Raw genomic sequence first — 144179 nt, 5'->3', positions numbered from 1 at the left:
TCGGCCGGCACCACAAGGAGGTGCGCTCGATCAACAGTGCTGGAGTTTTTCTTGAATAAAACGCCATTCCGAAGACAGAATGCAGACAGGTGCCTTCCAAACTGACGGGGGACGTCAGCAGCGCGACCCTCCAGGTGGTCAATGACAGGCCGAAGTTCTGGGTCAGCTTGCTGTCGGGTCATTATATCTGAGGCATTCACTAGTCCAAGAAAACCTCTGTCATCCGTGACGTTATCGACAAATCCGATGGGTGCCCGGGAGAGTGCATCGGCATCTTCATGCTTCTGACCAGATTTGTACACAATGGAGTAATCAAATTCTTGGAGGCGAAGGCTCCATCGTGCTAGGCGCCCTGATGGGTCACGGAGATTGGCCAGCCAACACAAAGAATGGTGGTCAGTAACGACTTTAAACGCACGGCCATAGAGGTAAGGCCTAAATTTCATAGTTGCCCACACAACCGCGAGGCATTTCTTTTCTGTAGTGGAATAATTTGTTTCAGCGCGGGAGAGCGTGCGGCTGGCATACGCAATGACCCTTTCCACGCCAGCTTGGTGTTGTACGAGTACAGCGCCAAGGCCGATGTTGCTGGCGTCGGTGTGGACTTCGGTGGCAGCGTCTTCATCAAAGTGCGCAAGAACAGGGGTAGTTTGCAGTCGTCTGCGCAGCTCCGCAAAAGCCTCCTGTTGTTCGGCGGCCCACACGAACTGTGTATCATCCCGCGTGAGGCGGGTCAGGGGTGCGGCTATCTTGGAAAAGTCGGCGATGAAGTGGCGGTAGTACGCACACAAACCCAGGAAACGTTTTAAACTCCTCTTCGTGCCAGGAACGGGAAATTTGGCTACAGCGGCAGTTTTGTCGGGGTCTGGCCTAACGCCTGCGGCACTTACAAGATGACCGAGAAACTTCAATTCTTTGTAGCCAAAGTGGCACTTCTCGGGCTTGAGCGTCAAGTCAGCTGACCGGAGGGAGTCTAATACTGCGCGAAGGCGTTCGAGGTGTTCTCCAAAGGTTTCAGAGAACACGACAACGTCGTCGAGATAAACTAAACAGATTTGCCATTTGAGGCCGGCGAGAACGGTGTCCATCATGCGCTGAAAAGTAGCCGGCGCTGAACATAGGCCGAATGGCAGCACTTTAAACTCATACAGTCCATCTGGGGTGACAAAAGCTGTTTTTTCGCGGTCCCGCTCATCGACCTCAATCTGCCAGTACCCGCTCTTCAAGTCAATGGAGGAGAAGTACTGGGCACGGCGAAGCTTGTCGAGCGAATCGTCGATACGGAGCAGCGGGTAGACGTCTTTTTTAGTGATGTCGTTCAACTTTCGATAATCAACACAGAAGCGAAGGGTACCATCCTTTTTTTTCACCAGCACGACAGGGGACGACCACGGACTGTTGGAGGGTTGGATGACACCATCACGAAGCATCTCCTGAACCTGTGTCTGAATCGCTTCACGTTCCGTCGTTGAGATGCAGTACGGCTGCTGGCGTATAGGGCGGGCATCATCGGGAGTAATTATGCGGTGCTTCACAAGAGGCGTTTGCCGAATTTTCGATGACGTCGCGAAACAAGCACTGTATTTTAGAAGGAGAGAACGCAGATCGTACTGCTGTGTCTCCGAGAGGTCTGTACTAATATCCAGACGATCAAGGGATGGGCGCACATTTTCAACTTCTCCGAACGTAAAACATTCAGAAACGTCCGCTAAGGCGTCGGCGAATGCGATTGCAGTAGCGCGGAAAAGATGGCGGGGTTCGTTCGTAAAGTTAGTCACCAGGAGCTTAGATCGGCCGTTACGCAGATGGATGAGACTCCGCGCCGAGGTGACGCCGTGGGTGAGCAAAAGGGACTGGTTGCCCTCAGCGACCGCCGTTCCGTCACGTAGTTCATCGCAGTTAACAGTCACAAAAACACTAGAACGTGGAGGAATAGAAACGCTCTCGGCGGAAATTCGAAGAGGGACACGGCTTTGGCGGTCTGCGGTGTCAGTATCATCAGCTTTCTCGGTCGAAAAGGTCACGGTGCGCTTCCGGAGATCGATAATGGCCCCATACTCCCGGAGAAAATCGACACCAAGGATACAGTCGCGGGAGCAGTCAGGTATCAAGAGGCAGCTGACAACAAACGTGGAGTTGCGAATTTGGACTCTCGCCGTGCACTGACCGCTCGGAGTTACATGTCCGCCAGCGGTTCGAATCTGCGTGCCAGACCATGGCGTCATCACTTTCTTTAGAAGCGCCGCTAGCTTCCCGCTTAAAATCGAAAAATCAGCACCAGTGTCTACCAATGCACTAACCTTATAGCCGTCGAGGAGCACGGGTATATCCAACGAGAGTCTATCTTCACGTGTACGAACTGTCGTCGGGGCCGTCAAGTCGCGGTCACTCACGGGTCGCGTTGTCGGGGGGTCTTCGTCGCGTCGATTTGAAGCGGACTCGCCCCCTGAGGTCGCTGTCTTTAGTTTTACCGGCTCGGACTAGGTGACCGTCGCTGCGCCATTCCGGAGGAGCTGGGCTGCGAGGATGTCGGCGTGGAGACGGAGATCGTGACTGTCGTCTAAAAGTTGGCGCCATGCGCTGCTGGGCTACGTAGTCCTCAATATCCCGGGGTCGTTGGCCTAAAGGAGGGCTACGCATGTCGATGGGGAAACCCTTCAGTCCCAGTTGTCGATATGGGCACTGTCGATACAGGTGACCAGCTTCTCCGCAGTGGAAGCACAGGCGCTGCCGATTTGGGGCACGCCACAGGTCTGCCTTTCGCTGGGGTGGTCGGCGGTTGTCGATGTACGGCTCGGGGTGGGCTGAATGCAGTGAGCCTTGGTCGGGTGGCAGTAATTGCGTGGAATCAGTCGGGGGACGTCGCAAGATGTCCACATACTTTGGCCGACAGGACTCGGTGGAAAAGGATGGCGGGTTAGCAGCTGGTACCGAAGGCCGAAGTGCTTGCTGGAGTTCTTCTCGGACAATACTGGCGACAGAGCCGACCGTCGGCTGGGGAGCACCGAAAAGCTTCTGGAGCTCTTCACGCAAAATGGAGCGGATGATTTCGCGAAGAAGATCTGGACTAGTCCCGAAGGCCGAATGCGGCTCCGTGAGCGAAGCGGCGAGTACCGGCCTGTCGTAGGTCGCAGACCGCTGCTGGAGCATCCTTTCCATCGTGATTGCTTCCGAAACAAACTCGGCAACTGTGCTCGGCGGGTTGCGCACGAGCCCAGCGAACAGTTGTTCCTTAACGCCGTGCATGAGATGGCGCACCTTTTTCTCTTCGGGCATGGCCGGGTCAGATCGTCGGAACAGCCTAGTCATGTCCTCCACGTACATGGTTATGGTCTCATTCGGCATCTGTATGCGAGAGCGTAAGGCCCTTTCCGCTCGTTCTCGGCGATCCGGGCTGATGTAGGTGTCCAGGATGCAGCGGCAGAACTCGCGCCACGATGTCAGGGCGCCTTCACGATTCTCGTACCAAATGCGAGCGCCATCTTCCAGGCTAAAGAAGACGTTCCTCAGCTTTGCGGCGTCGTCCCACTGATTAAATGCGGCGACCCGTTCAAACTGGGCGAGCCAGTCTTCGACGTCTTCCGTCTGACAGCCGTGGAAAGCCTTAGGCAGTCGTGGGCTCTGTAGAGTGTAGTACGTTGGAGTTTGCATGACAGGTCGAGGGGCGGCTGCGGTGGTGAATTCCAACGGCCCGTGCTCAGGTGGTAGGCCTAGGTTCCTCCGGCTAGCGCGGTGAACAGGAGTGTCGATTGGCACAGGACCTGAATCCTGGGTATGTGGAGGAGTGCGGGACATATACTGGGATCGATACCCTGCGCCGACACCAAAATATGTCACGGACAACAGGGCTAGACTTGACTAAAACGACGGGATGAAGCTGTACCAGCAGGCGAAGTCCGGCACACAGCACGCGAGAGTCAACTTCAGTGTCCTCTTCTTCCAGGCGCAGCAAGAACATGGGGACACCAGGTGGCAATATCTAATGCAGAGGGGCTTGGAGAGCTCATAAAAAAAATCAGAGCTGATCGCATTCTGGAGAGTGAAAGGCAACCAATCTGTTCTCACAGACCAAGGCCAGAAGCTCGAGATCTGGCTACAAGGAGAGAGTGCCCAAAAAGCAACCGTGAGGATCCTGGGGATGTGCCACAAATCAAATCAAAAGTGCCAACACACACTTAATTTGCTTGAGACTGCGACCCAGCAGGTCGTCAGAATAGCTTCATCATCATCATCAGCCTGATATACCCACTGCGGGGCGAAGGCCTCTCCCATATTTCTCCACTTAACCTGGTTCTGTGCTAGCTGCATCCACTTTGACCCCTGCGAACTTCCTAACCTCATCCACCCCCCTAACTTTCTGCCGCCCCCTGCTACGCTTTCCTTCCCTTGGAATCCAGTTTGTTACCCTAAGGGACCATCGTTTATCTTCTCTTTGCACTACATGTCCTGCCCATTTCTTAATTTCCACTAGAATGTCATGTAACATGAGTTATTTCTCTGACCCACTCTGCACGCTTCCTACCTCTTAACGTTACCCCTACTGTTTTTCGTTCCATAGCCCTCCGAGTTGTCCGCAACTTAAGTAGAACCCTTTTGGTTAGCCTCCATGTTTCAGCCCCATAGGTGAGTACAGGTAAGATGCAACTGTTGTATACTTTCCTCTTGAGTGATACCGGTAAGCTGCTAGTCATCATCTGCAAGTGCTTGCCAAATGCGCTCCATCCCAATCTTCTTATTTCCTTTTCATGGTCTGGATCTGCGGTTACTACCTGTCCTAAGTAGACATATTCGTCTACTACTTTAGCTTGGGTGACCTACTAGAACAGCTTGGGTGACCAGCAAAAAAATGGGGACGACGAAGCTGGACACTCAAACTGGTCCAGAGCCTTATGATTAGCAGAGTAGCATATGCGCCACCCTACTTTAATATTGTTATGTTAGGCGATGCATGCGTTGATATGCAATAAAAAAGAAGAATCTGTAGTTTCTGGCAAAGACGACGACGTTCGAGCAGTGTCGACTGGTGCCTGCAGAAAAGGCCTGTTGTGTGAAAGCCTTGTCTCCTGTATCCGCTCTGAAACCTCGAGCTGAACTACACCCCATAACATCTTGGTGGAGACGCTTTCGATCCCCTTGCTAAAGCTACTAGTGTTTCCACGGCAGAAACCTGGATTTGCACAGTGGATGCCATCTCCCCGAGCTCACCCCACCAACTGCCCCAGTAAGCATGGCATCCCAGGACGCATCACCCGCTTTGCAAACTCCACCTGCCCCCATGGTCTTAACCAAAATCCGCCATCCACCTATTTTTAACGGTGAAGACAAGACGAATGTTGAAGATTGGCTCGATGAATACAAAAGGTGCAGCAAGAACAACCTGTCGGATGCTAGCATAATGCTTGCCAACATCACCTTCTACCTAGCGGTAATGGCAAAGACCTGGTTTACCAACCACGAACAGGAGATGTTGGGACATCTGCAAACAAAAACTTCTGCACTTGTTCGGCAAGCCGATTGGGCGAGCTCTAGCAGCCAAAAAAGAGCTGGCTACTCGTGCTCAATCGTCAACCAAATCATACCTCGCCTACATACAGGACGTCCTCGCCCTGTGTCAAAAGGTGAACACCTCCATGACTGAAGATGATAAATTGGGCCATATACTTAAGGGTATTGCTGATGACGCATTCAAAATATTTTTCTGCAACGACTGCTCTATGGTGGACTCAGTCATGCAAGTCTGTCGCCGTTTCGAACAGGCGAAGCAGCGCTGCATCGTCCATCGGTTTGAGCGCCTTCCCAACATGGCGACTACATCCTCATGTGACGATCTGCCCACTTTGCAGCAGCCTTCAAGTCAGAACAACCTCACTACCATTGTCTGCAGAGAAATCGAGGCCTTGACTTCTGTAACACTTACATCAACTCCTCCACAGCCAACAATAGCTATGATACAGGCTGTCGTCCACAAAGAATTTGCCAATGTGGGCCTCGTCTCCAATCCTACCACGCCATCCCCTGCACCACAGCCAATACCAATGGTTGCTGCTGCTGCTACCACAAGACAGCCCTACACACAGCGCTACCCTACCCGCAATCCTGCGCAGTGGGGCACATCTGACGATAGGCCTATTTGCTTCATCTACTGTTGGGCTGGCCATACGTCCCGCTATTGCCGCAGCCGCCCGGCTCCCCCTTCTCGCCCCTATTAGTCCTGTCCGCCATGAATACTATGCCCCACGGCACGTTTCTGCCACTCCAGCACAGCTTCGTAACGAGAACATTGAGCAAGCCCGTCGTCCTAGCCGTTTGCCATCGCTTCAAGCCCACAGTTTCCGATCACCTACTCCTTGCCGCAGCTTGTCCCCAACGTACCAAGGCCCCTACTCGGGAAACTAGGCAACGCAGCCGCTGGACGTGACGCTGCGTTACCAACCTGGACAGCCAACTGTGTTTTGATCTTCGCACCACACCACAACCTGATCAATGTCCTCGTAGAGCTATTAAAGAACAGTACCATCGGGGATCAGCTTTCGCCATCAGCTTAGCCCTTGATAAATTCGCAGCTATATTTGAGTCCCTGTTCCCGCTCTCATTGACACTGAAGCCCACATTTCAGTCCTTAGTTCTTTGTTCCGCAAACGCCTAAAAAAAAATTCTTAAGCCCGCTAACACCTCTACAGTTCGTTTTGCTGATGGCAAAAATGCTACCATCATTATAATGTGCACTGCACGCATTAGCATCGCCAGCCACCACGTCCCTGTGCTCTTCGCCATCCTTACTACTTGTCAAGACGTCAGGCCTAAATTTTTTAACAGCCCATTACCCTCTTATTGACTGTTCCTCCGGACTTCTGTGCCTAGCCCTGCCCCATTGTGTTCACAACCCTAGTGCTGACCATTCCCAGCCTCGCCTCCGCTCCAGTACATTTACTCGCCTACCTCCCGAGGCGGCAGTACACGTGCCCATGTCACCTTTTCCTTCCCTTCCCGACGGTGACTACGTTGTCAACCCCATCGCCGACATCACTCTACAGCGCAACATTGCCCTACCTCATAACAATGCACACGTCGCAAATAACTTCACCTAGATTCCCGTACTCAACTTCAGCATGTCTTCGCAAGTTCTCCCGGAGGAAATTTTTCTTGCTGAGCTGTTACCTTTGTCCAACTATACTATATCATCAGTGCTGTCCGACCATCACGCCGAGGTACCTGCCCAACCAGTCCCATCATAGTCCGGAGGAATGCATCTCAGCCACGGTTGCCTCTGACCTGCGTCCCAAATATGCCAGTGCCCTTGCCGGCCTTTTGCGGTCATACAGCGACATTTTTGATTTCGGTCACGGATCCCTGGGCCAAACGTCCCGTCACACATCGCATTGATACTGGAGATGCCCGCCCTATTCAACGACAGCCTTACAGAGTTGCTCTTTCCCAATGCCGAATCATTCAGGAAGTAGAGAAAATGCTGGCCAGCAACATTATTGAGCCGTCGAGCAGCCCCTGGGCGTCTCAAGTAGTACTCGTCAAAGAGAAAGAACAGCTGGAGGTCTTGCGTAGATTATCGACACCTAAACAAGATAACAAAGAAAGACATGCACCCTCTTCCTAGGATCGATGACGCCCTCAACTGCCTGCATGGTGCCAAATACTTCGCTTCTCCATCGACCTCCAATCTGGATATTGGCAGATCTCTGTTGACGAAAAAGATTGTGAAAAGACGGCTTTTGTCACACCGGATGACCTCTATCAATTCAAGGTGATGCCTTTTAGCTTATGTAATGCCCCTGCGACCTTCGAGCGCATGATGGACTCCTTACTACGTGGGTTCAAATGGACCACATGTCTGTGCTACCTCGATGTCATCATATTTTTATCAACCTTTGAGGGCCACCTCCATCGTGTTTTGGCTATTCTTGGCATCTTCCGAAGAGCTGGCCTTCAGTTGAACTCCAAAAAGTGTAGCTTTGGTCGCCGGGAACTTAGGTCCTAGGACATTTGGTCAACACCCATAGCATCCAGCCGGACCCCGACAAAATTCGCGTTGTGTGTGGTTTTCATATACCGAAATCTTGCAGCGACGTGCGTAGCTTCCTCGGACTTTGCTAATATTTCCGGCGATTTGCACCAAACTTCACGGAAATCGCTCGTCTACTTACACAGCTTCTGAAAAAAGAGGTCTCTTTTTCCTGGGGCCACAATCGGCCGCCTTCACCACTCTTATTGGCCACCTCACTGGTCTGCAAGTAATGGCTCACTTCAATCTGTCAGCGCCCATAGAAGTACACACCGACGCAAGTGGTCATACGGCAGTGTGCGCCGTCGGTTCTTTTGGCCAGGCCTATACCGCGCAGTCCGCTGATACGTGGCTGCTTGTGACCCCTGTCAACACCGGAAAAAGCCATCATTTTTACCAGCTGGACTTCTGCTGCCGATCGACATCCCCATAGACCCATTTTCTGGAGTGGGTCTGGATCTTTTAGGGCCTTTACCACTGTCTGCATCAGGCAACAAATGGATTGCGGTGGCCACTGATTACACCACACGCAACGCGGTCACACGAGCAGTACCAACCAGTTGTGCAACTGATGTCGCTGCTTTCCTCCTCAACGGCGTCATATTCGTCCATGGAGCTCCCCGCCAACTGCTCACCGACCGTGGTTGTTGCTTTCTTGCACGTATAGTCGACGAAATCCTACGGTTGTGCAACGTTCATCATTCTTTCACAACTGCCTACCATTCACTGACAAACAGGCTTACCGAACGCCTTAACCTAACATTGACTGACATGCTGTCAATGTATGTTTCTGATGATCACCGCGACTGGGACATAACGCTGACTTTTGTAACATTTACATACAATTTGTTGCGCCACGACACTACCGGCTACTGCTCCTTCTATCTTCTATACGGCCGTGAACCTCTGCTTCCTTTTGACAGCCTGCTTCATTATATCGCCACTGCCAGCTCATGCTCGTGAAACCATAGCCCAAGCTGATGCTGCCCGCATTGTTGCTCGCAACCAACTCGCAGCCTCCCAGAAACTTCGCTATGATTTCTGTCATCGCAACACCCATTATTCTTGTGGGTCTCTCGTGCTGCTTTGTACCCCAGCTTGCCACATTGGCCTCTCGGAAAAACTTTTGCCCACTTATACAGGACCCTACCGTATTTTACGACAAGTGACTCCAGTGACATACGAAATTGTGCCTTGAATCCCGCACGCCATACCTCTACACCACGCACCGAAACGGTCCATGTTGCACGCCTAAAGCTGTACTACATGGACGAGGGTTTGGACGATAGTACGTACCGGGACGGTGCTTTTCAGCCGGCGGGTAGTGTTATGTTAGGCGATGCATGCGCTGATATGCGCATAAGGAAAAAGAACCTCGGTAGTTTGTGGCGAAGACAACATTCGAGCAGTGTCGGCTGGTGCCTGCAGGAAAGGCCTGTTGTGTGAAAGCCTTGTCTCCTGCATCCGCTCTCTGCAACCTCAAGCTGAACTACACCCCGTAACAATATGACCAAAGAAGAGGAAGACAGAGTGGATGCCATCATCAAAATGGCAATCAAGACCACACTCAAGCTCCCCAAGTACACACTAAACCACAAGCTGGCAGCCCTGCGTTGACACAATACAAGAACAATAATTGGCAGAAGCCCAGATCAAGTCTCATCTGAACAAACTTCTGCAAACAAGGACGGGAAGACGGGTGTTGGAAAAGCTGGGGTAAAGCACTCACCTACAGGCTTATAACAGGACAACAGAGGTATCACGGGAAGCCAGAATTTGGTACGGAGTTCGGCCCCATACCAAAAAACAGACCCCCCCCCTACACCCAGGAAGGAGGCAGGCGAGCGCAGAGTATGAGAAAACATTCGGCCAACAAGTCACGTCAAGGTTCACTGATGCAGCAAAGAGGGCGGTAGCCACGGTCACGGACTGCGAGGGCCGCGAGTCTTACTCCAAAACTGTATGGTCACCGTGGCAGAAATGGCTACATCGCACTGGCCCTTAGGCAGGAAAGAGAAATGGGGGAGAGTGACAAGTCGGATTCTCAATCCACATGCAGAAATTTTCAATGGGGCAAGATACCAAGACAGCACACCAAATCCCGACTTCCACAAGCGAGCCAACAAAACCATACATGCAAACACGTGTGGATTCCGGGGCATGCAGGGATCACGGGAAATTTTTACGCAGAGAGGGTAGCCAGAGGAGGTAAAACCTACCGTGTACCTAACAGTCTCGCATCAGAGGACCTGATTCCGCTTGATCCCAACTACACCATAATACTGCAGCACTACAGAGGCTTGCGGGAAGTACATCCGGAGCTACATAAAAAGTGAGGCCATAGTTCTGAGGCGGCTACAGACGGGCACCTTCATTAATTTACACATATCAAGATGCATCCCACGACATTCAGAGATGAATGCCCATGGTGCGGGAGGACCCCTGCCCTGTACCACATAACGTGGAAATGCAGTGCACATCAATTACAAACCATTCCAAACCAAAATGAAAGGCAGTGGGAGGCTTTGCTGGCCAGCATTGACCAGGAGGTTCAGCTATACCTGGTCACAAGGACTCGCAAGCTGGTGAAAGCCAGTGGTGCCCTGGACTGGGGGAGCCAACCGCTTGTCACCCTCAGCTTAAGAGGTGAAGAAAAAAATCTCCAAGCATTTTATAATTTTCTCACTCACTCACTCACTACTGAGTCGACAAAACGCACTTTGAAGACAGGCATGAAAAATTTCAGTATCTTGGAAATAGGCTGGCCCAATGCGACCAAAGAAGGACACGAAGTTCCGACATGCAAGGTGGCAGACCGATTCGGGTCGATAAATGTTTGTCTGGGATGAACCGGTTACATGCATTCAGCAAGGTGATATTTGCAAGCTTACCAATGGTTATGCATCACTGTGGAAAGACTGCCTTACTCTGTATGAAAAAGTCTGCAACTTTCAGATCGGTTTTTCCTGCCACTCAGTGAACCTAATCTAGAGTTCATGCAGCAGTTGCAGTTGAGACTGAATGCCAATGTTGAACGGAGGCGATCGCCAACTTCACAGGTGAATGTGGCCAGTACCGGTCCCATGGGTGGTGCAGCCTTGCCCATTCCATCACCAAGCAATGGTCACCCTGGTGTAATCGGCTGGGGCCCATGAGGACGGGGCCACCAAGGAATGCCCTAAAAAGCTCCCTGCGCATTGCCCATGACAGTGGTATCAAGGCTTAACCAGAGGTATGTGCGCTGTTTTAGATGGAAGCAGCGCTTAACTATACCACTTTTTATGCCATCATGCTCAAGGTTCTCCCCAGAAATTCTCGACCACAAAAGCAGTTGGACATTTGTTAGCAAACAAAAAAAAGGAAGATAGTATCGGGGGAGCAGGGGATGATGACGATGACGATAATCGCCCTTGATACAGAAGGTTGATTGTAAATCCGTAGTCATTCGTAATCAATCCTGGCTGCATTTCGATGATGGGAAATACAGTTGGCCATGTACAGTGCAATTTCAGTGCACGCTAGAGAACCCCGGGTGAGAGAAATAGTCCATAGCCTACCTCTGCAGCATCCCTCAGCCTCAGATCCTAGTTGTGGCCCAGTGGTTTTGGTCACCTGCCTCTGCTGCGGGAGGTGGATGGTTTGAATCCGCCGCTGGCCAGACTAAAAATTGATACAGACTTCCTCCGACCTTGCAGCCGGGTTCTTCAGGAAGAGAGCCTGGGAGGAGGCTCTTCAGATGTGGCTATGGCTTGTGGAAACTGACTCAGTGTAGAAACTGGTGCATATGTGCAGTCACTGTTCGTGTCCCCGATGTTACCCCTCTCAGTGAGGCCGACACAGATAATGAATAGCCGAGTACATCCTGGTGAATTTGAGCCCGATTTGTTGCCAGAGTAAAAAAGAGCCACATAATGGGCTTCTGCCGTGCTAAGTGAACTTATTGTTGTCTGATAGCAGAATGGATCACTGGCCATTGGCACAGCTATTTGGGACCTATGACCCCTTCCCCAAGCATTTCACCCCAATGAGCTGAGCACCAGGCCGGGAGAAAGCTTGTACCCATTGAAAACTGGTGGGTACTCAGAGGCAGCGGGGATTGAACCTGGTACCTCCCGAATACGTGGCGGATGCTCTACCACAAGGCCATCATCGCTTTTGCCTAGTGGTTAGAGCACCCATCTCAGCTGTGGGACGTGGTTAGTTCGAAGCCCAGTGCCGGACACCCACCGGTAAAAATGGGTACAAGCATCCCTCGGCCTAGTGCTCAGCTTTTTAGGGATGTGCGCTTGGGAGCTCTGTAAACCCCGCTGCGCCCCCTGGTGGGCCAAACCCAGTTTCAAACAAGTAGCCTGAAAAGGTGTTTCATGTTCATCTTGGTTCTCACTTTGAGCCTTGGGTACCACAGCAGTCAGAAGCAATGATAAAAAAAAAGGCCACATATGGGCTTCTGGGCGAGGCGGGCTCATGGTCGTCCGATAGCAAATCGAATCACTGTTCCATCGGCGCAATTATACCGGCCATGACCCCTTTCCCAAAAATTTCCCCCTAGAAGAGCAGAGCACCAGGCCAGGGGAAAGCTTGTACAAGCCAAGCCAATTGAGGAAGACGTACTTCGCATACGCTCAGCTAAAAAGCTGTTTTCCAGCATTCATCTGTGCCTACGGGCCGAAAACCACCACAAAGATCCTGGTCATCACTCCGTGCAAGAGTTGAGTTTGGCCATTCGGTGGATTATTTCCTCTTTTATCGGAATTTCACCGTCAAAATGGAACAGCTATCTAGGCCTAACTCTCAGACCTAGAGTCGCATACTCTACCAGACGTCGACGGATGCCGGCCCCTGTGGTGGCCCGCAGACTACCACTATGAAAAGCGTTGTGGATGGAGATGATACTGACCCCACAGAATTCGAGAACCGTGAGTGGGAGACTGTTCTCAGCATGCACAACCGCATGAAGAAGAAATACGCGAAACCCGCATCGAGCTCTGTGAATGCCGGCAAGAAGAAATCTGGCATTCAGAAAAGCAGGCAAGATCCCACCATCCGCAAGAGGGCACCAATGCCGAAGCTCCTGGAGAGCGACTATAAAATAATCTTCGGGCCAAGAGGCTGGAATTAAAACGACTATGTGCCATGTCGCCTACTGCAGGCCATGTGCGCATCTGCAAACCTACCACATGTAAACGTCCTGGACGAAGATATTTCAAGGATCAACTCCAGGAACAACAAGTACACGATCAGCACGCCCAATCGTCAACGAGCGAGCACTTATGTGAACATCAAATCCATAGTTATAGACCAGAAGACCGTCGACATGGCACCCTACATCGCGGCACCCGACAATGCTATTAAGGGCATCGTATACAATGCCTACAATATCGGAACTCTGGAGGAAGTCCGCCAAGGCTTTATCAAGCGGAACCCGAACATCCCCGTACTCAACGCAAGGAGAATCGGCAAGTCAATATCTATCCTGATCACCTTTGGAGAGGAAAGGCTCCCAAGACAAGTTTTATACTGGGGATCAGTGTTCACCGTCTAACCGTACCGAGAGCGGGTAGAGACATGCTACAACTGCACGAAGACGGGGCGCAGGACAGATGTGTGCTACAAGCCATGGCTAGAGCATTGCCGCAGATGCGGCGAAAACCACCCGGAGTCAACGGATGGAGAACTACCGTCGTGTAAGCCCGAATTCATTGTATGCAGGGGGATGCACAACACCGGCAGTAGGAATTGCAAGTATAGGCTGCTCAAGACACGGCCCCACAAGCCCAAGAACGACCTAGGGCAACATGACTCTGCACACCAGCCACGATCGCGGGTCAACGACAACCACAAAGGCTGAGAAGTAGGTCGAATTCCTTTCCACCACTGCCGGGGACAGGAGACGGAGTCGTCGGCTCAGGTCCTGACCAAGTCACAGGAAGGAGTCCAAGCAAGAATGGAGACACAAGCAAAAAGGTGAGCTGGCCAGTTAAGACCTCCCCTTGGGAAACGGCTCGAGAGAAGGAACTGGTAGAACAACTCGCTAATAGGGACAGAGAGCTTGAAACCATAAAGAAGGAATTGGCAGAAATGAGGAAGCTTATTATTGATAACACGAAAATGCAGACGATACTCAACAAGTCACCTACACAAAGCACTAGTCAATCGTCTTCATGTAATACTAACGAAATTTTACGTAACGAAAAATCAATGAAGATGGACACCCGAGTTCCTGCGAAAAGACCTCTACCCAGAGGAAAACACAGAAGACAGCAAGCCCAAAAAGGTGGCAGAAAATTCGAATGAGGAAGCATCGACCCCGACTTACAGGAAGCTTAGGTTGGACATGAATGTACTCATGAAGTAGGCAGGAGCTCAAGATGCCAGAGTAGATGCAGCTTCAGCTAGAGTTGACAAACTAACCAAGCAGGTAGATAATCTAACGGCGGAATTCGTCATGGTCAGAGAACAAACAATGACTTGCTTCCAGCAAATCATGGAACGACTAACGACCATAGAAGCAAGGCTTCCCCCGGTTTCCGGCAACGCCCTCCCTCAGCTGCCACCGCAGCAACAGTCCTAGGACATCATGGCCCCTCACCACAAAATTAAAATGTGGCAGTGGAACTGCAGAGATTTCCACTCTAAGAGAGGGAACCTGCAGGCACACATTCAAAAAATTGAAAACACACCCGATGTAATTGCGCTACAAGAGGCAAGCGGAACAGTAAAAGTAACTGGCTACACCGCGTATACCCCGCTAGAATTACAAAGGGGCCATAAACCTAGGTCGTTCACGGCTACGTTAGTGCAGAGAAATTTGACAGCAATACAACACGAACTCGAAAACACGAGTGAAGACTATGTAATGATTGAACTAATCCCAAACACAAAGGGAGACAACAGTCTCTTTATTCTGAATACGTACAACTCGCCCAAAAACCGAGGGGCAGGGCTGGCAGATCTTTTACGGAAAGCCATAAGACTAGCTGACAGGAAAGGGCTAATAATTACTGGGGACTTCAATGCCCCGCATCCGGCTTGGGGATATAGGATGACCTCCCCCAAAGGAAACAAACTATGGATGGAAATTCAACACTTAAGACTAACAATACTAAACCCACAAGACCCCACAAGGATAGGCAACAGCATCAGTATAGACACATCCCCAGACTTGACGCTGGTCAGAGACCTTGAGGGGGAGAAGTGGTCAAACACAGGACACACCTTAGGTAGTGATCACTACATTATAGAGATTGCAGTACATACCAGACCGCTGAAGGGGATGTTGCACAAAAAGACGCTGACAGATTGGGATACTCTTAGAAAAATCAGAGTTAGAACCGCTCTGAGAGAGATCGTGAATCTAAATCAATGGGTTGAACGACTCAAAAGTGATGTAAACACACACACTAAAAAGATCCCAACCGCCGGAAGTGATATTACAGATTCGAGGTTGGCCCACATGTGGGAAGCTCACTAGAGCCTTACGAAAAGATGGAAAAAGCAGAGGCGCAATAGAAGGCTAAAGAAGTGAATATATACACTTGAACAACAGATAGAAGAATACGCGAACGAACTTCAGAGTCAACACTGGGGGCAGATTTGCGATGAATTGAATGGGAAACTTGGGTGTAAAAAAACGTGGCAACTTCTTCGCCACTTGCTAGATCCAGGACAAACTAAGACCACCGCTCAAGGACAGCTGAAAAGATTGGTTCATAAATACCAGGGCACGGCTGAAGATCTCATAGAAGAATTGAAGAGCAGGTACCTTAATACGTGCAAAGGGGGTTCATCTGCACCATATCGAGGACCAGAGAACACAGAGCTAGATAGAGACATATCAATAGCAGAGGTATGGAGAGCAATGATTCAGCTAAGAACCACATCAGCAGCAGGAGCAGATAGGGTCAACAATAAAATGCTGAGAAACTTAGATTTAGTATCAGTCACAGCACTCACAGACTTTCTTAATGGGGTATGGAAACGAGGTAGAATGCCTTCAGAGTGGAAACATGCTAAAGTGGTCTTCATTCCGAAGCCTGGGAAGAAACTTGAAGTAGGCAACCTCAGGCCGATATCGCTAACATCGTGCCTAGGGAAGCTGATGGAGCATGTAATACTAAACAGACTTCAGGAGTATGCAGAAGAAAGAAAGGTATTTTTCGAAACAATGCTAGGTTTCAGGAGCAAGCTGTCCACGCAGGATGTAATGATTCAGCTCAAAGCAGACATAATTGACGCGCCCAATAAAGGGGGCACAAAAACTGTACTTGGCCTTGATCTACAGAAAGCCCTTGATTATGTCAAACACGAAGCCATATTAAATAATCTGGAGGAAATTGCCCCTGGCAAGAGGATTTACGATTATGTTAGGGATTTTCCAACCGAAAGACCAGCAGAAATAAGCCTTGGAGACATCAGGTCTGAAACAATTAAGCTAGGAGACAAGGGCATCCCTCAGGGCTCAGTTCTTTCCCCTTTCTTCTTCAACCTAGCGTTAAAGAACCTTCCACCATTACTGAAAACTGTGAAAGGGGTGAAACATACGCTATATGCTGATAATGTCACGTTATGGACATGCACAGGCAACGATGGGGAAATAGAAAAAATCTTCAACAAGCAATTGACATTGTTGAAAAATATGCGGAATGGGCAGGGCTGAAATGCTCACCAAGCAAATCGGAACTTCCGGTAATCCAAGGAACAAAAAAACGCAATATCAACGCTGCAGACATATTGGTGGAATTAAATGGCACACCGATAACCAGAGTGGACGAAATCAGGGTCTTAGGACTGATAATACAAGAAAATGGAAAGAACACCGAAATAATAAATCGACTTAAGTCAACAATTAACATGACAACCAGGTTGATAAGGCAAATAGCCAACAAAAGACGTGGGGTTAAAGATAAAGATTTGTGCCGAATTGTTCAGGCTTTTGTGATAAGCGGATTAGGGTACACCATTCTCTACCTCAAGTTAAGGGTGGCAGAAAAGAACAAAATTGAAACGATCATAAGGCAGGCATATAAAGCAGCACTGGGGCTACCCCACTGCACACCTACGGAAAGACTTCTTAAACTGGGGGTATACAATAAGACCATGGAACTATGCGAGGCACATATAATAACACCGCTAAAGAGGCTTGATTGAAGTCAGGAACGCACTTACTATTAAATCGCTACCAAAAAACATGCACCCTGCTTTTCATGAAGGCAGGAGGAAAGCAAGAGCAAAGGCCCTTGAGGCCAAGTTAGAAGGCTCTAAATACACTGTTTATGTAGACGCGGCGGAATACAAAGGAGGCAACTTTTTTGCTATCATGGGCATGAACGACTCGGGTAAAACATTAATGGCAGGTTAAAAAAAATCAAACTACTCAGGGACAGCGGAGGAGGCGGCTATCGCCATGGCGATGGTCAGCACCAAAGCGGTTACCATAATTAGCAACTCCAAATCTGCTATAAACAATTTTGCGAGGGGCATGACCTCCAAAGAGACAGAGCGAATTTTAAGATATAAAGACTGGAACCAAAAAGAGGTGGAATTAATATGGGTGCCGGCACACTCGGGGAACAAAGGAAACGAGTTGGCTCACAGTATAGCTCGAGGTTATGTCAGCCGAGCAGTGAGCCAGGTTTATTCCCCCAATTTCTCGAGAGATGCACTAATCTCATTTCATGACTACACTAATCACTTTAAACTAAAAAGGAGGATATATCCTCCACCAGACAAGAAACTAGACAAAAGTCAAGAAGTAATCTGGAGTCGGCTCCAGACGCGTGGCTTCTTCAGCCCTTCTAAATTAGCGCACATGTATCCAGCACAATACAATCCAAACTGTAAACACTGCGGCGAAATAGCAGGATATTATCACATATTACGGAGCTGCAAAAAAGCGCCGCTACCAGCAAACCTACTACCAGTCCCTTCTTTTGAGTTGTGGGAGGCTATACTGGCCAGCTCAGACCCGTTAACGCAAGTTCGGGCTACTGAGTGGGCTCAAAAAGGTCGCCGAGAGCAACGAACTTGAGGCCATCTAAGTGTAGCGCCCACAAATCGCTCATTGCTGACAATAAATGTTTTCCACTCCAAATGCACCCACTGAAAACCGGTGGGCGCTCGATGGCAGAGGGGATCGAACCTTGTACCTCCTGAATATGAGGCGGATGCTCTACCACGATGCCACCGCTTCAATTAAAATTATGGGGCATCAGCATAATTGGACATTTTTATATAATAATGCATCTCACTGACAATATAAATAACATAGCTCTACATGGCAGGCCATTTGGCTACAGCTACATTTTGATCAGAACAAAATAATATTGATGGAAATGGTCTTAACGACCCGTAAGAGGTTACCTAATTAGGCATCAGTTATGTTACCATAGTATGAGAACTAATTAAGACAGAGTGAAACAAATTACATTTTTAAAAACAGCAGGAAGAACTACACCTGCATGCTAAATTTGATTACAATATCTAATAATAAAAATACAAAATAAAGATAAAAAGAAAAATTATGGCCGATTTGCATGTGTAATCAAATGCAAAGGTGCGTAGCACTACTTATCCCTGCTATACCTTTCCATCGCTTGCAGTCGTGCATCCCGTTGTCCTCGAGTTTTTACCACACTTTTGTTCCTCTTCACTTCGGTATCCATTTCACGATGACGTTCACTGTCTTGAGCAGTTTCCAGAGCATGCTCAGCACATTTCCTTTCTTTGTGCTTCTAGATTCTTGCACTATTTAGCTGTAATATCAAAATCAGTAAACTCACAATCCCATTGTACTTCGGCACACTGTGCACAGGGAACCTGAGCTGCAGTGCTCGACGGCCCAACTATCCATTGCGACGCGAAGCAAACAGGTAGCATAGCCGCACACTCAGCTTTCTTTACACCATTTTCAGAAACGAATGAAAACAGGCACAATGTACCCCTCTTCAATACACTGCTCTGAAGCCGAAAGGTCTGGGATGGGATCATAGGGGGAGAGAGGAGAAACGCACTTGAAGGCGGAGGTGAGCGCATGCTGCTTCACGACGCGGCAAGCAGCTCGAAGCCAAGATTCAGGAAGCACCGCGAGTGAACTTCTGCTGTCCATGACGGCTAAGGAGTCACTGATTAGAGGGGTGAGATGGCGAAGTTGAGGACGCGCGAACGACACACGACTATTCACTGCGGAGCAGCACACGCCTGTGCAACACTGCCCAGTAACAGCTGCCACGACTGCAACAAACACGCCCCTCTTTTACTGCTTTATTCTCTCAGTGGGTGCATCTATGCGGCTGCTCCGCCCCCTCAGTATTAAGTCGTGTTATGTGAGCGTCGCCACTTTCCCTTCGTACTCTTCAAGTTCACGGAGATGGATGGACAGAGAGAGAACGGCTTCTGCTGTAGCTATGCGGCCGCTCTGCCTTCTCAATGCTGAGCTGTGCGTGTGTTGCCCCCCCTTCTTTTTCTCCATTTCAAGTTCACTAAAGAGAGACAGAGTGAGCAGCTTCAGACAGACATAGGTGAAATCCGTGATTGCGGCTAGCAGTAATATGCAATAAAAAGTGATTTCTAAAAGGCAATAATGGCAACAGCAGAAAGCCTCTACTGACTGTTTCTAAATGGTGCAAAAATTCATAAGCACCCGAAAAATGAATAAAAAAATAGTCACTTTTTGAGCGAAGCTTCCCAACATGTATGATCCCAAAGCTCTGAGCTTCAGAGTACGCGACTCGTCTACCCCGGCAAAAAGCCCAAGCCAATCTAATACAATATGGGTACACGCACGCGCTTTGCAGTACAGGTCACTGATCACTTTTGCACTGGCCTCAGCCGGCGTGGTTATTCCTGCTTTTTGTCGCATACTACTCTCAAGCAGCGCTCCATATATTTTATTAAGTACTCAACTCACATGTGTATTGGTTCTTCTATTGTGGCAGCTCAGCCATGCATTGGCGTGAAAGTAATATATCTCGCCTCGTCTTACAGTGTAGCCGGGTAGCAGCTGTGCGCTCATTACAAAAAAAAGTGCATGAACAACATACTTGCCTTGTGCCAGCTTAAAATGAAAATGTACTGCAGTACAATAGTAAGGATGGCGAAGAGCACAAGGATGTGGTAGCCGGCACTGCTGACGCGCACAGTGTACATTCCGATGATGGTAGCAGCGTTTCCATCAGCAATACGAACTGTAGAGCTTTTAGTGGGCGTAACAACTTTTTTGAGGCGCTGGCGGAACGACGAACTAGGGACGAGTTGCAGGAGCCAAGGCTTCGAGTTCTGTCCGGATGATCCGAGTGATGTTTAGTGGATGAGAAGGCTGTTGCAAAGGTGCCAGGTCAGCGCAGGATGATGTAGCCGCCGTGTTCGGAAGGCGCTCGAAGCATGTATGAGACGTTGTTTAGCCTGCTCGAATTTTCAACAGACTTGAAGTACCAAGTCGGCGGTAGAGCAATCCGTGCAGAAGAGGATGTTCAATGCAGCATCCGCTATACCCTTGAGGATATACCCTATCTTGTCACTTTCTGGCATGGAGCTGTTCACCTTGCGGCACAACGAAAGCACGTCTTGAATATCGGCAAGGTAGGGCTCCGTGGGAGATTGGGTGTGAGTAGAAAGTTCTGTTTTTGCTGCGACAGCCCGCCCAATCGACTTCCCGAACAAGTCCTGAAGCTTTTATTTAGAGATTTCCCAGGTCACTAGCTCTTGCTCGTGATTTTGAAAACATGTTCGAGCTGTTCCCGCCAAATAGAAGATTATGTTCGCCAGCATAATGATCGCGTCCCAGTGGTTGTTTCTGCTGCAGTGCTCGTACTCATCTAGCCAGTCGTCTATGTCTGGCTTGTCTTTGCCATTAAAGATGGGAGGGTGGCGAATCTTCATGAGTACCACTGGCTGAACCGATGTTGCTGTGATGGTAGGGGCTGCCTCGGAGGTCTTGGTTGTCGTTGCCGACATTGTGAGCCCAGGTAGGTGGCGGCCACTGCGCATATGCAGCTTTTCCTGTGCTATTTTGCTCTTCAATTCTTTTCTGTGCACAAGGGGACCTTCAGTCACCTCCACCAAGACGATACGTGGCAAGGTAAGGCTAAGAGATTAGTCCAAGATGACACAGCACACAGAAACACAGCAGCGCCAACCAGGAACCAGCCGACACTAGTCGAATGTCTTCTCCAAAAACCACGAGATTCTTCTTCATTCCTTATGCACATAACAGTGCATGCACTGCCTAATGTAACAATATCGTGCCATTCTCCCTGACTTGGCGAAATTTTTGATGGTTTCCCTGACATTTCCGCTTTTTCCTGGTGCATGAAATCTCCCTGACAATTCCCAGTTGCTAGACACCTTGAGCCTTGTGCTCCCTCAATCTTAAGAGGGCTCACCAGCTGCAAGGCAACTCAGATTTGAATTTTGTTTGTCGATAGATGGCAGCACTTAAGCACCACAAAAGGGAGGAAAGTTCTATTCCCCGTCCAGGTGTGTAAATTACACCGTGACACGAAAGTGTTACTTCTTCCGCGTACAAAAAGTAGAGCCGAGAACTTTCAGTTGATATGCGGCCAAACCTGGGGGACCGGAGTGGGGGCCAGAGAATGGTCCTTTTCTCCAATAGCGCACCATTGTAGCGTTTTCTAGTTTGGGTCGCCTATGCCCCCTCCCATCTTTTGTGCGAAGGAAGAGAAGGTAGATGAGGAGGAAAGGCAGGGAGGTTAACTCGTAAAAGAAACCGGTTTACTACTCTTTACAGTGGTAGGGTGAGGATTCTTTGCAGGCAGTACTAAGCAGGGCTGGTTTCGACTAGGGAGAGAGAAAGGTGTGAATCATCTTTTGACAGAGTTGAAAACGCGTGAAGGGAACCTTCCCTTATATTAGCCTTTGGTTACTGGAAAACAATCCATTGTGTTGGGGACCCTAATATTCAGCCCCCAGATAAAAGGAAAGAAAGGAACTCCTAGTGCACAAAATCTTGTCTGCTTCCCTTTCCAGCATTGCCTCGGTTACATAGCCACAGAGAGGTGTCCGTGAGTGTATGACCGTTTACTTTGCCTAGTTGCCTGCCAGCGTTCACGTCACCAAACACATATATCTTCCGCTCCTTCGTACCAACAAGACATGTGTGTTTCGTTCAATCCTTGGTCGTAATCTTATGACAGTTTTCGCGCAACGCTGTGCCCGACTTGTGATTTCAGTCTAGTGAACAATGAATCAGTATCAAGTGACTTGAATACCAGAAGGCAACGAGGCAGCAGACTGTTGACCAACTTGCAAAAGACCGCCGTCCATGTTCCCTTCAACTGCACCTTGGCGGATACGGACTGTGTGTCTGAAAGAAAGCAAGGTCTTCGAAGTAAGCTGATTCTTGTATGCAGGATGTGCCGAAGAAAGGATGTCATCCACACCGACCCGGCACCTGACGCGCAAGCTTCCAGGGGCTGCGGCGACATAAACACGGCAGCAGTGTGTGGAATAGTGTCAATCGGCTGCGGTTTCTCAAACCTCAACGAACTGCTGGCGTCCATGAACATCCCAGGAATGTCATCGGACACTTACACAAAAATAGAAGACGACGTTGGACAAATTATCAATCAAGCCACCTGGGAGGAAATGAAAAAAGCGGGCGCGGAAGAGGCAAGGCTGGCAAGAGAATGTGGAGACATTGACAGAGATGGTATACCCACGATAGCAGTCATCACAGATGGAGCGTGGTCAAAAAGATCCTACAAGAACAAATATGACGCTTCGTCAGGAGTGGTGAGTGCACAAATTTATTGAATTACGATAATAACAAAAAGCGCTCCATTTTATACATGGAAATGTTTTATACTTAGTGCAAAAAGATGCTTGACCTTTTTCCACTGCCCCATTGTCTTGATCGCTGCCCACACCTCCATAACCTAGCACTAAAACTGGTTTCGCTTGCATCGTCTAGCGTCAACGAAGAGGGCAAGTGTGTGATGGTTAGAATTGTGAATACAAAAGTGCTGCCAGCGATGTTATGTGTGCTTGAGTATACGTGTGTATACGTGCAAACACACGGACCTGAATGATTATATTACTTTCCCTTTTGTTTACAAATATTCACATTACAATTAAGAAAAAAGAATGTTGAACATCTATGACAACAGGGATAGGTACCACTGGGATCGAAAAAGGTCATTAAAAAGTAACACATGAGTCGCAACTTGCATGATAAGCTGAAATACCTATCTGTTCTAGCAATAAGCACTGCAATCAGCAGGGCAGCTTTGTGACTAATATTGGTGTTACTCTTTCAGGCTGCTATCGTTGGTCACAGAACTGGAAAAGTCCTGCACCTTGGCGTGAAAAACAAGGTGTGTGCAATGTGTGCTCGTGCTCCACAAGGTGCCACCCCGAAACAGCATCAGTGCCACAAGAACTGGCACGGAAGCTCAACCAGTATGGAGCAAGCTATTGTGGTTGAAGGCTTCAAGAAAAGCGTTGAACTGCATGGCATCAAGTATACAAAACTTATTGCTGATGGTGATTCGAGCACTTACCGCTCTATCATAGCAGCAGCACCATATGGAAACCAGCGGGTTGAAAAAATTGAGTGCAGGGACCACATACTTTGCAACTATGCCTCAAAGATAAGAGAGATTGCACAGAAGAAACGGCTGGAAAAGCTTCCCCCGAAGGTTAAAAAATCTGTTCTCCAAGCAGCTGTGCGCCTGCGGCATGGTGTTGCAACAGCAATAAAAGTTAGAGGCTCTGAAGATGCATCGTTTTCTGAAAAAGTAGAGCGCCTTGTTAAGAATATAAAGAACGGCCCAAATCATGTGTTTGGAGACCACGCCAACTGCGCTGGTTACTTCTGTTCCGGGGGCAAAGCGGGAGAAGAAAATATATTTCCTGAAATACTTCAAAAAGGCATATTTGAAGAAATTTGTGTGGCCATGAGCAGAGTGGTTGCAAACGCTGCGAGCCTGATAATGGACGTCGACAATAATGCTGCCGAGCATTATAACTCTGTTGTGGCAAAATTTGCAGGCGGAAAGCGGATTAATTATTTCATGAAAGGATCGTACAAGACAAGGTGTCTTGCTGCGTCTTTATCGGTGAACTGCCGAGGAACATACCACGAAAAAATAGGGCGCAGAATTTCCGGAGGGCAGCTTGGAAGATGTACAGCATCATTTGTGAAGGCATCAGTTTCAAAGAGCAATTCAAGGCGAAAGCTACCGAAAAAGAAGCTGTCAACCACGCCATGCTGCCAGCGCAGAGATAAAGAGCTACATCTTGGTGCCGATGCTGACTACGGCCTACCAGACATGGAGCCCGATGCTTTTGCAACTGCTTCGGACAACTTCCTGAAATCGCTTTCGCTCTTGGCAAACAACATTGAAGACCTGCAGCGAGCAACGTCAAAGCAAAGTGGACCCACTCTATGGAAGCAGGAAAGGCGAAAGAGATTGACAGCATCACTGTTTGGCGCTGTGTGTAAAATGAAAGCAACGACGGGATGTGGGCGGACAGTTGGCGATATCCTGTACAAAGAAATCACATCTGAAGCCATAAGGTACGGAAAGGACCACGAGTGCTTAGCACTAAAGCAAATCGAGAAAGAATGCAACGTTTTGGTAAAAGAGTGCGGCCTGTTTGTTGACCAGTTAAACCCCTTTCTTGGAGCTTCCCCTGACGGACTCATTGGGGAGGACATCCTCGTCGAAGTCAAGTGTCCGTACTCAGCGAGGGACATTACTCCCCTAGAAGGAGTTCGCGCCAAAAAAATAACCTGCTGTGTCGAAAACGAGGACGGAAGATTGCAGCTGAAGACTAACAGCAATTATTGTACCAAGTACAAGGCCAGCTCAATATCGCTCGCCGTCAGAAGTGCTTGTTTGTAATCTGGACCAAAAATGGCATGAGTATTGAGGTGATTTCCAGGCATAAATCGTTTTGGGAGGACGAGATGTTGCCACGTCTAAAAAATTTTATATTGTCACGTAGTGGTGACGAGGTCGACGACACAAATGAAGGGGTCGATGACTGCGCTAAAGAAACTCTTTATTTGGGCTGACTTGCGCCCGCAAAAGAACTAAGCAACTCGGCGGCGGCGATAGAAACAAACGCGCTCGTCGATCGTCGAACAAAGAATGCCCGTCACACTCGGCAACGCTCAATTTAAAGGCTGCACAGAAGAATCTAGGTAACGTCGCAAACAGCTACCAGCATGGGCTGGAACATTGTGGAAAGACAAGCGAGTGGCCGGAACCTTTGAGACAGATCTCGGTGCGTCTTGCGCTACAACAAAACTGATAAAGGTGTGACTGTTTGCTGCCAGAATTCGTGGACCCAAGAAGAAGCCGTGGCCTTCCAATTCGCGAACCTCATTACATTGTCGAAGCACAGATGACTCGCTCACTCAAGCGACCTTTGAATGCAAAAACTAAAAATGAAGACAGCCGAGAAATCGTCTAGGACACTCTTCCTGAGCACAGAGCATCTTTCCCCTTTCCTTTTGTCACTGTCACGATCATGTATTGGAACAGGTTTCTTGCTACTGGTAGATTTTGTTCAAATAAAAAAAATGCAATCTAAACAGAAGGAAAGAGGGGTGGTGGCCACGCCACCCGCGTATGATCTTTTGTACGCAAAAACGGGGCAGCAACCCTAAAAGGAAATCTTCCAACCAATTCCGACTGGTTTGCAAGCTGAAATTCCTTACCTCATATGATTTCCAAGGAAGGCTTAGTAGGCGCCCTACTTCAAGTTGCACTTTTTTTTGTCGCTGCGTATTTTGCAGCGTGGTGCAGGAGGTCCTGCTAGCTGCGGGGCATACCGAGCCGGCTCTAAATGGGAGAATAAAGGCAGTGGTCGAACGCTTGACTTAGCGAAACCGGTTCAGAAGTGGAACTAAATGATTTTGCCTGCCAGGCTACTTGCCTTTGAGGTCATGTTATTTACACGACGGATCAGTTCGACCAGTTCTCATGAGGTCGGAGCTACAGTACAGCAGAGGCTAGACAAGAAAAGGAACGAAATGGTTATTTCACCCCTTGCCTTAGGGAGATGTCAGCTTGTATAGACCTTTCCAACCTGATTGAAGCCATAGGTACCATAGGGCTTGCTGGATTGATTTTTCAGCTGGCGCTACCAACCGATCCGTGGGCAATGCAGCAGAGGCTAGGCAGGAAAAGGAAGGAGACAGGATTCTGTCCCCTTGCTGTGGGGAGTGGATGTTCGCTTTTCATGCGGAGGTGTGAAGGGGGAGGTTGGAGAAAGGGTGCGAGGTGATTAGAGATCAAGAGCCCACTTCCCACATCATGGGCACAAAAGCCAACAAAGGCTCATCTCCTTTGCTTTCCTGTCGCACCTCTTCTACATGCGCAATGGATAGGTGCCAAGGATGTTTGCTCCTGCCTTCACTTGTATCCTACTATAGGTCGCCTGAACCACTGCACACCTTTGTTGGGGTGGGAACAATGCTGTTCTCCCACATAAGTGGCCCTGTGAGTCACTTATGCTTTGGTGCGAAAAATGTTATATCCTCGGGCAGTGGGGGAGGGGTTCTTCTTGACTGCGCCTGGCATCTCACTTCACAGCCCAAGCAAGAAAAAAGGACCGAAAGAAGTCAAGTTGGTTAAAATTTCGAGAAAAACATGCGCGCACTAACACTGACAAGCAAGAGGTTGGTGGTAGAGTGTAGTATTGTCTAAACAGTTTGACACCAGATGGAGCCACGACGCAAATAGTTAAATTTGGCGCGAACTTCAATTCCCACAGAAAATACATTCACAACTTTCAGAACCTGTAAAACGCTAACAATAGGTTCGATATGGATAAAAATTGCAGATTAACAATCACGAAAGAAAAAGGAAGGAAATGTTGCGGAGGAAATTTTGATGTTTAGTCTAGTTTTTTTATGAGATGACAAGGAAAACCGACATATCTAAAAATGCAATTTTTAGGAATATTTGTCTCTGATTTGAAATAAAATGAAGCCTTAAAAATAAAATCTGCCCACAACATTTCCTCTATTCTCTAAAGACGAAAACGCTGCCACAAACCCCATGAAAATTTAACCTCATTTGGACACGCTAGAGCTTCTCAAAGTTACCATGTATTTTCTATGGACGTTGGCACTGGTGAGCCCTCTTAACGCAGATGGTTCTGGTTTCGCATTATGCATGGCCAAACCAGGTTAAGCGCTACTTTTGAGCTTCCTAGGCAATAAAAGCGACAATGCACAAGCTTTGTGTTGAGGCTCACCTCAAACGTCTGGTTTAGGCAGCAAAATTTTTCAAAACAGTTTCAATAAGTTGCTGGTAGCCATGCGAAAACAACTCAAGACAAAAGCTCCTGTAACAAAGTTTCAGAGTACAGATTGCTAGTAGAGTGCGCAGAAGGAATCACTAAAACTAGATGCGCTGTACATAAAAGGTATATCACAGAGCACACTGGAAAAGACTGCTACAAATGAAAACTTCATAAACCACGGCATTGAGAGGCAGGTAATGTTCAGAGTAGACTAACACAAAGCCTACAGTAAACAGTACTGCATTAAAATACAGCTTTGACAAGCACACAGAAATTTGTTGTTAAATTCAAGACTGGGCCATCAAATGGTATGCTTTCTGTGCAGTGTCTGCAGATGCCCTAAGTCATGGATGTGATGGGAACTAGACTATCTACAGCCCTGGCTTGTTGTAAACTATGTCCTGCACCATATCGATATCTCTTTATTGCCAACATTATTGGCATATTTCTATTGGTAGCCGATGCAATGCAGTGTATAAGTGTGGCTCTAGCGCCCAACTCAAAACTTGATAACCTGCATACACACAGCGAGACCAGTCTGGACATGTTAGCACATATATTCAAAATAGTTTCTACCTTTTTAACAATTCCAAATTTCAGGTGCAGAGAGAGTGGCCTTTTTCAGAGTGAAACGAAGTCTTGAGGCTGTTGAGCATCCTGTGTAGTATCCCCACGAAGGCCACTGCAAAAGGGAAGTAACGGTCGTTTTACTCACGAGTCAAAAACGATTAAATAACTGATATGTGTCAAAAAAGCGTCAGTATGGACAACAAAGTCACCAAAACCACAGATCCACTTGATTTAATAGCTTCAGTGAGAGGCAACAAACATGTACAATCAGTGTAGGTTGTTAAGACGTGCATTTGCCACCAAATAGACACCTTGATGCAGTTACTAGATTCTAAAGGCAATGTAAGGCCGCAGTGAAAAGCGACTCGCACGTGCAGTCGAGCTGGCGGTCGAACCCCCCCACGCGCCGAGGCCAAGGAGCGAGCGCTATTTTTTTTTTCTCCTTTTCTCCCCTTTTCTTGGGCGCGGGCGCACAGGCGCGCGGAAGGCTTGGTTTGTTTCGCCCCTTCGCCCCGAGGCGTCACCAAGAAGCGAACGGCAGACGCATCCTTATCAGCAGGGAACAACAGCAGCACGCTTCTGCGAACCACTTTACGGCCAGCTCGTCCAGCGATGTCCCGCCGTGGCGCCAAGCATGGGTGCAGAGAGACGCCGTTAATGAAGCTTTTTGCACTGCCACAAGCGCTCACTAAATGTCCTGCAGAAGGCGACAATAGGTGCGACCCTTGGCCCTCCCAAGTAGGCAATCAGCCCAGCGGCCTCCCGCTGTGTCGCGAGACATTGGGTCCGAGCAACGGCGACTGTACACTGCTCTGGGACAGTGCCCTGCCCCCCCCCCCCCCTTTCCTCGAACGGGACGGCTGGGTGGCCTAGTCTCCAGATCCCCCGCGGCATTTCTTTCACAAAGGCGCCAGCTGCAAGGTCGTGTCGCAAACACGCTGAGGAGGGGAGGCAAAGACAGGCACTGTGTGAGAGGGTTTGGGGACCAGCGAGTGGAGAGAGTGTGTGTTTTGAATGCTGTATTTTTATTTGGCGTAATTAAGGACCTGGGTCCAAGATTATTCCCAACCCACGGGGGTTGTGGCATGTTTTTAAATAATTTGATTGGCTGCTTCATTTTCGGGGCGGATCCCGTAAGGTGACCGCCCTTGGGTCTTTGTTGATGTCTGGTATCAAAAAGCGGTCCTCGGACCATGTTCGACAGTCAAGATTGAGGCTCCGTGCTTAGCACGTATTTACACCCCCTAGGCTTTAACCGAAACGCTCGGTAGGAAAGTAAGGGCCTGTAAAGTGACTTCTCTGTGTGAGAGTCTTCATTTTCTTTTAAGTTACGGTTGTCTGTGTGACTTGTTGCTGTAACTTTGCCTATGTATACTATTTTGCTTCTGTAAATATATATCTCCTCCTGACCATCATCAGATCATCATCTTCTACTTCATACCTGCCGAAGACAGCTAAACATCACTGGCAATATTTGTGCAAAAGCACAGCAGTATAGACAAACAAAAAGCTTTAACTGACATGTAACCACAAAGCCACAAGCTCCCTCCGAAATTTCATTTTTAGCGACTGGTGCACACTGCTTGACTGACCGCGACATCATTTAGACCATAAGACACACCAAACAAAATAAGTGAACACAGAGAATGAAACACTGGCACTACTGACAACAGATTTTTTAATGAAAAGAGCCAAGGTATATATATATATATATATATATGCTCGCAGACATGCAGAGGCTTAACTGTACATTAATATGAAAAATCGGCTTTTTAACAAAAGAGAAAAGAAAAAACTTTTATCTCTTTCGCAGAGGGCCAGGGAGCTGCCGCTTAAACATTCATATCCCCCTTTCCTCATCAAAAATGACTAAGTTTCGCGAGTAGTTTTCCAAATCTTGTGTTTGAATCCTAACTGGAGTTTCATAACAACCAACAAACAAAAGCAAGCGTGTTTCATCAGAAAATGGCACCTAGCAGGGTTTGCTACTGGCCGCTGTCAATGACACGGGGTTTTTAGTATGCTTTTGCTGCAGCCAAGCTTTTAGGTTATCAGTAAGGTAACGTCCATGCAAAGCCCAAATACCAACCCCCAAAAAGCACTACCAAGAGAATGTGAGTTTGTTGGCCGGAAAACTGCTGCATATACAAGGCTCGTGAGACCACTTCATGTCCCCTCTCCAACAGCTGCACCACTAACGGCAAGCGCTGTCTCTATATGAAATTTTGGCTGGAGTTTCATGACCATAAAAAGCCTGTGCCGTCATTGTGTGTTGTTATTGTTGTGCTTGAATTATGAGAAGCATTGAAGGACTCTGGTTATAATCAAGGGGCCCTGACATGATAATTAGGGTAATATTTTGATGCAAGGAATTCATAGATGGTTTTGTAAAATTCAAGTTAAATATAAAAGGTCAGGGTGGAGCCTATAAACTATAAAAAATTTTTAAGTTACCTGGCATCCTCCCGCAACCTATTACGGTGACACGTCCACGCATGCCCCTTCCCGCTGATATCGTTAGGGCTTTCTGGGTGCACCCACTTATCGGACAATGTCACATGAAACAAACAGGATGGATTGTGGTGGGGTATCATCACAACTTGACTTCTTCAGCCAGAAGCCTTAAGGCTCTTGCCATGTAGAACTGATGTCATGAGTAAAAAATTTTGTGCTAAATAGGCTAACAAAGAGGGCTGGGAACGAAAAATGGTAAGGGCAACGTAGGAAGCATGCAGAGTGGGTCAGAGAAATAACTCGAGTCACTGACATTCTAGTGGAAATATAGAAGAAATGGGCATGGGCAGGACATGTAGTGTGAAGAGAGGATAACTGATGGTCGCTTATGGTTGGATTCCAAGGAAAGGAAAGTGTAGCAGGGGGCAGCAGAAAGTTAGGTGGGCAGATGAGGTTAGGAAATTCGCAGGGGTCAGGTGGATGCAGCTAGCAGAGGACTGGGTTAGTTGGAAGAATATGGAAGAGGCCTTTGCCCTGCAATGAGTATAGTCAGGCTGATGATGATGAATAAGGCATAAAGTGAATAGGAATGTAGTGTCATAACTACAGCTAATAAAGGCTGCATATCCAATCATGCCTTGCTGTTTGGTCAACATCCATCAAGGTCCACTCATACCTTAAAGTCACCGAAGCAAGTCACACAAGAGACACTCCTATGGCTGGGCCTATCCCTCCTTGCTGCCTCTGTCATGACATCTGCTTGCAAGGCATCACTAACAGACACCATATTTGACCTTACATATCAAAATATTCATGCGAAAACTGCCTTGTGATACTATTTTCTAATTGGCATACATCTGCTAGTCAAGTTAGTGATAGCGATTCGAACCAACATATGTGCTTCCATTTCTATACCCTCATCACCTTCCTATACCATATGACCGAAGAGCATTTTCAAAGGTTAAGTGAAGAGAGGTGTTGAAGCAGAATGAGCACAGCGTCAAGCTACGGGTCGCGTGGTGCCATGCACCAAAGGAGAAAGCACTGGAATCGGGCACTGCTACTGGAGCGAGTGTTTGCTTTCAGATACGTAGGCGGTTCTAAGCGTCTCGAAATATATTTTCTTTTTTTGTCAACAAGTGCTGAGATCCGGGAGTTATTTCTCATCCCTGATATATTTGGCATTACTGAAACTAGTTTGAAAATATTAGTATTGTGGAGGGGACTGATCGAATACTTGTTGCTCGCTTGCATTTCTGTATTTAGTAAATAGCTTTTCATGTTACCCTTAATTTTAGCACTTCATTTTTGCAGACAATTTGAATTGCTACGAGAAAATGAAACATGCTAGTGTTCATGTCTCAATGTAGATTATATTGATTGTCCCTTTGGTGGGGTTTAAGGGCCACAATCTTTTTTTGCAATAATATCAGCCTGCGAGTTACCTGCAGTTAACTTCAGCAATCTCATTTTCTGCTGCAAATAGTAAACTGGACTAGTAATTTTTGATATTGGCAAAAAAATTACATATCTATTCATCGCCTTTTCTAGAGTCCTCTGCAAGCTAGCTAAAGACATGTGCTTCCAGGTCTCCAAGAAAACTGCAGCCCCTGCCATAGTGTTTTATTTTGTACACTTTGCATATACACATTTCAGTTCAGGCGTTCAGTCATGTCCGACTCTTCGTGACCCTATGGACCATATCACGCCACACTTTCCGGTCTCTCACTATCTTCCTAACATCACATAACTTCATAATATATGCATAAGTTATGCATATACACACATTGCCTTTGTTTAATATAACATTTAGCTTTTCTACAATTGCACATGCTGCTCTATATTTATGAACAAATATGCCTCATTTGTTTTCATCTTTCATATGCATGTGACCAACACTGTCATAAACTTGTAAATCCTTTTATATGTTCAGCATTAGAAGCATTGGAAGCATATATGGGAACATTGATACAAGCGAGGAATTTTCGCTAAAGGGTGCACACTGGGCTCTGCTTAGCAAAATACCACTATGGTAAAAGATGTATACTTAGCTATCATTGCTTGTTTCTAGTCACCAGTTAATGTGCACCTTATAATGTTCTGAGGAATAAGTTTCAGGATATTTTTAATGTTATTCCTGAGCTATATCTCATTGTGATTTGCTTACATGTGAAACTCAAATTTCTAGCAGTATTTGAAGTCGTGCATAGCACAAATAGGCACTACAGCAAAAGATGCATGCTTAGCTAACATGCCTTTTTAATCCTCTGAAACTGCTGAGAAAGTGGGCACATTTGCAGAGAGGTAGTAAGGCATGTCAGCTAAGCATGCATCTTTTGCTTATTATGCCATGCACAACTCCAATTTTGCTTCAAATTCAAGTATAGCATGCAAGGAAATCAGCCAGAGATAGTCCTGGAAAGAAACGTAAAAGATCCCGAAACTTTATCCTGAGGAGATTCTAAGGAAGTGCTTTGGATGGACAAATGGATCTCATATGGTCTAGTTTATACCCAGGTCAGACGAGCAATTTTAGTGTCACTTTCAACGAGTGCACTCGCATTTAGTGTCATTCGCATCATGTCACACGATGAACTTTAATGACACTCACTGCCAAACACACTCGGCGTGAAGTGAGTTTGGCAAACTCACTACACTTTGTCCGGCAGGCGAGTGTGTAGTCTCGACAGCAGGGCACTGACATATCACTCATACATTTTTGAAAATTACAACGTTTTGAGATGTTTATCTTAATTTCATGAGTGTTTCAATTGATAGGCAAGAGATTTAAGTTGTCACCAACTAAGAATGATGCGCACACTTGAATAGTTACCCTCGGTCTCAGTGCTTGCGCTAAGGCGAAGGCGTTCGTCTGCTGCTGCACATTGATATGGCATTGAGCAGTATCTCAAGCTGCATCAACGAAGTTGGAGTTATTTGTAACCCAATCTCTAGAAAGTCGTCGCTGACAGGCAGCATTTCGCTCAAGCGCTGGCCGGAGACACCACTGCTTTTGCTCCCGCAAGCCGCCAGCGCCAAGCCAGCACCTTACCCGCTGTCACCGGCGTCAGAAAAGTGTGCGAGAATTTGTTTTTCCCGTAAATAATCCCTGAAGTAAAGCAAGGTCAGTAATTAATCCTTCTTGGGGATCGTTCACCTATACCGAGTCGCTAATAGGTGTAATTGCTGCGACACAAGCAAATTTGTGCTCACAGCTTCATAGCCATCGTCGCCGGCGGCGCGGCGCACCTCACCCTTGCAGTACACGTATACGCTATCTAAGTCATCGATTTGAATTGCACCTGTCACTTATTATGAACAGACAGCAAGGTTGACAATAAGGCAGTGCCACGAGTGAGCATATTCTATTAAGCTGGCCATATGAAAGCGCCTCCCACTGATACTTCGATGCGAAACAAACTATAGGCCTAGCGACGACCACGGAGGAGCGCACGGCCAAGCGCTACTTGCACCGCGCGCTCTGCCTTTCACGGGCGCTTGATGGGCGGTACTACAGCGGAAAGCTAGTAGCATCCGGTGCTGTGAACGCTGTGAACTTGTCGCCTACTTTCATGATACTGTGGAAACCGGATTGTTTTCGATGTTGTGTAAGTACAATGGCAAGCAAACGCTGTGAAGACGTGACGATGCTGCCGTACGTGGGTGCTGCGCCACTGAACATTTTAGGCTGCATAGAAGCGCCGTCGTACATGATTTCGTGTGAAAAATGCATGCTGCTCTGAATCATACTAGCTCGATAACTTTTCACGCTCAAACACCGGTGACTCTGCTCCATATGTATACTCGCTACCGGCATTTTTTCGGATAAAGATGCAAATCGGTCGCAAAGCTACGTTCGCTATAACCGTGGTTAGCAAGTGCGTAACTATAAACGAGGTCGGTCTTGCATGTGAACAGCAGTAACCATGCACGTTAGCGAAAAGCATGGTCAAGCTAACATGCCCGTGCGACATCGCGATGTTTTTTTAGTCAAATACATGTACTCAAATGCACAAATAAACTGAATATTAGCTTGGGGTCATTGTGCTTGCAATAAAATTTAATTTTAAGGTATTTTCACGAAAATTAATTAATTTACGCATAGGGCTGCAGCATCCGCATCGGCACTGCCGTCATTTCAAAATGACACTTTATTTTGCCGTGTGACAGCGAGCACCGAAAGTGTCACTCTTCCTATGTAAGTGCACTTCGTGAAAGTGCCACTAAACTTGCCCATGTGACTGGGGTATTAGAATCATTTGAGGACTACCTAAGGATGTCCTAACATTCTCTGAACAACTCTGCATTTATTGGGATGTGTTAAACGAAGACAGCTCCAGACGAGCCAAATTCGAAGCCGTAACTGATCAGCCTGCACCCAAAAGCAAGCGTACAAGAACAAAACAAAAAACAAAATGTCAGTTCAAAGCACACATAAAAAATATGATAAGAGAAAAGAAACAAAAAAAACAGCAAGTAAAAGCAAAAACACAAATGCTGCAAGGATATCAGAAAGCAAAAAAAAAAAAAAAGCAGATGAGTGCATCTTTGGCTAGTGATTTATGCTTTCTAGGGGCTGGTGATGACTCCTAATATTAGGTTATATATTTCAGGCATAGACCAGATTTTACAGTATTTGACTGTTCCAGCCTCCTCAAATGTTAATTTTGGCAGTCATGGGCTCCACTGCACCGTTATGGAATTCAATATGTAACGCTGGTGTGCATTTCCTGATCTGCAGACACCCAATAAATTCCACATGTACCACCTTAAGTTATATTACCACAAACACAGAAGCTCGTAACTGATGCACCTCCTACACTATCTGACGAAGGGGACATGAGTCTATTAAAGAGATAGCATAGATACATCCCTGTGCATCAGTGGCACAACAAAATACCAAATCCTTTGAAGAGCTGTATAAAAAACAAGCGATACATCCCTTAAAAGCATGTGCTGCTCAAGACACAACTGTACTAGTAAAAATACAACCCACTAAATTTCTGTGTGCCTGTTCTGCCCCTTCATCTAAAACCTTGTCAAACGATGACACAGACGAATCTGGCTGCAGATATGCCTGCCCAAATGGACGGTGTTAGTTTGCAGCAACTGTCAATTAGATCTGCATTGAACACACTGGTGGCCCTATAAAAATCTGAACATTTAAGACAATCTCTGTGTTGACAAGCACCCAAGTGCTTTTCCTAAGTTGCATTAGTTGTGTTCAAGGTTTCCCAGAAAAATTTCAGAGGTGGACATTTGAGGACCAACAGGGTGGGGAGTGGTGGTATAACCTGAATAATGACAACACAGCCTACATCTTGAGAGAGAGAGAAAAAAATCAGATACAGCTGTGAAGCTCTTTCTTTTAATAAAGTAAAATCTCGTTGATTCGGCCGTCAGAAAAAATGTTGGAATTAAGGGATAGCCTAAAAAGCTGCCAAAAACTGTTTGCAACACAGCAACTTTTTCTAATCTGGAATACGGCTGTGTATACATTTGAGGTGAAAGCTATGCAAGTGACAATGTTTTATAGATTCATGAAGTGCTTTGTTTTGTGCACATTGTGCAGAGCGTCCACAATAACCACTGTGGCCCTATTTGCAGTGCAATGCAGTAGCAGTGGTACGTTATTACAAACAGCCCCTTTGCATTATGGAGTCTCTTTGAATCGCATGGACTGTGACACCTGCAGTGAAGCATCCTCAAATGAGAAAGGTTCAGCATACTCGAAGAGCAGAGCAAGTATGTGGATGCAAAAAGAAAAATATGAGCAAGCATTAGGACAGCATGACGCCTTCTCAAAATAGAACTAAAAGGCCAGTGACGCATGCTGCAGCATCTGAAACGCCGTGACTGGTCCCATCACAAGCCACAGAAAGTGGTCTCCGAGTATGGCAAACTTTTGCTGCTAATCAGAGCATTTTGCACAGCATGGCCCAAATTTAATAAATTCCACTCTTATGGCGCAGCTTGGCACAGAAATATGCAGCTGTCAGTGCTGCTACTGCCAAACTGCGATTTGGAGCAACCTTTGGAGCAGTAAAAAATTGACTTTTGAGCACTTTGGAGCACCTGTGTGCTGTTTCTAAATGGTTCGTTACTCACCAAGAAGCCAATACATCAGCTCAGCTATTGTGAACAAATCGATTTACACCTACTATCTTGCCATTGCCTTCCCTGTTCATTATATCAAGGTGTTCTGCAGCAAGGAAGTGTACCACTAAGAAAGCAAGTATTACATGCTTTATCTATACCAATGATTATCAGAAGTATTTACTCAATCAAAAACAATGAGTATGTATTATCATAAAGCATTTTATTCAGAAGAAAAACAAGCCCAGTTTTCCAGATATTGTTTCTCCAAAACTGCAGCACCCTAAAAATGCTGTTTTGAGAAAACAAGGAAGTAAAATTACGAGGGACTTTAGCGACTAAAGAAGTGAAAGGCGAAAGCCTGAGAAGTTTCATCTTGTCTAGCGTTCCTGCCATCTGAAATTCCACACTTGAACGCATGCCAAAGAACGCCACATGACCGCCGCTGGAAAAGCGGGACACACTTTGTCTATGACGTATGAGCCTTAAGACATGTCAGAACATGTAGCTTTAAATTATGGCAAGGCCTGACATATCAATATGATATGAAATTGTTGGAAAGTAAATTAAAGCAAAAATAATGTTCTATACCAATTTGAGCCAAAGTTATACCATAAAAAAAAAAATCTTCAAAGGAAATGTCCATTTTGGTGCCAAGACAATCTTTTCAGTAAATTTTCCCGTATGGTTATTACACTTACGTTTGAGTCAAAAGATACATGAGGTTAGCTTTCTAGCGAAAGAAAATAACTATAGCAAGAGCAGGACCAGAAATATTTATCTGGTGACTGTCCAAAATTCAATTTTGAGAAATCGGCGAAAAACATTTTGGCATATTTATTTTATTACCAAGACTAACAGCAACTCGATAAATAAGTATGACTGGTTTTTAGTGTGAATGCACTGTTCCCATCGAGGATTGCCCCTGCAACTCAGAAGCAAATTTATTCCGACAAAGTTTGCGATTCCACATGCCGCGCGTGACACTGTTTTGCGATCGCTGCTGCCGCCGCGCAACTGGTCCTTTGACTGGTCCTGTTTTGAATTAAAGAGCACCACCACTGCTGCTGTGCAACTAAGTTTTCCGAGTGCTCGACCTGTCGCGCCCATGAAAAGTGCTTAGGTATCACTTTTTCATCTGCATCGTCATGATTACGATGCTCGTACATGGCGAGAATCACCTAGAGGGAATCGTTCGCTCTCCTTCTGTAGTGTCAAGCATCACTGGCTACACCCTTATCGGCCCATCATGGAGCGTCGCTGCTTCGTCGCCGATTGCTGACAACAGGATGCCACGTCACCGCCGTGCCTCTTATCTGTACCTTTATTCGGTTTGTAAGCCAGTATGACGATTCCCCAATTTACGCCGTGGTCGTCACAACGAAAAATCGCTAAACAAACTAGGCCTAGCGCCTAACTATGCGACCTTTTCAAAATGGTGCCAAGCCACAAGCAGTCGACGCCAGCAGCCAACCAATGTGGTCATTTGGGTTACATGCTTTCGGAGCCCAACAGCAGCGTGTGTTTTGCACTTATTTGCCCTTTTGTTTTCCGCTTCATGCGTTTGCTCACGGATGCTGATCGTGACATGGGAATAACATGAATCACAATCTTTTGAACGAGACCAAAATTATGCCAGTGGACAGCGTATTTCTTGATATGCATCTGATAAAAACTCAGTGCGATATGACCCAATTTAAAGGGCCAAATGTTTAGATTCGCAACTTTGGAATGCTGTAACATGCAAAATATGCAGTATTTTTCAACCAAATTTAGAGATAGTTGGGGAAACATCCTAGGACCGCGAAAATGCTGAATAAAAAAATCCGATTTTTAGACCGATTTTTAGCCACAAAGAGCCGTGTCCCCCCTTAAGGAGATTGTACCTGCGAAGCACATGCAATGTGTGGCCTACAAACATGGCCGCCTGACTAACACAGCAAAATAATGTTTAATACTTGAGGCACAAGAAACAATTTTGTCAAACTGCCCTGCTGCTCCACGATATTCCATAACTGAGTTAAACAGTCTGTATTCTTTTCCGAACACGACCGGTAACCCAAATCGCACCCGGGAACAAGGCACCACATCTGAGTTTTTTTTCGTCGACGGCGTTTCTGCTAGCACGCAACAAGGGTGTTCAAGCAGCAGACGCAGGAAATCACAGCACCGATAGGCCAAAACACCCCGATCATGCACTGGCTTCCTTCATCTGCTGCCACCTCATCGCACCTCCCTTTCTAACCACCCTAGCAAAAGCTAGCAGTGCCATGTTGGCAGCAACAAGCCACCCTGCTTTATATATTATCTTGCTCAAATGGCTATGTACGAGATTGCATTCAATGCATTAAATGACCCTACACAACTACAACTTATCATCATCATCATCATACTCCGGCCCACAGCCTATTCACCTCGACCCTGGCTGCTCTGATCCCTCTACAGCCCTGTCGTTATCATCATCATTGCTTGATAGACTCATTTTGGAGCACTTTGGCACATTTTTGGCAGTTTGTATCATGATAGTGCAGCAAATCGCATTTGGCACAGAATGACGCAATTGGGGCAAGAGTGGAAGCACTAAGCTGTATCAAAATGATAGCTGTTGCCCCCTTGCCTCTCCCTCCCTCCTGGGCCACCTTTAGGGACCAAAAGGTAGGAGCACCGTTGTGCAGTGTGAGCCTTCCGATTGCCTTTCAGAGCGCTGCAAACAGCTAGTGGAGGAGAGAGCATGCAAGTAGGCACCCTGCAGTTGCAGTGCAACAGGTGCTATGCTCGGCTGTTTTTGTGTCTCCTCTTACCTGGCACCCAAGCACTGGTTTCGGTGTAGCCTAGGGTACCTTAGGCTTGTGTGGCATTGTGCAACAGCAGTAGAGTTCTGGTGGAATTCTCTCATTGCCCAAAAATATTTGCAAAAAAAAACCTAGAGGGCACTAGCATTTGTTCACAGCATGCCCCTTTACAATCAGAATTCAAGAATTTTTAAGGACCCCCCAAAAATTTCACAACTCTTAAGGTTTTCAAAGACCTGCTAGAAACCCTGGACAGAGTATCATGTAAGCTTCTTCGTTTAACATCCCGAAGCAACTTCAAGCTATGATGGATGCCCCTGCGAGTCCTATTACTAAAGCAGCAAAGAAAGGGAGCTTTACACTGAAGAGCAAGGCACTGCAAAGTAACATCACCTGAATATGTTCCGACTATGGGTGCGCGAACATCCAAATTTCAAATAGCTTTTTGAAACGTGCTTGCTATCAGATTTGATTTGCACCTTACTTTTACTATTTGAACCTTCTAAATGTTTAGACATTACGAATTTCTAGCTATATACACTTGCAGCGAAGCCTTGCGACATTCTTATGTGGTGGTTACCTTGCACCTGCCACACAACTTAGCTGGCTCTGTTCCCTCACTAAGCAACTGAGACACAACAAAAGCCCATCAAGCAATGGCTGTGACATCAAAGAGGGGTCACATGAGGGAAACAAAAACCTGCAGTAGATTCGCTGCTTCTCCCCCTTTGTGATTCCAGTTCTCAAAGGCTGGACATATAGCGCTCTGGTAAATTAAAAAGGGCAAAGTATCCGTTGTATCACACGTTTAGCATCCCTCACATGACCTACACTGCAACTCTGACCTTGCAGCCTTTCTCGGCTGCTGAAACTGAAACCTAAACAAGTGAGAAATCATGGTGCTGTGGACGGCATTTTAGAAATTATGCTTCATCATGAGGCATCGCGAAGGAGCATGAAAGGAACGATCCCCCTAGCACTACTGCTCAAGTTGATACTCTATAGTTCGTTTTGTGATTTGCCTGATCGCATTTTTTAAGTGTTCTGCATTACCGTAAATTGACTGCTGATGTCATGCCTCCAGTAAAGAGCGATCCACCTTACAATGTTCCATTCCCTTTCTACACGAGCAGAGTCGAATTGGGACATTAAATTTTTTACACTGATAGCAACTATTATGAAATAAATACACACAAGGTATGCAAAACATGTGAACTATAGTCCACTGCTATAAATACATGATTCCTGCTTTTTTAATGCTTGCTGGCCTTACAAAAAAAAATTATGCTGATAGAAAAAAATCTTTTTTGCAATGTCTCTCCTTACAGCGGTGCTCTGAAATTATGTTGCTATTTACTCTCATTTTCCTAAATATTTGAAATCTGAAAATGTTCCATTTGCAACCAATTTTTATCATTCAAAGCTGTTTCGCATGCAAAACCTTTTACAGTCGTTCCCCGCTATTATAGTAAACTCAGATGTAGCAAAGAAAAAGGAAAAGACTATAGTAAAAGGCATCTGGCTGTGGTGACTAACTTCTCGTGGAATGCTGACATTGTGGCCCGAGTGCAGACTGGAATTGCGAGGCTGAGAATATTGAAGAGCAAACAGATACTGGAAATAATAAAATAGCACTTTTTGTGTCGGCTTGACCACCTCTCTTTTAAGAGGTGAGCAGAAGCAATCTTTCCAACAGTCTTGGGCATGTGAGGCAAAGCGCACAGGACCCATGGGCAAAAAGCAAAAATGTCCCATGGCTACAAATGCGATGAAGGTGGCACAGGCCTACAAGAATGTTGACTGAAAGGACAGTAAGGAGAATTAAAAATAAAATACAAATAAGGTCTGCTCTGCTCGAATTACTGTGCCTCTAAAGATTGCTTCTGAAATGACACTAATGCCACGGAAGATGACGCGTCCATGCAAGCTTTGGTTTTCATATGCAATCAAGCTTGCATTATATTCAGGGAAATGGTGCCTTCACAAGATGTAAATGGCTGTGGAAATGTGACAGCATAATATTTTGCAAAGTAGCCAATTACTTACTGGAAAGCATTTTCACTGCCACACCACCCCTAAGAACTGATATAGTAAAGAAATCAATACGCAGGTGACACATTTTTCGAGCTCCAATAATTCGGGCTTGCACGATATTTTGAACTTTATTCAGGAACCATCACATGGCCCATAGCAGCGTGTAAATTTTCACAATTGGTATTTTGGACACTATGATGTCCAAAAGCTCAATTTTTCGGACCAAATTTGGTGCAAGCAATACTGTGGCGATCGTGTTTTATCTGAAGGCTTATTTTTTTGGGACCACTTAGATGCGACCGGGCATCATTTTTGCAAATATGTGGTTTTGCTGGTTGTGAAAGCTAGGTGAATCAATCATTTGGACAGACTGGGGCTCTGGTTCCGGTCACTTTTTTCCCACGAGTTCCATCTCTTGGTCTTGGCTACCATGGTTAACCATGAAGACTGAACATTATCGTTCGGCATGGCACAAGCATTTGTTCATGGCACGATCGACTGTGTCGCAGTACATCGTGAAGTGGCATGCACATGCCAAAGCATGACTGGCCAAGATATTTTAACTGGAGGGTTATAGCAGTCACAGCTTAGCATGATTCGCTTCTGTGGGGCACCGCTGCTCTTACGGTGACTACCTTGAGCGAGTTGCATGCTTCCTGGCAGTGCGTACGCCTGCCATGGCGGAACCAGCCAGCACGAGCGCCATCAGTGTGCCACGCTCACCATACCAAATCACGTGAGCGTGTACACTTGGGCGGCATGTGGAAGCTGATCATAGTAGCAGATCGTGCTATAACTCCGTTATCGGCACATAAGTGAAGCATGGGATTCAGGGTGTCTAGCAAACCACTATTTTCAAAACCCCTGACTTTTCCAGGTTTCCCTGATTATTTCAAGTCAAATTCCCTGACGAGTGAAGAGGCTCAAAAATGCAGCTGCTCATAATGAGCATAGCCAAATAATTCCCAACAAAAAGCTATTTATTAGGCATATTCTCCAATTTACAATAGTGAAAGGATGTTATTAGTGTTAATGAATGGTAAAAACGTCGCAAGTTTACTGAAATTAAATGTGCACTGATGCCAGCCTCAGCAGAGCTCTTTGATACTAACAGTTGCGAAATTTCTCATAGGCCCCATGTATTAGAAACCGCAGTTCTGATTGGTCAAAATTCGAGTGTAATAGAATGCCTCGATGCGAGGCACCCAAGGTCACAGCCGGTCTCGAGGGAGAGCACGCTCTCCCTCACGACAGGCCGTGCCTAAGTGTAAAATAGTGGCAGCGCCCGCGGCCATTAAGGGGGGACAAGGGTCTTAAAACTGACGTTTTTAGTTATGGCTAGAATCTCAGAAAAGTTTGCACACATGTGTGCTTTTCTCTCCTTATTTCAAAAATGTGATCATAATTGAGCAGGTGGTCAGATCAAAAGTTATCTAACAAAGTCCAGAGCATAATTAGTGTATTTCTTACGCAGCTTTAATGGACTTTCTCATTGTATTTCGTTGCTTTTAAGGGGAGATGCGGCTCGAAAATACTTTTTCTTTAATAATGAACCTAAGGTTATGAAACTGGCCATTTATAGGGTTTTTAATGCTGATTCCAAATGTGTTTTTAAGTTTCTACATTCCTTTATTAGTTTTTGTTTAAAAGTATCTGCAAAAGCACAATATAGGGCCTTTTGTACACAGTTTTTTGACAATGAACTGTATGTTTAGACCAGCTTGCAATAGCTCGTTCTGTTGCTTTAATAGTATTGTATGTTGAAAGCTTCTTCAAATTTATTCATTTTATCCTGTAATTGTGAAAAAAATTCAGGAACACAATGTGTATATTTTGGGCACCATGTGTCAACATTCTAAATTTTTTTGAAAAAGGTTGGAAAGGTTTTATAATCAGATAGATAACAACATTCTACATACTTTGAAGAGGCAGTGTGCAAAATTTCATCCATATCTGACTTGAAAGTACTTGAAGTTTGTTGCACAAAATGTAAAAAAAGCTGAAAATTACGAATGAAGAAAATTGCATTTGAAAGTTTCAAACATCTGTATTTTTCACACACACAACAAAAGCACATGAAACTTCTTGCCAAAATGAAGAAATAAGTAGCAAACACTGCAACGTTTATTAGAACTCCCTTGGCCCATAAGTTGACCCCTAGAGGTTTTCTCGAACAGTCTGTCAGTCGAGATTTCTTCACCATATTACAGCGATGCGCTCGGGCTACAGCAGTCTGACGGAGTGACATTTTTTTCACCCTTCTCTGGTCCCGGGAATCACCCAGGACATCAAGCTCTTTTGGTGGCAGCACACCAAGCTCCTGAAGTACTTGTTCAAAGCTTGTGTGTCCTCTATTATACCATAAAACAACAATGGCTGTTGCTGTTTCCACAGCAGTTCTGAAAGCAAACCTGGTGTTTGGGCACAGCAGCCAGATTTTACTGTTCATGGACTCAGCTGCATTTTGGGTGTTCCCCTGCAAGCAGCGAGCAGCTTTTCTTTAGTGAAGTGCTTGTATATGGGCAACAGAGCTAGCCCCTGTGCCTTTGTCAGAAGTGGGGTGTGGTCCAGTGCAGGCTCTCTCAGCGCTTCAGCCTGTTGGTGCTTGCACCACGATTCCACTCCTTCGGGGCAGAACTTTAGGCTGTTAGCATTATTTGTAGAACAGGAGTGAAAATATGATGCCCAAATGGCACGATACATTTTCTGGACGTCACCCCTGCTGCTTGTGACAGCAATTCGATAGTAGTTTTGCAACTTCAGAATCTGCCTATCGTTCAACTTCTCACCACGTGTAAGAGGTGTCTTCAACTTCCCAAGTGCCATGCCTAGGCGCTTGGCCACATGATTTTTACAATCCTCCTTCTCATTGGAGGTTCAGCATATAATTTTGCCTGAGAAACAGTATTAAAGGCTTTACTGTCCCCGTCACTTAGGAATTTGGTGAAGCACAGTGGTGTCTTCTGTGAGGGGGTCCGCATCCATATGTGCACTGCTGCCTCCGTTTCCATGGCGTGAGAGGAGCATTCGGTGTTTTTCTGCTAACCGGGCCATGAAACGCCTGCCAGATTTCTTCTTTGCTTCCAAGGTGTTGGTGCCGACTGCACACAAGACAGAAGTTTGACAGGACCTAAAAATTGAGGCACAAACCACTGTCTGCAGACACAGAGGTGTCAATGCCGTTATGGCTCTTGTGGCCCCGTTTCTGCCATGTGCCGTTAAACATAATGGCAATATCCGTGTCACTCACCCTTTCTTTTGTGAAAACCCTAGCGTTTCTTCATATTTTCTGTCACTGCTTTTATGGCCGCACCATGAACTTTCTTGCCGATCGCAGCAAAGTCCTTGTGGTGTAATGGGTTCGGCAGGGCAAGAATAGCACAAAATCACGACAGCTATTCGTGCCCCGATGCCAATCGCACACACAGCCACCACCCCCTTCACGTTGATGGCGAAGCTGTCGCGAGAGCTTCTACTCCGATAGTCCAGATTTCCGCTGGCACTATCCGAAAGTTCACCAGGCACAATGCGGCTTGAGGTGTGCACAGCAGAAAGGACTGATGCTGGGCACTCACTATTTTCACAGTGCAGCTCAAGAAAAGCCAAAAGCCCCTTTTGCTTTTCCACCAGTTCCCGTACCGCAAAGGTACAGGTGCAGTGTCTTCACCTGCAGCCTGTAGGGCAAGCAGCACCGCTTACCAGCCCCATAAGCACGCTGACCTCGCATATCGCAGCACTCACAGTGATGATGACTGCATGCTGCTATCTTCCTTGAAGAGTCCAATCTTCACCTCCGAGGCACTCACAAAGTTTACCATGGCATCGATCTCATCCGAGTGCCCGTTGGCCTGGCTAGGGCTAGCTTGCGTCTGGTGACTGCTTTTCACTGCAGTTTTCTGGAGAGGCCCGAGACATCCTCGGTACAAGTTCTTCATCCGGGACTTTCGAGCTCAAAAGTCGCACTTTTGCGTGTCGTTCATCGCGAACTCAACAAATGCTGAAAGGCCGCTGAAAAGAACTAGCAGAGCACGATGCAGCACGATTGAGATGCTGTACAAAACGAAAGCAGGAGGTAGGCTTCACCACAGTGTCGTATCAGTCTGGGCCAATGGCAGCCTCTCCAGAGCACCATGTGATTTAAAGGCCTAGTAAGAACTCTCGAAGTATGCATGAAAAACATTTTTGTTTATTATTTTCAGCTGAGATACGCAACTGCGGGAGACGCTACCTACAAGAAAACGGCTTACTCAACCTCTCCAAGCAAATGGCAATCGCGGGCGACACAGCGTTCTCGAGATTCAGGCGCTCGAAAGTTGACGATTTGCATGGAAAATAGCACTTTCTTAAGCTACCCTGGTTGAATAAAATGAACTTTTTAAACTTTGCGATCGAATTTTGCCTTGATCTTTCTGGAAGTTGTAGCTAAATGTCCGAAGATAATTTTACAGGCAAAAACTCAAAACTGAAAAATTACTTGGAAAACTCGCTTTTCCGACCCCCCCCCCCCCCTATTATTCTCTAGAAAAAAAAACAACAGCACCAGGCTTAGACAATGTGCACTACACTATGCTTGCCCATTTTTCTGAAGCTTGTGTCAAAGCACTGCTGAAATTAAATGGGGACATCCCTCTAGAACCACTTTTTATTTGTCGACATTTTTGCACCAGATTTGCATCGTTTGTCTATTTTCTTGCACCGATTCTAAAACTGCAAACTGTTTTCACCTATGGCAGGTAGCTTTAAATACATTAAGGAAAGCTGGTCTTTTGTCTATGTCTTCAGATTTCCTATGTTTTCATGTAAAACTGTCACAGAATTACGAATTTCTATATAGCACATATATCAAAATATTGTTAAAGAAACATTAGTATTACGAATTTGGCTAAAATTAACAGTGTCGCAGATCGCAATCACAACTCTCGCGTGATAGACAAACCTCCATCTCTATGTGTATGGTCTGCATGCTGTAGCTATCATCATCAGCATATCTAGTGCCAGCTCCTACCACCACCATAAAGCTATGGTTTAATATGCAGTAGCCAGCAGACCTAGCTGCCTGTTTTTTTTTTCTTCCTGTGTTGTGTGTCATTTGCCGGTCAATCACTCATGCCATTCATGTGTGTGGAAAGGTGTCTTTTTTTTTGTCACAGATTATCTTATTCCAAAGTCTGTGCGAGATCTGACAATGACTGCAACTAGCAAGGGTGCCAAGAAGATAAGAAAGCAGCTTTCACTACAAGAAATCGACACAGGGAAGAAGTGAATTGGCCTCTGCAGAGAGCTAGCATTGCCACGAATGCCGCTATCATTTTGAAAGACCAAGATAACATTTTCAAACTTCGGGGAACACTGAAGATGAGCTCATATCGAACTCTGATGTTTTTTTTGCACATGGACAGTGTACTTTCATTGCTCGGTGCAATCATGCATCCGATGAGGTGTTGCACAAAGTGGAAGGTGCATGTGCAATAGGGGTATAATGTAGTATGTGGACGTGTTGCTGCACGCGGCAAAAGAAAATAACAGATTTCTTCAAAAATACAGCAGCTTTGAAATTAACATATTATTTTCCTTTGAGCTTTTACTTGTCTACACACGTGCCTACTGCCAAGGTACATCATTTTCATACTTAGGTTAGAGCACAGGCTTATAATTACAGATTTTTCATTACCATATTTAAAAATAACAAACTATCTTTTGCGATCCCACAGAATTCATTATATCAAGATCTGACTGTATCTGGACTTGATTGCAATAGAAAAGCTAAATGTCTTACTGGTCGACCAAATATTAGGTCGTGGCCACAGCTTCAATACAGCATTACAGTCGAGCCCACTTAAACGAACATTAGCGTCACGCGAATTTGTTCGTTGTATACAGAAGTTCGTGATATGTGGGCCGCTCGCAAAAAAAATTGACATCAATGAAAAAAAAAAATTATTCAGAAAAAAAGTCAGTGATCTTTGTCTGCCTCTTAAGGGGGGACGCGTCCTTTGAAAACCGAAAAATCACGAAACAGTGGATTTTTGGAAGTATACAAATTCCGGTAGTGTGTCTTATACACGAGTTTATAAAGAGGTGAAGGGTGCTGCCATATTGGGAAGCTGGGCTGCTATCGTAGCACAAGAAAGTTTTGATGACTTCCCCCCTTAACAGCCCAGTCAAACCGGTTTCTCCAAGAGTTGTAAAATGGTCTTTAAATTACCCTTTCTGTAATTACCAATGCCCAACTTGCCATAGAAATATTCGAAATTAATTATATAACAAGCGGTGGCAGCCGCGGAGCAGCAAGCAAGTGCCGAAAATTCCTAAACTTTGTGTGCGCCATTCCTCTCCTGCCGAACTGAGCGCCGCCATCTTGGTTTTGTTTTGTTTGTGAATTCTTGTGCTTTCTTCTGCCACCCTCGGCGGTGGCGACAGCGGCGCAGTCGAGGCGTGGCTTGCCTCCGATTAGAAGCCTCGTTGTGGCTTTTGAGTTTCCCGCGCTCGAATTCAAGGCTGCGATTGGGCAAAGCGCGTGCTCCGCGATTGAGCGACTGCTATTGGCTGCTGCGTCCGCTGACGCGTCGGTCTCCGCCGGCTACCTCCTCGTGTTACCCGCGTCGTCTGCTCCGGTTCTTTGCTGTCGTTGTTGGCTGTCTTTGTACTTTGTGAATCACGCGTTCTGTTCTTCTGAACGGTTTCGAGCGTTAAACGTTGCGTGGTCGCTCACAATGCCTCGAGATGAGACACACGTTCAGTGCAGGCATGGCTAGTTTTTTTTTCTTTTTCGCCGCTTTATTTGCCGTGTCGCCGCTCGTCCGCGCCTCCGCCGATGCAGCGAAAGATAACCCGGGAAGTCGCTTGCCGCATTTGGGCCGCTCCTTGTTCCTCCGGCGAGATGCCGCGAGAGATAAACCAGGAAGCAGCTAGCTGCATCTGCGCCACCCCTCATGCCTCGGGCGAAATGCCGCGGGGGATTTGGGAATGCCGACTGTTGCGGCTTGCAGAGCACAGGATCGACGGATCTCAGCATGTGGAAAGTGGTCCGCGGCACCAAGGCGTACGCTGTAGCCGATCGGCTAGTCGCATAGATGTTTGTTGTAGCCGAGACAGAGCGCCATAGTCGTAATGTATATTTTGACGGTCGCACCGTACTTGTTCGTTATAAGCGAGTGTTCGTCTTAAGTGGGGCCGTTATAAGTGGGCTCGACTGTATGTCTGCATACAACGGATGGCTATGCATAGCTGCTGCTGATATAGTTCTGAAGTTCTGTCCCATTAGAACTGTAAGATACTTTGGTGCAATATTTTTCACAAGCACGGCCGTTAAAATGAACTCTCAGATAAGATCAGCAATGTAAAACCATTTGGCTGGTTTCCTATAAGACTCAATATAAAAATCCAATCAAGCTTACAGCTTTGCTGGTATTTAAGTCAAGATTAACTTTTTCAGCAACGGCACCCAACGGTCATGCTTTGTCCTTCATAGGGCATTTGTGTGGCACTAGAGAAAGGAAATTATCAGGGGTCTGAGAATGGTATTTGCCATTCGATGCACATGCTCAAAAATTATGAAATGCCCTGTGAATTTGCAGCCAAACATTGCAGTGCATTTTAACTGCATTTGACAGTTAGAATAACTCGCAATTATTACTTTAGCTACGTGCTGTTTACTTGCAGATTCTAAAGCTGAGATGCTGCAGTGATGAATCTGGCATAAAACCGATTCACTGACAGCCGTTGCAAAGTGGCCATTGCCAGAAAACAAAAGGACTGCCCAGTGCTACGCTGCAGTCGATGACTTGCTGTGAACATGCTAGTGGCACGCCAATCGACTGCCAGCAATGCTCTCATTATTGATCACAACAATATGAGACGCAGTGTGCATACAAGCAAAAATTGCAGACCATAGCAGTGAAGTTTCATCTCGCTTGGCTGTGGTCGTTTCCCAGAAGCCACTGCCATACCTAAAAGTTTTTGTATGTTAAATCAGGGAACTGCGCATTTTGGCCACAGGGGATAAGAAACATGAACCCCGAAACTAGCGTGTGAAACTGCTTTGAGTACACCACAGCCTGTGTGCAGAGAAAATGAAACCATGTCAGCCACTGGGCACAGTTTTGTTTTCGAGGCGCTGGCCTTTTTTTGCAAAACATTTGACATCAATGCTGTCACGTAACATCAGCAAAAAATAAGAGCAGGAAATTCTGAGTTTTTGAGCAGTAAAATCCAAATTTGGAGGTCAGCGGCAAAAAGCTGCATTTTGGAGCACAAATATAAAGTCTGCAGCAGTTTAAAAGGGAAGAAATGTTACTTTAAGTACAAAAATAAAAATGTGAATATCAGGCTACATGAATGTCAACCATAAAACCAAGGAACTTATTTTCTTTTAAATATGAGGAGGAAAGAAGCCAACAGTTGGCGAGGCCAAGGAATTCATTGGGGATGGTACTTTGTCTTTTTTTTTTAATGTTTACTTGGATAATCACAAAAATTAGTAATGTAGACCGTTTAGGGGAAAGATAATTAAACACAAAGTAGAAGAAAAAAAATGTGCCGATGGTGGGAACCGAACCCACGACCTCCGAATAACGCGTCCGGTGCTCTTCCAACTGAGCTACATCGGCTGCTGTCCCCCCTGCTACTTTCTTGGGTATTTATGTCGTCTGTATACGAACCTTGAGAGTGTTCACCAGCGCCACCCTCAGCCATAGCGGCGGACGTGGAACGTCCTTTGTTACCGCCAGCGTCATGTAGAACGTGATCAAGAGCAAGGGCGAAAGCTGTTCTAGAACTCTCTTACGCTACCTATGGCTTCAGGACTGCCAGAACCGAGATTCCCGTAAGCTACAAGCAGATCAATTAAGGGGAAATGAGGGTGCTCGTTATAATGAATTATCTTTCCCCTAAACAGTATACATTACTAATTTCTGTGTTATTCCAAGTAAACATTAAAAAAAAAGACAAAGTACCATCCCTAATGCTTTCCTTGGCCTCGCCGACTGTTGGTTTCTTTCCTTCATGTATTATAATGAGCACCCTCATTTCCCCTTAATTGATCTGCTTGTAGCTACGGGGGTCTCGGTTCTGGCAGTCTTGAAGCCATAGGTAGTGTAAGAGGGTTCTAGCACAGCTTTCGCCCTTGCTCTTGATCACATTCTACGTGATGCTGGCAGTAACAAAGGACGTTCCACGTCCGCCGCTATGGCTGAGGGTGGCGCTGGTGAACACTCTCAAGGTTCGTATACAGGTGACATAAATACCCAAGAAAGTAGCAAGGGGACAGCGGCCGATGTAGCTCAGTTGGAAGAGCACCGGATGCGTTATTCGGAGGTCGTGGGTTCGGTTCCCACCATCGGCACATTGTTTTTTCTTCTACTTTGTGTTTAATTATCTTTCCTCTAAACAGTCAACATTACTAATTTCTGTGTTATTCCAAGTAAACATTAAAAAAAAAGACGAAGTACCATCCCCAATGCTTTCATTGGCCTCGCCGACTGTTGGCTTCTTTCCTTCATTATAACGAGCACCCTCATTTCCCCTTAATTGATCTGCTTGTAGCTAACGGGGGTCTTGGTTCTGGCAGTCTTGAAGCCATAGGTAGCGTAAGAGGGTTCTAGCACAGCTTTCGCCCTCGCTCTTGATCACGTTCTACGTGACGCTGGCGGTAACAAAGGACGTTCCACGTCTGCCGCTATGGCTGAGGGTGGTGCTGGTGAACACTCAAGGTTCGTATACAGAAGACATGAATACCCAAGAAAGTAGCAGGGCGGACAACGGCCGATGTAGCTCAGTTGGAAGAGCACCGGACGCATTATTCGGAGGTCGTGGGTTCGGTTCCCACCATCGGTACGTTGTTTTTTCTTCAACTTTGTGTTTATTATCTTTCCCCTAAACAGTCTACATTACTAATTTCTGTGATTATCCAAGTAAACATTAAAAAAAAATGACAAAGTACCATCCCTAATGCTTTCCTTGGCCTCGCCGACTGTTGATTTCTTTCCTTCATGTATTATAATGAGCACCTTCATTTCCCCTTAATTGATATGCTTGTAGCTTACGGGGTCTCGGTTCTGGCAGTCTTGAAGCCATAGGTAGTGTAAGAGGGTTCTAGCACAGCTTTCGCCCTCGCTCTTGCTCACATTCTACGTGATGCTGGCAGTAACAAAGGACGTTCCACGTCCGCCGCTATGGCTGAGGGTGGCGCTGGTGAACACTCTCAAGGTTCGTATACAGACGACATAAATACCCAAGAAAGTAGCAGGGGGGACAGCGGCCGATGTAGCTCAGTTGGAAGAGCATCCGATGCGTTATTCGGAGGTCATGGGTTCGGTTCCCACCATCAGCACGTTGTTTTTTCTTCTACTTTGTGCTTAATTATCTTTCCCCTAAACAGTCTACATTACTAATTTCTGTGATTATCCAAGTAAACATTAAAAAAAGAAAAAAAGACAAAGTACCATCCCCAATGCTTTCCTTGGCCTTGCCGACTGTTGGCTTCTTTCCTTTAAATATGAGGGTGAGATAAAATACGCTCCCCTCCATGCATCTAGTGTGCCTTGACAACCTTAATCACAAAATGTTATTTTGCTTGCATGACTCAAACTGTTTTATGAGTCATACCCATAACTTAGAACAGCAAAATTTGAAGCTGTGACTGAGACCAACCTGTGCCTAAAACTGAATGCAGTGTGAAAACAAAAGAAAAAGGAAAGCGGCAATAAAAAAACTGGACAGAAAAAAAAAATGGCCAACTGAGTAGCAAGGTGACAATCGCATTAAGGTGCTTGAGGGAGAACGCAGACAGAACAAAAAAAAAAGCTAGCAAAAACAGAGTAGGAAGCGAGTTAAGCAAAAAAAAACTGGCGAGCTTGTCTTTGGGCTGTGGTTTACGCTTTCTAGGGGCGGACAATGACTCGAATGTTTAATTGTTTTGTGCCAAAGCATACACTATAGTACGGTCAAACCCACTTATAACGATGCTAGTTTTCACAATGTATCGGTTACAACAATGAAGAGCTGCTGCACCGTCCACTTTTGTATGTTTTCTATGGTAAAATAACCCGCTAACAACAATGCCCCCATGCCACATTATCGGTTATAACAATGAAGTCTGGCTCCTGAGTGCTCATGCCAAAAGGCAGTGGAATGCAAAATCCTTGAAAAGGAAAAAAAAAAAGAAATTCCAGCAACTGCACCCTCTCCGCCGTGCACTCATACATTAGAACCTGTTTGCCGGCCTTCGCATCGCCAGCCTCACGCATCTCTCCCGTCGCCCTTCCACCCCTCCAAACACAAATGGGCTGCACCTATAGCTCTATGCTGCGCCATCCTCCGAAACATGAATGAACCTCGTCGATGCTCCGACAGCGCAGAACTGCTTGTTCCTCCCTCATTCTGCACAGTTCTGCCAGCGGATTTGGTTATGGTTTTTCACTGCGTCAAAGTCACTCCTGGCCATGTGGTTTCTCCGTCTCGTCTGAATCACCACCGCAATGGAAGATGGCTGATCCGCTAACTGATGCACAGCTATCGATCTGCAGACGAGGCGCAGTATCGTGATGGACTATACCAGCACCTCCTTGAGTTATCCGTACCTGCAGCGTTGGGGGTTTTTCCTCCCGCAAAGCCCTCTCCCTCTACTACCACTCCCTTTCCTAATAGGCTGTAATTTTGGCTCCGCCTCGCGGCTACGTTGCAGTTATTCTCTAGCAGCATGGCCTTTGAAATCCGGAGGCCATGCTAGCAGACGCTTTGCGGCAACTTCCACAAATTTTAATGGTCTTGAAGGTGTTTCAGACTAACAGAAAATCAAAAAAGGGCTACGAATGGAAAAGCGCGCCTGCATTAGCTTCGCACGCACTTAACACATGTATTGAGCACCACCACACAGTCCCTCAGCGAAACAGACCGCCAATTTCAATACTATGGAGCCAGGCGCGACGCTGCAGGCTCTGTTTTCCAGGAGGCACTGATTATACTCCATCCGAGTAGTTCTCTTCAGCACTACCAAGGCTACGGTGAATGCTGAGGCAGTGTCCTTACTGCCTCAGCAAACAGCTTTGCCGGTCGCCGTAGCCGAGACTGGAATAATCAGGGGAGCAGCAGCAACTGCGTGCTGTTTGGCTTGTACTTCACATTCATACCAGCAAACCAAAACAGTAGTGTTATCAGAAGGACTGCCTGCTATACTCGTGTAACAGCAGCATGCCTGCACAAGTGTGCAGCTTTTAGCAACGGCGCCTCCTGAGGGTGCGCCGGGCGACAAACTGAGCTGCTCCCCACCTAACGTAATCGTCCCTAGACCTACCCAGTTTCGCTGACCGGCGCTTCATGACGGGTCAACATGAACAAGAGCAGAGCAATCTTGCTAAGCTGAAGAGATACTGTCAGCTTCTATTTTCTAGCTGTTACTAGCGCCACTTCACGGGCAGCGGTTAACAGCCGTCGTGCATGCCGGCTGGCCGACTCCATTCATGTACAGAGGCTGCGTCCTTTGTGCTTGCCGTGTAGCGGCACGCTGCTCCTCAGTTTTGCTCCTTTAGTGCAATAAGCCACCTTTGCAGTCAAGGCCTTGGCGGACTGCCGTATGACTGGGGTGCAACACGACCGTCATGCACAGGCTCATTCGTATCTGCTGCCCTCGAGGTGGGCAAGCTCGTGACTGCACGTTCTCGTCTTCATAAATATTTACACCCCCACCACATAAAAGGACACCGTGCGTCTTGCATGATAGCTGCAGTGTACAAAAATTTTTGTCCTGCAGTCAGTAGCAGTAAAGTACACTATACTCCATTTCATACATCAAGTGTAACACTGCCAAAACTACAACTCTTGTTTGCACTCTCCGCATTCGCAATGAAAAATAGTGCCTGCTCTTGATGAGAGCAAATAATAGTTATTTTGTCTGCAAGCTTAATACATCTTACATTTGCCATCAACTTCATAAAGAGCACCTTTTTAAGGGGAAAGGATCGGATTCGGTGAATTTGTATGTTTTTATGACGTTTTCGTTCGTGTCGCGTTTTCACTGCCCCGCAACCTTGTCAGCTGTGCCACTAGATGGCACTGGCTGTGCCCTCCGTGCTGCGCATCTCTTTTTAAGAAAATGGTTCTTCGTTGCGCATTTTTTTTTATAAGATCTGCACTGCGAAGATGTCTAGGCACGTGAAGCAAGTTATTGCAAACGTGTATGCTCGGAATAGAGTCCGTTTCCGCAAGAACAACTCGGCCACAAAACGAGCGTGTAGTGATACGCCTCCATTTTTTTTCTTGCAAACTACTTGTGTAGCTTTCGCTGTGTTGCACCTGATGTATAAAACGGAGCATAAAGACGGGTGCTCATAAGTGTTCGAGAACAAATACTTCAAGCGGGCTAGCTGTTTTTGTCGACCCATGAATGCCCACACTGTCGCTGGCACGTATAATTCCACTGCACACGCCCCTAAGGAAACCTTTAACATGTGATTAATACATACTACTTTGTGATGTAGCAGAACACATAACATGAATGCTTACCGATTACCGACAAACTCGACGGCAAGACAGTTAAGGCTGTCACACCACATATCGCTGCTTTCATGCCAACATGGATCCATATACAGACCTCATCCGACCGACAGAGCGCTAGTAGGAAACATTTGTTATGCGAGAGGGTAATGAGCACAAAATACCTGTTTGGTGACAAAGCCATATGGGTACCACTAAGTCTGTATATGCGCACTTATATAACCCTAAGTTTCAGATCTTTGCTGTGTACTTCTTATTGACGAACGCATTCTTGATATAAAAGTGCTAATATCGCATTATTGTCCATTCAGTGTTCGCTTGAGGTAGTAGGCTGCATCGATTTACTCTTTTCAGCTATATCTACATAAGCCACGAGAAGACGACAAGCAGACGACGAAGCGTGGAAGAGCACGTGCTCTCCTGATTGGCCAAGAAGGTGCCTGCCTTTGCTAGTGCTGAAGCTTAGTTATGGGGTGGGGTATACAAAGACGCTAAGAAAGCATGCGGCTTGGTTAAGAAATATGTGCTATCGCAACCGACAGTGTCGACGATCATCCGCTCCACTGAGAAGTTTGACAAAGAAAAGTGCTCGCTTGACAGCAGGCACAAACCCGTTCGACAAGGTGCCTTTAAGGAGGAGGTGGAGAAGGCCCTCTACGAATAGTTTCTTGGTGCCCGTGCCCAGAACTTGCCTATCACCGGGCCTACTTTGTCTACAAGACAAAGCAGTTTGCCCTGCTGATTAGCCAGGTGGCGGCTGGATACAGTGCTTCAAAGGGAGACATGGGATTGACTACAAAGCCACCACCAACAAGGGAGCTTCAATGCTTCTAATTGGGCTCGTTGGTGAACGGTGCTAGCGGACAAGACAGGGGGATAGGATTAGCGTGTGTCATGTCAGGACTAGCGTGTGTCCTGTCCACCTATTTTTTGTGTGTCTTGTGCGCTAGCACCATGTCGGAGGGAGCTTTGCTTGACGTGGAGGCGAAGAAGTGGCTGCAGGAAATGTTGCCCGTATCCTCGATAACTGCGTTGACACCGACAAATACAATGGCGACGAAACGAAAATGTTTTTCTAGATGCCCTCCAAGACGTATGCACTGAAAGAAGACATGTGCAAGGGCAACAAAAACAGCAAGCTGCACCTCACCATGTTTTTGTGCGCCTACATCAACGGGAGTGACAAGCGCCCTGCTGTTTCCACAGTGCTGCCAGGATACCAGTACGCGACCATAACAATCGCAAGGCATAGATGATGCGAGAATGTTTTCGCGAGTGGCTGTTGGCGTTTGGTTAGTGCATCGAGCGATCGATAAGGAAGGTGGCACTTGTCCTGGATAACTGTAGTGCCCATTACTCCATGTTCAATCTCTCAAACGTGAGTTTTTTAATGGCAAGCTTGCAGCCCAGAGATGCTGGCGTGATCGCCAATTTTAAGATGATGTATTGTCGTCACGTTCTGAGCAAGGTTAGTCTTGCTGATGGACATGGCTCGCGCAGACAAGCAAGGAGCAACTAGACTTGAAAATCAACCTGCTGATGGCCGTGCAGTTTATATTTGATGCGTCGTCCGAAGCTGGCACTCCTATGGTGCGGAACTGATTTAAGAAGCCATGCTTTGTCTGAGGCAGGAGTGAGACGAAGCCTGCGAAGTACCAACCAACGAAGTGATGTCACAACTTTGGTTCATAGGCTATGAGGATCCTTCACGACTCGAATAGTTTCTGCATGCGAACGAGGCATTAATAACAGAACTTCTCACCAATGAGGCGATCATCATGAATGTGCTTGAATCGGACAGTGACGACGACAGCGATGATGCAGGCAGGCTGCCTAAACGTTGTCCTCGCAGGTAGCCCTGCAGTTGATTCAGTCCCTCTGGAGCTTCGTTTTCGCAAGAGATATTCCACTGCACTACGTGGAGTACCTGGATGCCATGGAGAAGGATGTCGGCAAGCTTCGAATGAGGTAAGCAAGGCTGACGAACATGGGGCTTCCTCGTGCATGCCAGTGAGAATTACGTGGCACAATGCTCGTGGCAATTTCACCCCAGCATTTGTTCCGGATTTCTCAACCTGAGTGGTGGCCATGGCAACTTTGTTGTATTTTATACAAGGGCCCTTTTGGGCCACCAAAACAATGCCTCGGCGGGGTCACGGCGGCGATGCTCTCCGTGACCCCTCTGCAGTTATGCTTTCTATCGTGCAACTCATTTACAACAATTATCAGTTACAACAATGAACTTATGTGGTGCTTGAATATTGTTATACATAGACATGACTGCGTTTCACTACCCCAGTAGCCGTAAATGTCATTTTTGGTAGCCTTAGGCTCCGTCACATTGCTATGGGATTGAAATTCTAACTTCTAAAACTGCTGCATGTTTACCGACCCATCGACGCCAGTAACAAATATTACCAAGATCTCCCTCAAGTTATATAGCCCAAACCCAGATGTTACAGATGCACCTGCTACATTATCTGGGAATATGAACGTGGTTCCAACCATGAAAAAAAGGTAAAAACAACATCACGGTGCATAAATGATGTAACAGAACACCAGCAACTTCAAGAAGCCTCATAATGCAACACATGCATTAAAAGCAAGTGGCACTTAAAACATGACCGTACTAATAAAAATATAACCTGTTAATTTATGTGCGTCTACTTTCCCGCTTCAATTGAAGCCTTGCAATGAATGACACCATTAATTTTGCCGTAAGATAGACATGCCCCAATGTCAGTGTTTGTAGCACCTTTCAAATCAATCTCCATAGATCACACTGATGGCACACACATTTTTGGAATAAAGCTACCCATTTAAATCGGCCCCAAAATGCTAAAGTTCACTGCCAATGCTAAGCAGCATAGCAAACAATAAGGAAAAGGAACTCAAAGAAAAATAAAAATTCAACCAAGACCATTATTCGGAGTGAACAAGTATGCACATGCTTTCCTTTATTTCATTAGTTGTGACCCCACGACTGGATTGAATTAGCCACTAAATAGAACTGCAGGTTGCCAACATGGCTTTTATTATTCACCAAATCTAGCACCCTCCAAACTTCTGTGGCTAGTCACAGCATTTTGGCATGGCGTAGCACAAAAATATTGTTACGAAGACAACGAAGCAGGCAGTGGCGCAGGGTGTAGAGCTCGTGCTAGGCCTGCTGGCCATTAAAGCAGATTTCATCATCATGTCATCACGTCCTGTTTCTGTTGTGTCGTGTTCCATTGCTTGCCATATGCCACCCAGCAACATTTGGTTGGAGGTGCGGTTCATCCCCATCCTTGCCTTGCACCGTCGATCGATGCCAACCGTACGGCAGGTCCATCGGCCGAAAGCCCATGGAGGCTTGAAAGGCAGCTCGTTTCTATCTCGAAGGAGGGAAGATGGGAAAGGTTGGTCGCCGCAGCCGGAAACAAAGTGCCACTCCCCCGCCGTCGCCGCCGCTTCAACGCATTTGGCAGCGGTCGCACGCCGGCACCCGCTAGACCCGTCTCAGTCTTCAGCTTCTGAATAATCTGCTCCAAACTTCGGCTGGAGCCCCATTCACAACAGTACCAACACAGCGCGGGACGAAGTGTGCCAGCTTCGCGCTCAAGCACTAAGTTTTGAACGCATGATAGAGAACATACCAGTACGTCAGTGACACTGAGGGGGGGGGGGGAGAGGGGAGCATAAAAACGTAGCGGTATGTTCGTGACAGCAAAAGGGTTAAGGAGGGACACAGGTCTTAGAACGGCCATTGGCAAAAACACATTTTCAAAATGTTTGTACTCTTGAGCACCTGCCTTGTAAATATTAATGCTGAATTCAACCGGGAAATATGGTAAAAGCGACTTTCTAAACAGCACGGGAGCCACTAAATGTGCAAAATTTGTTCGAACTTCCCGCGCATGCCGCGGGTGAAACAGCTGGCCAATAACCGCCACCTTGGGCTCGTTTTGAAGTTTGTTTCTTTGTGCATATTTTGTGGCCCCTCAAAATGGCATCAGTCAAGGAGAGCGAACGCGCTCAGCAGTTTTTCGATTCCCTTTCTTGCGCTGCTGATTGACCAGAGCTCTTGCGCGCTAGGCGAGCCTACCGTTCCAGGTCTCCCATTGGCCGACCCGACAGGCGTGTCGTTTTTTCTTTGTTTTATTTTTGCACTTTTGCCGTCGTGATACTCGCTTCGTGCGTCTGACCGCATCTCTTTTTGTGCAGTGCTCGCTTAGCGAGATCATTTTAGTTTCACCATTCCTACGTAGCATACTTCGAGGGCACAAAGTAGTTATGCCGGGAGACGCGCGTTTGATGATGAGGACGCGCCATGCGTTTGGGAGGAAGAAGCGTCAGCCACCCATTGCAAAACGCGGTTTGACGTTGGTATGTTCAACCATACCGGATGAAAACAGCTCGCTGCCACAGCGAGCGTCGCTTGCCCTGTTGCCTGCCCCCTGTTCTACCATGCCGGATGATGAGTGTTCCGAACTGCAGCGATCATCGCCTGCCCCATCAAATACCCAACGTTCGACTGCAACGAAGGAAGATTGTTCGAAGCCGCAGCTAGCGTAGCCTGCCACATTGCCTGATGAACTTGCTCCAGAATCGAGGCCCGGTCCCAACACGTCTCGTCGACTTGACACGGAAGTTTACACAGCGGAGAAGGTCGCCACGCGTACGGAAATGCAGACATGGCCAAGCGCGGCATTGATGCTAGGCCGGCAACGCAGTGCAAATTTGACCTCCTTGAAGTGAATCTGGTGCACACGGAGGAGGCAGAATCGGGAAGTTTATCGTGGTGGACATGGCGGTGCTGAAGGAGCTTTTTGCGCAAGTAAAGTGTGGCAAGTGCGGGCTGTCTGCACTCGATCTGAACAAGTCCGACAAGCAATACAGTCTATTTCTTGTTAAGCACCTCAAGAGAAGAATTACAAATAATCAATCAATGGTAGCCAAAGCAGAAAGGTTGGGCTAAAAAGCATAGACAGAAAATTAAAGGAATGGTCAGCAGCCTCGAAAAAAAACAGGTTTTTGCAGTTGCTAGCTAGCCATTGATAGTGGTAAGAAATTACATCTACTTAGAAAAGTATTTGTTGCGATTCGGGAGCACAAAAGTGAAAAGACTAGAATAACTTTGGAACGGAGCGCATTTGGCGGTTTTCATGAATTGGAGCCTAGCAGCATGCCTCGGGAGTTAACTATATAACAGAAGTATCTTATCGATACTTCCCTATATAGCAGAGTTTTCAACGTAAATTGACAACTAAGATATCTATGGAAGGGAAAATGATAAAACTAAGGTTGTGTCAGCCAGATGGCGTCGAATGATCAGGCCACTCACACACCCAGACGATGCAACGCCATCCACAGCCGACACTTTCCCCAGAGAAGGAAGGAGAGAGGGAAGAGAAGAAGAAGAAAGGAAGAGAGCGACTACAGGAAGAAGGAAAAGAAAATGAAACTGGAAGTGACGTGCTCAGCGTGCGACTATTGTGTGGCATGTTTTTCATCGCCGAGGGCTAAAGGACCTGCTATGATCACACCCTTTGAGGTGAACATGAGGGCCATGAAAAGTATCCAGAGCATCGGAAAAGGTGTTACGGCCTTCTCTGATTTCTGCGCCGCAATGAACCTCTCACACAGAGGTCTCCACCACAATACGTTACAAGCCTACCTAAAGGAAGTGGTCGAGGTTTGTGAGGGCACTGTGGCAGCCTCTGAAGCTGCTAGTGTTAGTGTTTAGTATCCTGTACAAAACTCGATCAACTTAGAAAAAAGCATTTCCCACAGTTCAGTGATAACTACATTCCCCTACACCCTAGCTTACTCTTAAGAAAACATTCACTGGTTAAAATGTCTTTTCTCGTTGATTTCTTAAAAGATGCCAACCTTCTAAACCTACTCAAGTGTATTAAAATAATCACTTGCTTCCTTTCACCAAACAGATATGTAAACCCCGAGTTTGGTGCATGGTGGCCTTAGCTGCCTATGTGCCATAAAACACAACACCCAAAATTCTCGCGGACGCAGCCATTTTTTGCCTTGAGAGCAGTCACGTGAATGCCACTCACGCGCGGGGGCTGACGGGTCTTGTCGGGCAGTAGGTTCGGCCAGTTCAGCGTGGTTTGGTCAGCTGCCCTTTTCACGTGCATAGCGGCAAGAGCGGCTTAGTGATTGTGTGGTTCTGTTTCGTCGCGCTATGTGCTTTGATTTTTGTTGTGTATGTGGTGTCTGCAATGCTTGCTCCGCAACAAAGCTGAATGCAGCCGCAGTGACCAATGGCTTATGCGATGCGTTCAGCAGCTCGAGGACGCTTTTGTCGGGCCAAATGCCAATGTGAAGCAGGCAAGTATTACCTCCCCCCCCAGTTCTTTCTTCTAAAATAATAAAATTCAGCTTTTCCTGAGAATTTTTTTGCGTTTATTACAAAAGCTCCCCTTGAGCAGTGGAGCGTCGACGGGCGCGACGGGCCGATGGCCACCAAAGCAATTTTGCTCGTCGCCGTCGCGCTAAGGTTCTGGGTTTTTAGAAAATTTCGCATGTCACCCAGAAGCAGCTCGCGAGACAGCCAATCACAGAAGGCTTTGAGCTGCTCAATTTCAGTCGTGGCTTTTTTTTTTTTTTCCAAGCGAAATTTGTTTTCCTAGTCTGGTTTGAGTGAAGAACCTGCAGAAGCTCACTTCGTCTAATCCATGCATATATGAGCGCATCGAGATAATTCAGTAAAAACTTGTTAGGGTAGTAAAGGAAAATAAAAAGGCTAGTGTGGCTAGATATTGTCACTTTTTCAAAAGGAACAGGAGAAAGCCACTGCTGGCAATGCAAGTATGCATCACTGTGTAGCAGCACACCGCTGCGCTGCGACCTTTTTCTTTTTTAAACACAATGCGTAAATATTTTATCAGTGTTATTGTATTTCAAGCTGTGTAATGTTAGAAACAGGATATAGCCTAACTGTACTCCCCTTGACTGAATGACGACGGGATGGTAACAAAGCAACGCTGAAAACGCACCTCTGTCGCAGAGTCCCGTCGCTCCGTGCGGTGTGCACCAGTGGCAACGACAGGCATTGGTGGCAGCATCGCACGACGAATCACCAGAGATTGTCACCAAAAATTTGACAATTTGCTTAATTCTAAGCTCTGCATATCTCGAAATTTTTCATGGATTTTACAACTTCTAGTTAATGAGGGTTTACGTATATATCCTTTCTCATATGAACAAAGCCTCACAATGATTCCACTTATATTGCCATAGCTCCAGTGTAGCAAAAGGCAAAGGTTCTCTCAAATTGAGAGTGCGTTTTTCTCAGTGCTGTTTCAGGACACTGTACTCAGCCTTACTGGGCTTTTTCTCTACATTCTCATTGAGTGACAATGGCAAACTTAATATCATTGCAGTCACGTTGAAAAGATCAGTTAATGATCCAATATCACTCTGTCGAGATTTTGCAAATTTCCATTAACCCTTGGAGGGTTTTTGCCAGAAAAGTATGGCGGCGGTTTTCCATCCCTCAAGGTTTTTGCCATACCGGTCTAATGATGCATGCTCATTGGGAGGTGCTGCCACCTCCTAAGACTTACAAGAAGCGCTTGAAATTTATTACGCTGCCTTCTTGCGAAGATAAACGTGATTGCTAGCTACAGCGTGTCGCCCGGCCCCATAGCGGTTTCGGCTTCGCCACCTGATGACGATGGAGGCACAAAACTTGATTTATATAATTATGGGCGCTTCCAATAAACAACTGATTGCTAGCTGCAGCTTGTGGCCCGGTGGTGAGGGCCTTGCATGGTTTCGGTTACCCCCCCCCCCCCCCCCCCCCCCTTCCGTGATTGCAATGGAGGCGCACAAAACTTGATTTTTATCCTTATGGCCACTCCCAGTGCAGGGGCCACAGAAACCATCTTTATTGGGGCTGCTGTTAGCTTGTTTATAATCGATGCATGTGAGGTATTTCTGCTCTCCTTGCAGTTTTCTGAGGATCCTGAGATTGCAGTGTCAAGCAACGTTGACTCCAAAATACGGTTCCTAATATTTTCTATAACTTTTCCTTGACTTTACTCATATTGAACTTTCAAAATCCACAATAAAGTAATTTGACCCTCTGCGAAAGCAAAAGTTTTTTCAAAAAAATTTGACCCTCAAAGGGTTAAAATATTGCATGTCCAAAATTTTGCTGATTTCCTAATGGCATACACTATCTGGGCCAAGGGTAATGGCGAATGCTTCAGTTTTAGTTTACATAGTCAAAATCCGAAGACAGTTTTGAAAATGGGAACAGCATGTCATTTTTGGTCAGAAATATCAAGTGAGGCTACTGATCATTCAAGTTATAATATGTGGTCAAGCTTCAAATGCTGTTTTCTCAGTTTCATATTTTTGGTCGATCTGTACAGTCGTACGCAGGGTTTTGATAGCTTCTTTTTAGTTCACACTAATAACTTTGGTACCATTTTTTTCAGAGAAAATGAGTTACCGATGACATTTTTAACTTTTTCGTTTAGGCAATGGATAAATATCAATCTGAGATTAGCTTAATGAGTTCCAGTGTCAAATAATGAAGCCTTTTACTCTCGACATATGTGAGGATGATGTGCCTTTAGAGGCAAATGAAGAATGTCATCGGGAATGGGAAGTCATTGGCTATCATTCCATGCAATTAAAAGCAATGAGAAAGTTTATTAAATCTACGTAATAGATTCACTAATTATGCTCTGGACTTTGTTAGATGACTTTTGATCTAAGACCACCAGCTCAATTATGATTACATTTTGAAATCAGGAGAGAAAACCACATCTGTGTGCAAAGTTTCATGAGATTCTAGCCATAACTAAAAAAGTCAGTTTTAAGACCCTCGTCACCCCTTAAACCCAAAGATATGTGGGCCTTCATGTGCATGAGGATACTGAGCACGTTCACTAACAGAAGGTTCAAGAGGCGGAATCAGAAATAATGCAGCAATAAGAACCTTTCAGAAGCACAAGCAAACAATGCGTGCTGTACCTCAATGTGTGCTGTAAATTGCCAGCAAATAAATCGATTAGAAAAGGCGAAGTTATGACCCCGCATGCTGTGAGAGAATTGACGCATATAAACGCATGTTATGGCATGCCAAGAAGGTGAAAAGTACAGAGAAGCACATATAGTTTAACTAAATATTGACGCCAGCATCAAGCTTCCCTCTGGCGAACGGCCACCTGCTGCACCACGTTGCAGCACAATACGGAGAAAGAATCACGTAGGCAGGTGTCGCACTATTTTTCCACTGCTTAATCATCAAAGAGAGCGAGAATGAAGGGTACAGGTGTTCTCTCAGTGGATACCCTCAGCACCAGCACACAACGGAGTGCACATCTGATAGCTGCGCCATGATAGCGGAAAGCAGCCGCTCCCCGGCTATTCAGAACGGCCTAGGAAAGTTTGATTGACCCTGTATATTACCATGAACACAGATAAGGGGAAGAATGCCTTTTTAGATTAAGCATCAAAATTGTAAACTACCTATCAGCATGCACTGAAACTTTGGAGAAAATGCGCGGTGATGAAATAGTCAAACCCGGATATATTGAACTCGAAGGGGATCACAAAATAGTTTGATATGTCGCTAATTCGATATACAGAAATCGACTTGAGACGCCACTTGCGATTGTGAAATATGATACTGTATTTGTCGCGTAATCAACCCACTCGCATAATGAACTCACCCCCACTTTTGCCCATGAAAATTTAACAAAAAAAAACCTTCGGTGCCGCGTCCCTCCATTACGGCCATTGCATCCACAGCTCATTTACTGGCAGTGCACCAAGATGCTGTACAGCAATAGCACCAGGGCGTGTTTATCTTTTGACTATACTTTTGATAGATCAAGTGGTGATGGGGAGTGAACTTGGCAGAGTACCCGTGATGACATTGCACAAGCCTGGGTAAATTTATCACGCCACGCTTGGAGCGGGCGTAGTCCACTGCCACAAAATCACTGGAAAGCGTGATAGTTGCAAATGCCGTTTGAAGCGAACAGTGCTAAAAGCCGGTGTTAGCTGACTGCGTGCTTTCTTGATTCATAGATGCAAGAATGGATAACTCGTAAAAAACAAAAAAATCTGGCGCTTCTTAACATCCGCGGCTGCCATAGCATACGCTAAATGACACGTTCAGCATGACAAGAATGGTCAACTCTTGGAAAAAAAATGCTGCTTCTTAACGTCCACAGCCACCACAGCATAAGCTACGCCGGACTCACGGAAAAAAAAAAAAATCTGCCGCCATAGTTTATGCACGTTCAGCACAACGACACGAGATGTGCATCACGCACCATTGCCGCGCGCACAGCGTTCACAACACAAACTGGAGAAAGCGTGTGCCACGGGCCGAGCTGGCTTGTCCATACATGTGTAGTGCCTGCTGCTGCGAACGAAGACCGGGAAAGAAAGAGGAAGGGGAGAGATAAAGCTTGGCAGAAGAAATCAGCCACAACAATACATAGCGAGTGTCCTACTCGCAATACGACACCACGCTATAACACAAACGTGGTCCGGTCGTCCATCGACCTCCACAGTTTGCGACCTAGAAATCCACACCTTCTAACGCAGCAGCATCCCAAGATGGCAGGCTGGCAAGACCCAGCATCCAGTGTTCTGGCCAGCAAGCGTCAACATGTGATTCGCTCAACTGCAGGCTGTGATGTCCTTGAATGGCATTACGAATCAGCCACTTGCATTACGACACCACGCTATAACACAAACGTGGTCCGGTCGTCCATCGACCTCCACAGTTTGCGACCTAGAAATCCACACCTTCTAACGCAACAGCATCCCAGGATGACAGGCTGGCAAGACCCAGCATCCAGTGTTCTAGCCAGCAAGCGTCAACATGTGATTCGCTCAACTGCAGGCTGTGATGTCCTTGAATGGCATTATGAATCAACCACGCAGTCCTCAGCAACCTTATCTCATCCCACCTCCTGTGTTGACTCACTTGCCTTGCCTCAGGACGCCGCCCATATGATGAACTGTGCACTGCCATCCTGGCATACTTCATCCTATCCTGCTGCCACTCTAAGTACCTGCTTTCACCCCCGTCTGTGCCAGCATTGCACTCGCCTCCGGCTGCATCCTGGGGGCACAGCACGCTGCAGCCATCAACAGTTGGTGCCCTGCCACTTCTGCCAAGCGTCTCCGATACTCTTGCAAGAAACGCATCGGGCGCTGCCACAATGTCACCGCGGCAGCACATCCTCATGGTCCAAACATGCCAGCAGGACTTTTCAGTGGCTTTAAGTCCACTGCCATGCCCTGTCAAGCTGGGTGAGGTGCCTGGCCTACTGTTTGCCATGTTGGCAAACGCAGTGATGGGTGTGCCTCACAGCACTCTGCTCAACTGCACAAATGTGCCTCCCCTGAATAGCACCACTGGCCAGGCCATTGTTAGCCTGATGGACCAATGGCCTCTGGAACCCTGCAACGCAGTTCGTTTGCCTGTAGTGGTACCGCTACCCCTTGAGCTCTCCCATAAAGAGTGCCCCATTCCTTAGCTGCCAGTATCTGAAGCATCACCTCCACATCTCTGGTTACACCTTCCATACGCAATGCCATCAGCTGCACAAGATTGTATGTTGCACACCAAATGTTGCCCGCAAATCCCAATGAAGGTGCATTCATCACTGCAGCATTCCCCAGCTAATTCAATGGTCAGAGCCAGGCCCTCAAGCTTGGCCTTCAATATGTCCATGGACAGTGCTTATCATCCTTGGGTGAATCTTTATGCTGGTCACATCCCTCTGCGCGTTCCCCTTATGGCACCACTTGTCCACTGCACAGCAGCCAGCCTCGACCACCTGAGATTGCTTACCCACCAAATGGCCCTTTACAGACCTTCAAACTAAACTGAACTGAACTTACTGGCATCCCTTTTTCATGCCTATTATTTGTTTTGATCATGTTCTTCACCGTCCTTTTTTTATTTCTTCTATTGACTGATCGACTGGGGGAAGCCCTGTAACGATGCGCGTGCCAGCACTGGCCGCGTGCCGAAGAGTGAAAGAGGCAGCGCCGACGCAAGTGCTGCAGAATTTGCCCTTAAGTTGGATGCTGCCACTCTTCCAGCTTTGATTTAATAAATGTAGCCATAGCGGTTGCCCCTATCCAGTGACCTCCCCATGCCAACAGGTTATTGCACAAGAATGACTTCGCTGATGAAAGCACAGCTGCTGCACACCAGAAAAATGAATGGGAACAACAAGAAACAGGCAAGAAAGCAAAGGACAATCTTCGACCATAACAGATATAAAATCTCTCAGGAATTGAACATGGACTGAGGAAAACGTGAAAAAAGATCTGATGACAGACAGATGTGCTTACTGAATGGAAAAGCCTCTGACAGAGGTCAGCCGGAGAGTTGACCATCTGGCATGCTACTCTGCACAATGCAATGAGAAAAAGAGAAGGAAAAGGGCAGTGGTGGGTGACAGTATGATTTAAGGTTAAGGGGGGGCCACAGGTCTTAGAATAGCAAAAAATGAACAAAAAAACACAAATTTGAGAAAAATGCATTTTCGGAGTGTTTGCACCTTCAAGCACGTGTCCTAAAAATATCAACGCTGAATTTGATCGAGAAATATAATAAAACTGACTTTTAAAGTGCCATGGGAGCCGCAAAATGGCCCAGAAGGAGAGAGAGAGAGAGCAGAATTTTTTATTGATTCCAGCGGATGAAGAGGCTCCAGCCCTCCGTCGCTTGGGATGGATGGCGGGTGCCCCGCCTCAGACGCAGGCCGGCAGACGTTGTTGGCCGGCGGCGTCCCAGGCCAGCTGGATAACGGCTAGCTGGAGCCCAGGGTCCGAGCAGCGCAGCATGGTCTCCCAGAGTTGCGGCGTCAGATTTAGACCCCTCCTGGGAGAAAAGGGGCAGTCCCAGAGGATGTGTTCGAGGGTCCCTCTCGAGTCACAGTTTGCACAGAATTCAGATCTTTCTCCTGGGAGCATATGGCTCACCAGGAACGGGTGCGGAAATGTCCCAGTCTGAAGGCGACGCCAGGCGATGGCCTGCCTGAAATTTAGGGTAGGGGCTAGCGCAGCAGCCACCCGTCTACTGAGTCTATAATGCAGCAGAATTTCTGTGTAAGATTTGGCACACTCTATGGTCCCCGCTCCAAGCCCCCCCTCTCTGCCGCCGGCTCGGTGGTAGAGCCCTCGAGCCATGGCATGGGCGGATTCGTTGCCGGGAACGCCAGTGTGCGATGGAGTCCAAATCAGCTGTATAGTTCGCGAGATTGGTGATTGCTGTAATATTCGAATTGCCTGGGGAGCAATCAACCCACGACTGTGATTTCGTATGGCAGTTTTGCTGTCGCAGATCATGAAACGCGCCTTTGTCTGGGCGCAGGGTAGAGCTACAGCCACTTCCTCAGCTGCCTCAGGAGATCTAGTTTTCAGGGTGACCGCGGTGATCGGTCTACCCGACCCATTCGATACCGCTGCAACCATAAAGGGGCTTGCCCCTCCGGCAGCATCTACAAAGGCTACTTCCTCCGGCGGCAAGCGGCTAAATTTCTTACTGAGCATTTGAGCTCTTTTTTCCCGACGCTCCGTATGGTGTTCGGGATGCATGTTTTTTGGCAGCGGAGGTATCCATAGCCTGTCCCGTACAGCCATGTCTATTTCAGATTTTGTCCGAGCGCCTCCCCAAGTGTCGATGCCCAGTTTTTCTAGAATGGTTTGTGGGGTTTAACGTCCCAAAGCAACTCAGGCTATGAGAGACGCCGTAGTGGAGGACTCCGGAAATTTCGACCACCTGGGGTTCTTTAACGTGCACTGACATCGCACAGCACACGGGCGCTTTGCTTTTCGCCTCCACCGAAAAGCGGCCGCCGAGGCCGGGATTCGATCCCGCGTCCTTGGGAACAGTAGTCGAGCGCCGTAACCACTGCGCCACCCCGGCGGGTGTTTTTCTAGAATGGATCTGCCTGCGGCGGTTAGGCGGAGCCGTTCTACCTGTGAAGTGCGCACTGCTTCCGCGATTTCATCCCATGTGTTATGGATGCCCAGCTGCAGGAGGCTAGCGGTGGAAGTACAGCGCGGGAGTCCAAGGGCTCTTTTAATACTTGTGCGGATGAGGCTCTCTAATTTCTGTCGTTCTGCTGCCTTAAGGGGTAAGTATGGAGTAGAATAGCTGATTCGACTAATGATAAATGCCTGGATTACGCGCAGAAGGAACAAAATTTGTTCAAAATTTCATTGCGCCCTGCGGGCGAGGCAGCCGGCCGATCGCCGCCATATTGGACTTGTTTTGAAGCTTGTTTCTTTGTGAGCATTTTGAGGCATGTCAAAATGGCATCGCTCAAGCAGACCGACTGCCATTGCAGGTTTTCTGAAAGCCGTTCTCAGCTGCTGATTGGCTGGCGCACACGCTAGCGAGGTGGGCCCCGTGTCTCGCGCTTCCCATTGATCACCACGACTGGTGCCAATTTCTTTTTTGTTTAGTTCGCCATTGCGGCGGCCACTGCGCATGTTTCTTTCCTGCCCTTGCGATCGTATCAACTGCTCTCGCAATCGCCAGTGACCTTCTGGACGTACGCGATAAAGAGCAAATATATATATATGCAGTCGACGACTAATTTTTCGGACTCTCAACGGACCAAGAAAATATTCGAAAAAACAAATGTGCACCAAAAAAGCTCAATTTATTGCCTATTATTCATTTTGAGGCCGGAAAAAGTGATAAATGCTTTTCTGCACCATGCTCCGCTTCCGTGCTAACAGGTCCACCTGAATTTCGCTTGCATCAGCTCAGCTTGCGTCGGCTGCGCTGCTGCAGGTGAGTCATCATCGCCCTCGCTCTCAGACTCCACAAGCACTTGGCGAATAATTCCTGCATCTATGAGCCCAGAGCACAGTTCCAACTGGTGGTCCACGTCTGTGAACTTTGTAAATGAGACAGCCCATGGAATTTCGACACCAGCAGTGAGAAGGTCGTGAATGAACTGCTCACTGCCTGACAACTGCTTGACGACGCTCTCCTCGTCCGAGGCAGCCGACTCGTCATTCAGCACAAATCCCGCGTCGTGGAAGCAATTGGGCAGCGTTGTAGGTGCTACAGACTTCCACGCATCGGCAAGGGTACTAAGTGCTCCAAGCAAATCGACAGAGTAGGTTTTCCCACTGTCGAGGCACACCACAACCACCAAACACTGAATCACAACACCGACTCCGTTGAGTGCCTTCTCGCTGTAGCGTTGCACGAAAATAAAAAAACATAAAATCCGGAAAAAGAACTGAAGCTGATTCAATAAAATGCGAGCCACAGTGACAGAATGTAGTTCTCGCATCAGCATGACCATGGCTAGGCCTACACGGTAAACACACAGAAGAACAGGCAGTAGAAGCGATCACGCTAAAAGAAAAAAAAAAAAAGCACCCACCCCGGCAGCGACATTGTCCCGGAAACGGAAGCTGCTAGGCAATCATTATAGCCTCGATCCAGCGTGTTTAGCTAAGAAACGGCACGCAAGGCCGGCACCGGTTTCGAGGCTAGCGAAGGAAAAAGTAAGCAAGATGGCGGCGACACCGCTCAAAATGTGTGGCAGTTGGCCCGGCTGACGCTTTCGTACACTCTAGTGTCCGAAATTTTGAGCAGCGTAATGCATTGACTTTATAAGGTATGTCCTGGGGCCGGGAAAAAGTCCGAATAATCAAGGATGTCCGAAAAATTGGGTGTCCGAAAAATCGGTCGTCAAATGTATATATACAGTCGAACCCGGATATATCGAACTCGGAGGGAATCACGAAATAGTTCGATATATCGATAATTCGATATACAGAAATTGGCTTGGAATGGCACTTGCGATGCGAAAAAAACGATACCGTATTTCCCGCGTAATCAGCTCACTCGCATAATGAACCCACCCTCCAATTTAGCAACCGAGAATTTGGGGGAAAAAAAAAGCATTAAGGCCAGCTCGTTCACACGCAAGCAATTAAGCGATCTGAGTGACGAGCGGCAGCAACAGAGCAAAAAATTTCCAACTTGTTGGAACTGCGTCCCTCCATACAGAAAGAGATTGGTCCCTCTGCCGTTCGAGCCACCGCAGCAGCTCAAAACAAGGTTGCTGTGTCGCCGCGGCAGAAATCGCCAGTATTTTCGCTTGCATGTCGCACTCCATTTCGATCGTCTCATCCACAGCTCATTTCTTGGCAGCGTGCCAAGATGCTGCGCAGCTATAACGTCGCGGAGTGTTTATCTTTTGATAGCTCCTGCGGCGGTGGGGAGCGAACTTGGCAGACTGCCCGTGATGGCTTGATTACACAAGTCTGGTTCGATTATCACGCCGCGCTTGGGGTGGGCGTAGTCCACTGCCACAAAATCATTGGAAAGCGTGATACAGTAGCTGCAAATGCTGTCTGAAGTGAAAAATGCTAAAAGCCGGTGTCATGATCGCAGCTGACCGCGTGCTTTCATTGATTCATACATGCAAAGATAAACGACTCCAGCAAAAAAAAAGAAAAATGCCGCTTCGTAATGCCATATCTTATGCTACACTGCGCTTACAGCATGATAAAAATAGACGACTCTCACAAAAAAAAAGACCTGCCGCTTCTTGACTTCTGCAGGCGCCATTGCCACGTCAGCCGCCGCGCGCAGAGGGTTCGCAACGCATGCTGGAGAAAGCGTCCGACGTTCTGTCTGAAAACAGGCTGAGCTGGCTTGGCGCATGCGTAGCGCGTGCTACTGCGAACGAAGGCCGGGAAAGAGGAAGGGAGAGCTGAGCAAAAGAATGGGCACACCCTCGCGCTTCGCTCTGTCGTGTTTTTCCCCTCTCGTTCCCACCGGTTCTCTCTGGTTCATTCATGCACATGGCTTGCAAACGTCACATGCTGGTGTGCAGAAAACGACAACCGCAAATGCGCGCGCCTTTAGGGAATGGGTGTGGCGCTGCCCTAGCCGAAGTGTCCCCTCTCATTACTTCCGCGCGTGGCTTGAAAACGTCACGCGGCAAATGGCCACGGGTGATGCGATCGTCTTTGGGAAAGGCACACTTTCCAGTGCGTGGTGCGGAGTTCGATATATCGAGCGACCGAAGAAATTGAGTTCGATATACGTCGCGGCTTCCCTATACTTTTGCATGGGATTTTCAAGGGGATATTCCGTGAGTTCGATATAACCAAAATTCGATATATCCGGGTTCAATATATCTGGGTTCGACTATATATACAGTCGAACCCCGCAATAACGAAACCGCCGGGGAAGGAAAACCTTTTCGTTGTCGCGAGAATTTCGCTGTCGCGAAAATGGACAAATAAGCACACCCATTACCTTCCAGAACCAAGATTTAATTAAAAAAGTCGCTTATTTTGCTCTGCTTGACATTGCTGTGCAGGAGCTTGACGACTCTGGCTTCACAGCTTGATAAGCTATGCATAGCTTCGTCGTCGTCGTCGTGGTCGCCGAGAAAAGTCCGGATCACATCGAATGCATCAAGCACATCACGCGAGCTTACTTGCTTACCTTGTGCTTGGTTTTCGCTATCTTCGTCGTCACTCGCCTCATTTCCTTTGTGCACACTGTCGATAATAGCGTCGTCGCTGAATTCCTCGTGCACGATCAAGTCGGCGTCCGCACACAAAAAGTCCTCCAGTTCAACAGCCTCTGGCACCATTGTATCTACACTGCGAAGCGCGTTCCAGGCTTCGGTTAGTGGCTGCAGATCGTCACCGCTTGCAGCTTCCGGTTCTGCCAAGGCGTGCTGACCAGCTGCGAAACCGGCGTGCCTGAAGCAGTTCTGGACAAGCGTGGCCAAAGTAGCAATCCACGTGCCGGCAAGCATCTCCAGCGCCATGAAGAGGTCAATTTCCGTCGGTCGCTTGATTTCGATGTTTAGCAACATCCGCTGTATGAGCCTTCTTCGGTACGCAGACTTCACACTTTTGATAACCCCCTGATCAAGAGGCTGGATAACGGATGTGCAGTTTGCGGGGAAAAAAATCAAGCGGATGCTCGTCAGGGCAACGTCTTCAATGTGGTGCGCACTGCAGTTGTCCAAAAAAAGGCAGACAGATCTGCCCTGCTTTCGCATGTCCGTATGAAAGGCTTCCAGCCAGCTCGTGAATATTGCGCGCGTCATCCACGCTTTTTGGTTTGCAGTGTACTGGACCGGAAGCTTTCGGTTACGTTTAAAACACCGTGGAGTCTTGCTCCGGCCGATCACGAGGAGGGGACGCTTGTCAGATCCATCCATGTTTGAGCATAAAAGAATGGTGACCCGCTTTTTGCTCAGCTTGCCGCCATGGCATTTTTTTCCTTTCAGGTCTCGCGTTTTTGAAGGCAACATTTCATAGAAGAAGCCCGTTTCGTCCGCATTATAAATTTCGGAGGGCTCGTACTCGTCCATTATGCCTTCGTAACTTTTTTCCATCCAGGAAGATGCTGCTTTAGCGTCTACGCTCGCACACTCCCCCGACAACACTTTGGCGACGATGCAGTGCCGCGCTTTAAATCGACTTAGCCATCCGGCACTCGCTTTAAAGTTGTCGTGCCCCAGAATGCACGCGTAGTCAATCGCCTTTTGCTGCAGGAGGCTTCTGGACAAAGGCACCTTGTTCGCTCTCTTGTCCAGGAACCACTGAAATACGGCTTTGTCCACGTCTTCGTAGACCGGCGCTGCCAAAGTCTTGTTCTGAGCGCGCGCGCCGTTCTGGAGTGCCGCCATGATGCCATTCCTTGATTTCAGAATCGTAGAAAGCGAGCTGCACGGGATACCGAACTCCTCCGCAATATCAGTCTTCTTCCTGCCTTTTTCAGCTTCGGCGATAATTGCAGCCTTTTCCTGCAGCGTCAAAAACTTGCGCTTCTTTACAGGAGGCGGCATGTTTCCGACAGTAAAAAAAACAAAAAACACTGTACACAGGCAAGTCGCGAGCGGCACAAGGCGGATGGCGAGATCGGCGAGATAGCGTGGTCGCGTGGTCGGCGCACTAGCGAAAAGAAAAAAAAAGGAGGTTCCTTGCTCTTCCCCGGTTGGCCGGCGGTGTCGTCACGTGGCGTGAAACGTCACATACATGCGTAGTGGCCAACAGACAGGCTAGCAAAAAGCAGCTTTCAGCGGGCAAAAAAAAAAATATGCTTTGCTATCATCATCATTACCGAACCAACCGAAAGTAAACAAAAATGGCTGCGCCGGTGCTTGTTGGCAGGTGAAATGAACGGGCTCGACTTGTCGGATGAGTGTGCTGCTGCAGTTTCGCCCATTCTATGTTCCCGACTGGCTGATGTGCTGAAAAAATGTTGCAGATCACTACCTCAAACATTCGTTAATGCGGGACTGCTTTTTAAAAACCCTTCGCTGTTGAGAGGGGACAAATGCATTGAACCCTATGGGAGTTCGCCGGGGGCGCCAGAATTTTTCGTTGTCGCGAGAATTTCGTTCTTGAGGGCCTTCGTTATAGAGGGGTTCAACTGTATATATATAGTGTAAAAGCTCGTTAATCCGGATCTCAAGGGACCAGAAAAAATGTCCGAGTTAACCGAATTTCCGAGTTAACGAGATCCGGATAAACGAGGTTTTACTGTATATATAAAAAATGAGAGCATCCGGGGAACGCTGCGTGTGCCGCTTAAGATAGAGCATAAAGCCAGGCCATCTGCCACTGCGGCACAGGTTCAACATGCTCGACGTACTGAAGTACAACGGTTATGAAGGCAGCGGGATCGTGAGTCTACTGATTCTGATATTGCAGGTAAACAGTGAAAGAATCTAGCACATAGAATCAGGAAACATGCCGTGCGTGCTCAAGAAACTGCTCGACACTGAGTGTCGTCATGAAATGAATACCAAAGTGAAGAGGAACAAACGGGCGGTAGGAACTCCAGGACAGTGGGCTGTGCGACTGCAAGCGATGGAAAGGTATAGCAGGAATAAGCAGAGCTATGCACCTACTTCGCATTTGATTAACTATGCAAATTGGTCAAAATTGTTTTTTTCCCGTGGTGCGCAATAAGTGTGGCAAATAATAAACTTCGCACCGCTGTATGCAATGGAGTGCAAATAGAAGCTTTTGCTCCAGCAAAGGGCTCTGCACATGGCTTTGCATCTGATGAACAGCAAAGTTCCACTATGGGACAGTGACCAGTTTATTAGGTCAATTTCAGAAATATATGCCAATGTGTTTAGGCTTAATGGGAAAGTTTATTAATATGGTGATACCATGTTATAGCACAATTTTAAGTATTTCTTTACCTTGTAGGGCACTGGAACAGGCATGTGAAGAAATAAATGTAGTTTCTTACGCTGATTCTAGAAGTACAGCCGAGTCCACTCATAACAATATTCAGGTGCCACAAAATTTCCATTGTTATAACCGATAATTGTTATAAACTGTTTGCACAAAAAAAAGCATAACTGCAGAGAGGGCTCACGGACGGCAAGTGACATGCGAGCTCCGCCGAGACATCGTTTTGGAGGCCCCGAAAGGGGTCTTGTAAAAAGTATGAGAAGGTTGCCGCAGCTGCCCCTCAGCTTGAGAAATCCCGAAGTAACGCTGGGGTGGAAAGAGAGAGAGAAAGATGAAACTTTTATTTAAAAGCAGAGGAGATTGGAGCACACAGGCCCCTGCGGTGAAATCGTCGCAAGCATCTCACCACGTACACCTCACTGGCTCGCACGAGAAAACCCCATGTCCGCTAACCTTGCTTGCCTCACGCGAAGCGTGTCGACATCCTTCTCCATGGCATCTAAATACACCACGTAGTGCAGCGGAAGGTCCCTCGCGAAAACAAAGCCCCAGAGGTACTGAATCAACTGCAGGGCCTCTTGTGAGAACAACGTTGAGGCAGCCTGCCTACCGCGTCATCGTCGCTATCATCGTCGTCACTGTTGTCGTCAGGCGCCTTGTCGAATGTGTCTGCGCCCACTGTCAAGCGAGGACTTTTCTTTGTAGAACTTCTCAAAGGAGCGGATGATCGTCGACACCGTCGGTTGAGATAGTGCGTACTCCTTCGCGATACTGCACTTGTCTTCTCCAAATCGATAGCCATGCGCTTTCTTTTCACTGGCAACGTTGTCCGATAATCAGCGGATGGATCAGCCATCTTACGTTTCGGCGGCGATTCAAACGAGACAAGAAACCGCGTGGCCAGGATTGACTTCGACGCAATCAACTTGCACAAACAACCAAATCCGTTTACAGAACTGCGCAAAATGAGGGGCGAGCAGGTGAGTGAGCAGATAGCGGATCAGCGCTGTCGGCACGCTGGCGAAGTCCATTTGTGTTTCGGAGGGTGGTGCAGCGCAGAGCTATGGGCGCAGTCCATTTGTGTTCCGAGGGGTGGAAGGGCAGCGGAAGAAAGGCGCGCGGGCTTACAATGTGGAGAAGGCCAGAAAACAGGTTCTATTGTATAAGCGCGCGGCGGGGTGGGTGCAGCAGCTGGAATTTCTTCCTTTTTTTTTCTTTTCAAGGATTTCGCATTCAACTACTTTTTGGCACGAGAACTCAGGAGCGAGACTTCATTGTTATAACCGATAATGTGGCAAGGGGGCATTGTAGTAAGCGGGTTATTTTACCATAGAAAACATACAAAAGTGGATGGTACAGCAGGTTTTCATTGTTGTAACCGATATATTGTTAAAACCGGTATCGTTATAAGTGGACTCGACTGTACATAGCTTTATGTCAAGCTTTTGCAATTTTGGGGGGATGGTACTGTCACATATTTTGTACAGACTGTCAAAGAAGGCTAGGTTGAGACGGCAGGGTCGTGACGGCAAGGCCAGCGATGCCTTGTATAGCGTTTTAATCCGATGACAAAACCCAGGCGCGTGCGGGAGCCGGCGCCGCGGGACGATGATGATGGTATGTACAAATGAAAGAGAAAGATCATGGCATTCACAAATTAAAGAACATCCATGGAAGGCTCACACAATCTGCCCGGGGGGTCGGAAGCGGCCAGCCTGGCCGCTCCTACCTAACCGATGCATCGTGGTGCACAAATGGTTTCAGACGAGACACATGAACAATTTCAGTTCCACTGTGGCACCGATCAGCTGGGGGATCGACAGGCGTCACTTTGTAGTTCACTGGGGAAGTTTGGCTTATGACCTCATAGGGACCTACGTAGCGGTGGTGGAATTTGTCACTAAGGCCAGGGGTGCGCAATGGTGTATAAAGCAGTACTTCGTCACCAGGACGAAAAGAGACCACTCGATGTGTAGAATCATAGCGAGTCTTGCGGTCTTCCTGGCACGCTGCTGTGTTGAGGCGGGCAAGATGACGGCATCTGGCCACACGAGATAAAAAATGGGTAGGTACTGATGTGGAGTAGTCGGGTGTAGAGAAGAAGGAAGCGTCGAGAATTGTAGTGGGATGATGGCCATGAACAAGTAAAAATGGAGAGTAACCGGTAGTTCGCTGTACTGCTGTATTATAGGCGAATGTGACGAATGGTAGAATAGTGTCCCAATTTCTATGATCTGGTGTGATGTACATGGATATCATGTCCAACAAGGTGCGTTGAAATCGCTCAGACCGTTAGTCTGAGGATGGTAGCTTGAGGTTGTCTTATGAGGGGTGGATGACGCGTGAAGAACTTTGGCAACGACTTTCGATAAGAAAGCTGTACCGCGGTCACTTAGGAGCACCCGAGGAGCGCCATGACGCAATACAATCGATCGCAAAAAGAAATTTGCTACTTCTTCAGCGGAACCAGTCGGTACAGGTGCTGTCTCAGCGTAGCGTGTGAGGTGGTCGACAGCTGTTATAATCCAATGGTTACCCCCATAGGAGAGAGGTAGGGGACCATATAAGTCGATGCCGACTACGTCGATTGGCGTGGTGGGACAAGGAAGAGGTTGTCGAAGGACAGCGGGCAAAAAAGTCAGCCGTTTGCGATGTTGGCACAGAAGGCAGGATGCGACGTATTTGGCAACGGTGGAAGATAAGCCAGGCCAAAAAAATCGTTTTCTCACGCGGTTGTACGTTTTGTCAAAACCAAGGTGACCTGCAATAGCATCATCGTGGAGAGCCGCCAGTATACGTGGGCGAAGCACACGCGGCACGACTGGAATCCAGCGAGTTCCATCAGGGCAATACAGGTAGCGGAGTAGGATGCCATCTTCGAGCTTAAAGTTGCGAAGCTGTCGGCGAAGCCTAGCATTGGGCGGGCCCGAAGCGCCGATAAGGCGGTCGATGATAGGACGGCAGTAGGCATCGGCTAATTGCTGCGAGCGGAGAGCGTGCTTGTTCTCAGAGTCGTCAAAACAAACGGTTGTGATATACGTCGGGCAAAGAGATGGTCGGCTCTGGTCAGAGGTGGAAATGAATTGGGAAGAAAAACAGCAAGTGGATTCCGAAAGGGGGCAGCGAGAGAGAGCGTCGGCGTCTTGGTGTCGGCGACCAGATTTATAAGTGACGTTGAAATGGTATTCTTGCAGGCATAGAATCCAGCGGCCAAGTCGGCCTGTCAAATTTTTGAGTGAAGACAACCAGCAAACAGCATGGTGGTCGGTCACAACTGTGAAGTGCCGACCGTATAGGTAAGGGCGAAATTTTTGGACAGCCCAGATGACAGCAAGACACTCTTGCTCGGTAATGGTGTAGTTTTTCTCAGCTGGAGTCAGAGTCCGACTGGCAAAGGCAATCACTTTCTCATGCGATGTTGCATCACGCTGCAGAAGTACAGCGCCAAGACCGTGACCACTGTCATCGGTGTGCAGGATATTTGGAGCGCTGTCACTGAAGTGGCCAAGAACAGGATCTGATGTGAGGGCGTGCTTTAGGTCATTAAAAGCAGTTTCGCACTGTTCAGTCCACACGAAAGGGCTGCGTGCTTTAAGCAGCTCATGAAGTGGTGCAGCAATAGTTGCAAAGGGCCTTATAAAACGTCGGAAATAGGACGCAAGGCCGAGGAAACTGCGCAAATCTGTAGTCCGTTGTGGACGAGCAAAGTTCAAGACCGCAATGATTTTTTCAGGATATGGGCGAATGCCGTCATGGCTGACCAGATGTCCCAATATTCTAATTTCCTTCTGTGCAAAGTGGCACTTCTTGGTGTTGAGCTGAAGGCCTGCCGAAGCGAGGCAGGTGAGGACTTCATTCAGGCGCGTGAGATGGTCATGAAAGGTTACCGAAAAGATAACAATGTCGTTCAAGTAACACAAACAGGTTCTCCATTTTAGGCCACGAAGTACAGTGTCGGTCATTCTTTCAAATGTCGCTGGTGCGTTACAATGTCCGAAAGGCATAACATTAAATTCGTAAAGGCCATCGGGTGTTTCGAAAGCGTTTTTTTTTTGTCGTCCTCGTGCATAGGTATTTGCCAATAACCTGAGAAGAGGTCCAAGGTCGAGAAATATTCGGAGCCTTGGAGGGAGTCAAGGGCGTCATCAATTCGCGGCATCGGTTATACCGTATTTACTCGAATCTAACGCGCCCTCGATTGTAACGCGCACCCGTTTTTCATGACCCCCACCCCCGAAAAAAAAAAAAAGCTCCGATTGTAACGCGCACCCGTTCTCCGCGAAAAAGAGTACCGCGCACCTAACGCTTTCATACAGCAATACAACTTTGTCTCGTTTGGAAAAGCAAAGATTTAATCTCGGTGCACTAAAAAACACACACACAAAAGGAAACGGCTTATCTTGCCAAGATTGTCACTATGCCGGCACAAGGTTCACTCGTCGTCGCTGTCAGACAACTCCTTGTCACTGCTGACGGACCAAAGCATCTCATCCTCGGTGCCGTCCATGGCATTCGATATGCCACATTTTTTAAAGGCCTTGATGACCATGGCAGACGGTATCGTGCACCACGCATCTTTCGCCCATCCAGTGAACTCTTGCAGCGAGGCACGCTTCATTCTGTTGCTGGGAGTGAATTCATGGCAGCCACTCACAAGCCATTCGGTGTACAGCGCCCGAATCCTATCTTTCACTGGCTTGTTCAAGCAAACATCGAGCGGCTGGAGCTGCGATGTCATGCCACCTGGTATCACGACAAGGTCGGTGTTGCACGCAGCGAGCTTGTCCTTGATGCGTTGGTCGAGATGGCACTTGAAAGCGTCGAGCACAAGCATCGCACGCAGGCCCAAACTGCCGCCGGGTCTCTTGCGCCAGACGTTATCGATCCAGTCGGCGACCAAGTCCGTTGTCATCCAACCTTTTTCATTGGCGCGCACAATCACGCCACTCGGAAACACGATTCCTTTCGGGAGCGTCTTGCGCCTGAATATGAGATACGGGGGCAGCTTGTGTCCATCCGCGGTGCAACAAAGCATTGCGGTGACGCGTTTTTTCGTGGCCGGAAGACAACACGCGCACTTGCTTTGCCCCCTTCTTTTCAACGGTTGTGGTGGCAGGCATGTCAAAGTACAGCGGTGTCTGATCGGCATTTCCAATCTGGCCGAGGTGGTAGCCGTACTTGCGGCGCAAACTTAGAACGAACCGCTGAAAACTGTGCAGCTTTTCTTCGTACTCTTCAGGCAACTTCTGGCATATCCCTGTCCGCCTTCGAAGAGAAAAGCCTTTTCTCTTCATAAAATTAGACAGCCAGCAAGTCGCTCCGCGTTAGCCCTGTTTGTAGGGCTAGCTGCATCGCCCGGACTTTGAGCAGGTCCGTCGTCACTGGCCGCTGCGCTGCTCGCTGCTCTAGAACATATTCTGCGAGCCGCTCTTCTATTTCGGTGAACCGGCCCTGCTTCGGTCCACTGAAACCTTTTCGTGTAGCCTTGCTGCCGAAAATCTTTTCCTTCTGCTTGCGCCAGTCCCGCACGCATGTTTCCATAACTCCGAATGCGCGTGATGCGGCCCGATTTCCGTTCGTCTCTGCACACACGATGACTTTCCGTTTAAATGCGGCATCATGATGAACTCGACGAATCTTCGGCACGTCCATACTGGTCGGTCAATCGCAGAAAACGGGTAGGCTAACCAAAGCACATGTACCAGAGCACACGAAGGACGCTACTGCAGCTAGGCATAGACAGCTAGACCAGCTAGTAGGCTCGAAGTGCATACCAGGCGGCCATTTTGAAATGCCGATGGCGATATGATATCGGAGATTTAGGGTCATACTCGATTCTAGCGCGCACCCAATTTTTGGACACGATATATCGGAAAAAAGGTGCGCGTTAGATTCGAGTAAATACGGTACATCTTTGCGGGTAATTTTGTTGAGTGCATGGTAATCAACACAAAAGCGTACCGAGCCGTCCTTTTTTTCAACTAGCACTACTGGGGATGACCATGGGCTTGTTGAGGGACTAATTATATTGCAATGGAGCATGTCATTTACATTTTCTTCAATTATTTTTCGTTCAGAGAGGGAAACTCGATAAGGCCGTCGGCGAACGATAGAGTTACCTTCAGTAATGATGCGATGGTGCGCAACACTAGCCCGTCCCAGTGGTGTGGAAGTGGCACCAAAAATGGTGCTATGAGTACGTCCCCATCAGTGATGTGGTCAGAAACAACAGTAAGCAGTTTTTCGCACTGAGGAGGCAAAACAGGCTCACAAGACTTTCTCTTGAAGAGCAGAGCTACACACTGATGCCAATTACATTGCTGTAGCTGCATTCTAGAAAAAGTTACAGTTGTTTGAAACTTCAAATGCATTCAAACTACATGCACACCAAACTAAGTGTGCACCAAATGCTCTGAAGGAAACATTGTACCTCTCTAATATCTTACCAGTGTTGGAATACGTGTGTGTGGCTTAGGACCCCTTCACAAAAACCCTTGAAGATAAGTTAGAGCGTGTTCAGAAAAGGGCTGCAAGATTCATCACGGCTATCTACGACTACAGAATTAGAGGTTCTGAAATCAGGGAAAGTCTAGGTTGGAAACTGCTCTCTGTACGCAGGAAAATCTTCCAATTAAAACTTTTGAACAACATTAACAATAGTGACACAGGAATTGATAGGAACACATATTTAAAACAACCTCATTATCAGTCTAAGAGATGGGAAAATTCCAAAAAAATCAGGCATATCAAAGCCGCATAAATGCATTTTCATTTTTTCTGCGCTAAATTTCAGATTGGAATGAAGGAACAAAACAAAGCTATTTGTAAGAGGTCTGCGTTGCATGAACATTTTGAAAACATATGAAACTCTAGAAAGGGGGAGGTTGTATTTGCAAAGCTTAAACTTCAAACTTGCATAACTTTGGCTGGAAGTAAGGCAGGTCCATAAAAGTAGTTTTATTGTATTCCTTAGACATTCAGGAACAGATCCTTGCAGTTTTAGCAATTTTACTACAGTAGATATTTCTGAAATCGTCCTGCAAACTTCAATCACCAAGGTTATTGTAACTACTAAACACATTTATGTAGAAAGAAACTAACACCATATTTGAAATCAGCACAAAAAGTTACATATACAATGCTGATTTCAAATTAATAGCAATAATAAGAAAATTTTGTTCAAGACCCAGGTCCCCCCTTAAGAGCACCTGCAAGCAGCATGCCAAAAGCATCGACCAGGAGCTGCCATCTTCCTCCTCACCATCAAGTAACTCATGTTGCATGTCGTCAATTCTCAAGCTGCTATACAGAACATCCAACTCTGTATTCCTGTAACCCCAATTATGTAGCCTAAGCTGTAATTAAACCTCAGTTATCCCCATGCAAAAGAAGTTGTTAGTTCATTCAACCAACCACTATGAGACAAAGCACTAAAAGGAATGGCCATTTACAGTCGTTACGTCACCCATTCAATGAACATACAACTTTTTTTCATATACAGCCTCCGACACCATCACTGTGTCAACCGGAGCAATGTCTGTAGCCATAAATTGAGTTTAGGTTAGCAGTTTTAAAAGACAGTTCTATATGCTATTTGCTAATTTATTTCCTAAGTCGGAAAAAGGGAGCCCCAAGGAATATAGTGTAATAACTCGAAATGCTCAGAAAAAAAAAGAACAGACTTTCCATTCAAATTAGATGCAAGACTGCTTCTTGTGAGTTGCAGGAAAAAAAGAGGCCACAGCTCCTCTTCTTTTACGATGGCAGTCATGTAATTCTCCTGTTTTGTGACCCACACAGCTTAGAATCCTCTGGCCATTTCCTTGATTGCCACCAATGTCCTGGTAGAGGTCACAATGGGTCTACATGAGTGGCATCTGTATCTTTTCCTACCGTCTTGATATCATGCTCAGTTGAATGCCTCTCTGCTTTATTCACTTTTAATTAATTCTGGCCTTCATCTGGACATGATGCATGCTCACTTACCTTGAAAGAGTAGGTCTAAGCAAAGTCCTTCCATGTAGCCTCTGTTGCTGTTGGAAATTGTCCAACTTCTCCAGTACCAATCCAGGTGGCAGGGCCTTTTCAGCATACAATATGATTTCCTGAAAAAGGCAAGAAGGTTGAAATATAATTAACAAAGTATGCAAGTGAGCCAGACAAACTATGCTGCAGAAGAGACAGAAAGCAACTGCTAATGTACAAATGCAGATTAACTGTTTTAAACATTCAGAGCAGCCAAATACTTTAGCCTTTTGCCATTCTCTTCCCAACAGTGTGAAAACAACAGCTGTTATCATTCCTGTGGTGCCATTTCAGAGGCTAGAATGAGCAGTTTGCTCATTGCAAAGTCGTAAGCCAAGTGGTCGAGGATAGTTCATGTTCACAAGCTTGCTCTTCTAGCACAGCTCCGATTTCGGCAAAATGTGCCTACTTCACATCATTGGAGGTTAATTTACACATTTACATTGACTTGACGTTGAGGTTTGCAGTTCTTTAAAGTATAGTTAGTATAGTAAGGGGGTAAAGTTTCTAAAATTCTGGGACAAAATAGCAAATGGAGAAAGCTAGAGATTCTGCATTTTTTTTTTTTTGTAAGGCGAAAGCCTTTCTAGGCTCATTGAAATCCCGTGCATAGGATCTGTACGCTGATGCGTTATTTGCAAATAATGAATGTATGAGAAGGAAAATTAGCTATCAATCATAACAGATGTATGAGGAGGAAAAGTAGATGTCAATCATCCTGATGATGTCATGTGAAAAATAAAAATTCTGTCTCCCCCGGAAATCGAACCACCACCCCTTGTATCCCCAGCCGAGCGTTTTGAAAAACTGCACCACACCTGGGATCGTGAAATGCACATCATAATTCTCCTTGTCTAACATGAGGATGATAGTAGTGATGACAATGATGCTGGAATTAGTGATAATGATTGTGCATTTTGTTTATAATGGCAATGAGAGCAAGAGTGGTGCACCGTGCGCAGCAGCAATGATCCTGCTTTCGCATTTCTGCAGTTTAGATTCCACAGTGCTCTCAGAATTTTTTTCTTAATCGAGCGTGGTTTGACAACCTCAATCACGATATCTTGTCTTGCTTGCACAAAGAATCATAAAACAAGGTTTATTGTCCACAAAAATCAACATCTTGCATCGCATGAGGGCAGCTCCAGAACAGCCCAATTTCAAGACAGCTGTGATCAGCCTATGCCCAAAAGCAAACCCACTAAAAAAACAGAACAAAATGCAAAATATCCATTTAATAGCAAACATAGAAAAAACAACAAAAAAGGCAACGGGGCAAATGCCGAAAGCAGATAAGAAAGCAAGTTGTAAGCAAATTACAGGTGAGCATGTCTTTGGCAACATGCTTTCTCGGGGCAGGCAATGCTGGGCATATCAGGTTATATACCTCGCGCACGTTTCAGCAGCTTTAAAGGGGTCGTGAAACGTTTTCCGGAAATTTTGCACGGCTTAGTTAAATGGAATCCTTGTCCTGCATCATATAATATACCTCGATTCGTTTCATCGCCCGCGTTGATTTAATAGCGACAAAAACAGAATTTCGGTTTCCTAGCGCGCGTCCTCCTCAACTCAACAGATACGTCATAACGCTAAGCCAATGAGAAGCTCCCGTTGCCGGAGCCTGCTGAGCCAAAGTTGACCGAGCTCGGTGTATTTTAGAGGTTTTAATTGTGCCCTACTCTACGCTCACACAGGGTTTTTTAATATGGCCGACGCCTAGGTTCCTCCGTGGGTTCCAGCGTCGCTGTGCTGCTATAGTGAACTAGAATATAGTCGCTACTGTTAAAACATGGTTACATCGTGGGCTTTGAGCCTTACGCCGACGCAACTTTTCGGGTGCCAGGTCGGCGAAGATGGACCCTGCGAGCGACCGGTACAGTAACACTTGTGTCGAGAGGCCGCGGTAACCGCGGCACAACTCCGGCTTGCAGAAGCCCCGACCGTCAGCCTCCCGATCCCAGCCGTTTCGGAACTACGCATTGGTATGTATGTCCGAGTCTTGCAACCTAGCCTACGTTTGACCGTTGCGAGAGTTCGCAATCGCTAACCGAAGCTTTCGAACAGGTGCAGCTGCGGGCGGTGCGTGCCGATGCCGACTGCTCTTGAGAGCATCCCGGCGGCGACTACGTAGTTGAAGCAGCCGTCTGGGTGTTACAGATCATCCGCATTTACTCCAAATGCTTCTTGATCGTGGACTGCTAGTCGAGAACACAAGGTAAGAACCTTGAGCGAAAGGCGACATAACTTGAACAAGCGGCACCTGTTTTTAATTTTCTCGAGCAAGAAATGCTGTAATGAAATCTATTGCGGAAGGCAGTGTTAATAAAATAAAGCTTCCCCTTTAACGTTACTTACCTGCGATCATCTACACTGTCTACAGTGTTGATATTGCACCACGTTAGTGCGAACACATCGCTGGTTTTCATATTTTTCTTGTTTTTGTAGAAGCGCATGAGCATGACGTTTTACCATGCAAATTACTGGTTTGCTTAATTCCATGCACGAGTAAATGAGAAAACACGCATCATCTGATAGTGTGAACTTGCTAAATGGAAAGGGCATGCACATTGATGTGAAGTAACGAGGGGGGGGGGGGGGGGGACGCTGTCCGGACACATTTGCTTGTTTTATTAGCCAGGTATGACCTTCAGCAAGTGCAGCACTTCAAAACATAAATACATAAGGAATGCCACAAGAAATGCAGTAAATAAGTACAAAAGCAATCTCATTTCGGAGGACTCTGTGCTAAGTGAAATTGCATGCAGTGAAGTAGCCTGTCTCCTGCGGAAGCCGTGGGAAAATGCACTAAAAAACGACACAGAAAAGAAAAACACACAGAGCAGGACTGGCTTCTGCAGACGATCACTAACTAGCCCGACAACTCTTGTTATAGCCTGTCCCCACTTGCTGCCAGAACAATCACCATACCAGCACTTTAGTTTTACAGTTTTATTTGCTAGTTTTTTTTTTACCCACTTGCATTAGGTGAGTGTTGTATAGTGTGCAAATATAATTAAAAAAATTGACTTCACTGATACTATCATCAACACCTGCACACAGTAAACCTCTCCAAAATGCTTTGACACTGACATTTTACATGTGCTGAAATGTAACAACCAAAAAAAAAAACAAAAAAAAAAGAAAGACGTTCTCCCAAAGGCCAGTACACCGAAACTTCCACAGTTTGAGTAAGTGTTGGAAATTTTACAGTTAGCAAATGAAGTTATAGAGTAGTTTTGCGGCACTTGCAGAAAGTTTGGCACGTGCCGTGTTGTGGGAAAACAACGGAGAGCTGTTGACAGAAGTGCACTTGTAGTTTATGGCTCCTTCGAATAGAATGACTCCATGCACAGAGCTGCTTAATGCATAAGTCGCATACTTAACATCTTCGTGCTATGCGGATGATATCAGCGTGGACATTGACATCGGCCACAACACTAGTATAGAGGGTGTAAGACGACTACCAGGTTTTGTCAGTCAAAAGCTGCATTGCCTTCAGGCATTATTTTGCTGCAGTAGCAAATTGTGATTGCACTGGAGTTCTAATATTGGGTGGGTCTCATTCTCTCTCAGTCACCTGCAGCAGAATTCAAAGTTTGCCATACTTCCAGGGAGAATAAATTGACAGTGAAAGTTACACTGTACAGCTTCTGTTAGACGGGAATTAATTGTACAGATGCATGAATAACTTTCAAATTTGTAAAAGACCTAAATCATATTTTCATTTTGCTATGCTGAAAAGTGAATATTGCTTTTTCTCTTGTCAACAGGAGGCACCACTACATCTGCTACAGCCAGCTTGCGCACTGGCTTTGGGGATGCCTCGGCAGACATCACAGTAAAGTCCTCCCTATTTTTAATGCAAGCCAAATAAGGGAAAGGTTTCCATCTGACAGTTACGCTGGTTTCCAGTTTGTGCAAGGTTTGTTGAGTCATCACCTTATTCATTCTGAAACAAGCCGGAAAATTGAGAAGAGAGAATTGCAGGACAGCTGGACTAATAACTGGAATTTTACTAAAGGATAGAGGCAAAAGAAGACTTGCACAGAGATGCACATGTAAAAAAGGCCCCAAAAGACTGTTGACCGATTTCTTAGCCACACACACGTCCTTAGCCTTTGCAGTATAGTGTGCCTTTGGACTTGGATCTGTGGCTTCCCTTTTGTAACGAGTGGTTCTTGACCATAAGGAATTTGCTTTTTTTAGATTTTGATTTTTTAGACCCTTTCTGCTTTCCACGCTTTCACTGCTTTGGGGGTTTTTCGTGCACGTGCATTTCTGTGCGAATCTTCTTTTGCCTCTTTCCTTCAGTAACATTTCAGTTGTTAGTCAAACTTTGTCTTGTGCTCCTCTCACGTGTTTCGTCTTCTGGCTGGTTTTAAGATGAATCAGTACCAACTCATCCAGTTGTTAGTCTTGTTGATATCACTAGCCTGACTGCACCCACTGCTGGGCAAATGCTTCTCCCATATCCATCCGAATAACCCGATCCTGTGCCAGGTGCATGATTCTCGCAAACTTCCTAATTTCATCTGCTTGCCCGAGTTTCTGCCGCCCCCTGCTAAACTTGCCTTCCCTTGGAATCTAAAAGACATATATAGGCTCACTTAGAATGAATTTTGTGTACTCACTCCCTTCCTTTACCTTTGACGGTTAGAATTTTTCTTCTTTTGGAACTGACCGCAGATACATCAGCTGCATCCATATGATCCCCGCAGACTTCCTAATCTCATCTGTCTGCCCGAATTTCTGCCGCCCCCTGCTACGCTTGCCTTCCCCTGGAATCTACAAGACATATATAGGCTCACTTAGAATGAATTTTGTGTGTTCACTCCCCACCTATACCTTTGATGGGTGGAATTTTTTTTAGCTCTGACCGCAAATGCATCATAATTTTGCAGTTGTGTATATACCTGCTTGTATAGATGTCTCTCCCATATCTATCCAAATAACCCGATCCTCTGTCAGCTGCATCCATCTGATCCCCGCAAACTTTTTATCTGCCTGCCTGAGTTTCTGCTGCCCCCTGCTATACTTGCCTTCCCTTGGAATCTACAAGACATATATAGGCTCACTTAGAATGAATTTTGTGTACTCAATCTCTAACTATACCTTTGTCGGATGCAATTTTTTTTTTTATTTAGCACTGACCTCAACACATCATGATTGTGAAGCTGTATATACACATTTGTATATTTAGGAGAGAGGAAGACAGCAAAGAAGCGTGAATAAAAGATATCTTGCTCTAGGTCAACTTCCTTCTAGCCTAAAAATTTTTGTATGCATTGATGAACCTGCGGCCAACCAATAAATTATTTTGAAAGCAACATGTCTCTAACACTCATTTGGTAACATTAGATAATGCCCAAATGTACTACAAAGTGGTGGTCCTTGTGGCACTGACAAACCTAGATTTTCTAGTTGCCGTGTTCACCTTTACACGTCCTCAAAAAATAGTGGCTCATGGGGAATAGAAAAATCAAACCGTTTTCTGCAAAAGCTGCTTTGAAAGGTGGCCACTGTTTTCAGCATTTTGCAGTCTCATTCAGAAGCAAGCCAGCATAATCTGCAATCTGTAGACATGCATACAATAATATGTGCCTTATACTTTGAAATGTACCAGACTTTAACCAGTCATAAAACAGCGTGCTGAAAAGGTATGTATAGTAAAGCCTCCTTCGTTGATTATACCCGTAGTTTGCATGAAAACATCTGCACTAGAACCTGCATGACGTTGAGTTAATTGGCCTGCTGGTTGAATATGCCACCAAAATGCTGGTAATACAATGAACTTTGTCGGTGCTGGGGTCAAGTCTAGAAATATAAAGTTGGGATGATTTACTTGTGAAACCTTTCTGCTGAATTCACTGCAGGCTAGAATGTAACAGGATTAAAGGGCAGCTGTAGACGTAAGGGCAGTCCACATTGTCACGGCATCTTATGCGTCCTAGTACACATATCTACATACCGTGCATGTTTTGCTAGTAAACAATGTAACCACAGATTTGCGAAGCTCCAAGAATGCTACACTGATGCTGTCTGAGTAGCTGCTTGTGTCGCTGAATATTGTGAAAGCCTTTTGATGGAACGAAAACTGCTTGGTGAATACTTATGCAGAGTGAGGTTGGTCAGGAGCGCAGGTGATATGTACACCCTCGCAATTTAACCATACAAGCACAGACTATGATACTCATACAAATTGAAAAATATAAGGGAAGGAATTGAACTGAAGACTTCGCGGTTCGACAATCCAAACTTCTACTACATGTGCTTTGGGCTGTGTGTGCTAGCCCGCCTGCAATCTGATTGCCCGAGCCAGGAAAATAGTACACACCCATATGAGCACCACTCCCAGTACTCTTTAACATGTACATAGAAGTGCAGGTGCTTGGGATAAACTTTGGCTGCCGCAATGCACCTCAAACAATGGCATGTTAGCCAGAATAGCAGGTTGGGCTGGTTGGTTTTCCATCCTGAGGTAACAGCGCAAAATGTGGACGGGAGCACAAGACGAGAAGACGATGAGACATTGTGTCGTCTTCTCGTCTTGTGCTCCCATCCACGTTTTGTGCTGTTACTTCAGAATGTCACGTGCCTGCCCAATATCTACATAATTGTCACACGAACCACTTTGTGTGTATTTACGACTACTTGCACAACACCATTGCCACCCACTGATGATGAGCAGCTGAACAGCAGTTTTTCAGGTACACTCCGCTGCCATTAATTACAAATGCTATCACGCTACGACTTCCCATACCACCCCACCCAACCTCTGTGTGTAATGACTCAACCTTTGGTGCGTTTGCATGTTCTCGGGATACTGGAGAAATCCAAGATATCAATTAGTAGATTCAAGCAACTTAATCTGACATACATCTGGTGAGAATATTACAACTCTATCCATGTATACACAGATCTGTATCACCGCAAGCGTCGCCTACAATTGTGGTGATGCCGCTCAGAACATGACTCATCTTTTTTTTAAGGGCATAATTCTCCACAAACCGCTGCTGAGCTTGTGGCCCCTTGGTAAGAGGCTTTCCACATCTGTGGGAAACCACTTTAGAAGTGGTGTGAATTCACAGTTTCAAAGCCTGCATTACAAATTTTTGGAAGTTTTCAACACCACACCCTTACCAGCCTTTGGCACTACACATCACTGAGTTCCTTATATCTACTTGTGCTCAAGGCCACAAGGTAGTGCTTTAGTGGATCCATACCCACTTGCCTAGTTATATGCCATTATGCATGCTTTCTCCATAGACTGCATCTAAATGTGGTTTCACACACAAATATTTATACTTAATTGGGCAGGCGGACTGCCCAGAATGTTCCACATGTGACATTACGGAGACTCTGGAGCGTGTACTAGTGGTGTGTCCCAGTATATGCGTGCAAAACAATAACTCGAGTTACTTCTTTGAAGTGTTTTGGCAATAGGCCTCTCTCAGAGGACTTATTGGCCGGTTGGCCAGAAATGGAAAGCTCTACAGGCAGTGCAGGCTTTCTGCTGCTTCTTGCATGACACAGGACTTGACTCGTGACTGTGGTGCAAGTTACTATTCCTGTATATGTCATGACCCTCTTTGTTCTTCCCTTTCTGTAGCAGGTCAGATATTAAACTTTTAAGCCAATCTATCCGCCTTTCCAATCAATAACACTTGCGTGAATGCATTTCTCCTGGATGGTTGATCTGGTAATCACACCATCGTAATGCAAGGACATGGGGCGTATGAGCTTTTGAGGTGAACAATTTTTACCCTAGAAATGTCTTAAATGATGTGAAGGATTCTGAGCTCTGCTCAACATGATCCTCCTCTTTGGAGTCTTCATCAGGTTCTATGGGACGAGATGAGTGCTGTGGAAAGAACGTGATCGAAGTGGAACCAAGGGGCCTGTTCTGGGTGGTACGATATGCTGGTAGGGGCACCTGTTGTGCTGGCCTCACGGTATCGTTCAAAATAAAAAAAAAATCCAAAATGCGCATATTACTGCTATGAGGGCAATCTGGCAGGAAACAATCAAATAGAACTGGTGGCTTCTGCGAGTCGAGTAGTTCTCAAATAAGCATATCTGTAAGGCTACAAATCGCAACTACGTTTACTGCCTTTATCACGCGACCTACACTTTTTTTTGCCAATGCACTGGGCCAGCGGTTTTGCGTCGGTACGACGCATCGTTTGAGGTGAGCTTTCTTCGTTTCCGGTCCATGCCGAGGCTTCGAATGACGCCGAGGTTCATTTAGGACTTCCAGTAGAAAGTAGTAAGAACACATGAACCCAATCGGTGTGCCAAAACTTGTGAAAGCGAACGTTACTTCCACTCGGAGAAGCCGTGCTGCAATCGATCGCGACGTACACGGTTGGCATAGCGAGCACTCAAACCCGCACAACACGCCTAAACCCAGAACCTAACGGTGACAGGAAAAATAGGCGAAGTCTGAGCACTGTAGACGTTGTAGGAAGTATGCTTCCTCTTTTCTCTTTCTTTTTTTCTTTTTTTTTTTTTTTTTTTTAAGAAAGGTTACGAGAGAGGCGTCGGGAAGGTGGGGGAGCAAAGCTGCGACAACGCGTATGAAAGGGCCACCCAAGTACATTGTAGCAACCTTTTTTTTTTTTTTCGGTTTCCGGCTTTCCGTGTAGTGCCATAGTTCAGGTCATCCGGCCGAAATAAAGGAAGCGAAGCTCGACACGCTATTCTCAGTGATGCAGCGCGGAGGCGAGCAACTAATATACGAGTACGCGCCGCGGCGCCCGCTCCTGAAACACTCCACCCACCACTCGGATTGAACACACTTGTCGATTTCTTTGACCTGGAACCGTATTTAGATCGTATCTTTAATGACGCCAAGAATAATAATAATAAAAAAATTACAGCAGCGGCCGCACAACCAAGTTGTACTGGTGGTATGAGACTGCTCAAGACGTTGTGCTCCATCACGAATGTTCACAAAAAAAAGAAAAAGAAAATAACAACAAAAAATTAGACTGGAACCATTTTCATTTGGAGTACCCGGCGGAGCGAGGTATAGCCGTCGTTACCGAAAATCTGAACTTGAGCGTCACCTCTCGCTCTGTTCCAGAGCGCAGCGAGAAACAGACACCACCCGTAAAGTGAGCTTTACCACCCGTCCTGCTCCGCCGCCGCCGCCGACCGCGCGTCACGTGACAGTATTGTTGAAGAAATGCGTTTGCGTGAGCGAATAATTGATATAATATATTTTTATTTGCTAACTTTAACAGCAACCTATTATTGTATGGGAAATAATGATTATATCTGCGTTTCCAAACAGCTAAACATGACGTAGGCGAGTACTTCTAATTCCGGCCTACAGGCTCGCATGGTCGCTTCAGGAACGCAAAAATGCTTTGATTTCAGAATGGTATTATTAAATGCAGAAGCAATATTTCGACGAGATATTTTGGAATAGGCATACCTAATGTTTACTGAAGCAAGGAAAATTGCAACTGGGCTGCTACATTTTCGTTTCACGACCCCTTTAAACTTTTTTTGGTGGACTTGGGCTTCGTCACGGCGTTATAGAATTGAAAATTTAAAACTGCTGCACATTTTCCGGACTGGCTGGCACGTGAAGCGAACTTTACATGTGCTCGTTCCCCCTGCTGATCTTTGTCAAACTAACCCTTCTGAATTTTCCTGGTGCTAGCATGGGCAGACACTGTGTGCCATGCATGATGGTTTGGTTTATAAGGTCTAATGTCCCAAGGCAACTCAGGTTATGAGAGATACCATACTGGAGATCACAACGGAGTCCAGAGCGAACACAGCCACAGTTAGCTCAAGAACAATGGTATCAAACTAACGGCGGTGACACGATGGCTTTGTACAATGCAAGCCCATTTTATATGAACCCAGCACACAGCCCCAACGCAATGCTACAGCCATAGTCAATGATGAAAAAGAACAATTGCTTCCACAAAAGAAAGCCAGTCATAGAAAAAAAAATATTCAAATGAAAACCAAGTTTCACTTCAAAAAAATCTGCTCCATAAAATGCACTCAAATTATGATTAGCAACAATTTGCTTCATGGGCTAGGTGCCAAATTGCTAATAGGGTGGAGCAAGTCATTAACCAATCTGATGTTACCTAAATGTGCAACCACCTCCAGCACGACACCATGCTAACCAAAGGGTGCCAGACCATGGTATGTTTGTGGTGGCTGGCAGTTCAATTTGCCTGCTTTTCGCCAGTGTCCAATCGGTATTCCGACAACACGCTCATGAAAGAGGTACTTTTCCATATTTCACCTCTGGTTGTGGCCTTGTGCACTGAGAAGACCTGGGAAAACACTCCCTGCATAAGCGTGTTGTTCAGGCAGCAATCCGGTACAGGAGAAAAAAGCAGCCAGATCAAACTGTGCATCAGCTATCATCAGCAACTGCAGCCAACCAGAAAGAAAGCATGGTCTCACAACTAGTAGCTAAAGCTTTATGGCAGTGATGTCAGTCTATGCCATACCGTTGGCTGTACAGTAACTTACACTTGTGTTACCCACATATGAAACAAGCATTTCAGGATAATGAAAACTAGAGCAACTACTGACAGCTTTCCTGTCTATTTTATGTAAATGTTGAGCACATCAATAGTCAATACTTGAAAAATAATCACCTGAGCATGTCATTACTTCCTGAACACAAAGAGCACACAGTGAAAGTATAACACATATCAAAAGCCAGGCACACAAGATGAGGGGAACAAGAACCTTCTCTGAGCACCGTGGGGTCTCAGGTGGAGATGGTCTTGTAGCCATAGGTAGCCATAGCTTGTCAGGTAGCCATAGAAGATGTGCATGAGGTACTTGGGGCCAAAGAATGGCGAGCTCAGTGCACACAATAGTTTGCTTGTTACACCACCCACGGAGTGCTGCATGGAAATGAATCACCAGGGACACACACAAGACTCAAACCTCTGCCATACAAGCACACCTATTTTACTCAAGGCAATTATGTACCAAGCAAGTGCTGCTATGTGAACAGTGGTTCAACAATGTTGCACAGAATACACAAAATGAAATGCATACAAGTAGACTACACATGCACACCTTTCAGTATTCTACTTAAGTCTACATGATAACAATGGGTAACAAGTTTTTGTTATTGCAACTGTAGGAAGAAGGAAAAGAAAATGCACGGGCCTGCTACTGGCTCTGTAGCTGAGCCACCTCCGCTGCCTCGTGCGGACAGAAGAGAAAATAGAGATGAAAGTAAGAAAAAGAAAAGGGAGAGAAAGACAAGCGTCGCAACAGCCGTCCTCCACCTTCGAAGCAGTGGTGGATGGCTGCCTCCGTCACAATTAAGCGGCGGTGACCTACCAGTCCCGGCCCCGTAGGGCCAGGAGCAGCCACCCCAAGTTGCTTATGCATTTAAGTGCAACTCTTGCTGCCACTCACAGCCACTGGGCCACAGAGAGAGAGACAAAAAAACTTTCTGCTTTTTTATACAAGATTTTAAGCTGGTTGATAATGTTGATGATGTTTGCAGTTGTGTTTGATCCAATTAACTTTTAAATATATGCAATAAATGCCATTGATTTCACAGAATAAAAGCTTCCTTTGACTAGCAAATAACGCATAGCATTTCCCCGACCTAAACCATAAAAAGACAAGTTTTTAATCCATTTCTTTGTCCACGCAGCACGGTGCACCTTACACCTGTCTGCGCTCATCGCAAGCACACTGTTGTTACTGTACAATGCTCTCACGAGGTTACAGGTGCACAACCGTTCGTATCTCAGGCCAAACGCATTGCATAATAAACTTATAAATGGGCGAACTCCCCACAACACAATCACAGTCATAACATAGTACGTAAATTACTACACATGCACTCCATAACGTGCGCCTCATGCAGGTAGAATGGAGTCCGAAGAGAATACTGGCATGGTTAGCTCGAGAACAATGGTATCACACTAACGCCGGTGACGCGACTCCTTCGGACAGTGCGAGCACATTTGCATCAACACTGCTCGGAGCCCTGAACGCAATTCTGCAGGCATCGCTTACTCAATAACAGCTAATAAACTAGAATTTCGCAAGCTCACATGCGAGACAGCGAGAAACGCGAACATGAACGTCATACCGCGTTTTCCACCACAGCGCAGGGACAGCAAAGGCAGTGGAGCTTTAAGGCCCGAATTCTGAAACACTCCTAACCAGCCTCACACACACGCCGTAAGGCGACCTGATGTCAATTTTGAAACGCTCGTGATTTCCCTCTTCGAGTGCTCGTTACCTGTGTGCGCTTGCGTCTGGACCACTTCTCGACGCCGCTTTTCTGCCCTCACAAGGACGGCGATCGCGAGTGCATCCAATTACATCTCTGACCCTCAGGAAACGAGCAATGCTGCCGACGCCGTTTGTCATCGAGGACGGCAGCTTCGAAAGTTACCGAAGGTTTACTCCGCGCAAATGAACTTTTGCGTGGCCGTGTGCATGAGCCAATTTAAATTTTCTGTTTCGTCCCACAATTTCTTCAACTGTTTTACCTCACGTGGGCGCACGTTTGGCATGCTGTTGCAGTCGGTGCACAAGCGCTCCCACACTTTTGACTTCGCGTTGAGCGACACGGCGTCGTCTTGTTGCTCTCGACCGCATTTTTGTACTTGCGCACCAGCTCGACAAGGAGGTCTTTCTCCTCTTCAGAAAAATAGATTTTACCTAGCATGGCAGCACATATGTCACAAATGCAGGTGGTCGCTGTAAACAGGTGGCGGTGGCCATGGCGAAGGCAGCCGAAACCAAATTAACTCCCATAGAAGCCTGCGTGTCGACTCTGAGCGAGGCTTTAGTTTCCCGGCGCCCCCTGCGAACTGTGAGGCAAAACAAACACGTGACGTTGCTTGTGCGTCACGGTGACATAGATTTGACGGGGAATTCGATTGTCTTTGTACTTATGAACGAAAAACAAGGCCAACAACGACGGAGGCAGAACGATGCTCGGATAAGGCAGAAAAATGGACACCGTAACTGTTCAGCCAACTTTACTTGACATGGATTTCTACTGTCAAGTTTTACGTTAACTGAAATGTTACGGCATCTTTAACCACCTTATCATAGCATCGTTCTGCCTCCGTCGTCGTTAGCCTGGTCTTCCGTCGCGCGTAATGTAAACGCATTCTGGGGCTTATTTCTTTGGGCACGTTTGTGAAAAATGGCCTTCAAGTGAATTCGACAAGCACATGGATAGAATCACATGGCTTGAAGCATTTCACTAAGGGCCTAAATGAGTGAAGCTTCGGCGATAATTGCAGCCTTTTCCTGCAGCGTCAAAAACTTGCGCTTCTTTACAGGAGGCGGCATGTTTCCGACAGTAAAAAAAAACTACAAAAAACACTGTACACAGGCAAGTCGCGAGCGGCACAAGGCGGATGGCGAGATCGGCGAGATAGCGTGGTCGCGTGGTCGGCGCACTAGCGGAGGTTCCTTGCTCTTCCCCGGTTGGCCGGCGGTGTCGTCACGTGGCATGAAACGTCACATACATGCCTAGTGGCCAACAGACAGGCTAGCAAAAAGCAGCTTTCAGCGGGCAAAAAAAAAAAATATGCTTTGCTATCATCATCATTACCGAACCAACCGAAAGTAAACAAAAATGGCTGCGCCGGTGCTTGTTGGCAGGTGAAATGAACGGGCTCGACTTGTCGGATGAGTGTGCTGCTGCAGTTTCGCCCATTCTATGTTCCCGACTGGCTGATGTGCCGAAAAAATGTTGCAGATCCCTACCTCAAACTTTCGTTAATGCGGGACTGCTTTTTAAAAACCCTTCGCTGTTGAGAGGGGACAAATGCATTGAACCCTATGGGAGTTCGCCGGGGGCGCCAGAATTTTTCGTTGTCGCGAGAATTTCGTTCTTGAGGGCTTTCGTTATAGAGGGGTTCAACTGTATATATATAGCGTAAAAGCTCGTTAATCCGGATCTCAAGGGACCGGAAAAAATGTCCGAGTTAACCGAATTTCTGAGTTAACGAGATCCGGATAAACGAGGTTTTACTGTATATATAAAAAATGAGAGCATCCGGGGAACGCTGCGTGTGCCGCTTAAGATAGAGCATAAAGCCAGGCCATCTGCCACTGCGGCACAGGTTCACCATGCTCGACGTACTGAAGTACAACGGTTATGAAGGCAGCGGGATCGTGAGTCTACTGATTCTGATATTGCAGGTAAACGGTGGAAGAATCTAGCACATAGAATCAGGAAACATGCCGTGCGTGCTCAAGAAACTGCTCGACACTGAGTGTCGTCATGAAATGAATACCGAAGTGAAGAGGTACAAACGGGCGGTAGGAACTCCAGGACAGTGGGCTGTGCGACTGCAAGCGATGGAAAGGTATAGCAGGAATAAGCAGAGCTATGCACCTACTTCGCATTTGATTAACTATGCAAATTGGTCAAAATTGTTTTTTTCCCGTGGTGCGCAATAAGTGTGGCAAATAATAAACTTCGCACCGCTGTATGCAATGGAGTGCAAATAGAAGCTTTTGCTCCAGCAAAGGGCTCTGCACATGGCTTTGCATCTGATGAACAGCAAAGTTCCACTATGGGACAGTGACCAGTTTATTAGGTCAATTTCAGAAATATATGCCAATGTGTTTAGGCTTAATGGGAAAGTTTATTAATATGGTGATACCATGTTATAGCACAATTTTAAGTATTTCTTTACCTTGTAGGGCACCGGAACAGGCATGTGAAGAAATAAATGTAGTTTCTTACGCTGATTCTAGAAGTACAGCCGAGTCCACTCATAACAATATTCAGGTGCCACAAAATTTCCATTGTTATAACCGATAATTGTTATAAACTGTTTGCACGAAAAAAAGCATAACTGCAGAGAGGGGTCCCGGACGGCAAGTGACATGCGAGCTCCGCCGAGACATCGTTTTGGAGGCCCCGAAAGGGGTCTTGTAAAAGGTATGAGAAGGTTGCCGCAGCTGCCCCTCAGCTTGAGAAATCCCGAAGTAACGCTGGGGTGGAAAGAGAGAGAGAAAGATGAAACTTTTATTTAAAAGCAGAGGAGATTGGAGCACACAGGCCCCTGCGGTGAAATCGTCGCAAGCATCTCACCACGTACATCTCACTGGCTCGCACGACAAAACCCCATGTCCGTTAACCTTGCTTGCCTCACGCGAAGCGTGTCGACATCCTTCTCCATGGCATCTAAATACACCACGTAGTGCAGCGGAAGGTCCCTCGCGAAAACAAAGCCCCAGAGGTACTGAATCAACTGCAGGGCCTCTTGTGAGAACAACGTTGAGGCAGCCTGCCTACCGCGTCATCGTCGCTATCATCGTCGTCACTGTCGTCGTCAGGCGCCTTGTCGAATGTGTTTGCGCCCACTGTCAAGCGAGGACTTTTCTTTGTAGAACTTCTCAAAGGAGCGGATGATCGTCGACACCGTCGGTTGAAATAGTGCGTACTCCTTCGCGATACTGCACTTGTCTTCTCCAAATCGATAGCCATGCGCTTTCTTTTCACCGGCAACGTTGTCCGATAATCAGCGGATGGATCACCCACCTTACGTTTAGGCGACGATTCAAACGAGACGAAGAAACCGCGTGGCCAGGAATGACTTCGACGCAATCAACTTGCACAAACAACCAAATCCATTTACAGAACTGCGCAAAATGAGGGGCGAGCAGGTGAGTGAGCAGATAGCGGATCAGCGCTGTCGGCACGCTGGCGAAGTCCATTTGTGTTTCGGAGGGTGGTGCAGCGCAGAGCTATGGGCGCAGTCCATTTGTGTTCCGAGGGGTGGAAGGGCAGCGGAAGAAAGGCGCGCGGGCTTACAATGTGGAGAAGGCCAGAAAACAGGTTCTATTGTATAAGCGCGCGGCGGGGTGGGTGCAGCAGCTGGAATTTCTTCCTTTTTTTTTCTTTTCAAGGATTTCGCATTCAACTACCTTTTGACACGAGAATTCAGGAGCAGGACTTCATTGTTATAACCGATAATGTGGCAAGGGGGCATTGTAGTAAGCGGGTTATTTTACCATAGAAAACATACAAAAGTGGATGGTACAGCAGATTTTCATTGTTGTAACCGATTTATTGTTAAAACCGGTATCGTTATAAGTGGACTCGACTGTACATGGCTTTATGTCAAGCTTTTGCAATTTTGGGGGGATGGTACTGTCACATATTTTGTACAGACTGTCAAAGAAGGCTAGGTTGAGACGGCAGGGTCGTGACGGCAAGGCCAGCGATGCCTTGTATAGCGTTTTAATCCGATGACAAAACCCAGGCGCGTGCGGGAGCCGGCGCCGCGGGACGATGATGATGGTATGTACAAATGAAAGAGAAAGATCATGGCATTTACAAATTAAAGAACATCCATGGAAGGCTCACACAATCTGCCCGGGGGGTCGGAAGCGGCCAGCCTGGCCGCTCCTACCTAACCGATGCATCGTGGTGCACAAATGGTTTCAGGCGAGACACATGAACAATTTCAGTTCCACTGTGGCGTCGATCAGCTGGGGGATCGACAGGCGTCACTTTGTAGTTCACTGGGGAAGTTTGGCTTATGACCTCATAGGGACCTACGTAGCGGTGGTGGAATTTGTCACTATGGCCAGGGGTGCGCAATGGTGTATAAAGCAGTACTTCGTCACCAGGACGAAAAGAGACCACTCGATGTGTAGAATCATAGCGAGTCTTGCGGTCTTCCTGGCACGCTGCTGTGTTGAGGCGGGCAAGATGACGGCATCTGACCACACGAGATAAAAAATGGGTAGGTACTGATGTGGAGTAGTCTGGTGTAGAGAAGAAGGAAGCATCGAGAATTGTAGTGGGATGATGGCCATAAACAAGTAAAAATGGAGAGTAACCGGTAGTTCGCTGTACTGCTGTATTATAGGCGAATGTGACGAATGGTAGAATAGTGTCCCAATTTCTATGATCTGGTGTGATGTACATGGATATCATGTCCAACAAGGTGCGTTGAAATCGCTCAGACCGTTGGCCTGGGGATGGTAGCTTGAGGTTGTCTTATGAGGGGTGGATGACGCGTGAAGAACTTCGGCAACGACTTTCGATAAGAAAGCTGTACCGCGGTCACTTAGGAGCACCCGAGGAGCGCCATGACGCAATACAATTGATCGCAAAAAGAAATTTGCTACTTCTTCAGCGGAACCAGTCGGTACAGGTGCTGTCTCAGCGTAGCGTGTGAGGTGGTCGACAGCTGTTATAATCCAATGGTTACCCCCATAGGAGAGAGGTAGGGGACCATATAAGTCGATGCCGACTACGTCGAATGGCGTGGTGGGACAAGGAAGAGGTTGTCGAAGGACAGCGGGCAAAAAAGTCAGCCGTTTGCGACGTTGGCACAGAAGGCAGGATGCGACGTATTTGGCAACGGTGGAAGATAAGCCAGGCCAAAAAAATCGTTTTCTCACGCGGTTGTACGTTTTGTCAAAACCAAGGTGACCTGCAATAGCGTCATCGTGGAGAGCCGCCAGTATACGTGGGCAAAGCACACGCGGCACGACTGGAATCCAGCGACTTCCATCAGGGCAATACAGGTAGCGGAGTAGGATGCCATCTTCGAGCTTAAAGTTGCGAAGCTGTCGGCGAAGCCTAGCATTGGGCGGGCCCGAAGCGCCGATAAGGCGGTCGATAAGGCGGTCGATGATAGGACGGCAGTAGGCATCGGCTAATTGCTGCGAGCGGAGAGCGTGCTTGTTCTCAGAGTCGTCAAAACAAACGGTTGTGATATACGTCGGGCAAAGAGATGGTCGGCTCTGGTCAGAGGTGGAAATGAATTGGGAAGAAAAACAGCAAGTGGATTCCGAAAGGGGGCAGCGAGAGAGAGCGTCGGCGTCTTGGTGTCGGCGGCCAGATTTATAAGTGACGTCGAAATGGTATTCTTGCAGGCGTAGAATCCAGCAGCCAAGTCGGCCTGTCAAATTTTTGAGTGAAGACAACCAGCAAACAGCATGGTGGTCGGTCACAACTGTGAAATGCCGGCCGTATAGGTAAGGGCGAAATTTTTGGACTGCCCAGATGACAGCAAGACACTCCTGCTCGGTAATGGTGTAGTTTTTCTCAGCTGGAGTCAGAGTCCGACTGGCAAAGGCAATCACTTTCTCATGCGATGTTGCATCACGCTGCAGAAGTACAGCGCCAAGACCGTGACCACTGTCATCGGTGTGCAGGATAGTTGGAGCGCTGTCACTGAAGTGGCCAAGAACAGGATCTGATGTGAGGGCGTGCTTTAGGTCATTAAAAGCAGTTTCGCACTGTTCAGTCCACACGAAAGGGCTGCGTGCTTTAAGCAGCTCATGAAGTGGTGCAGCAATAGTTGCAAAGTGCCTTATAAAACGTCGGAAAAACGACGCGAGGCCGAGGAAACTGCGCAAATCTGTAGTCCGTTGTGGACGAGCAAAGTTCAAGACCGCAATGATTTTGTCAGGATATGGGCGAATGCCGTCATGGCTGACCAGATGTCCCAATATTCTAATTTCCTTCTGTGCAAAGTGGCACTTCTTGGTGTTGAGCTGAAGGCCTGCCGAAGCGAGGCAGATGAGGACTTCATTCAGGCGCGTGAGATGGTCATGAAAGGTTACCGAAAAGATAATGTCGTTCAAGTAACACAAACAGGTTCTCCATTTTAGGCCACGAAGTACAGTGTCGGTCATTCTTTCAAATGTCGCTGGTGCGTTACAAAGTCCGAAAGGCATAACATTAAATTCGTAAAGGCCATCGGGTGTTGCGAAAGCTTTTTTTTTTTTTTGTCGTCCTCGTGCATAGGTATTTGCCAATAACCTGAGAAGAGGTCCAAGGTCGAGAAATATTCGGAGCCTTGGAGGGAGTCAAGGGCATCATCAATTCGCGGCATCGGTTATACCGTATTTACTCGAATCTAACGCGCCCTCGATTGTAACGCGCACCCGTTTTTCATGACCCCCACCCCCGAAAAAAAAAAAAAGCTCCGATTGTAACGCGCACCCGTTCTCCGCGAAAAAGAGTACCGCGCACCTAACGCTTTCATACAGCAATACAACTTTGTCTCGTTTCGAAAAGCAAAGATTTAATCTCGGTGCACTAAAAAACACACACACAAAAGGAAACGGCTTATCTTGCCAAGATTGTCACTATGCCGGCACAAGGTTCACTCGTCGTCGCTGTCAGACAACTCCTTGTCACTGCTGACGGACCAAAGCATCTCATCCTCGGTGCCGTCCATGGCATTCGATATGCCACATTTTTTAAAGGCCTTGATGACCATGGCAGACGGTATCGTGCACCACGCATCTTTCGCCCATCCAGTGAACTCTTGCAGCGAGGCACGCTTCATTCTGTTGCTGGGAGTGAATTCATGGCAGCCACTCACAAGCCATTCGGTGTACAGCGCCCGAATCCTATCTTTCACTGGCTTGTTCAAGCAAACATCGAGCGGCTGGAGCTGCGATGTCATGCCACCTGGTATCACGACAAGGTCGGTGTTGCACGCAGCGAGCTTGTCCTTGATGCGTTGGTCGAGATGGCACTTGAAAGCGTCGAGCACAAGCATCGCACGCAGGCCCAAACTGCCGCCGGGTCTCTTGCGCCAGACGTTATCGATCCAGTCGGCGACCAAGTCCGTTGTCATCCAACCTTTTTCATTGGCGCGCACAATCACGCCACTCGGAAACACGATTCCTTTCGGGAGCGTCTTGCGCCTGAATATGAGATACGGGGGCAGCTTGTGTCCATCCGCGGTGCAACAAAGCATTGCGGTGACGCGTTTTTTCGTGGCCGGAAGACAACACGCGCACTTGCTTTGCCCCCTTCTTTTCAACGGTTGTGGTGGCAGGCATGTCAAAGTACAGCGGTGTCTGATCGGCATTTCCAATCTGGCCGAGGTGGTAGCCGTACTTGCGGCGCAAACTTAGAACGAACCGCTGAAAACTGTGCAGCTTTTCTTCGTACTCTTCAGGCAACTTCTGGCATATCCCTGTCCGCCTTCGAAGAGAAAAGCCTTTTCTCTTCATAAAATTAGACAGCCAGCAAGTCGCTCCGCGTTAGCCCTGTTTGTAGGGCTAGCTGCATCGCCCGGACTTTGAGCAGGTCCGTCGTCACTGGCCGCTGCGCCGCTCGCTGCTCTAGAACATATTCTGCGAGCCGCTCTTCTATTTCGGTGAACCGGCCCTGCTTCGGTCCACTGAAACCTTTTCGTGTAGCCTTGCTGCCGAAAATCTTTTCCTTCTGCTTGCGCCAGTCCCGCACGCATGTTTCCATAACTCCGAATGCGCGTGATGCGGCCCGATTTCCGTCCGTCTCTGCACACACGATGACTTTCCGTTTAAATGCGGCATCATGATGAACTCGACGAATCTTCGGCACGTCCATACTGGTCGGTCAATCGCAGAAAACGGGTAGGCTAACCAAAGCACATGTACCAGAGCACACGAAGGACGCTACTGCAGCTAGGCATAGACAGCTAGACCAGCTAGTAGGCTCGAAGTGCATACCAGGCGGCCATTTTGAAATGCCGATGGCGATATGATATCGGAGATTTAGGGTCGTACTCGATTCTAGCGCGCACCCAAGTTTTGGACACGATATATCGGAAAAAAGGTGCGCGTTAGATTCGAGTAAATACGGTACATCTTTGCGGGTAATTTTGTTGAGTGCATGGTAATCAACACAAAAGCGTACCGAGCCGTCCTTTTTTTCAACTAGCACTACTGGGGATGACCATGGGCTTGTTGAGGGACTAATTATATTGCAATGGAGCATGTCATTTACATTTTCTTCAATTATTTTTCGTTCAGAGAGGGAAACTCGATAAGGCCGTCGGCGAACGATAGAGTTACCTTCAGTAATGATGCGATGGTGCGCAACACTAGCCCGTCCCAGTGGTGTGGAAGTGGCACCAAAAATGGTGCTATGAGTACGTCCCCATCAGTGATGTGGTCAGAAACAACAGTAAGCAGTTTTTCGCACTGAGGAGGCAAAACAGGCTCACAAGACTTTCTCTTGAAGAGCAGAGCTACACACTGATGCCAATTACATTGCTGTAGCTGCATTCTAGAAAAAGTTACAGTTGTTTGAAACTTCAAATGCATTCAAACTACATGCACACCAAACTAAGTGTGCACCAAATGCTCTGAAGGAAACATTGTACCTCTCTAATATCTTACCAGTGTTGGAATACGTGTGTGTGGCTTAGGACCCCTTCACAAAAACCCTTGAAGATAAGTTAGAGCGTGTTCAGAAAAGGGCTGCAAGATTCATCACGGCTATCTACGACTACAGAATTAGAGGTTCTGAAATCAGGGAAAGTCTAGGTTGGAAACTGCTCTCTGTACGCAGGAAAATCTTCCAATTAAAACTTTTGAACAACATTAACAATAGTGACACAGGAATTGATAGGAACACATATTTAAAACAACCTCATTATCAGTCTAAGAGATGGGAAAATTCCAAAAAAATCAGGCATATCAAAGCCGCATAAATGCATTTTCATTTTTTCTGCGCTAAATTTCAGATTGGAATGAAGGAACAAAACAAAGCTATTTGTAAGAGGTCTGCGTTGCATGAACATTTTGAAAACATATGAAACTCTAGAAAGGGGGAGGTTGTATTTGCAAAGCTTAAACTTCAAACTTGCATAACTTTGGCTGGAAGTAAGGCAGGTCCATAAAAGTAGTTTTATTGTATTCCTTAGACATTCAGGAACAGATCCTTGCAGTTTTAGCAATTTTACTACAGTAGATATTTCTGAAATCGTCCTGCAAACTTCAATCACCAAGGTTATTGTAACTACTAAACACATTTATGTAGAAAGAAACTAACACCATATTTGAAATCAGCACAAAAAGTTACATATACAATGCTGATTTCAAATTAATAGCAATAATAAGAAAATTTTGTTCAAGACCCAGGTCCCCCCTTAAGAGCACCTGCAAGCAGCATGCCAAAAGCATCGACCAGGAGCTGCCATCTTCCTCCTCACCATCAAGTAACTCATGTTGCATGTCGTCAATTCTCAAGCTGCTATACAGAACATCCAACTCTGTATTCCTGTAACCCCAATTATGTAGCCTAAGCTGTAATTAAACCTCAGTTATCCCCATGCAAAAGAAGTTGTTAGTTCATTCAACCAACCACTATGAGACAAAGCACTAAAAGGAATGGCCATTTACAGTCGTTACGTCACCCATTCAATGAACATACAACTTTTTTTCATATACAGCCTCCGACACCATCACTGTGTCAACCGGAGCAATGTCTGTAGCCATAAATTGAGTTTAGGTTAGCAGTTTTAAAAGACAGTTCTATATGCTATTTGCTAATTTATTTCCTAAGTCGGAAAAAGGGAGCCCCAAGGAATATAGTGTAATAACTCGAAATGCTCAGAAAAAAAAAGAACAGACTTTCCATTCAAATTAGATGCAAGACTGCTTCTTGTGAGTTGCAGGAAAAAAAGAGGCCACAGCTCCTCTTCTTTTACGATGGCAGTCATGTAATTCTCCTGTTTTGTGACCCACACAGCTTAGAATCCTCTGGCCATTTCCTTGATTGCCACCAATGTCCTGGTAGAGGTCACAATGGGTCTACATGAGTGGCATCTGTATCTTTTCCTACCGTCTTGATATCATGCTCAGTTGAATGCCTCTCTGCTTTATTCACTTTTAATTAATTCTGGCCTTCATCTGGACATGATGCATGCTCACTTACCTTGAAAGAGTAGGTCTAAGCAAAGTCCTTCCATGTAGCCTCTGTTGCTGTTGGAAATTGTCCAACTTCTCCAGTACCAATCCAGGTGGCAGGGCCTTTTCAGCATACAATATGATTTCCTGAAAAAGGCAAGAAGGTTGAAATATAATTAACAAAGTATGCAAGTGAGCCAGACAAACTATGCTGCAGAAGAGACAGAAAGCAACTGCTAATGTACAAATGCAGATTAACTGTTTTAAACATTCAGAGCAGCCAAATACTTTAGCCTTTTGCCATTCTCTTCCCAACAGTGTGAAAACAACAGCTGTTATCATTCCTGTGGTGCCATTTCAGAGGCTAGAATGAGCAGTTTGCTCATTGCAAAGTCGTAAGCCAAGTGGTCGAGGATAGTTCATGTTCACAAGCTTGCTCTTCTAGCACAGCTCCGATTTCGGCAAAATGTGCCTACTTCACATCATTGGAGGTTAATTTACACATTTACATTGACTTGACGTTGAGGTTTGCAGTTCTTTAAAGTATAGTTAGTATAGTAAGGGGGTAAAGTTTCTAAAATTCTGGGACAAAATAGCAAATGGAGAAAGCTAGAGATTCTGCATTTTTTTTTTTTTGTAAGGCGAAAGCCTTTCTAGGCTCATTGAAATCCCGTGCATAGGATCTGTACGCTGATGCGTTATTTGCAAATAATGAATGTATGAGAAGGAAAATTAGCTATCAATCATAACAGATGTATGAGGAGGAAAAGTAGATGTCAATCATCCTGATGATGTCATGTGAAAAATAAAAATTCTGTCTCCCCCGGAAATCGAACCACCACCCCTTGTATCCCCAGCCGAGCGTTTTGAAAAACTGCACCACACCTGGGATCGTGAAATGCACATCATAATTCTCCTTGTCTAACATGAGGATGATAGTAGTGATGACAATGATGCTGGAATTAGTGATAATGATTGTGCATTTTGTTTATAATGGCAATGAGAGCAAGAGTGGTGCACCGTGCGCAGCAGCAATGATCCTGCTTTCGCATTTCTGCAGTTTAGATTCCACAGTGCTCTCAGAATTTTTTTCTTAATCGAGCGTGGTTTGACAACCTCAATCACGATATCTTGTCTTGCTTGCACAAAGAATCATAAAACAAGGTTTATTGTCCACAAAAATCAACATCTTGCATCGCATGAGGGCAGCTCCAGAACAGCCCAATTTCAAGACAGCTGTGATCAGCCTATGCCCAAAAGCAAACCCACTAAAAAAACAGAACAAAATGCAAAATATCCATTTAATAGCGAACATAGAAAAAACAACAAAAAAGGCAACGGGGCAAATGCCGAAAGCAGATAAGAAAGCAAGTTGTAAGCAAATTACAGGTGAGCATGTCTTTGGCAACATGCTTTCTCGGGGCAGGCAATGCTGGGCATATCAGGTTATATACCTCGCGCACGTTTCAGCAGCTTTAAAGGGGTCGTGAAACGTTTTCCGGAAATTTTGCACGGCTTAGTTAAATGGAATCCTTGTCCTGCATCATTTAATATACCTCGATTCGTTTCATCGCCCGCGTTGATTTAATAGCGACAAAAACAGAATTTCGGTTTCCTAGCGCGCGTCCTCCTCAACTCAACAGATACGTCATAACGCTAAGCCAATGAGAAGCTCCCGTTGCCGGAGCCTGCTGAGCCAAAGTTGACCGAGCTCGGTGTATTTTAGAGGTTTTAATTGTGCCCTACTCTACGCTCACACAGGGTTTTTTAATATGGCCGACGCCTAGGTTCCTCCGTGGGTTCCAGCGTCGCTGTGCTGCTATAGTGAACTAGAATATAGTCGCTACTGTTAAAACATGGTTACATCGTGGGCTTTGAGCCTTACGCCGACGCAACTTTTCGGGTGCCAGGTCGGCGAAGATGGACCCTGCGAGCGACCGGTACAGTAACACTTGTGTCGAGAGGCCGCGGTAACCGCGGCACAACTCCGGCTTGCAGAAGCCCCGACCGTCAGCCTCCCGATCCCAGCCGTTTCGGAACTACGCATTGGTATGTATGTCCGAGTCTTGCAACCTAGCCTACGTTTGACCGTTGCGAGAGTTCGCAATCGCTAACCGAAGCTTTCGAACAGGTGCAGCTGCGGGCGGTGCGTGCCGATGCCGACTGCTCTTGAGAGCATCCCGGCGGCGACTACGTAGTTGAAGCAGCCGTCTGGGTGTTACAGATCATCCGCATTTACTCCAAATGCTTCTTGATCGTGGACTGCTAGTCGAGAACACAAGGTAAGAACCTTGAGCGAAAGGCGACATAACTTGAACAAGCGGCACCTGTTTTTAATTTTCTCGAGCAAGAAATGCTGTAATGAAATCTATTGCGGAAGGCAGTGTTAATAAAATAAAGCTTCCCCTTTAACGTTACTTACCTGCGATCATCTACACTGTCTACAGTGTTGATATTGCACCACGTTAGTGCGAACACATCGCTGGTTTTCATATTTTTCTTGTTTTTGTAGAAGCGCATGAGCATGACGTTTTACCATGCAAATTACTGGTTTGCTTAATTCCATGCACGAGTAAATGAGAAAACACGCATCATCTGATAGTGTGAACTTGCTAAATGGAAAGGGCATGCACATTGATGTGAAGTAACGAGGGGGGGGGGGGGGGGGGACGCTGTCCGGACACATTTGCTTGTTTTATTAGCCAGGTATGACCTTCAGCAAGTGCAGCACTTCAAAACATAAATACATAAGGAATGCCACAAGAAATGCAGTAAATAAGTACAAAAGCAATCTCATTTCGGAGGACTCTGTGCTAAGTGAAATTGCATGCAGTGAAGTAGCCTGTCTCCTGCGGAAGCCGTGGGAAAATGCACTAAAAAACGACACAGAAAAGAAAAACACACAGAGCAGGACTGGCTTCTGCAGACGATCACTAACTAGCCCGACAACTCTTGTTATAGCCTGTCCCCACTTGCTGCCAGAACAATCACCATACCAGCACTTTAGTTTTACAGTTTTATTTGCTAGTTTTTTTTTTACCCACTTGCATTAGGTGAGTGTTGTATAGTGTGCAAATATAATTAAAAAAATTGACTTCACTGATACTATCATCAACACCTGCACACAGTAAACCTCTCCAAAATGCTTTGACACTGACATTTTACATGTGCTGAAATGTAACAACCAAAAAAAAAAACAAAAAAAAAAGAAAGACGTTCTCCCAAAGGCCAGTACACCGAAACTTCCACAGTTTGAGTAAGTGTTGGAAATTTTACAGTTAGCAAATGAAGTTATAGAGTAGTTTTGCGGCACTTGCAGAAAGTTTGGCACGTGCCGTGTTGTGGGAAAACAACGGAGAGCTGTTGACAGAAGTGCACTTGTAGTTTATGGCTCCTTCGAATAGAATGACTCCATGCACAGAGCTGCTTAATGCATAAGTCGCATACTTAACATCTTCGTGCTATGCGGATGATATCAGCGTGGACATTGACATCGGCCACAACACTAGTATAGAGGGTGTAAGACGACTACCAGGTTTTGTCAGTCAAAAGCTGCATTGCCTTCAGGCATTATTTTGCTGCAGTAGCAAATTGTGATTGCACTGGAGTTCTAATATTGGGTGGGTCTCATTCTCTCTCAGTCACCTGCAGCAGAATTCAAAGTTTGCCATACTTCCAGGGAGAATAAATTGACAGTGAAAGTTACACTGTACAGCTTCTGTTAGACGGGAATTAATTGTACAGATGCATGAATAACTTTCAAATTTGTAAAAGACCTAAATCATATTTTCATTTTGCTATGCTGAAAAGTGAATATTGCTTTTTCTCTTGTCAACAGGAGGCACCACTACATCTGCTACAGCCAGCTTGCGCACTGGCTTTGGGGATGCCTCGGCAGACATCACAGTAAAGTCCTCCCTATTTTTAATGCAAGCCAAATAAGGGAAAGGTTTCCATCTGACAGTTACGCTGGTTTCCAGTTTGTGCAAGGTTTGTTGAGTCATCACCTTATTCATTCTGAAACAAGCCGGAAAATTGAGAAGAGAGAATTGCAGGACAGCTGGACTAATAACTGGAATTTTACTAAAGGATAGAGGCAAAAGAAGACTTGCACAGAGATGCACATGTAAAAAAGGCCCCAAAAGACTGTTGACCGATTTCTTAGCCACACACACGTCCTTAGCCTTTGCAGTATAGTGTGCCTTTGGACTTGGATCTGTGGCTTCCCTTTTGTAACGAGTGGTTCTTGACCATAAGGAATTTGCTTTTTTTAGATTTTGATTTTTTAGACCCTTTCTGCTTTCCACGCTTTCACTGCTTTGGGGGTTTTTCGTGCACGTGCATTTCTGTGCGAATCTTCTTTTGCCTCTTTCCTTCAGTAACATTTCAGTTGTTAGTCAAACTTTGTCTTGTGCTCCTCTCACGTGTTTCGTCTTCTGGCTGGTTTTAAGATGAATCAGTACCAACTCATCCAGTTGTTAGTCTTGTTGATATCACTAGCCTGACTGCACCCACTGCTGGGCAAATGCTTCTCCCATATCCATCCGAATAACCCGATCCTGTGCCAGGTGCATGATTCTCGCAAACTTCCTAATTTCATCTGCTTGCCCGAGTTTCTGCCGCCCCCTGCTAAACTTGCCTTCCCTTGGAATCTAAAAGACATATATAGGCTCACTTAGAATGAATTTTGTGTACTCACTCCCTTCCTTTACCTTTGACGGTTAGAATTTTTCTTCTTTTGGAACTGACCGCAGATACATCAGCTGCATCCATATGATCCCCGCAGACTTCCTAATCTCATCTGTCTGCCCGAATTTCTGCCGCCCCCTGCTACGCTTGCCTTCCCCTGGAATCTACAAGACATATATAGGCTCACTTAGAATGAATTTTGTGTGTTCACTCCCCACCTATACCTTTGATGGGTGGAATTTTTTTTAGCTCTGACCGCAAATGCATCATAATTTTGCAGTTGTGTATATACCTGCTTGTATAGATGTCTCTCCCATATCTATCCAAATAACCCGATCCTCTGTCAGCTGCATCCATCTGATCCCCGCAAACTTTTTATCTGCCTGCCTGAGTTTCTGCTGCCCCCTGCTATACTTGCCTTCCCTTGGAATCTACAAGACATATATAGGCTCACTTAGAATGAATTTTGTGTACTCAATCTCTAACTATACCTTTGTCGGATGCAATTTTTTTTTTTATTTAGCACTGACCTCAACACATCATGATTGTGAAGCTGTATATACACATTTGTATATTTAGGAGAGAGGAAGACAGCAAAGAAGCGTGAATAAAAGATATCTTGCTCTAGGTCAACTTCCTTCTAGCCTAAAAATTTTTGTATGCATTGATGAACCTGCGGCCAACCAATAAATTATTTTGAAAGCAACATGTCTCTAACACTCATTTGGTAACATTAGATAATGCCCAAATGTACTACAAAGTGGTGGTCCTTGTGGCACTGACAAACCTAGATTTTCTAGTTGCCGTGTTCACCTTTACACGTCCTCAAAAAATAGTGGCTCATGGGGAATAGAAAAATCAAACCGTTTTCTGCAAAAGCTGCTTTGAAAGGTGGCCACTGTTTTCAGCATTTTGCAGTCTCATTCAGAAGCAAGCCAGCATAATCTGCAATCTGTAGACATGCATACAATAATATGTGCCTTATACTTTGAAATGTACCAGACTTTAACCAGTCATAAAACAGCGTGCTGAAAAGGTATGTATAGTAAAGCCTCCTTCGTTGATTATACCCGTAGTTTGCATGAAAACATCTGCACTAGAACCTGCATGACGTTGAGTTAATTGGCCTGCTGGTTGAATATGCCACCAAAATGCTGGTAATACAATGAACTTTGTCGGTGCTGGGGTCAAGTCTAGAAATATAAAGTTGGGATGATTTACTTGTGAAACCTTTCTGCTGAATTCACTGCAGGCTAGAATGTAACAGGATTAAAGGGCAGCTGTAGACGTAAGGGCAGTCCACATTGTCACGGCATCTTATGCGTCCTAGTACACATATCTACATACCGTGCATGTTTTGCTAGTAAACAATGTAACCACAGATTTGCGAAGCTCCAAGAATGCTACACTGATGCTGTCTGAGTAGCTGCTTGTGTCGCTGAATATTGTGAAAGCCTTTTGATGGAACGAAAACTGCTTGGTGAATACTTATGCAGAGTGAGGTTGGTCAGGAGCGCAGGTGATATGTACACCCTCGCAATTTAACCATACAAGCACAGACTATGATACTCATACAAATTGAAAAATATAAGGGAAGGAATTGAACTGAAGACTTCGCGGTTCGACAATCCAAACTTCTACTACATGTGCTTTGGGCTGTGTGTGCTAGCCCGCCTGCAATCTGATTGCCCGAGCCAGGAAAATAGTACACACCCATATGAGCACCACTCCCAGTACTCTTTAACATGTACATAGAAGTGCAGGTGCTTGGGATAAACTTTGGCTGCCGCAATGCACCTCAAACAATGGCATGTTAGCCAGAATAGCAGGTTGGGCTGGTTGGTTTTCCATCCTGAGGTAACAGCGCAAAATGTGGACGGGAGCACAAGACGAGAAGACGATGAGACATTGTGTCGTCTTCTCGTCTTGTGCTCCCATCCACGTTTTGTGCTGTTACTTCAGAATGTCACGTGCCTGCCCAATATCTACATAATTGTCACACGAACCACTTTGTGTGTATTTACGACTACTTGCACAACACCATTGCCACCCACTGATGATGAGCAGCTGAACAGCAGTTTTTCAGGTACACTCCGCTGCCATTAATTACAAATGCTATCACGCTACGACTTCCCATACCACCCCACCCAACCTCTGTGTGTAATGACTCAACCTTTGGTGCGTTTGCATGTTCTCGGGATACTGGAGAAATCCAAGATATCAATTAGTAGATTCAAGCAACTTAATCTGACATACATCTGGTGAGAATATTACAACTCTATCCATGTATACACAGATCTGTATCACCGCAAGCGTCGCCTACAATTGTGGTGATGCCGCTCAGAACATGACTCATCTTTTTTTTAAGGGCATAATTCTCCACAAACCGCTGCTGAGCTTGTGGCCCCTTGGTAAGAGGCTTTCCACATCTGTGGGAAACCACTTTAGAAGTGGTGTGAATTCACAGTTTCAAAGCCTGCATTACAAATTTTTGGAAGTTTTCAACACCACACCCTTACCAGCCTTTGGCACTACACATCACTGAGTTCCTTATATCTACTTGTGCTCAAGGCCACAAGGTAGTGCTTTAGTGGATCCATACCCACTTGCCTAGTTATATGCCATTATGCATGCTTTCTCCATAGACTGCATCTAAATGTGGTTTCACACACAAATATTTATACTTAATTGGGCAGGCGGACTGCCCAGAATGTTCCACATGTGACATTACGGAGACTCTGGAGCGTGTACTAGTGGTGTGTCCCAGTATATGCGTGCAAAACAATAACTCGAGTTACTTCTTTGAAGTGTTTTGGCAATAGGCCTCTCTCAGAGGACTTATTGGCCGGTTGGCCAGAAATGGAAAGCTCTACAGGCAGTGCAGGCTTTCTGCTGCTTCTTGCATGACACAGGACTTGACTCGTGACTGTGGTGCAAGTTACTATTCCTGTATATGTCATGACCCTCTTTGTTCTTCCCTTTCTGTAGCAGGTCAGATATTAAACTTTTAAGCCAATCTATCCGCCTTTCCAATCAATAACACTTGCGTGAATGCATTTCTCCTGGATGGTTGATCTGGTAATCACACCATCGTAATGCAAGGACATGGGGCGTATGAGCTTTTGAGGTGAACAATTTTTACCCTAGAAATGTCTTAAATGATGTGAAGGATTCTGAGCTCTGCTCAACATGATCCTCCTCTTTGGAGTCTTCATCAGGTTCTATGGGACGAGATGAGTGCTGTGGAAAGAACGTGATCGAAGTGGAACCAAGGGGCCTGTTCTGGGTGGTACGATATGCTGGTAGGGGCACCTGTTGTGCTGGCCTCACGGTATCGTTCAAAATAAAAAAAAAATCCAAAATGCGCATATTACTGCTATGAGGGCAATCTGGCAGGAAACAATCAAATAGAACTGGTGGCTTCTGCGAGTCGAGTAGTTCTCAAATAAGCATATCTGTAAGGCTACAAATCGCAACTACGTTTACTGCCTTTATCACGCGACCTACACTTTTTTTTGCCAATGCACTGGGCCAGCGGTTTTGCGTCGGTACGACGCATCGTTTGAGGTGAGCTTTCTTCGTTTCCGGTCCATGCCGAGGCTTCGAATGACGCCGAGGTTCATTTAGGACTTCCAGTAGAAAGTAGTAAGAACACATGAACCCAATCGGTGTGCCAAAACTTGTGAAAGCGAACGTTACTTCCACTCGGAGAAGCCGTGCTGCAATCGATCGCGACGTACACGGTTGGCATAGCGAGCACTCAAACCCGCACAACACGCCTAAACCCAGAACCTAACGGTGACAGGAAAAATAGGCGAAGTCTGAGCACTGTAGACGTTGTAGGAAGTATGCTTCCTCTTTTCTCTTTCTTTTTTTCTTTTTTTTTTTTTTTTTTTTAAGAAAGGTTACGAGAGAGGCGTCGGGAAGGTGGGGGAGCAAAGCTGCGACAACGCGTATGAAAGGGCCACCCAAGTACATTGTAGCAACCTTTTTTTTTTTTTTCGGTTTCCGGCTTTCCGTGTAGTGCCATAGTTCAGGTCATCCGGCCGAAATAAAGGAAGCGAAGCTCGACACGCTATTCTCAGTGATGCAGCGCGGAGGCGAGCAACTAATATACGAGTACGCGCCGCGGCGCCCGCTCCTGAAACACTCCACCCACCACTCGGATTGAACACACTTGTCGATTTCTTTGACCTGGAACCGTATTTAGATCGTATCTTTAATGACGCCAAGAATAATAATAATAAAAAAATTACAGCAGCGGCCGCACAACCAAGTTGTACTGGTGGTATGAGACTGCTCAAGACGTTGTGCTCCATCACGAATGTTCACAAAAAAAAGAAAAAGAAAATAACAACAAAAAATTAGACTGGAACCATTTTCATTTGGAGTACCCGGCGGAGCGAGGTATAGCCGTCGTTACCGAAAATCTGAACTTGAGCGTCACCTCTCGCTCTGTTCCAGAGCGCAGCGAGAAGCAGACACCACCCGTAAAGTGAGCTTTACCACCCGTCCTGCTCCGCCGCCGCCGCCGACCGCGCGTCACGTGACAGTATTGTTGAAGAAATGCGTTTGCGTGAGCGAATAATTGATATAATATATTTTTATTTGCTAACTTTAACAGCAACCTATTATTGTATGGGAAATAATGATTATATCTGCGTTTCCAAACAGCTAAACATGACGTAGGCGAGTACTTCTAATTCCGGCCTACAGGGTCGCATGGTCGCTTCAGGAACGCAAAAATGCTTTGATTTCAGAATGGTATTATTAAATGCAGAAGCAATATTTCGACGAGATATTTTGGAATAGGCATACCTAATGTTTACTGAAGCAAGGAAAATTGCAACTGGGCTGCTACATTTTCGTTTCACGACCCCTTTAAACTTTTTTTGGTGGACTTGGGCTTCGTCACGGCGTTATAGAATTGAAAATTTAAAACTGCTGCACATTTTCCGGACTGGCTGGCACGTGAAGCGAACTTTACATGTGCTCGTTCCCCCTGCTGATCTTTGTCAAACTAACCCTTCTGAATTTTCCTGGTGCTAGCATGGGCAGACACTGTGTGCCATGCATGATGGTTTGGTTTATAAGGTCTAATGTCCCAAGGCAACTCAGGTTATGAGAGATACCATACTGGAGATCACAACGGAGTCCAGAGCGAACACAGCCACAGTTAGCTCAAGAACAATGGTATCAAACTAACGGCGGTGACACGATGGCTTTGTACAATGCAAGCCCATTTTATATGAACCCAGCACACAGCCCCAACGCAATGCTACAGCCATAGTCAATGATGAAAAAGAACAATTGCTTCCACAAAAGAAAGCCAGTCATAGAAAAAAAAATATTCAAATGAAAACCAAGTTTCACTTCAAAAAAATCTGCTCCATAAAATGCACTCAAATTATGATTAGCAACAATTTGCTTCATGGGCTAGGTGCCAAATTGCTAATAGGGTGGAGCAAGTCATTAACCAATCTGATGTTACCTAAATGTGCAACCACCTCCAGCACGACACCATGCTAACCAAAGGGTGCCAGACCATGGTATGTTTGTGGTGGCTGGCAGTTCAATTTGCCTGCTTTTCGCCAGTGTCCAATCGGTATTCCGACAACACGCTCATGAAAGAGGTACTTTTCCATATTTCACCTCTGGTTGTGGCCTTGTGCACTGAGAAGACCTGGGAAAACACTCCCTGCATAAGCGTGTTGTTCAGGCAGCAATCCGGTACAGGAGAAAAAAGCAGCCAGATCAAACTGTGCATCAGCTATCATCAGCAACTGCAGCCAACCAGAAAGAAAGCATGGTCTCACAACTAGTAGCTAAAGCTTTATGGCAGTGATGTCAGTCTATGCCATACCGTTGGCTGTACAGTAACTTACACTTGTGTTACCCACATATGAAACAAGCATTTCAGGATAATGAAAACTAGAGCAACTACTGACAGCTTTCCTGTCTATTTTATGTAAATGTTGAGCACATCAATAGTCAATACTTGAAAAATAATCACCTGAGCATGTCATTACTTCCTGAACACAAAGAGCACACAGTGAAAGTATAACACATATCAAAAGCCAGGCACACAAGATGAGGGGAACAAGAACCTTCTCTGAGCACCGTGGGGTCTCAGGTGGAGATGGTCTTGTAGCCATAGGTAGCCATAGCTTGTCAGGTAGCCATAGAAGATGTGCATGAGGTACTTGGGGCCAAAGAATGGCGAGCTCAGTGCACACAATAGTTTGCTTGTTACACCACCCACGGAGTGCTGCATGGAAATGAATCACCAGGGACACACACAAGACTCAAACCTCTGCCATACAAGCACACCTATTTTACTCAAGGCAATTATGTACCAAGCAAGTGCTGCTATGTGAACAGTGGTTCAACAATGTTGCACAGAATACACAAAATGAAATGCATACAAGTAGACTACACATGCACACCTTTCAGTATTCTACTTAAGTCTACATGATAACAATGGGTAACAAGTTTTTGTTATTGCAACTGTAGGAAGAAGGAAAAGAAAATGCACGGGCCTGCTACTGGCTCTGTAGCTGAGCCACCTCCGCTGCCTCGTGCGGACAGAAGAGAAAATAGAGATGAAAGTAAGAAAAAGAAAAGGGAGAGAAAGACAAGCGTCGCAACAGCCGTCGTCCACCTTCGAAGCAGTGGTGGATGGCTGCCTCCGTCACAATTAAGCGGCGGTGACCTACCAGTCCCGGCCCCGTAGGGCCAGGAGCAGCCACCCCAAGTTGCTTATGCATTTAAGTGCAACTCTTGCTGCCACTCACAGCCACTGGGCCACAGAGAGAGAGACAAAAAAACTTTCTGCTTTTTTATACAAGATTTTAAGCTGGTTGATAATGTTGATGATGTTTGCAGTTGTGTTTGATCCAATTAACTTTTAAATATATGCAATAAATGCCATTGATTTCACAGAATAAAAGCTTCCTTTGACTAGCAAATAACGCATAGCATTTCCCCGACCTAAACCATAAAAAGACAAGTTTTTAATCCATTTCTTTGTCCACGCAGCACGGTGCACCTTACACCTGTCTGCGCTCATCGCAAGCACACTGTTGTTACTGTACAATGCTCTCACGAGGTTACAGGTGCACAACCGTTCGTATCTCAGGCCAAACGCATTGCATAATAAACTTATAAATGGGCGAACTCCCCACAACACAATCACAGTCATAACATAGTACGTAAATTACTACACATGCACTCCATAACGTGCGCCTCATGCAGGTAGAATGGAGTCCGAAGAGAATACTGGCATGGTTAGCTCGAGAACAATGGTATCACACTAACGCCGGTGACGCGACTCCTTCGGACAGTGCGAGCACATTTGCATCAACACTGCTCGGAGCCCTGAACGCAATTCTGCAGGCATCGCTTACTCAATAACAGCTAATAAACTAGAATTTCGCAAGCTCACATGCGAGACAGCGAGAAACGCGAACATGAACGTCATACCGCGTTTTCCACCACAGCGCAGGGACAGCAAAGGCAGTGGAGCTTTAAGGCCCGAATTCTGAAACACTCCTAACCAGCCTCACACACACGCCGTAAGGCGACCTGATGTCAATTTTGAAACGCTCGTGATTTCCCTCTTCGAGTGCTCGTTACCTGTGTGCGCTTGCGTCTGGACCACTTCTCGACGCCGCTTTTCTGCCCTCACAAGGACGGCGATCGCGAGTGCATCCAATTACATCTCTGACCCTCAGGAAACGAGCAATGCTGCCGACGCCGTTTGTCATCGAGGACGGCAGCTTCGAAAGTTACCGAAGGTTTACTCCGCGCAAATGAACTTTTGCGTGGCCGTGTGCATGAGCCAATTTAAATTTTCTGTTTCGTCCCACAATTTCTTCAACTGTTTTACCTCACGTGGGCGCACGTTTGGCATGCTGTTGCAGTCGGTGCACAAGCGCTCCCACACTTTTGACTTCGCGTTGAGCGACACGGCGTCGTCTTGTTGCTCTCGACCGCATTTTTGTACTTGCGCACCAGCTCGACAAGGAGGTCTTTCTCCTCTTCAGAAAAATAGATTTTACCTAGCATGGCAGCACATATGTCACAAATGCAGGTGGTCGCTGTAAACAGGTGGCGGTGGCCATGGCGAAGGCAGCCGAAACCAAATTAACTCCCATAGAAGCCTGCGTGTCGACTCTGAGCGAGGCTTTAGTTTCCCGGCGCCCCCTGCGAACTGTGAGGCAAAACAAACACGTGACGTTGCTTGTGCGTCACGGTGACATAGATTTGACGGGGAATTCGATTGTCTTTGTACTTATGAACGAAAAACAAGGCCAACAACGACGGAGGCAGAACGATGCTCGGATAAGGCAGAAAAATGGACACCGTAACTGTTCAGCCAACTTTACTTGACATGGATTTCTACTGTCAAGTTTTACGTTAACTGAAATGTTACGGCATCTTTAACCACCTTATCATAGCATCGTTCTGCCTCCGTCGTCGTTAGCCTGGTCTTCCGTCGCGCGTAATGTAAACGCATTCTGGGGCTTATTTCTTTGGGCACGTTTGTGAAAAATGGCCTTCAAGTGAATTCGACAAGCACATGGATAGAATCACATGGCTTGAAGCATTTCACTAAGGGCCTAAATGAGTGAAGCTTCGGCGATAATTGCAGCCTTTTCCTGCAGCGTCAAAAACTTGCGCTTCTTTACAGGAGGCGGCATGTTTCCGACAGTAAAAAAAAACTACAAAAAACACTGTACACAGGCAAGTCGCGAGCGGCACAAGGCGGATGGCGAGATCGGCGAGATAGCGTGGTCGCGTGGTCGGCGCACTAGCGGAGGTTCCTTGCTCTTCCCCGGTTGGCCGGCGGTGTCGTCACGTGGCATGAAACGTCACATACATGCCTAGTGGCCAACAGACAGGCTAGCAAAAAGCAGCTTTCAGCGGGCAAAAAAAAAAAATATGCTTTGCTATCATCATCATTACCGAACCAACCGAAAGTAAACAAAAATGGCTGCGCCGGTGCTTGTTGGCAGGTGAAATGAACGGGCTCGACTTGTCGGATGAGTGTGCTGCTGCAGTTTCGCCCATTCTATGTTCCCGACTGGCTGATGTGCCGAAAAAATGTTGCAGATCACTACCTCAAACTTTCGTTAATGCGGGACTGCTTTTTAAAAACCCTTCGCTGTTGAGAGGGGACAAATGCATTGAACCCTATGGGAGTTCGCCGGGGGCGGCAGAATTTTTCGTTGTCGCGAGAATTTCGTTCTTGAGGGCTTTCGTTATAGAGGGGTTCAACTGTATATATATAGTGTAAAAGCTCGTTAATCCGGATCTCAAGGGACCGGAAAAAATGTCCGAGTTAACCGAATTTCTGAGTTAACGAGATCCGGATAAACGAGGTTTTACTGTATATATAAAAAATGAGAGCATCCGGGGAACGCTGCGTGTGCCGCTTAAGATAGAGCATAAAGCCAGGCCATCTGCCACTGCGGCACAGGTTCACCATGCTCGACGTACTGAAGTACAACGGTTATGAAGGCAGCGGGATCGTGAGTCTACTGATTCTGATATTGCAGGTAAACGGTGGAAGAATCTAGCACATAGAATCAGGAAACATGCCGTGCGTGCTCAAGAAACTGCTCGACACTGAGTGTCGTCATGAAATGAATACCGAAGTGAAGAGGTACAAACGGGCGGTAGGAACTCCAGGACAGTGGGCTGTGCGACTGCAAGCGATGGAAAGGTATAGCAGGAATAAGCAGAGCTATGCACCTACTTCGCATTTGATTAACTATGCAAATTGGTCAAAATTGTTTTTTTCCCGTGGTGCGCAATAAGTGTGGCAAATAATAAACTTCGCACCGCTGTATGCAATGGAGTGCAAATAGAAGCTTTTGCTCCAGCAAAGGGCTCTGCACATGGCTTTGCATCTGATGAACAGCAAAGTTCCACTATGGGACAGTGACCAGTTTATTAGGTCAATTTCAGAAATATATGCCAATGTGTTTAGGCTTAATGGGAAAGTTTATTAATATGGTGATACCATGTTATAGCACAATTTTAAGTATTTCTTTACCTTGTAGGGCACCGGAACAGGCATGTGAAGAAATAAATGTAGTTTCTTACGCTGATTCTAGAAGTACAGCCGAGTCCACTCATAACAATATTCAGGTGCCACAAAATTTCCATTGTTATAACCGATAATTGTTATAAACTGTTTGCACGAAAAAAAGCATAACTGCAGAGAGGGGTCCCGGACGGCAAGTGACATGCGAGCTCCGCCGAGACATCGTTTTGGAGGCCCCGAAAGGGGTCTTGTAAAAGGTATGAGAAGGTTGCCGCAGCTGCCCCTCAGCTTGAGAAATCCCGAAGTAACGCTGGGGTGGAAAGAGAGAGAGAAAGATGAAACTTTTATTTAAAAGCAGAGGAGATTGGAGCACACAGGCCCCTGCGGTGAAATCGTCGCAAGCATCTCACCACGTACATCTCACTGGCTCGCACGACAAAACCCCATGTCCGTTAACCTTGCTTGCCTCACGCGAAGCGTGTCGACATCCTTCTCCATGGCATCTAAATACACCACGTAGTGCAGCGGAAGGTCCCTCGCGAAAACAAAGCCCCAGAGGTACTGAATCAACTGCAGGGCCTCTTGTGAGAACAACGTTGAGGCAGCCTGCCTACCGCGTCATCGTCGCTATCATCGTCGTCACTGTCGTCGTCAGGCGCCTTGTCGAATGTGTTTGCGCCCACTGTCAAGCGAGGACTTTTCTTTGTAGAACTTCTCAAAGGAGCGGATGATCGTCGACACCGTCGGTTGAAATAGTGCGTACTCCTTCGCGATACTGCACTTGTCTTCTCCAAATCGATAGCCATGCGCTTTCTTTTCACCGGCAACGTTGTCCGATAATCAGCGGATGGATCACCCACCTTACGTTTAGGCGACGATTCAAACGAGACGAAGAAACCGCGTGGCCAGGAATGACTTCGACGCAATCAACTTGCACAAACAACCAAATCCATTTACAGAACTGCGCAAAATGAGGGGCGAGCAGGTGAGTGAGCAGATAGCGGATCAGCGCTGTCGGCACGCTGGCGAAGTCCATTTGTGTTTCGGAGGGTGGTGCAGCGCAGAGCTATGGGCGCAGTCCATTTGTGTTCCGAGGGGTGGAAGGGCAGCGGAAGAAAGGCGCGCGGGCTTACAATGTGGAGAAGGCCAGAAAACAGGTTCTATTGTATAAGCGCGCGGCGGGGTGGGTGCAGCAGCTGGAATTTCTTCCTTTTTTTTTCTTTTCAAGGATTTCGCATTCAACTACCTTTTGACACGAGAATTCAGGAGCAGGACTTCATTGTTATAACCGATAATGTGGCAAGGGGGCATTGTAGTAAGCGGGTTATTTTACCATAGAAAACATACAAAAGTGGATGGTACAGCAGATTTTCATTGTTGTAACCGATTTATTGTTAAAACCGGTATCGTTATAAGTGGACTCGACTGTACATGGCTTTATGTCAAGCTTTTGCAATTTTGGGGGGATGGTACTGTCACATATTTTGTACAGACTGTCAAAGAAGGCTAGGTTGAGACGGCAGGGTCGTGACGGCAAGGCCAGCGATGCCTTGTATAGCGTTTTAATCCGATGACAAAACCCAGGCGCGTGCGGGAGCCGGCGCCGCGGGACGATGATGATGGTATGTACAAATGAAAGAGAAAGATCATGGCATTTACAAATTAAAGAACATCCATGGAAGGCTCACACAATCTGCCCGGGGGGTCGGAAGCGGCCAGCCTGGCCGCTCCTACCTAACCGATGCATCGTGGTGCACAAATGGTTTCAGGCGAGACACATGAACAATTTCAGTTCCACTGTGGCGTCGATCAGCTGGGGGATCGACAGGCGTCACTTTGTAGTTCACTGGGGAAGTTTGGCTTATGACCTCATAGGGACCTACGTAGCGGTGGTGGAATTTGTCACTATGGCCAGGGGTGCGCAATGGTGTATAAAGCAGTACTTCGTCACCAGGACGAAAAGAGACCACTCGATGTGTAGAATCATAGCGAGTCTTGCGGTCTTCCTGGCACGCTGCTGTGTTGAGGCGGGCAAGATGACGGCATCTGACCACACGAGATAAAAAATGGGTAGGTACTGATGTGGAGTAGTCTGGTGTAGAGAAGAAGGAAGCATCGAGAATTGTAGTGGGATGATGGCCATAAACAAGTAAAAATGGAGAGTAACCGGTAGTTCGCTGTACTGCTGTATTATAGGCGAATGTGACGAATGGTAGAATAGTGTCCCAATTTCTATGATCTGGTGTGATGTACATGGATATCATGTCCAACAAGGTGCGTTGAAATCGCTCAGACCGTTGGCCTGGGGATGGTAGCTTGAGGTTGTCTTATGAGGGGTGGATGACGCGTGAAGAACTTCGGCAACGACTTTCGATAAGAAAGCTGTACCGCGGTCACTTAGGAGCACCCGAGGAGCGCCATGACGCAATACAATTGATCGCAAAAAGAAATTTGCTACTTCTTCAGCGGAACCAGTCGGTACAGGTGCTGTCTCAGCGTAGCGTGTGAGGTGGTCGACAGCTGTTATAATCCAATGGTTACCCCCATAGGAGAGAGGTAGGGGACCATATAAGTCGATGCCGACTACGTCGAATGGCGTGGTGGGACAAGGAAGAGGTTGTCGAAGGACAGCGGGCAAAAAAGTCAGCCGTTTGCGACGTTGGCACAGAAGGCAGGATGCGACGTATTTGGCAACGGTGGAAGATAAGCCAGGCCAAAAAAATCGTTTTCTCACGCGGTTGTACGTTTTGTCAAAACCAAGGTGACCTGCAATAGCGTCATCGTGGAGAGCCGCCAGTATACGTGGGCAAAGCACACGCGGCACGACTGGAATCCAGCGACTTCCATCAGGGCAATACAGGTAGCGGAGTAGGATGCCATCTTCGAGCTTAAAGTTGCGAAGCTGTCGGCGAAGCCTAGCATTGGGCGGGCCCGAAGCGCCGATAAGGCGGTCGATAAGGCGGTCGATGATAGGACGGCAGTAGGCATCGGCTAATTGCTGCGAGCGGAGAGCGTGCTTGTTCTCAGAGTCGTCAAAACAAACGGTTGTGATATACGTCGGGCAAAGAGATGGTCGGCTCTGGTCAGAGGTGGAAATGAATTGGGAAGAAAAACAGCAAGTGGATTCCGAAAGGGGGCAGCGAGAGAGAGCGTCGGCGTCTTGGTGTCGGCGGCCAGATTTATAAGTGACGTCGAAATGGTATTCTTGCAGGCGTAGAATCCAGCAGCCAAGTCGGCCTGTCAAATTTTTGAGTGAAGACAACCAGCAAACAGCATGGTGGTCGGTCACAACTGTGAAATGCCGGCCGTATAGGTAAGGGCGAAATTTTTGGACTGCCCAGATGACAGCAAGACACTCCTGCTCGGTAATGGTGTAGTTTTTCTCAGCTGGAGTCAGAGTCCGACTGGCAAAGGCAATCACTTTCTCATGCGATGTTGCATCACGCTGCAGAAGTACAGCGCCAAGACCGTGACCACTGTCATCGGTGTGCAGGATAGTTGGAGCGCTGTCACTGAAGTGGCCAAGAACAGGATCTGATGTGAGGGCGTGCTTTAGGTCATTAAAAGCAGTTTCGCACTGTTCAGTCCACACGAAAGGGCTGCGTGCTTTAAGCAGCTCATGAAGTGGTGCAGCAATAGTTGCAAAGTGCCTTATAAAACGTCGGAAAAACGACGCGAGGCCGAGGAAACTGCGCAAATCTGTAGTCCGTTGTGGACGAGCAAAGTTCAAGACCGCAATGATTTTGTCAGGATATGGGCGAATGCCGTCATGGCTGACCAGATGTCCCAATATTCTAATTTCCTTCTGTGCAAAGTGGCACTTCTTGGTGTTGAGCTGAAGGCCTGCCGAAGCGAGGCAGATGAGGACTTCATTCAGGCGCGTGAGATGGTCATGAAAGGTTACCGAAAAGATAATGTCGTTCAAGTAACACAAACAGGTTCTCCATTTTAGGCCACGAAGTACAGTGTCGGTCATTCTTTCAAATGTCGCTGGTGCGTTACAAAGTCCGAAAGGCATAACATTAAATTCGTAAAGGCCATCGGGTGTTGCGAAAGCTTTTTTTTTTTTTTGTCGTCCTCGTGCATAGGTATTTGCCAATAACCTGAGAAGAGGTCCAAGGTCGAGAAATATTCGGAGCCTTGGAGGGAGTCAAGGGCATCATCAATTCGCGGCATCGGTTATACCGTATTTACTCGAATCTAACGCGCCCTCGATTGTAACGCGCACCCGTTTTTCATGACCCCCACCCCCGAAAAAAAAAAAAAGCTCCGATTGTAACGCGCACCCGTTCTCCGCGAAAAAGAGTACCGCGCACCTAACGCTTTCATACAGCAATACAACTTTGTCTCGTTTCGAAAAGCAAAGATTTAATCTCGGTGCACTAAAAAACACACACACAAAAGGAAACGGCTTATCTTGCCAAGATTGTCACTATGCCGGCACAAGGTTCACTCGTCGTCGCTGTCAGACAACTCCTTGTCACTGCTGACGGACCAAAGCATCTCATCCTCGGTGCCGTCCATGGCATTCGATATGCCACATTTTTTAAAGGCCTTGATGACCATGGCAGACGGTATCGTGCACCACGCATCTTTCGCCCATCCAGTGAACTCTTGCAGCGAGGCACGCTTCATTCTGTTGCTGGGAGTGAATTCATGGCAGCCACTCACAAGCCATTCGGTGTACAGCGCCCGAATCCTATCTTTCACTGGCTTGTTCAAGCAAACATCGAGCGGCTGGAGCTGCGATGTCATGCCACCTGGTATCACGACAAGGTCGGTGTTGCACGCAGCGAGCTTGTCCTTGATGCGTTGGTCGAGATGGCACTTGAAAGCGTCGAGCACAAGCATCGCACGCAGGCCCAAACTGCCGCCGGGTCTCTTGCGCCAGACGTTATCGATCCAGTCGGCGACCAAGTCCGTTGTCATCCAACCTTTTTCATTGGCGCGCACAATCACGCCACTCGGAAACACGATTCCTTTCGGGAGCGTCTTGCGCCTGAATATGAGATACGGGGGCAGCTTGTGTCCATCCGCGGTGCAACAAAGCATTGCGGTGACGCGTTTTTTCGTGGCCGGAAGACAACACGCGCACTTGCTTTGCCCCCTTCTTTTCAACGGTTGTGGTGGCAGGCATGTCAAAGTACAGCGGTGTCTGATCGGCATTTCCAATCTGGCCGAGGTGGTAGCCGTACTTGCGGCGCAAACTTAGAACGAACCGCTGAAAACTGTGCAGCTTTTCTTCGTACTCTTCAGGCAACTTCTGGCATATCCCTGTCCGCCTTCGAAGAGAAAAGCCTTTTCTCTTCATAAAATTAGACAGCCAGCAAGTCGCTCCGCGTTAGCCCTGTTTGTAGGGCTAGCTGCATCGCCCGGACTTTGAGCAGGTCCGTCGTCACTGGCCGCTGCGCCGCTCGCTGCTCTAGAACATATTCTGCGAGCCGCTCTTCTATTTCGGTGAACCGGCCCTGCTTCGGTCCACTGAAACCTTTTCGTGTAGCCTTGCTGCCGAAAATCTTTTCCTTCTGCTTGCGCCAGTCCCGCACGCATGTTTCCATAACTCCGAATGCGCGTGATGCGGCCCGATTTCCGTCCGTCTCTGCACACACGATGACTTTCCGTTTAAATGCGGCATCATGATGAACTCGACGAATCTTCGGCACGTCCATACTGGTCGGTCAATCGCAGAAAACGGGTAGGCTAACCAAAGCACATGTACCAGAGCACACGAAGGACGCTACTGCAGCTAGGCATAGACAGCTAGACCAGCTAGTAGGCTCGAAGTGCATACCAGGCGGCCATTTTGAAATGCCGATGGCGATATGATATCGGAGATTTAGGGTCGTACTCGATTCTAGCGCGCACCCAAGTTTTGGACACGATATATCGGAAAAAAGGTGCGCGTTAGATTCGAGTAAATACGGTACATCTTTGCGGGTAATTTTGTTGAGTGCATGGTAATCAACACAAAAGCGTACCGAGCCGTCCTTTTTTTCAACTAGCACTACTGGGGATGACCATGGGCTTGTTGAGGGACTAATTATATTGCAATGGAGCATGTCATTTACATTTTCTTCAATTATTTTTCGTTCAGAGAGGGAAACTCGATAAGGCCGTCGGCGAACGATAGAGTTACCTTCAGTAATGATGCGATGGTGCGCAACACTAGCCCGTCCCAGTGGTGTGGAAGTGGCACCAAAAATGGTGCTATGAGTACGTCCCCATCAGTGATGTGGTCAGAAACAACAGTAAGCAGTTTTTCGCACTGAGGAGGCAAAACAGGCTCACAAGACTTTCTCTTGAAGAGCAGAGCTACACACTGATGCCAATTACATTGCTGTAGCTGCATTCTAGAAAAAGTTACAGTGGTTTGAAACTTCAAATGCATTCAAACTACATGCACACCAAACTAAGTGTGCACCAAATGCTCTGAAGGAAACATTGTACCTCTCTAATATCTTACCAGTGTTGGAATACGTGTGTGTGGCTTAGGACCCCTTCACAAAAACCCTTGAAGATAAGTTAGAGCGTGTTCAGAAAAGGGCTGCAAGATTCATCACGGCTATCTACGACTACAGAATTAGAGGTTCTGAAATCAGGGAAAGTCTAGGTTGGAAACTGCTCTCTGTACGCAGGAAAATCTTCCAATTAAAACTTTTGAACAACATTAACAATAGTGACACAGGAATTGATAGGAACACATATTTAAAACAACCTCATTATCAGTCTAAGAGATGGGAAAATTCCAAAAAAATCAGGCATATCAAAGCCGCATAAATGCATTTTCATTTTTTCTGCGCTAAATTTCAGATTGGAATGAAGGAACAAAACAAAGCTATTTGTAAGAGGTCTGCGTTGCATGAACATTTTGAAAACATATGAAACTCTAGAAAGGGGGAGGTTGTATTTGCAAAGCTTAAACTTCAAACTTGCATAACTTTGGCTTATTGTATTCCTTAGACATTCAGGAACAGATCCTTGCAGTTTTAGCAATTTTACTACAGTAGATATTTCTGAAATCGTCCTGCAAACTTCAATCACCAAGGTTTTGTAACTACTAAACACATTTATGTAGAAAGAAACTGACACCATATTTGAAATCAGCACAAAAAGTTACATATACAATGCTGATTTCAAATTAATAGCAATAATAAGAAAATTTTGTTCAAGACCCAGGTCCCCCCTTAAGAGCACCTGCAAGCAGCATGCCAAAAGCATCGACCAGGAGCTGCCATCTTCCTCCTCACCATCAAGTAACTCATGTTGCATGTCGTCAATTCTCAAGCTGCTATACAGAACATCCAACTCTGTATTCCTGTAACCCCAATTATGTAGCCTAAGCTGTAATTAAACCTCAGTTATCCCCATGCAAAAGAAGTTGTTAGTTCATTCAACCAACCACTATGAGACAAAGCACTAAAAGGAATGGCCATTTACAGTCGTTACGTCACCCATTCAATGAACATACAACTTTTTTTCATATACAGCCTCCGACACCATCACTGTGTCAACCGGAGCAATGTCTGTAGCCATAAATTGAGTTTAGGTTAGCAGTTTTAAAAGACAGTTCTATATGCTATTTGCTAATTTATTTCCTAAGTCGGAAATAGGGAGCCCCAAGGAATATAGTGTAATAACTCGAAATGCTCAGAAAAAAAAAGAACAGACTTTCCATTCAAATTAGATGCAAGACTGCTTCTTGTGAGTTGCAGGAAAAAAAGAGGCCACAGCTCCTCTTCTTTTACGATGGCAGTCATGTAATTCTCCTGTTTTGTGACCCACTGCGCAAATCTGCGCAAATCTGCGCAAATCTGCGCAAATCTGTAGTCCGTTGTGGACGAGCAAAGTTCAAGACCGCAATGATTTTGTCAGGATATGGGCGAATGCCGTCATGGCTGACCAGATGTCCCAATATTCTAATTTCCTTCTGTGCAAAGTGGCACTTCTTGGTGTTGAGCTGAAGGCCTGCCGAAGCGAGGCAGATGAGGACTTCATTCAGGCGCGTGAGATGGTCATGAAAGGTTACCGAAAAGATAACAATGTCGTTCAAGTAACACAAACAGGTTCTCCATTTTAGGCCACGAAGTACAGTGTCGATCATTCTCTCAAATGTCGCTGGTGCGTTACAAAGTCCGAAAGGCATAACATTAAATTCGTAAAGGCCATCGGGTGTTTCGAAAGCGTTTTTTTTTTGTCGTCCTCGTGCATAGGTATTTGCCAATAACCTGAGAAGAGGTCCAAGGTCGAGAAATATTCGGAGCCTTGGAGGGAGTCAAGGGCGTCATCAATTCGCGGCATCGGTTATACATCTTTGCGGGTAATTTTGTTGAGTGCATGGTAATCAACACAAAAGCGTACCGAGCCGTCCTTTTTTTCAACTAGCACTACTGGGGATGACCATGGGCTTGTTGAGGGACTAATTATATTGCAATGGAGCATGTCATTTACATTTTCTTCAATTATTTTTCGTTCAGAGAGGGAAACTCGATAAGGCCGTCGGCGAACGATAGAGTTACCTTCAGTAATGATGCGATGGTGCGCAACACTAGCCCGTCCCAGTGGTGTGGAAGTGGCACCAAAAATGGTGCTATGAGTACGTCCCCATCAGTGATGTGGTCAGAAACAATAGTAAGCAGTTTTTCGCACTGAGGAGGCAAAACAGGCTCACAAGACTTTCTCTTGAAGAGCAGAGCTACACACTGATGCCAATTACATTGCTGTAGCTGCATTCTAGAAAAAGTTACAGTTGTTTGAAACTTCAAATGCATTCAAACTACATGCGCACCAAACTAAGTGTGCACCAAAAGCTCTGAAGGAAACATTGTACCTCTCTAATATCTTACCAGTGTTGGAATACGTGTGTGTGGCTTAGGACCCCTTCACAAAAACCCTTGAAGATAAGTTAAAGCGTGTTCAGAAAAAGGCTGCAAGATTCATCACGGCTATCTACGACTACAGAATTAGAGGTTCTGAAATCAGGGAAAGTCTAGGTCGGAAACTGCTCTCTGTACGCAGGAAAATCTTCCAATTAAAACTTTTAACAACATTAACAATAGTGACACAGGAATTGATAGGAACACATATTTAAAACAACCTCATTATCAGTCTAAGAGATGGAAAAATTCCAAAAAAATCAGGCATATCAAAGCCGCATAAATGCATTTTCATTTTTCCTGCGCTAAATTTCAGATTGGAATGAAGGAACAAAACAAAGCTATTTGTAAGAGGTCTGCTTTGCATGAACATTTTGAAAACATATGAAACTCTAGAAAGGGGGTGGTTGTATTTGCAAAGCTTAAACTTCAAACTTGCATAACTTTGGCTGGAAGTAAGGCAGGTCCATAAAAGTAGTTTTATTGTATTCCTTAGACATTCAGGAACAGATCCTTGCAGTTTTAGCAATTTTACTACAGTAGATATTTCTGAAATCGTCCTGCAAACTTCAATCACCAAGGTTATTGTAACTACTAAACACATTTATGTAGAAAGAAACTAACACCATATTTGAAATCAGCACAAAAATTTACATATACAATGCTGATTTCAAATTAATAGCAATAATAAGAAAATTTTGTTCAAGACCCAGGTCCCCCCTTAAGAGCACCTGCAAGCAGCATGCCAAAAGCATCGACCAGGAGCTGCCATCTTCCTCCTCACCATCAAGTAACTCATGTTGCACGTCGTCAATTCTCAAGCTGCTATACAGAACATCCAACTCTGTATTCCTGTAACCCCAATTATGTAGCCTAAGCTGTAATTAAACCTCAGTTATCCCCATGCAAAAGAAGTTGTTAGTTCATTCAACCAACCACTATGAGACAAAGCACTAAAAGGAATGGCCATTTACAGTCGTTACGTCACCCATTCAATGAACATACAACTTTTTTTCATATACAGCCTCCGACACCATCACTGTGTCAACCGGAGCAATGTCTGTAGCCATAAATTGAGTTTAGGTTAGCAGTTTTAAAAGACAGTTCTATATGCTATTTGCTAATTTATTTCCTAAGTCGGAAATAGGGAGCCCCAAGGAATATAGTGTAATAACTCGAAATGCTCAGAAAAAAAAAGAACAGACTTTCCATTCAAATTAGATGCAAAACTGCTTCTTGTGAGTTGCAGGAAAAAAAGAGGCCACAGCTCCTCTTCTTTTACGATGGCAGTCATGTAATTCTCCTGTTTTGTGACCCACACAGCTTAGAATCCTCTGGCCGTTTCCTTGATTGCCACCAATGTCCTGGTAGAGGTCACAATGGGTCTACATGAGTGGCATCTGTATCTTTTCCTACCATCTTGATATCATGCTCAGTTGAATGCCCCTCTGCTTTATTCACTTTTAATTCTGGCCTTCATCTGGACATGATGCATGCTCACTTACCTTGAAAGAGTAGGTCTAAGCAAAGTCCTTCCATGTAGCCTCTGTTGCTGTTGGAAATTGTCCAACTTCTCCAGTACCAATCCAGGTGGCAGGGCCTTTTCAGCATACAATATGATTTCCTAAAAAAGGCAAGAAGGTTGAAATATAATTAACAAAGTATGCAAGTGAGCCAGACAGAACTATGCTGCAGAAGAGACAGAAAGCAACTGCTAATGTACAAATGCAGATTAACTGTTTTAAACATTCAGAGCAGCCAAATACTTTAGCCTTTTGCCATTCTCTTCCCAACAGTGTGAAAACAACAGCTGTTATCGTTCCTGTGGTGCCATTTCAGAGGCTAGAATGAGCAGTTTGCTCATTGCAAAGTCGTAAGCCAAGTGGTCGAGGATAGTTCATGTTCACAGGCTTGCTCTTCTAGCACAGCTCCGATTTCGGCAAAATGTGCCTACTTCACATCATTGGAGGTTAATTTACACATTTACATTGACTTGACGTTGAGGTTTGCAGTTCTTTAAAGTATAGTTAGTATAGTAAGGGGGTAAAGTTTCTAAAATTCTGGGACAAAATAACAAATGGAGAAAGCTAGAGATTCTGCATTTTTTTTTTTTTTGTAAGCCGAAAGCCTTTCTAGGCTCATTGAAATCCCGTGCATAGGATCTGTACGCTGATGCGTTATTTGCAAATAATGAATGTATGAGAAGGAAAATTAGCTATCAATCATAACAGATGTATGAGGAGGAACAGTAGATGTCAATCATCCTGATGATGTCATGTGAAAAATAAAAATTCTGTCTCCACCGGAAATCGAACCACCACCCCTTGTATCCCCAGCCGAGCGTTTTGAAAAACTGCACCACACCTGGGATCGTGAAATGCACATCATAATTCTCCTTGTCTAACATGAGGATGATAGTAGTGATGACAATGATGCTGGAATTAGTGATAATGATTGTGCATTTTGTTTATAATGGCAATGAGAGCAAGAGTGGTGCACCGTGTGCAGCAGCAATGATCCTGCTTTCGCATTTCTGCAGTTTAGATTCCACAGTGCTCTCAGAATTGTTTTCTTAATCGAGCGTGGTTTGACAACCTCAATCACGATATCTTGTCTTGCTTGCACAAAGAATCATAAAACAAGGTTTATTGTCCACAAAAATCAACATCTTGCATCGCATGAGGGCAGCTCCAGAACAGCCCAATTTCAAGACAGCTGTGATCAGCCTATGCCCAAAAGCAAACCCACTAAAAAAACAGAACAAAATGCAAAATATCCATTTAATAGCGAACATAGAAAAAACAACAAAAAAGGCAACGGGGCAAATGCCGAAAGCAGATAAGAAAGCAAGTTGTAAGCAAATTACAGGTGAGCATGTCTTTGGCAACATGCTTTCTCGGGGCAGGCAATGCTGGGCATATCAGGTTATATACCTCGCGCACGTTTCAGCAGCTTTAAACTTTTTTTGGTGGACTTGGGCTTCGTCACGGCGTTATAGAATTGAAAATTTAAAACTGCTGCACATTTTCCGGACTGGCTGGCACGTGAAGCGAACTTTACATGTGCTCGTTCCCCCTGCTGATCTTTGTCAAACTAACCCTTCTGAATTTTCCTGGTGCTAGCATGGGCAGACACTGTGACCCATGCATGATGGTTTGGTTTATAAGGTCTAATGTCCCAAGGCAACTCAGGTTATGAGAGATACCATACTGGAGATCACAACGGAGTCCGGAGCGAACACAGCCACAGTTAGCTCAAGAACAATGGTATCAAACTAACGGCGGTGACACGATGGCTTTGTACAATGCAAGCCCATTTTATATGAACCCAGCACACAGCCCCAACGCAATGCTACAGCCATAGTCAATGATGAAAAAGAACAATTGCTTCCACAAAAGAAAGCCAGTCATAGAAAAAAAAATATTCAAATGAAAGCCAAGTTTCACTTCAAAAAAATCTGCTCCATAAAATGCACTCAAATTATGATTAGCAACAATTTGCTTCATGGGCTAGGTGCCAAATTGCTAATAGGGTGGAGCAAGTCATTAACCAATCTGATGTTACCTAAATGTGCAACCACCTCCAGCACGACACCATGCTAACCAAAGGGTGCCAGACCATGGTATGTTTGTGGTGGCTGGCAGTTCAATTTGCCTGCTCTTCGCCAGTGTCCAATCGGTATTCCGACAACACGCTCATGAAAGAGGTACTTTTCCATATTTCACCTATGGTTGTGGCCTTGTGCACTGAGAAGACCTGGGAAAACACTCCCTGCATAAGCGTGTTGTTCAGGCAGCAATCCGGTACAGGAGAAAAAAGCAGCCAGATCAAACTGTGCATCAGCTATCATCAGCAACTGCAGCCAACCAGAAAGAAAGCATGGTCTCACAACTAGTAGCTAAAGCTTTATGGCAGTGATGTCAGTCTATGCCATACTGTTGGCTGTACAGTGACTTACACTTGTGTTACCCACATATGAAACAAGCATTTCAGGATAATGAAAACTAGAGCAACTACTGACAGCTTTCCTGTCTATTTTATGTAAATGTTGAGCACATCAATAGTCAATACTTGAAAAATAATCACCTGAGCATGTCATTACTTCCTGAACACAAAGAGCACACAGTGAAAGTATAACACATATCAAAAGCCAGGCACACAAGATGAGGGGAACAAGAACCTTCTCTGAGCACCGTGGGGTCCCAGGTGGAGATGGTCTTGTAGCCATAGGTAGCCATAGCTTGTCAGGTAGCCATAGAAGATGTGCACGAGGTACTTGGGGCCGAAGAATGGCGAGCTCAGTGCACACAATAGTTTGCTTGTTACACCACCCACGGAGTGCTGCATGGAAATGAATCACCAGGGACACACACAAGACTCAAACCTCTGCCATACAAGCACACCTATTTTACTCAAGGCAATTATGTACCAAGCAAGTGCTGCTATGTGAACAGTGGTTCAACAATGTTGCACAGAATGCACAAAATGAAATGCATACAAGTAGACTACACATGCACACCTTTCAGTATTCTACTTAAGTCTACATGATAACAATGGGTAACAAGTTTTTGTTATTGCAACTGTAGGAAGAAGGAAAAGAAAATGCACGGGCCTGCTACTGGCTCTGTAGCTGAGCCACCTCCGCTGCCTCGTGCGGACAGAAGAGAAAATAGAGATGAAAGTAAGAAAAAGAAAAAGGAGAGAAAGACAAGCGTCGCAACAGCCGTCGTCCACCTTCGAAGCAGTGGTGGATGGCTGCCTCCGTCACAATTAAGCGGCGGTGACCTACCAGTCCCGGCCCCGTAGGGCCAGGAGCAGCCACCCCAAGTTGCTTATGCATTTAAGTGCAACTCTTGCTGCCACTCACAGCCACTGGGCCACAGAGAGAGAGACAAAAAAACTTTCTGCTTTTTATACAAGATTTTAAGCTGGTTGATAATGTTGATGATGTTTGCAGTTGTGTTTGATCCAATTAACTTTTAAATATATGCAATAAATGCCACTGATTTCACAGAATAAAAGCTTCCTTTGACTAGCAAATAACGCATAGCATTTCCCCGACCTAAACCATAAAAAGACAAGTTTTTAATCCATTTCTTTGTCCACGCAGCACGGTGCACCTTACACCTGTCTGCGCTCATCGCAAGCACACTGTTGTTACTGTACAATGCTCTCACGAGGTTACAGGTGCACAACCGTTCGTATCTCAGGCCAAACGCATTGCATAATAAACTTATAAATGGGCGAACTCCCCACAACACAATCACAGTCATAACATAGTACGTAAATTACTACACATGCACTCCATAACGTGCGCCTCATGCAGGTAGAATGGAGTCCGAAGAGAATACTGGCATGGTTAGCTCGAGAACAATGGTATCACACTAACGCCGGTGACGCGACTCCTTCGGACAGTGCGAGCACATTTGCATCAACACTGCTCGGAGCCCTGAACGCAATTCTGCAGGCATCGCTTACTCAATAACAGCTAATAAACTAGAATTTCGCAAGCTCACATGCGAGACAGCGAGAAACGCGAACATGAACGTCATACCGCGTTTTCCACCACAGCGCAGGGACAGCAAAGGCAGTGGATCTTTAAGGCCCGAATTCTGAAACACTCCTAACCAGCCTCACACACACGCCGTAAGGCGACCTGATGTCAATTTTGAAACGCTCGTGATTTCCCTCTTCGAGTGCTCGTTACCTGTGTGCGCTTGCGTCTGGACCACTTCTCGACGCCGCTTTTCTGCCCTCACAAGGACGGCGATCGCGAGTGCATCCAATTACATCTCTGACCCTCAGGAAACGAGCAATGCTGCCGACGCCGTTTGTCATCGAGGACGGCAGCTTCGAAAGTTACCGAAGGTTTACTCCGCGCAAATGAACTTTTGCGTGGCCGTGTGCATGAGCCAATTTAAATTTTCTGTTTCGTCCCACAATTTCTTCAACTGTTTTACCTCACGTGGGCGCACGTTTGGCATGCTGTTGTAGTCGGTGCACAAGCGCTCCCACACTTTTGACTTCGCGTTGAGCGACACGGCGTCGTCTTGTTGCTCTCGACCGCATTTTTGTACTTGCGCACCAGCTCGACAAGGAGGTCTTTCTCCTCTTCAGAAAAATAGATTTTACCTAGCATGGCAGCACATATGTCACAAACGCAGGTGGTCGCTGTAAACAGGTGGCGGTGGCCATGGCGAAGGCAGCCGAAACCAAATTAACTCCCATAGAAGCCTGCGTGTCGACTCTGAGCGAGGCTTTAGTTTCCCGGCGCCCCCTGCGAACTGTGAGGCAAAACAAACACGTGACGTTGCTTGTGCGTCACGGTGACATAGATTTGACGGGGAATTCGATTGTCTTTGTACTTATGAACGAAAAACAAGGCCAACAACGACGGAGGCAGAACGATGCTCGGATAAGGCAGAAAAATGGACACCGTAACTGTTCAGCCAACTTTACTTAACATGGATTTCTACTGTCAAGTTTTACGTTAACTGAAATGTTACGGCATCTTTAACCACCTTATCATAGCATCGTTCTGCCTCCGTCGTCGTTAGCCTGGTCTTCCGTCGCGCGTCATGTAAACGCATTCTGGGGCTTATTTATTAGGGCACGTTTGTGAAAAATGGCCTTCAAGTGAATTCGACAAGCACATGGATAGAATCACATGGCTTGAAGCATTTCACTAAGGGCCTAAATGAGTGAAGCTGTGCTGCATAGTAAGCCAGGCTTTATTAATTCACGATTACTTACATAGACGCTTCACGACAATGAAATCTTTATGTGTAGGAAAGCGACCATCGCTCATTCGCCACGGTCTTCATGAACTCATCGTGATAACAAAATGACCTGGGCGTAGTTCTCCAAACGAGACGCAGTGAGATTATAAAAGGTAAAAGGCCTTGCTAACAAACAAAGTACATATCAGTGTCAAAGAACCAAAAAAACAAACGAACGGAATAACTAACGCTAGCGCTAGAACGCCAACCTGTAAGAGCTTAGGTAAGCAATTCAAATTGGGATTACTAGTATTTAGAAGTTAATGCGCCTGAGAAGTGAAAATATCTACGATATAGCTTCGCTCCAATAAATATAGCCCTGTTTACGATTCCATTATTTTACTCGCGCTTCATTTGCCACTGAGAGGAGTCAATGTGAGGTTACAAATTTACAACTTAAGCATTTAACATGTTCATGAGAAAGATCCCATTGACAATAGGAACATCACTGTGATAACAGCTAAAGCACGTTCGGCGAACGTTGGTGCGGTAATACGACGCAGTAAGCAAAACACGCAGCAAAGGGTGCGGAACGGACGGCTTTGAGCAATGCGACACGCGTCTTGGGGGCAATAAAATCTCACCTTCACCGCTCAATTAAAACATGCAGCGATACGCCGCTCATGCAGACGTGTATCCGTAAACAAGCGACCACTTTTGCGACGTGCCTGGGAGGCCAAGCCGAGCCGCCGAGCTGTGACGCAGCATTGTCCCATCGTCCGGAAATGCGCACATGGAGCGGAAATCAGTTTCTCATCGAGCACAGACAGTCTTCGCCTTGCTGTAAAGCTCTACCACAACCAGCAGAACGAAATACTGACTGTTTGTTACAGATAACCCACTCTGTACGCAGCACGCAACGATGAACGTTGAACCGGGGCCGATGACGCACCGATTCCGCGGATGAAAAAAGCTTTGGTCTGAGCCATATCTGATCCTTGGGCAACTACGCAGCGGATAATAAGTGGCCGAGAGAGGCCGTTAGAAACAAGTTAAAATATTATTAAAAATGTAACACGTTTTTTCTTACGCAAGAAACAAAAACTGCATTCATTCCTGAGCGAGAATATTATGTTTACTTTCTAATTCTTTGGAGTTCTGGCAGATCTTATTTTCTGTGCGCTAGTAATTTGCCTCACAGTTCGCAGGAGCCCTCATCATCGAGTTGATGCCGCTGGCAGTAGGCAGCTGCACGCGTTTTCTTCCAAGTTGCGCGACCAGTTGTACATTGACCTTGGTATCCATTCGATTCTCGAAAAGATACGGCGGACGTCGATATACAGGCTCATGGCTATATGCACGTCGAACGCGGCCACATTCCGCTTGCTACGCGTGAATGAATCTTATCCTCTGATATCAGCTAGCCGCGACTCTCGATGAGGTGCTACGAAGAGTGCATCCGTTCTAATATAGATCACGGTCTTCATTCAGGATTGTGTACGGCAAGTATCGCTGTCACGCACATAGCTGCAGGCGATGCTATGTACTGCACCAGCTCCACCAGCTGGCATCGAGATACGCACATTCACGAGCAGCTTTCGCTTCGCACTAAACTATCGCCTCGATCTGCCCGTAATGCGAGCGAGCTATTCCTAGCATTTACGCTGTCTCAGGTCCTGCATCGACCTCCGAAGATCTAGCGCCGGCACAACACACACACACCTCGCCGTTCAGAACATTCGGCAGTCCAAATTATGTATGTAAAATGACATTATGCTCGTTCCTCACACGCAGACCGAGGAAACAGGATGTTTCTAGCTAAATTCTTCGTTTAAATTCTACCTCAGAGCCGTGGCAGAAGACATGCCGAATCTACTAGAGGCTACTCCGGCGAGCTGCACATCGACTCGTCGAGGCGAAGACCTACTGCACCGCACCGCAAGAGTGCACAACCGGAAAGCCGGAAGCGCGAATGATCCGAATTCCCTGTGAACAGCAATGTTCTTTGGTATTTAGGGGAAGCCTAGACTAAAGTGCTTAGCCTGCATCTTTTTCTTGTCGTTGAATTTTGCGTACATGTAGTTTAAACCCCCGCATGCTCGAGGTTAGCGTGACCCGACTGAACGGCCGCGCAGCTTTGAAACGACCGGGATCGATATGCATGCATCGCCAGACTTAGGTACGCGGTACAAAATGTGCGCTGCACATTTCGTTGCAGAAGCTGACTCTTGGAATTTTGCAGAGTGTGCCATGCAAGTGATCGTTGCTACAACCACGCATCCATGTTCCAACGGCTGGCCTACCCCGAGGCGCATAAATGTTCAGCCGTGGACGTATCAATGATCGAAGAGAGGAAAATTTTCACAATATTGGGCGCGGAATCGATAGCTACCAGTGCTCACTGTTAGAGAAATTCTGCCTTGATCATGCGCAATTCAGTGTTTCAGGTGTGGTCAGTAGCTATAAGAGACGAGTTGCAAAACCTACAAGTTAGCTTCCCTGTGAGGCAGGAATTCCTGCACAATGGCGGCATAGACTTACTTTGGAATAATAGTTGGGAGCAGCGCTGGCACAGTGACTGGCGGCAGAGTAACTCCCGCACCCCTTGCCCATTCGTCACAGTATTCCGCACGTGGGTCGCCAATTCTAAAACTCCTTTCCTCACCCAGTGTGGCAGTGCTCTCCCTTCCTTTATGCCCGCGTCAAGAATGTCCCCAAAAACCTGTTCTCGCACAATGGCCTGTGCGATGGGGACTGCATCCGAAGCTGCGTGGACTGTAGTAGATGCATGCACTGGACCTAACTATTGCCGCGGAGTCAGGTTCTGCCGCCATTGTGCATGAATTTCTGCCTCACAGGGAAGCTGACTTGTAGGTTTTGCAACTCGTCTAGTTTGAACAGTTCGCCTGTCAAGTCAGCGGCGCCAGCGATGGACCGGCGGAGCGATTTTCCATGCTACACCGCTGTCCTGCTAGGAAGCCTGCCTAGGCGGCGTTTGACATTCAGCTGCTTTTTGTGGGCCCCGTAATTGAAAGCAACACCTTCAGAAACGCGTTAAATGTTCAAAAATGTATTCTCTTCAACAATTTCACTCCAGGCTGTCAAAGCAGGCGGACGTTGATAAAACAGTTGAGCACTCCAGTCTTTAGAAATCTGTAGAATCGCCTTCAGTTTGTAAAATTATTGGAATAGGTCACTTTCCAATCGCTGGGACATAGACCCTCATGACAGCGCTGTCACGTGAATAAGGACCACACCAGACTGAAAGCTTGTCTCATATAACATAGCTAACAAAGGTATACCTTACAGCATTGTGTTGATTTTTATGATGCATAAGTGACTAATGCTGCCATGCACCAAGAACAAGGTTTAATGTATTTATTTTGTGTGTAATGACTAAAATGTTCTCTAGAATGCAGGAAATTTGCACATCTCTCCTACGATCATGCTGGGATGGAAAGGGATCTGTTGCAAAATTGTACAAATGTTTCCTCTTATTTTCTCGACTCTGGCGCACGTGTAAGATATGGTTCATTGTTAGTTCATCTCCACACTCCTTACATATTGGTTTGTTCTCTTTCATAAGTATGAAGCTGTGTGTCAGGTGTGGGTATGTGTTTTGTGAAGATGACCTAAAATGGCCTCCATGTTGTGTTTTTGATTACTGCATGATTTCCATTCCTCAATGACAGGTTTGACAAGTATAGTTTATAGTTTATTTCAATGTTTCAAAAATCCTGCCATTTCACTCTCACTTTTCTTTGTACAAGCTTCTTGGTATCTTCATGCAGCATATTCACCCTCTGTAATTTAGCATTGCGTCAAGGTAACCTGGTTATTTCTTTTCATCACCTTTCAAGACAACTGTCCCGATTTCATAAAGTGTAGGGTTTCTGACGACAGGAACTCCTTGGAAGTCATAGAAATAAATGAGATCCACAATCATGAGCTATCTAGGGTATGCATATACATGTCCATCGCTCAGTGGAATGGTGTCAGTACGCTGTTAAAACAGGTTTTGTGGTAACAACAACCATTGTCTGAGGTGGTCCTTTAATGGGCATTGAAATGCTATGTAACTACAGGTACTGATAGAACTCTTGATCATGTTATGTGATGATGCGATCCTTGCATGCATATAGGTATACATTGCAGAATCTGCAGTGCACCACTTGACCATTTGCCACCAGTTTGTGTGAAAATGTATTTTTCATGCATGTTAACCAGTATTTAACAGATGACCCCTGTGCACAAGCCAAAAGTGCCACGAGCCAAATGTCACGAGGCCACATGACATGGCAGGAGCTGTTAAGTCAAGCTTACAAAGTTATATTTGAAATATGTTCTGGGACGTTCCAGCTCCAATTAAGAAAGGTTGAGGCTTACAGAGGTCTATGCCAGGTTGTCTATCACCTAACAGGGCAGCCTACGACCGTATACTAATGAGTATATCTGAGATAACAGAGACATGAATTAAGGAATTAGTAATTATGTTTGTAGCAAAGGGCATGTAAATTAACGGGAATCCACAGTGGGATCTGCAGAAAAGAACCATTAACGCTGGCACACCATATCCTTACAGGTGGAGATTAGGAGTCTCCCTAATTTTTTTTCTCCTCAAAGCTTGTCATTTCCTTCGTTCTTCCAGATGAGGAAGATGTGAAAATGATGGCATCGAAAATTCCAGAGACCATCGTTAACAAGGATGATGATCCAAACAGCGTAAAAAGGAATTTCAGAAAAGATGGGGGACTAGTAATGCTGGCAACAGTTGAAGCTAAGTGGAGAGGCATGAAATTGAAATGCAACATATGCAGAGGTATGATGCGAGACGACCAGTCTGTGGTGTGCGACATCTGTCTCCGTTAGTTTCATCAAGTGATTGGCCAAAGCAGATGGGGCTTGTGGTTTTGTGATAAGTGCAGTGTAGTAGCATAGATGCAACCTTGCCCATTAATAATTGGAGTGGAGTAAGTGCATTGTTTTGTTTTTGTAAGGTGTTCATGGTTTCATGCAAACATTATGAGAAATTTTTTCCTAGAGTATGTTTGCTGAAATGTGAATATAATGTGCAATAAAACTAGTGTTTTCTTGCTATTTACTTTTCCTTGTATACATTAGTTCTGTGAAGAAAACCACAGGCTAGAAGGAAATGTAATAGCATGCATTTTGATACTTGGCCCCGTTGTGCTGGCTCAGTAGTTAGAGTGCTTGGCTGCTAAACCGAAAGATGCAGATTTGGTTCCAGCCACAGCAGGGGCATTTCAATAGAGGCGAAACAATAGGCCGTCATGCGCCGTGCGGTGTCGGTGCATGTAAAAGAACCCCAGGTGGTCGAAATTATACTGGAGCCCTCAACTATTGTGTTCCTCATAGCCGTAGTTATTTTGGGATGCTAAACCAGATATTGTATATCACATCATACTCTGAGTAAGATGCTATTCATGGTCAGTTAATCATACACTAAATGATCAATTTTTTTCTGCATGGTACAGCAGCTGTTGTACAATTTTACTTTAGCCTTCATGAAGAATATCACACTGGCTCCACATGGCCTTCTGTTGACCCTTGATATGCGTCACAATCACACACCCGAGTATGTATTTGTCTAAGGGCACCTATGCATGCAAGGAGGGGACCGTTACTTTCCATTTGTCAGAACTGAAATGCACGATCCACATCATTTCTGTAATTCAACTGCCTGCTATTTGAACTGTACAGCATTGATGCAAGTATCAAAGAACTGCAATTAGCAAATTGATCCAAGCAGGAAACCATGCCAAGAACTGCTTCGGTTTCATCTTTAACAACTGTTTGAGAACTAAAATTAGCCAAATGTTGCAAAACATAAATGAGAGGTTACAAAATCTAAAAAACAATGAAGCCTACCTGTGGCATGTAGGGTTTCACATCCTAAAGTGACATATGTAGCTATGAAAAATACCGTAGTGGAGAGCTCCAGACTAATTTGACTGCCCGGGCTTTGTACTTTGCGTTGACATCTTGCAGGAAACAGAAGCATTTGCATTTCACCTGCACCAAAGTGCAACTGCCATCACTGGCATTAAACATCACGACCTTGGGGCAAGTAGCCGAACGTGCCACTAAGATGTCGCAGCGTCTACGTACATGCTATACACGTCAACCTTTCTAGCATTAAAGCTGTCACATGCATGGCGGATATTCATGTTCAGCTTTGAACTGGCAAGTTTAAAAGTGTACTATTTGTGTTTGTCTAGCATGAAAAACAAAGGAAACAAAGGAAAAACGAAAAAAAAATTAACATATGTTGAAAAAGCACTAGTCATTAACACATAAAGCATATTCGTTCCTTTATTAATAATAAAGTGGCCTTCAACAATAGTACAAAGCCTGAACATTTATTAAGCTAGGTGCTGCGCCAGGCAGCTATTTTACAGAAACCTGAACCATTTCACATTTCACCTGTAGTAATGCGCATCCCGGCGGTGTGGGCTGGGCACTTATTTTTCGGTCCACTCCAACATGCGAAAACTGCATCATGTGCATTCCCATTTTCCGAATTTTGAGCTCTGTAGTGCAGGTTAACAAATTGTCGATGACTTATTTTCGTCCGATTGTTGCACAGCGCGTGTAAATAAATTACCTCTGCACCTAATAAACACTGACATGCACGTGCAACATCGCCGATCATAAACGGACACACTGATGTCCGTCCAGACATCGGCGCACTCATCACAGCACTCTTCGTAGTCTCACACAGCACTCTAGTAGGACGTAATCCGCACGTCACAGCATCTCACGGTAAGCACAAACCACACCTCCAACAAACACGAATGACGTGATGCTTGGGCTAGAGACACGCCGGCGGCATCCAGCTTTTTCAGCGCCTCTTGTATATGTGCTACGTAGAACTTGCAGCACTAAACCTCAATGCCAGCAGAAAGCGATGCGTTACGTGACGCATCTCTTCACAGACGGAAGTGACGAAACTTTGAAGAATCAAAACTACATAACAACCGTCGTAGACGTTAATCCACATGATGACGAGGACCAAATGAGCGGGCGTGCGGGCCGCGGGCTGGCCGTCAACACCGCGATTACATGCGCTTGCGCTCTGGTCGTGCTTGCCACCCTGCCGCGGTCCAACTCACGTAAACCTATCATCATGCCATCACGTAGTATATCATCCATTCTAGGCACTATTCTTGCCACTGTACTATTCTTTGTAATTTCACATTTCACGCATGCAGTATGTAGTACATACTTCTTGCACCTCGCACGTACACCTCACAAAGTATATATACCTTGCAGCACCTCATACCAACTTCGATTTGGCTACATATGGCTACCATGTTGTTGCTACAACCACATCTGGGGATCTCGGATCCGTCCGGCTTTCCCGACGGATCCCAAGGCCCATATCGGAGAAAAATGCGTTGGGTCCGTCGGAAGAACCCTACCGATCGGGTCCGCCCGCCGTACCTCTGAAAAATATTTCCCGGATCCGTCCGTCGTATCCCGAAGAAAAACGCACCGGGTCCGTCGAACGTACCTTTAAGACCATTGATCGGGTCCGTCCGACGTACCTTTAGCCACAGCCTTTGCATATTCCTTTATGCCCTAGCTGAGACAATAAACAATTGTTATTGCCACCGCGCTTGATGTTGCGCTCCCACTCTTGCCTCTTCCCTGCGTCTTTCGGTGTCCTGAAGAGAGAACATTTCACCTTGCACGAGCGCTACCCGGTCTTGCATCCGGGCAAGAAACACGTGCTATCACGCTTACCCCGTTTTCTGGACATGACGCTATCACATAAAAAAGGCACACTTGCACACATGCTAGCTAATTTGCGCGCATTCCGGCTCGCGAGCGAAAAAAAGTGCACGTGGTGCACGAGCCTTCACGGCACCAACGGATCAGCGCGGCGCAGATTCGCAGTACGGCACAACCGCCACAGCAACACGTACACAACGCGACCACGCTCCGAATGCGTACAGCGCCTCCTGAGCTTTCACCCGGGAAGCGGCCAACCGGTTCCATAGGGAACCCCGCTCGGACGGCAGACTAGCAAATACTTCTAGGGACTCTACCCTCATCATTGAGTTGATGCCGCTGGCAGTAGGCAGCTGCACGCGTTTTCTTCCAAGTTGCGCGACCAGTTGTACATTGAAAGCTGATGATGATGATATGGCCCAATCAATCAATTTAGGCAGAGACTGTGGCACACACCGTGGCACTAGTACACTACTGCTGCCA

At 46.4% G+C, this 144179-nt stretch overlaps 1 protein-coding gene, 2 long non-coding RNA genes, 1 other non-coding gene and 3 pseudogenes across 5 annotated transcripts; 5 read left to right on the top strand and 2 right to left on the bottom strand.

Annotated features, from left to right (window-relative positions):
• Positions 1 to 11199, top strand: part of LOC146172165 (SOSS complex subunit B1-like) — a 16059-nt pseudogene extending 4860 nt beyond the window's left edge.
• Positions 11200 to 23807: 12608 nt separating this feature from the next.
• On the top strand, positions 23808 to 25729 carry LOC146172164 (uncharacterized; annotated as a pseudogene).
• Positions 25730 to 27838: 2109 nt separating this feature from the next.
• LOC146172159 (uncharacterized) lies at positions 27839 to 135725 on the bottom strand. Of its 2 annotated transcripts, none has more exons than XM_084585837.1 (7): positions 135355 to 135725; positions 133403 to 133563; positions 130728 to 130846; positions 105638 to 105756; positions 93691 to 93851; positions 82924 to 83042; positions 27839 to 27974 (listed from the first exon to the last, which is right to left on the bottom strand). In XM_084585837.1, exons 1-7 carry the CDS (start codon positions 135359 to 135361, stop codon positions 27914 to 27916), a joined length of 747 nt encoding a protein of 248 aa, XP_084441963.1. In that variant the 5' UTR covers positions 135362 to 135725; the 3' UTR covers positions 27839 to 27913. The 2 variants fall into 2 exon arrangements, with proteins under 2 accessions (XP_084441963.1, XP_084441962.1); XM_084585836.1 differs by lacking the exon at positions 27839 to 27974 and adding an exon at positions 67388 to 67603.
• Positions 43684 to 45173, bottom strand: LOC146172163 (uncharacterized; annotated as a pseudogene).
• TRNAM-CAU (transfer RNA methionine (anticodon CAU)) lies at positions 51000 to 51072 on the top strand. Its single transcript has one exon. It is a non-coding gene; the product is annotated as a tRNA-Met (tRNA).
• LOC146172161 (uncharacterized) lies at positions 84556 to 88289 on the top strand. Its single transcript, XR_014702472.1, has 3 exons — positions 84556 to 84944; positions 85027 to 85177; positions 86733 to 88289. It is a non-coding gene; the product is annotated as an uncharacterized LOC146172161 (long non-coding RNA).
• On the top strand, positions 107270 to 111004 carry LOC146172160 (uncharacterized). Its single transcript, XR_014702477.1, has 3 exons — positions 107270 to 107658; positions 107741 to 107891; positions 109448 to 111004. It is a non-coding gene; the product is annotated as an uncharacterized LOC146172160 (long non-coding RNA).
• Positions 135726 to 144179: the final 8454 nt, after the last annotated feature.

Source organism: Amblyomma maculatum, unplaced genomic scaffold, assembly GCF_055883805.1.
Source record: "Amblyomma maculatum isolate TAMU_Amacu unplaced genomic scaffold, ASM5588380v1 scaffold_13, whole genome shotgun sequence".
NCBI lineage: Eukaryota > Metazoa > Arthropoda > Arachnida > Ixodida > Ixodidae > Amblyomma > Amblyomma maculatum.
The sequence above is the reverse complement of the archived record's forward strand: the minus strand, read 5'-3'. Positions and strand labels throughout refer to the sequence as shown.

What these genes read in the sequence shown, in the direction of transcription:
- LOC146172159 (XM_084585836.1), bottom strand. An exon ending in CCCCACGGTGCTCAGAGAAG is followed by an intron (nt 130,847 to 133,402) that starts GTTCTTGTTCCC and finishes TGCCTTTTTTAG; the next exon opens with GAAATCATATTGTATGCTGA. An exon ending in CTTAGACCTACTCTTTCAAG is followed by an intron (nt 105,757 to 130,727) that starts GTAAGTGAGCAT and finishes TGCCTTTTTCAG; the next exon opens with GAAATCATATTGTATGCTGA.